This window comes from Thermobia domestica, chromosome 9 (genome assembly GCF_964235325.1).
Source record: "Thermobia domestica chromosome 9, izTheDome1.hap1.1, whole genome shotgun sequence".
Classification (NCBI taxonomy): domain Eukaryota; kingdom Metazoa; phylum Arthropoda; class Insecta; order Zygentoma; family Lepismatidae; genus Thermobia; species Thermobia domestica.
In genome coordinates, this window is record NC_137462.1 from 264688861 (window position 1) to 264833039 (window position 144179).

The window sequence follows — 144179 nt, forward strand, 5'->3', positions numbered from 1 at the left end:
AATGAGATGGTCATTTAGGTTTTATTTCGTCTCGTTTCGTTTTATCTAAAGAACTGTTAGTGTTGAATGAATTATTTGTACAGCTCAAAGTTCATTGGTACCTCATTAGCACATTGTTAGAGCGTTCACCTTTGCTGTTAGAGATGCTTGTTCCTTATCTCTTTAAGTTTATAGAAAGCAACTGTCCTATTTAGTTTGAATTCACAAAGCATATATGTGTAAGGGACTGGTTGGCTCATTGGTAGAGTGCTCATCTTTGTTCCTCCTCTCTTTAAGTTCATAAAAACAGTCTTCTTTATTTCCAGTTCATAATGTATATATGAAAATGAGTTTAAAGATTTTAAGGCATGTTAATTCAGTCGTAGAGTGCTCAATTTTTCCAATGTAAAACTGTAACTCTCTTCTCTTTTTATTAACAGATTCCAAATCAAGAAAAAAGTAGTTCCTCGTCTTTTTTTATTTGTTTAGTGATAGAGTATTCACCTTTGCTATTATTTATTTATTTATTTATTTATTTATTGTCAACACAACAGGCTATAGCCCAATTACAGTATTGTAAATTACGCAATTACATGTTAATAACTCTTGATAACATAACTTGAGTTCATAACTCTTGATAACTCATGATAATGTCATTTCTAAATTTCTTAAATATCTCTAATTCGATTCTCTTTGCTTGGAAAAAGGAAGTGAATTCCTCGTCAGGGAAAAGGAAGTTTTTGATCACAGTCAATAGTTTTAAAGGTGTCTCGTTTGATTTCTGGAAAATAAAACTTTTCATCTTAGTTCTATTATTGTGTAAAGCGAAATAAAATGAGATACCTGTCTTTCTTTGTTTGAGTTCACAATGTACGTATGAAAATAAAATTTGTAAAAATTGAGGGCATTTCAGTTCCTTGATAGAGTGCTCATATTTGCTACGATTCTATTCACTTCTCTTTTATTCGAGAATTTCTAATCAAAAAGAAAAAAAAATTCTTGTCTGGCTTAATAATTTAGAAGTTTCGTTTCGTTTCATTTGCTCAGTGTAGAGTGTACGTCCATTTAGACAGTCCCCCCACCCCCACCTTTTCAGACTCAATCGGAAATGGTCTCAATTGTTTGTACATCGTTTGTACAGAAATGTGCAGGCGAAATTTTTGTTTGTACACAATTATGGGCGCCGCCAGAACGAAAACAAAGTGTGGGGCTGTCTAAATGGAAACCCCCCACCATGTCCAATTCAATCACAAATTGTCGCAATCCTTTGTACGTCGTTTGTACAGAAATGTGCAGGCGAATTTTTCGTTTGTACACAATTAGGGGCGCCACCAGAACGAAAACAAAGTGGGGGCTGTCTAAGTGGTAGCCCCCCTCCATGTCCAATTCAATCACAAATTGTCGCAATCGTTTGTACATCGTTTGTATAGAAATGTGCAGGCGAAATTTTCGTTTGTACACAATTAGGGGCGCCGCCAGAACGAAAACAATGTGTGGGGCTGTCTAAATGGTAGAAACATTAAAAAAATGTGTCACATACTATGGAGTATTTACTAACAAGACTTTGTATACACTATTGTGTCGATTGGTATGTTCACACTATCGTGTGATTCACTACATTTATGTTACTCTAACGATGATGGAATCTGAAGTTTTTTTTGTTTTTATATTTATTTTTATACTTACAATCATTATTGCTGAGTTAGTTTATCACTTCTCGGCTCTTATTATTAATCTTATTCATTATTTCTTACGTGAGCTGAATCTTTATGAGAAAAATGCATTTTTTTCTTTCTAACTTGCGCAGAAACCGTTATCCTCATGTCGTACAGGAAATTGATAAGTGGAAGATATAACAAATTCACAAAGTAGACTGTTAAAGGGAAAATTATAACACAGTATCTTGTTTTATTTGAACATCTTCATTAAACTCATTTTGCAAAAACTATAGAATGTATGGTGAAGTATTTTGGTGCATTCAGCATTCTGATTTGCGAGTAGGGTTGCCAACTGGTCGGTATTTCATCGGCCTGGCCGGGAATATTGCTGTGATTTTGATTAAGGCCGGTTACCGGTATAAACTTCTTATTAGCCCCCTTCTGACCGGTATTTTGGAATCTGCAATCCAGAATATAACATTGAACATCGACATTTTTCAACAGTTCCTTTACAAACACAAATTTCCGTTGTATTATGCATTATCGATATTTTTTTAATCTATGGCAGTTTTTTTTTTATTTATTTAACATAAGAAATTTGATAACACTTGGATTGTGTTGTAAAAGAATTTTATACATTTATTGAGAGTAGGAAATGACTTTAAAGCAATTTTCTTTGTTTGAAGTGTAAGTTTATAGAGTAAATTTCATTTTATGAATCAACAATTGGTACGTAAAGATTAATATCCAGTATTATTCATCTGTTTCGATAATTTTAAAGAAGTGCCAATTGCTGGTAAATACAATAATGATCAATAGAGTCTTCAGTTTCTCATATGTACAGTTTCTCATTTGTATTATTGCTATTTATTGTGAATCGGTTCCTATGAGTGTTCTGCTCAAAGTACCTTTTTCCCGACGAACTATTCTTAACCTACATGTCTACTTATTAGCTTCACTTTTCCCTTTAGTACAAAGGTTATGAGAACGTGGAATTTGAACCATTATTTGGGAGGGGGGGGGGGTATTCGACAACCCAGTGAGACGTGACAATGAACAACCGGTGCATCAGCTGATTAGCCGCGAGAGTACATTCAAAATGTTTTAACTCCAATTTGTAATAATTTCCAATTTATATTATTATTATTATTATTATTATTATTATTATTATTATTATTATTATTATTATTATTATTATTATTATTATTATTGAGATTTTAATGCTAAAACTGTAATTCAGATGGATCGCACGAAAAGCACATACCGGTACTGTATGACAATTTCAGCGGAATGGAGGCGGACTTGATGAGAGCACTAGGCGAAGAAAATTGGGAACTACTGTTAAACTTTTTCTACGCAAAGCATCACAAACTTTATATAATCCCTGCGTGTTAATTCTGCTTCGCCCTACCTTGGTGCGAATTTAATGCAATATTAAGTTGTAGGAAATTTACAGGAAGGATGTAATTTAAATCTGATTTGAGCGCAGCGTCCCTTTCAGCAGTAAGGCTGTATGAGACACGAAATTACAGCTTAAACTTAGGACCCGAACCACATGAGCTCCAGCCGGGAATCAAATCCGAGCTCTCGTGGAAAAGGCGTGTACGCTATGTAGTCATGTATAGTACTTGCTGTGTGTAGTACTTTAGAAACGAAGAACATTATTTAAAAAAATTATGTTTATGTATACACTGAACGCGTAAGTGAAATATTAATTTATAAACATCGAAAATATTACGTCATTACCACGCCGGAATACTACAGGAGAAGAATGCACTGACAATAGGCGACAATTATCGTGACACTAATAACATAGAGTTCACAATCGTTACACTTTTATACGATCACTTCGTGTTTTGGCGCGGGAGACCCGGGTTCGATTCCCAATCGAACATTCTCCGATCAAAAATAAAGCTCTAGATCCACTTTTCATATGCCATCGGTTCTGAAACGGACGCAAAACTGAAACCCATTCTTCAAACTCTAATACCAAAAATCGATAATGTGAATAAAGTGATAGTGTGATTTCACTGAAAAGAGACGTAATTGTAAGAAAGTACACAAGTGAAGTGAGAATAAGGGAGAAATTGAAAAATGCAGAAGCAGAGCAAATGTGTTCAAATTTCTACAGTACTTGTGCAGCACATTGGTACCTAGTTCTTAGTGTATACTTTTATACTTTTTTGCCATTTAACGTTAGCGAATAGCGCCCGCCCTTGTGTCTTCGACTTTCTGCCCCTCTGTCTTTCTTCTGCCTCTACTCACTTAGGTTCCACACTTTCCAGTGGATTAAGAAATAAATATTTTCGTAAAAAAAAACACTAATATTGGAATAATCGTTTCTGTTTCACTTACTTTCGTTGCATTTTTGTATACACATTGTAAATCTTTACGTATCTTGTGGAAGGCGCCAATTAAATAAAAAGTTCTGAGTGCATTTGCAGATTAACTCTTTATAGGAGAAACTTACGGTATGTGCTGTATTCCTCTTTTAGGAAATTTACAGGAAGGATGTAATTTAAATCTGATTTGAGTGCAGCGTCCCTTTCAGCAGTGAGGCAGTCATGTGTAGCAGTTGATGTTTCTTACCGATGACATACGGCAGTCACCCTTACAATATGTGCTATTTCTACCTTACAATTACCCCTCCCTATGTGCCGTTTACATAACTTATATTAAATCTAAATTTCGTTATCCAAGCTTTGAAAATACTAAGAATTGTAGAATTTTCTTCAGTATGTTTAAGGTTAATAAGTAATTAAACTAAGGAGTCATTGATATTCGCTAATAATAATAATAATAATAATAATAATAATAATAATAATAATAATAATAATAATAATAATAATAATAATAATAATAATAATAATAATAATAATAATAATAAAAGCTTAGCTCGATCATAAACTGAGCAGAGTACAAAGTCTCAAGATCAGTGACGTAATAAGAAATGAAAGCTGTTTAAACGTCACTATTGAATTGTCCAACAGAGAACTCTCCTGGGATGAACCTCTTTGGATTGGCGGAAATGCGTCGTGACTATAAGCCATGGCAAAAACACGATGTAAAAGTGATGTATCGACTCGAAAAATGTATTATTGTCTATTGGAAGAGCTGTGTCTCGACTCGAATTTTGTCAGAAAAATTCTGTCTCGACTCGTCTCGTGCGCATCCCTACTTAAGATCTATGCACATTTCTAAGAACGATGCGTCATATTATTTTGAAATATAACCACCCTTAAGATCTATGCACATATCTAAAAACGTTGTGTTATATAATAATTATGACATATAACCACTCTTAAGATCTCTACACATATCTAAGAACGATGCATTATATTATTTTGAATCATAACCTCCCTTAATATCTATGACACATCTAAATACCATGCGTTATATAATAATTATGACATAAAATTTTGACATATAACCACCCTTAAGATCTATGCAGATATCTAAGAACGATGCGTCATATTATTTTGAAATATAACCACCCTTAAGATCTATGACACATCTAAAAACGATGCGTTATATTATTTTGAAATATAACCACTCTTAAGATCTATGCATATATCTAAGAACGATGCGTTATATAATAATTATGATATATAACCATCCTTAAGATCTGTGCACATATCTAAGAACGATGCGTTATATTAGTTTGAAATATAGCCACCCTTAAGATCTATGACACATCTAAATACGATGCGTTATATAATAATTATGACATATAAAATTATATATATATATATATATATATATATATATATATATATATATAGATAGATAGATAGATAGATAGATAGATAGATAGATAGATAGATAGATAGATATAATCCATTGAGTTCGAGAAAAAATTCCTAAAGGAACTTACAATGCCATGTTTTGTGTTGACTTATAGATATTATGAACAAAACTGAGTTTGTCTACAATTCTGATATTACTGTAATAGCTTTAAAGAACAAATAGACCAAAACTAATGAAGTAGCAGTGTCACATGTACACCGCGTGAAGAGATTAGGTTTACATGGCTTAATATATTCTCAATTAATATTGAAACCGGTTGTTTTAGTAAAAAGATTATAGTGGAAATAGAATACATTCTTGACATGCGTAATTCATTGTTAAAAAAAACTCTTTTTGCTATCTATTACCGTTTTTACTCCATAGTAATCAATATTGAAACCGGAAGTGATAGACTTCTGCCACATTTGGTTTGAGTAGAGGGTTAGTAGAGAAGATTTTGTCTACTCTTACAACGAAAAGGCGATTTAAAAAGAGCCTCTCGATATTTTTTACGTTCATTAATATTAAAACCAGAAGTTGGAGTGGATTTTATTACATCTAGTTTTAGTAGAGAACTAATAATATAGATAACATTTATTCCTTGTTTCTCTATGTCTGTACTGTTTTTAGTGATCAACATTAAAACCGGAAATGGTTGATTTCTACCACTTCCTGTGGATGGATCTCCCGCACCAACGAACGCGATTCCAATCTTTTGACCTTCTAGATCATGGCGAAGATTGATGGTTATCCATCAAGCAGTTGTTGAGATTTTTTTTGTCTCTCGAACATACAAACAGGGTAAGTACATATAATATAGTTTTTGTAAAGCGAACTCCTTAACAAGATACGAAAAATTCATGAACTTAAATGTTAATAAAACGTATACCGAAACGTATGTTAATAAACGTATGATCTCTTCCTAGCAGCCGTAATATTTAGAACAAAAATTGAAGCTTTGAAATCTTGCACTTTCATTGTTACCAGAAGTGATAAAATTACTTGACTCATACAATGCTTTCGTGTGGATCCGTTCTAGGGAAAGCTTGCTCCAAAATTTTGTTAAAGAATCACAGAAACAAAGAGGTGGGATGGAATAAGATTTGACCTCCGAACACTCCTCTAACACTGCGATGTGCCTAATCAGGAACTTTTCCATCCCATTACGACTGTTTTTTCTTACACACACGTGAATGTTCAATATTGGTAGTCAATAACATCTGACTTTTTTTTAGGCTATGTCGTCACTCTGCGGTAGTCTCTGAATGAGCACAGAAATCATCGCATACCATGGCCAACATACTTGTGTATCCGACATCTCAGTCTAAATGCAGGACTCATGAAGGAAGTTCTTGGGAGCAATGGGTCCTCCAACGTTTCACAGACTCCGCCAATATATAAATAAAACAAACCTTCACATGACATGTAGGATGATAATTTTGAACAAAACATGCTACTTCGTCATTTTGTAGGATAATATTTACTTAATTGGGAAGGGTAGTTATTTCTTGGACATCAGAAACGCTTCCAACAACAACGGACGCTGGAAAGAGGAAACAGAAAGTTGTGTTTTGGCAATGCCTCGGAAATGTCACAGCACCCGATCCACCGTACACATCTCAATGTAGATCGCAGGTTCCCATGCGATTATTCTACAAAGAGCATGCAAGGCTATTAAGTATGTTAATAAATGATTTCTAGCACTCGCGAGAGATTACTTACCAAAAAGTAATAAGTTAAAGATAAAGAATCGGCGATTATTTCTAATAGTACGAACAACAGAAAGATAGATAAAATCCAGTAAACTGGCAAAACTACCTCATGTATAGATTCTAGCATTTGACGATACTGCGTAGCTCAACTGAAAGGCGAACAACGAAGACTGAAATCCAAATGCCCAACTGGAGGTAATTCCGCAAGGGTCGAAATTGGGTCCACTATTAGGCAGAAATTCTGAGTCCCGAACTCTGAGGAGGATTAGAGCTAGAGTTCAGTAGTCGGAAGTGATTTCTAACTGGCAGATTAACAAAGCAAGATAAAAGTATTAGTGAAATCTACACCATGCATTGAGCAAGCTACTCAAGTATATGTTGTAAAGCAGCAAATGGAATACTGTCGGGATCTTTTGTTATTCAATAGGATTTGCTTCGGTTGAAACGTCAATGGAAAGTAATACACTACGGACACATGAATTCAAGTTTGTATGGACTTACCTTCCAGAACTGTCAATCATAAATGCCCCACATTATCTTTGAATCGTGGCCAGTATCTAGACAGCCGTCCTTCTCTGCTGGCTAGCCAGTTGCTGGTCACTGATAGGTCAGTGTCCGTCAACCAATTAGGTCCCCGTTACTAAAAGTTTCTCCCATTTTCCATTTATTCTGATTGTTGAAAGTATCTGACAGGGCTTCTGACAGGAGAAGGAGAAAGAAAAGACACAATTGTGGGCATACATTCTTAGTAATTGGTCATAGACCTGTCATAACTTGTGTTTCTCACTACAGCTGATTGCTTTAAATTACAGTTCCTCGTCCATTGATGCTAGCTGCATTGTCCTTCAGTCCGTAACATGCTACCTGACTAATCAAATTTGATTAACGTGCTACCTGACTAATCAAATTTGTTATGAACACAAAGGAGTAACTTGGTGGTAACCTCGGAGTAATCTCAGGAGATCCCAGCTACAGCGCCCTTATTATTTACCAACGGACAGTTTTGTTACAATTCTTATTTAGGACACAGAAAACAATTCCAATATTCAATTCGTGAATGAAGCATGACATATTACTTTGGTTTATCTCCTTAAAAACACCCTTCTTCTTTCCCAACACAGGTTTGGAACCGGCTAAGGCAGAGTTCAATGAACTTCGGGTTTATGACACTCCTTAACTTGAGTTGTTTTGGCAATTTTCGTACTAATGCGGGCATATTTCTCCCCTGTTGTTTCTTGAAAATCAATTTAATTTTGCACTCTGTGAAAAAATGTAAGAAGCTTTTTCAGGTCAGCCATCCTGGTTGAGGTTTTCCTCATTCACACCAGGCAAATGCCGGGATCTTACCTAATATATATGTAGGTCAAGGGTCGCTTCCTTCCTTGCCTTTCCCCGGATAGTGTGTTCGCCGAGGGACGTCATCCCTCAAACGTGACGGGCTTAAATGGCCATCAATGCCGACAGCCCAGAGATATCAAAAGTCCTAAAATCATAATCCTAAAATTTTAATGAAACACTCAAGGAGCTTGATGTATGGAGATTGCCATCGTAACTGTTTACAACAATATTTATTACTTATTATATATTACACGTTTTCCACATTTCTTTCTCCTGGCCTTCTCTCTTTACTAAAATTTTCATTTGGTCCCCGTTTGATTTGGCCTCTGGCTGGGCGGCAATCGCAGCCTAGCCACTTGGGCCAGTCCGGGCCCGCTCACGTATCTCATTAGCTTTCAATTTAATTGTATTTCAATATGCAGTTCTCATTAGTTTAATATCGTACACCTTTCATTTAAATTGATTTTGAAAAAGAACTGTGCACCTGTTGAAAATGTTTAATAGACCTTTTTTCGTTGTTGTTCTTAACAGTATGTATAAAAATAAAAATATGCCTATCAGAACAAGATTCAAAATATTTTCTAGTATTAGATCCTAATTATATTTATCTCTTCCACCTATCTTCACGACCTCCATGTAACCCTCTCGGGACCCCGAGGTTGAGAAACCCTGATATAGTTAATTAACACTTTGTATATGCTAGCGTAGCATGAAAAAAATAAGGAATACTATATTATAAATGTTATTCGTTACGTTATTACTTTTGACTTTTTCTTTACTTAGGTCGGAGGATTAAACATTATTTAACATGATGTTGAAGATAAAGTGTGGGATCAGACAATAAAATATCATAAATTTAAATGAAGTCTGTAACATAGTCCCTGGAATCACCTGTTTACCTACTCATTTTCACGCAATATACTTAACTAAACTTATTCTTTTTAAAAAAGAAAAAAATATATATAGCGTAACGAAAAGGAATATATATAATTTTAACACGCGTGTTTAACACCCGGAAAAGTCATTAAATTATTTACATGTTTATTTTCTCATCGTTGTTTACATGTATCGGTAACAACTCATATCATAATATTCTAGAAGGTGTGTATCCTTAGAGTGCTCAGGGGGGACATATGTGTGTAATTGTGCTTTTGAGAAACTTGGAAGACATGTAGAGATTTTCCAGATATCAATATTAACCATCAATATTGTGAAATGTTATTTTAAAAGAACTGAATTCATAAAATGTGAACTAATTTGTCGCTTGAGTAGGTAACGGTGAGTTGTGGGTAACGGTAAGAGAAATATGCTTGAGACCAGAATAAGTCGACTATACAAAGAGAGTGTATTGCAACACGATTAGTTTCTCACAGTTTCCAACTCCCATTACGGGTTGACGGAGATCGTTTTTCTGACTTTATGTCTTCCCCTTACATCCATAATCAGGTTTTCTCTCACCTTAATCACATTATGCATGTTCATATATAAAGCACATGTGTGGGAACAATGGCTGCTATAGTGATTGTGGATCTCGTAAGATCGGGGTGCCAGTTATGTTTGTTCTAAAGGTGTGTAATTTCTTTTCTGTTAAGAGAGTGAATTTGGTATGTGAGTACTGCCTTTTAGCCAAGTGCATTAATTTGGATTTGTTTTTCTCAAATTGTGATTTATTTCTAAATGTATGTGTTGTACAGTAGCTATGTTTGCTGTTCATGATTGGAAAATATTATCAATAGGTGATGGCTGTTCAAAAAGCCAATTTTCTTCTGTGAAAAATATCATGCCATTATTAATGGTAAATTTTAAAATTTCGTTTAAGCATTTAACAGCTAAACAATTTTTGTTGTGTGAAACAAGTGAGCAAACTAAAAGAAGTATTACTGAAGCGAAATTATTTCAGTTGAGTGAATGAAAACAATCAATACTTGTAAACAGTGGCGTATTTAGGATTTTGTTTCGGGGGAGGGGTATGCACAACACGGGGAAGAATCCGCGCAATTGCCCACCTGTGTTTGAGAATTAAATATATTTTAGTCGATTGTCTACTAATATACTACAAAAAACGTGTAACTCGTATGTCGGTAGAGGATCTTACCCCCCACCCCTCCCAGCCAAATCTGAAATGACACTTCTGCAAAAGCAGGTTGAACATTTGTAATCTCATTTCAACTTAACTGATTTCATTTTAGAAAAAATGGAAATATTCAGTCTTATCTGTGTACGTTTTCACCTGGAAGAAAATTTTGATACAAGTCGAAGCTGAAATATACTGATTGCAGTTTTAATGGCAAGAATTGCAGATTGGTGAATCTTATGTGATACGATACACACAAAAATTCAGCAATGAATCTAGCCTTTTATTCTATTCATAGAAGAAAAGGAAGCATCTTCTTGGCTTACCTGATTTCCAGGGCTACTTATTCCCTCCTCTTGATTTTCCTTAATTCAAACATTTATCTTTCTTTATAACTGAACGATGTAAATATTCGTTTGTTATAATAACTGAAGTCCCGTTATGTTGATATCCGTGCAAGTTGGTGTGGAACACCAGTTTCGCTTATCAGCTCCTCTTAGTTTTGATGTTACTGACGATGGCCGACTTGAATCACAACTAACAACTGTCGAAAGTATGACAGGAGAAACGAAAGTAACAACTAAGAAAAAGAAACAAAAGAGTAGAATGGACGAAAGAGAGAGAGAAAAAAAGAATGCAGTTCTTACATGGAATGAAATTGGACAAATACAGTATTATTTCTGAACAAAGTCAATGAAATTGTTAGAAATGGTAAGAAAGATTATTGTTGTACGAATGCGAAAAATTAACAAATTTATTTCTAAGGGGGGGGGATCCTTCAGCCCAATACGCCACTGCTTGTAAAGATTTCTTAATTGTTAAACGTCTAGTATTCTTGACCTTTACTGCGGAGAACCTAGGTTCGATTTTCTATGCGAGCGCATGAGCTGGATAACAAATTAACTTGTAGGACTGTCTCATACAACTTTGGTGCTACAAATAGATGTTAAACACTAATCAATCATGCTGGTCTAGTGGCCAGTGCACACTCTTTTAGTGTGCGCGGTCCCGAGTTCAATTCCTTGTCGGAAAGCATTGAACACATTACGGTGATTCGGATTCCAACTTAAATTCTATTTCTACATCTCATATAACCTCAGTACCGCGCTAAACGTCGACAAACAAATCAATTAATCAACTGCTTGTAATAAGAATTATACTAGTACAGTCTTTCTAAAAAAAATTCTGGTAATTCACTTTTTTGAAGAAAAAGAAGCCATGATCTATTATCCACAAAATTCTTCCATTCTAATGTAGTGGCAAACACACGTGTCTTTAGTACAAGAGATCCCAGATTCAAATCCAACTGGGATAGCATCGGATGCAAGTACACTTGTTCAGACCCCACTTTAACCTGTAAGTCTCCTTCTATATAGCATCAATACAATATAGAAAAAAACAATCAATCAATCAATACAAATAAATACAAATCAATAAATCAATCAACTTCACCCACGAGCGGAATTAACTGGCAGATATAGGAATTTTTGTAGGGATGCGCACGAGACAAGATTTGAGGCTGTCTCGTCTCGAAAATGTACTGTAAAAGTGATGTCTCGACTCGAAAAACGTATATTTTTCTATTGGAAGAGCTGTGTCTCGACTCGAATTTTCTCAGGAAAATTCTGCCTCGACTCGACTCGTGCGCATCCCTAAATTTTTGTCTATTGTTGATTCTTGCTTCAATGCAAAACACTAAATTGCCTAATGTAGTTGTGAAAATACAGCCTTTTAAGGGTACATAGTCGTACAGGATTTTTGAACAAGCATACACTCAAAATTTACCCTTAGTTTCATGACACGTGTGGCTATTTTCGACACACGTATTCAAGGGCGCCCATCAGGGGAGGGCAAGGAGGGGCGCTCGCCCCTCACTAGACAAAATTGTACTTCGGAAGGACGAAAACCCAATAGATTTTTTTAGAATAGTTACCGCAAAATTTGAGACTACATTTAAAAAGTCGCATATACTTGCCCCCACGGAAACTACAACATGGGCGCCCTTGCACGTATTTGCAAGTTCAACTATAGCTAGAGGTACATTTCTTTCACTAATCCAAAAAAGTAAACAGGATTCTACTGTTATTGAAGCGACAGTTCGCAAAGCTTCTACTGTTCGACTAGATTGGCATTTATGTGTTTGTCCGTTCTTCTGTTTCACAATAACTCTTGTAAAACTCATCCGATTTTAATGAACTTGGCATATTCCTTCCTTCCACTAACAGAAACAGTCCAATTGTTTGAGACTACAATCCATCCAGTGCAAAAGAATTGAAGCCCATACAACGCTACAAGTTTACACATGTCATACATGCAAGACAAGTACTAAACCACATAAAAAGTTATTTTATTTTTCAATTGTGACATATCTTAATGTATATTTCCTTTTTCATTGTGAATGTTCCCACACCTTAGGGTTAACATATGCCAATAATGAAAGTGCACGTGCAAATTCTCCCCACCACCACACATTAATTTCAAAAATGTTCCACGATAATTTTTATTTAAAGAAATGTTTGATTTTGGAGTAATATGTTGATCTGTTTCTTTAAGGTTTCCAATTAATTCCTCATTAGGAGTTAAAATCAATAAAGCAAAAGAATTTTAGAAATGATCCACAAAAATGCATCAACAGATTGCGATCCTGCCCAATAATTAGTTTTTGGATCAGGGGCCACAAAATTCTTGAACAGTCCCTAAATCGAGTTTTTGTATTTTCTATCGAAAGCACATCATACTGAGTTAAGTGATATAATGTGGGTCTAGATACCTTGTATGTAGTTCTCCAGATATAACGCGAACAAGAAAAATTTTTATTGAAATATATTGGAAATGAAATCTTTGTGTTTTACGTCCCACGGTTATGCCAATAAGGCTAAAGGAGACGGTGATGATGAGAAATGAGTGAAATTTTGGAATGAAGAAAGTGGGAGGAAACGGGATAACCCCGAGAAAGCCCACTCACACGGTGTTTGTCCACCAGAAATTTCACGTGGCGGGGGCTGGGATCGAACCTGGAACCCCAAGCACAAGAGGTGAACGCTCTACCACTGAGCCACTGCGGCCCCTTAAAATAAATATATTGGATCTCTTGATCCAATAAAGAAGTGGGTTTACCTTCTACCCCTACGTCCGATTTTTTTTTTCGAGTTTCACAATATAATGTCTACAACTCATTCGGTTTTGATGTAATATAATATGCAGTTTCTTCTACTGTTTTACCTAATCTCCAGTGCTTGGGATTAAAATTAGTCCAGAATAAGCGGTATATTCAGCCCACTCCTGTGGGATATTATTCATTTCCTCTGCAATTTTAAAAATAAGTTCCACTATAATTTCCGTTGTAATTGATCGATTCTGTTGTCATATGTCGTAATTTTTTTTAATACTTGACAATCGCCGGTTCTTCATATAGTAAAATCAGTAAAGAATAAAGTAATGGCATTGTCCCCTCCTAAATTTGTAGTCCCCCCTCCTAAATTTGTAGTCCCACTATAATTCATATAAGGATTGTTCGTTTTGGTACAATATTATGATTATTTTCTTTGACTCTTTCCTGCAATTTCCTTTGCTTACGATTAAAGCCAATCAAGAACGATCGTTAAATGATCCTCATAATATGTTATTGATTACCCTTCCTTAGATTAAAAATATGATCCAATATACTCTTCTGTAAAATGTTAGCTTTTCATTATAAATGGCATATACTCGTGACTTATGGAAGCTCCACAATCATTCCCACTACTTGTATTTAAAATCAATCAAGAACGAAAGAGTGAATGTCATAATATTGAAGTTTTCACATAATTCCCAATCTTGCAGTTATCAATTAAATAACAGCACTCATTTAGTCAGTGGCGGTTCCAGCCTGGGAACGGAGGGTCTAGGCACCTGCAGTTCTTTTTTTAGAAAGTTTATGGTAAAATCATGATTTACCTGTCATAGTCTGGCTGCCCTCGTCCCCAGTTTTTTATCTTCTAAATCCGTCACTGCACTTAACTCCCCTCCCCCGAAGATTTATATAAAAATTTTGTAAAAACATTCGTATATAAGTACATTTTTTGTCGAATATAGTCTAACTTGTTTTCTGAGAATCTCGAATCATCTCAATTTCTTGCAATAGAAATGGGCCAATAACGAAGGAGTTTGTTCTTTCCAATTTTATATAACATAGTTTCCTGAATATTTATTTAAAAAATACTCAGATTTTTTAAAAAAAGGATATTGTGTATATTTTGTAGTAGATTAGAGATTTGCTCATATAGTTTGGGTTGAAATTAGTGAGATAGAGAATCGTTCGGTGCAACAATGCACAACATCACTTGAAGTATTTTCTTCTTCATGACCATAGTGCTATCAAAGTAGAAACCCCTTTATTCTTTCCATAATGACACAAGCAAGCGTGGTTAATGACACAAATCTTTTAGTTTAACGTCCCACGATTTTGCCTGTTACGTTAAGGGAGACGGACGATTAAGGCAAATGATTGATGATGGAAAAATTGGTAGAATGAGAATGTGGAAGAGAACTCCGAGAAAACCAACGGATACGATGTTGACCACCACAAACTTACTTGGTCGGGGATCGAACCAGGGACCCCATGCACCAGAGGTTGAGCGCTTTCCTACCACCACTGAGCCACTAAGCTCCCAAGTACCAGGTTATCATAAAATAAGTATCGCTGTTCATAGAACCCTGAAGACGTAACCACTCGGCAGAATGCAACCAAACTTGGTAGGAGTATATTTGGGAACATGCTGAAGCGATTGGTGTAGAAAGTAAAATTAGTTCCAATTTTTGCCACCAGAGGTAATTGTGGCGCTGTACAACACCAAGTAAGTGCAGTGTGGAAGAAAAACAACACTAATGATGCTAAATGATAAGAAAGGCTGTAATTACCTCTCCAGGTGCTTACTGACGCCTGCACGTGTTTCAGTGATACGAGTCTGAGCGCCACTATGTGCCCGAAGTGAATTGATGGTGATCTTGATGTTAGCTTCTTTTTTCTTCCCACACTCTTTGCCTTATGATCAAGGGGTCTTGGATTCGATTTCCGGTAAAGACACACGTGAGTCGGATTCATGTTAACATATAGGTCTCCGTCCTTAAAACGTCATCTTCATCTCATACTGTACTAGTCACCAAGGGTTTTTCTTGCCCAGGGATCTTCACGTCAAAAACCTACCTTTGGACAGAACCCCACATCACCATCATCACCCATAATATCACTACACTACGGGGTTATTAATAGTACAAATCAATGCCACACGTCGCACGCGGGGCATAATTACAGCTTTTCATTGAACACCAGTAATATCATTTGTCTTCCATACCACACTTACCGTACTTAACACTGAACAGAAACACAATAGCTTATGGAGGAGAGATTTGACACTAATCTTTTCCTGGAATTTTGGGGAGAGCTTTCAATTTATGAGCACAGGAAACACTAACATTTAACTTCGTTTCTGTAAGATATCCAAGAACTTTAAAGGGACGCATCAGCTCGAAAAACCCTTCCCTCCGTATATCAAACTGACCACGGAGTATTAATAGCATTAGTAATCAATGTCACGAGACTCACAGAAGAGGTAATTACAGCCTTTCTTATCATTTAGCATCACTAGTGTCGTTCTTCTTCCACGCTGTACTTACTTGGTGTTGTACAGCGCCACAATTACCTCTGGTGGCGAAAATTGGAACTAATTTTATTTTCTACACCAATCGCTTCTGCATGTTCTCAAATATAGTCCTACCAAGTTTGGTTGCATTCTGTCAAGTGGTTACATCTTCAGAGTTCTCTGAACAACAGCGATACTTATTTTATGATAACCTGGTGTGATTAATAAAATAGTAGCCTAAAATTATAATATGAGTAACTCTTTAACTTTAATGTTTGGTTAAGAACAAAATATTGTAGAAGCATAAGACCTAATATCGAGCTGAACAAAATGACCAACTTAAGGGTAATTCCTCATGCGTAATTTTTGAAAAATCCAGAGGAAAACGATTTTTATGGCCCTAAAAAGTATATAATTTGTTCCTAATAATTGATTTTACTGGAAGTAATTTTGTTGATCTATTTATGTGCAAAAACATACACGTTTAAGCAGCGGATTTTAATCTATTGCTACTTGTTCTTTCCTAACATTAACCAACGTATTCCAAACATTGACATATAGGCCTATATATACAACCAGTGGCGTATTTACGATTTTGTTTCGGGAGGGGCTTTGCCTGGAAATGTGAAAATTCTGCAAATATTTCATTTACTTTACTATACTAAGTAAGATTTCGGGGGGGTCTTAAGCCCGGAAGCCACCCCCTAAATACGCCACTGTATACAACTTATAATAGTAATAGGGTCTAGATGAAGAATTTAGCAGATTATATTCGTCCACTTGTGTCTTTTCTTCTTGAATTTTAAAGGTGCTGCTTATTTTGTGACTAAAAAACGGTAGCGTTCCGTCTTTATCTGCATTCAATTCACGCATATCATTAAAATAACACTAGTTAACAAAGGTTTTGTTACATAAAAGGAAATACCTGTTCTTAAAGGAACTTTTTGCGCTGAATTCGAATATGCACTCGGTTTTTCTCCATCACATACGATTTTCCCGTAACAGATAGATTTTCGAGAAAATCCCTCAAAAATTTCCCTTTTCGTTTATTTTACACCCCCAAGATCTTGTTCCCTTGCATATACTAACATAGAAATTATACCTAAGTATACTTTGATTCATATTTAACAAACCCTCCAAGTTTCGTAATAATCGCTTTATTCTTTCTAGAGAAATAAATATGTTTGTATGTATACTGTGTGTACTGTTTATTGCACCTTATAGTAATGCTTTCAGATCTCTTAAGTTGAGGTAAAACGTTTTGCTTTATTACAACAAACACATATATAAAATATAATACAATATAATTTACAAGTGTGACAATTTACAATAAACCATAATACAAATGTACCAAAAGGTCATGAAAAGACAATCAAAACTATCACAATATATGAAACTTCCATTGGGTTACAAAAACGTACACTACTTCCTTCTTTTGTAAGAAATGTTGCATTCCTTAACAAGATCCTAACAATAGTCCCCCATCATTGAAGGATCCCATCGTCCCTGGTACCTTTTCTCCATTGCCATTATATCTTGGTGGAATCTTTCCCCCTGTTCGTCGCTGAGAGCACCTAGGTTAGCAGGAAAGAAGCTGAGGTGGGAGTGCAAAAAGTGGATTTTTAAAGACATCCTACAACCCAACTCTTTGTATTTCTGTATCATGTCCTGTACGATTTCTGTGTAACTCTCAGCTTTGTTATTGCCCAGAAAGTTGCGCACAACACACTTAAATGCTGTCCAGGCAGCTAGCTCAGCACTGTTTAACTTGCTGTCAAAGCTATCATCAAGCATTAATTTCCTAATTTGGGGACCAATAAACACTCCCGCTGAAATCTTAGCATCACTCAGGTTAGGGAACTTATCTCGCAAATACTTGAAACCTTCACCAGATGTGTCCATGGCTTTGACAAAGTTTTTCATAAGTCCTAACTTGATATGAAGTGGCGGTAGTAATATCTTATTAGGATCTACCAAAGGAGCGTATTTGACGTTGCATTCTCCAGGTACGTAATTCACTCTAGGTTCCCATTCCTTCACTTCATAATGTTTGTCATCAGCTCGGCTATTCCATAAACATAAAAAACATTGGTACTTCGTGTAACCGCACTGCAGTCCTAATAAAATACCAACTACCTTGAGATCGCAACATATTTGCCAACAATGGTCCTTGTAATTTATAAGATTTAGCAAAGTTGATATGGTGTCATAGGATTCCTTAATCTTCACTGAGTGCGCAAGTGGTATAGAAGGTTTTTTATTTCCATTATGTAAAAGGACAGCTTTAAGGCTGACCTTTGACGCGTCGATAAATAACCTCCATTCTTCTGGAACGTAAGGAATTCCTAGCTCCGCCATCAACCCATTTATATCCGTACATACGCACACATTATCTTGCATTGAGAAATAGCTTGAAAATTGAACATGCCTTTTCCTGTACACTGATATGTTCGTTTCTGCATCCAATAAGTTCCACTGCTGGAGCCTTGATCCCAGAAGTTCCGCCTCTTGTTTTGTCAGGTGCAAATCACGGACTAGGTCATTAAGTTCACATTGCCGGATGAAATGTGGCTCGCGAACACAGTCAGGGATGAACGTTGGATCCTTGGATGTACATGTTGTTGTCGATGGTTCATCAAGGTCATGATCATCATCAGAGTCTTTTGGCCATATCTCTTCCCAGTTGGTAGGGGGCTCGGGAAGTGGAAGTTCATCCCCGTGCGGAATAGGTCTAATTGCGGATTTAACGTTGGGATAACTTATTGTGTATTTGCTTTTTTTAGAATGTCCCTTAACTACTGTGAGACAAAAATAACAATCATCCAGATGGTTGGTGGGTTCTCTCCACACCATTGGTACAGCAAATTTCATGAACCTCCGTTTCCCTTTGGCTCATGCAAGTAAAGTGACGTAGCACGACGCACAAATTATGTTGGGTGCCCAAGTTTTGTCCTGATCTCCCACACGACATCCGAAATATATATAATATGCTAGTTTCACCGATGGCGTAATGGATCTACACTGTCCTTTAACTACAAACTGGCCACACACATAACAAAAACTATTTGGTGAGTTAACACACGAACGCCGTCCTCTTGACGCCATTGTACTGATCACAAACTAAACTTCTGGTCTTAGTTGGGTATAATGCCGTTAAGATCAAACATGAAAGCACTCTTAGCAGCAAAGACAACTTTGAAAGTGAAGTAGTGTTAAACCACACGTCAATATAAAAATGTACAAAACTCCCTCACCAGGTGTCAAGAACACAAGAAAGAAAGAAATGCGCGGGGGGAGGGGGGAAACGATACCGTAGTGGAAAATTCAGACTGCATTAGTTCATTGTTGTCAACAATGAGTCTGTATTCCATTCTTTCTTTCTTTTGCATTCTGTTACATTTGATAACAAATATTGATAACCATTTCATGAACAAAACGAAAAAACTTGGAGAATTGTATATATATGTATTAAGATATACATATACTGTACGTTTAAAAAAAATATACGTTGGAAGTACATTCTATTTTTATACACGTTTCTAATTTACAGAGAGCAATACAAGTGTGTTGTTGACTATTGTAAATATTCATTTTTATGTCTGCGTTTGTAGTAATAAAGCAAATCGTTTTTACCCCAACTCAGGAGATCTGAAAGCATTACTATCAGGTGCAATAAACAGTGCACACAGTATACATACAAATATATTTATTTCTCTAGAAAGAACAAAGCGATTTTTACGAAACTTTTAGGGTTTATTAAATATAAATCAAGGTATACTTAGGTATACGAAAATCCCTCTGTTACGGGAAAACTGTACGTGATGGAGAGAAACCGAGTGCATACTCGAATTCAGCGCAAAACGTTCCTTTAAGATCAGGTGATTTTTCTCATGTAACAAACAAAAAGTTTAAATTTGTTAACTAGTGTAATGTGCTACCATGACGTTTGTTACCTCTGAAGAAACATTTGGGATGGATAAAACTGTTATTTTTAATTTAAAAGAAAAAAAAACACATTTCTAGAAAACCTGAAAAACGGACATTTTGATTCCTCTAAAAACCGGTTTGGTTTTTCAACGAAACTGGTTTTGGTTTTTCAAAACATGTTCGATTTTTCACTAAAACCTGTTTACGTTTGCAAATAAGAGCGGTTCGGGTTTTCACCGAAACCGGTTTTACTTTTCTCTCTCTCTCTCTCTCTCTCTTTTTTTTTAAATACTGAAATCAACGCGATTGTCTTAGAAGCTGGTACCCTTTCTTAATATTGTACTGCTTATTTCCAAACAAGTTTACGAAGAAATGAAAAGTTCGTTACAAAACCGAATCGAGTTTTAAAACGAAACCTGTTTTCAACAGAAAATTGACCCGGTTCTTGAAAGTTCTCACAAAACTGGTTGCGGTTTTTGTAAAAACCGAAACCTTTTTTTTTCTTTTTTTGGCCCACTACCCACTACTAATAAAGATGTATTGAACTTTTCCTTATTCTCTCCCCAGTACTCACAGAGACTATTTTCAAATGTTTTGCTCTTAATACTAATGAGAGATTCATATTTCTTAGAATTTTCTCCGGTTTTATTATTATTTTTTAACTTTTCCTTACTTTAGCAATAATTTAGGTATCTTCTTTTATGAGAACTTTATTTGGGAAATACGTTCCCTTGTAAATCTGAAAGCATCTTTCGTAACGAAAGCCTAGACTTTGATTCAAAGAAGAATTTAAAACAAAGAGCATCTCTGTAAGATTTTGTGCAAAAGTATAATGTTCTTATATTGACTAAGACGGTACTCATAACATCAAAGAATAGCTACAGAAGTTAATGATATCAAAAATAGATGAACCATAAAGAACGGAAGTATTTTTTTCTTTTTGTTAAGAAAGAAAAAGAAAAACATGTCACAAGAAAATTCTAAAAGGAAATGACAGAAAACAGGTCAGAACTGCAATTTTTTCTCTTTCTCTATTTTTTAAGGCATAAAATTCTCAATTTGGTTGATTCCAGTTCGTCTTCCTTTGCCACCAAGGCTACTTGAGACATGGACCTGCAGCCTAACATCGGAACTGAATCACATGAACTGCCACCATGAATCGATCCCGGGCCTCCGTGACAAAAGAAGACAACTATTATTGTTTGTTAATGTTAAAACTAGTGTTCCCATTAGTATTTGCTTATTAACTCTTTATTGCACGAATTAATTTTCGTCGCGTTGAAATAAGTTTTCTTCTTCCTTTCTATACGCATCACGTAGATAAATTTAAATAATATCCAATTACATGAATTTTTAAGTATTTGCTTCTGGGGTATCAAGTTACAGGATAAATGTCATGATTGTATTACACTAGTGAGAACAGAGTTTAGTGTCAATATCAGCAGAAAACATGTGGCATGAAAGATTGTAAAACAATTTTTTTTTAATGTTAAGAGAACAAAAAAAAAATAGATTTTGTGAAACAATTTACAAGTAACAAATGTGCACGTTTTGTGCTTTCTATATGCTTTCTGACACTCTGTTCGACCTAGGCCACTAGACGAAAACTCTGTGGTAGAAAGCTTTACTCCATTGGTGCTACATGGCATCAGCGTGCGCTATTCGCTAATATACACATTTTAAGAATATAATTATTATTGTTATTCTTATTGACTCACTATGATGCCAATTGGCTTCAAATGCATTTTAGGGTTAATCTTGTCTTCGGAAAACGTATCGTGGCACGCTATGTAAGTTGTACAACGGTCAGGGAAGGCGAAAACATGAGCAAGACGTTGAAATAAAATTTTAGGTAGGCGCGAAATATGAGTTATTTAAGAATATTAGCAACTAAAAATTTGTAAAGACAAGTAGGTTATGTTTCGGATTGTGAAATTACGGTAGACGAAACTATTGATATCCAATACTAGCAGAATGTCGTTCTTCGTACGGTGAGAACACTTTTCGTTTTAGACATAAAGGGCACACAAAACTGTCACTAATCAACTTACGGCAGTGGCGGATCTAACCCAGGGCCGGAGGACCTAGGTCCCTCAGTTTTTTGATAGACAAAAATAATTTAAGCTGTTATTTATATACTTTTGAATGTTTGTAGTAAACTCAAGATACATCTATCAGTCTGGGGTCCGGCTGCCCCAGTTTTTACTTTCTAGATCCGCCACTAACTTAGGGATGCCAAAAATTATGAATTCGACACTAATCTGGGTCATTTTCGATCATTTTGTACATTCCGTCTCCCAAGTTGCAGGATTGAATTTGCATTTAAACGGCATCGGAAGTATCACTGTTCATCTCAGCGACCCCGAAAACTATGGATGTAAGTAACACCAATATAGATCATTTTCGGTCATTTTTACATATGTCCCCTCCTTCTACCCGAGTTGCGGGGCTGAATTTGGATTTAAATGGCATCGGAAGTGTCACAGTTCACCTCAATGACCAGGAAATCTGTGGATTCAGTACTGATATCGGTCATTATGCATCATATATATATCCCCATCCACATCCCTAAGTTGCAGGGCTGAATTTGGATTTAAACGGCATGAGAAATGTCACTGTTCATCTCTGCGACATCGGAAACTTTGGATTCGACATTGGCCACTTTCGAGCATTTATATAAATATATTATCCTCCCTCTTCCTCAAGTTGTACCATCAAAGCGAAATTATAAGAACCATTCTAGTTCCAAAACTCATCTATGTTGAAGAGTTCCTTCGTGGCTAAGCGGTTAGCGTAAGCGCCTTTGGTGTGGGAGATTTGGGTTCGATTTCTGGTGGGAGCTCATGTGGTTCGGATTCCACGTTAATCAGTAGGTCCGCGTCTCATATAGCCTCGCTGCTGAACGGGACGTTAAACTCAAACTCAACTCATATATGTTGAAAATTTAATTGAGATCGGTCTGGTGGTTCAAGATTTATCAAATCATAAACATAGTAACTTTCATTGTTATATACCTATATAGATTAAACCACAAGTCATGGATTAATCATTTCCGGTTTCAATAGAATGAATTAGATCGGAGACGGAACGTGTTATTGGATCGCTGAAATCCATATCAGAAAACCATTTTTCACTCTCTTCTGTTGTTTTCACTTTTTGTAGGAATGAAACTTAAAGCACAAACTATGGAACTAGACTTCCGCCATTAAATAAGCTATTAGAATTTGTATAATATTTATTTTGTTAAATTGTGTAATACAGGTTCACACTGAGCAATTTTTTGTTGGGAGAGGTTCAAGCTTTAAGGAGGGGGGGATAGTACAATACTACGAGTCACTACGTATATGTAGTATTGAACGTTAATTATTCTTCACCCGAAAAAGACGATAAATCTTTGTATAATACTCCCAGCTATATTTTAAGAAAAAATTGTAGACTCAATTGTTTTTATAAGAGAAAGGGTACAGTTGAAGTGTTAAATCCGATTTTCATTATTAAATAATTTCCGTTAATCAAGTGTAGTTTTATTGTACTACACAAATGTATGTTGCGTTAGAACATTTTAGGGATTCCGTATCCAGTGGACCCCCCTTGGTGCACTCCTGGTGTAATATATTGTTTGAGATTCTCAATTATAATGTGTAAAATACAACCCAATTGAACACCATATTTTTGTCCGTTTTTCAAGGCCATGCTTCGAGGGTGTTTTGTAGTTTGCGGACCATGGCTTGAGAAGTGTCTTAGTGTTTTTTGAGTTGAGTTGATTTTAACTTCTCTTTCAGTAGTGAGGCTATATGAGACGTGAACCTACAGATTTAACATGGAATCCGAACCACATAAGCTCCCGCCGGGAATCGAACCCTGGTCTCCCACGCCAAAGGCGCGTACGCTAACCGCTTAGCCACGGAAGGGCTCTTTAGTGTTTTTTGTTGTCGTGACTATCGACACAGATTGATAGATCAGCCGTTCTACAAGTATATGATTTCCTATACTTCTGCATCGCATTGTTTGGAAGCCTAGAATCTATGTAATTCATAGCAGAAAGCAACTTTCAATCAATCTTTATCATGAATTTAGGAGGATCAGGTGACAGTATTGGAGATCAATCACTGAGGAAGTTTAGAAGTAGATATTACTTTAATGCGAACACATATTAAGATCATTTACATTTAGTAGCTTCGTCACTGACCTTTGCTTGAATAACTACCTGTATAACAAATGTTACTTGTAATAGGTTAGTAGTGTTGCCAGAAATTTTTGTGCCTCGATTCTCGTATTATTTTCAAGACAAGAAATATATGTTCAAATTTGAGACGAGACGGAGAATTTCTATAATCTCGTGAGTAACAGTAGCTCACCTAAATTTTAGATCACCAGTGGCGTATTTAGGGGGGGGGCTTTCGGGCTTAAGCACACACCCCCGAAATCTTACTATAGTAAAGTATATGAAATATCTTGCAGAATTTTCACATTTTCAGGCAAAGCCCCCCCCAAAAGTTAGCAAAGCCCCTCCCGAAACAAAATCGTAAATACGCCACTGTAGATCACAAACAGTGTTCTGAAATGAAATCTTCCAGTTTAACCTCCAACGATTATGCTCTTTAGTCTAAGGGTCAATGATGATTAAGACAACTGAATGATGATGGAAGAATTGGTGGAATGAAAGTGTGGGAGGATACCCACGGACACGATGTTGTCCACCACAAACTTACTTTGCCGAGGACCGAACTTGGGACCCCACGCACCAGAGGTAAGCTCTCTACCACTAAGCCACCGTGCCCCCAAATTGTTTTAGTGTAACATGTTCATAGCATAAAAACTAGAAATGCATAAAGTAATCGACTGAACACAATGAAGAGCATTTATCAACGTTTAAAGATAAGCAATTTATTACATAATACACTCTAATAGCAAATGTATTTATTTATTTATTTATTGTCAACACGACAGGCTATAACCCAATTACAGTGTTGTAAATTACGCAATTACATGTTCATAACTGTTGATAACATAACTGGAGTTCACAACTCTTGATAACTCATGATAATGGCATTTCTAAATGTCTTAGGCGACATATCACATATATCAAATTCATTGTTATTTGAACACATTCTATTATACAAAGCTGTTGTCCTTCAGATTGGTGATTTCATCATTATATTAGTTCTTGATTTTTTGCAGTAATAAAGACTAGCGTTTCTACGTACTTTTAATGTGGGGACATGAAAATTCAATAATGAAACTAAATCAGGACAATCCAAAATATTTTGCGTTACTTTTTGAATGAATAATAAATCAATCATATGTTGCCTTTGTTCTAGTGTAGGAAGATTAAAGTTAGCAAGTATGGTTTTACAGCTGTCAAATGCAGGATAAATGTGAGTTTCTTTATATGTTAGAAATTAAAAAAATATATATATCTGTATTCTTTCTAATTGCTTACGATGTTTTATGTGAATCGGATTTCAAATAGTAGAAGCATACTCTAACTTTGAACGAACATATGCATTGTACAACTTCTGTAATGTTGAACAGTTCTTAAATTCTTTTCCCGTTCTAATTATGAATCCTAATAGCTTGAATGCTTCACTTGTTATATTTACAATGTGATTGTCAAACGTTAACTTAGCATCAAACGTAACACCAAGATATTTAAATGGTTTAAATGCTGTTTTAACATAGCCTTCATGGACTTCTCGTTATGCGCAAGATTTCTGATAACTGTAAACGAAATTAAGAAAAATATCGGCATAAATTTTGTACATAAATTTACAAAATTAAGCGAGAAATTTTTCGAGAATGGAGACAAGCCGACTTCTACAAAGTTTATGACTTGATACGACAGGGACGGATCCAGGACGGACTTCCTGGGGGGGGGGGCGGTTGTAATACTGCTACTTAGAGCTACTTTTAAGAGCTTCAAACTCTGAGATGGGTTTTATTTACATATACAATAAGAAAGTTTCCCCGATCGTCCCCCCTGTATCCACCCCTGCGATACGAGAAATAATATTACTTCTCGTCTCGTCTTATACCGTGGACAATACTATACATTAGTGACGTAATATAGATTCTTTAAAAAAAAAATGCCTGACAGAACTTGTTTGATAGATGTACTTAACTTAGCTTTCCCGTCTTTAACTAAAGCTCCAGGGATTCCCGTTAGAAGCACAAGTGTTTCTGATCTCACGTGCAACTGTAGATTCTCGTTTCATATTACCTGAGTGCTAAACTCTAATTAGTTGTTCAATTAATTAATTTTAAGCTAGTCGAGGTAATTAATTAATTGATTAATTTCCAGACAGAACTGGATATTGTGTAAACAGGGTCTGCATTTTCAGTCAATTTAAGAAATATGAATTTAAGGCAAAGAATATCTGTGTGAGGTTTTCAGTGTTTGTACTTTGATTACTGTGGTAATTAGATCAGTTTTCAAATGTTACTATGTAATTTATACATAAGATTAAATCACAATACTTTATAAAACAAAGACGTTAATCTGACTGGAGATTATATATATGAGGACAACAGAAAGAATGTAGATGTTTTATTAAACGTCTGCAGCGATATGAGTTTAGTAGTAGAAAATATATCCAGAAGAAATTAAATACGTACATGGAAATTTGTCGTGACAGCAATACTGGAAAATATCGTAATACGTTAAAATATCAAATAGTACGTAAAACCAAGTAATACACAATATCAAGTAACACTACCGCAATGCATTTAAATATCAGGTTACACTTTCAACAAAGTGTATATTCTTTGATATCTTGGGGTCGCGGTGGCTCAGCGGTAGAGCGTTCACGTCTGGTGAATGAGGTCCTTGGTTCGATCCCAGTTCGCGCCAAGTCAGCTTTATGGTGGACAAATGCCGTGTGCGTGGATTTTCTCGGGGTTCTTCAGTTTCCTCCCACTTTTTCATTCCACCATTTCATTCATTTCTCATCATCACTGTCTCCTTTAGCCTAGCCGGCATAACCGTGGGACGTAAAATTTAAGATTTCATTTTTTCCTCTGTTATTTTCTATCTAGTATCAATGTTAACAGAATAAACCATGTTTATCAATAGCGATGTCAATTTAGCCTATTTTTGGCTAGTTCTAGTCTATTTTAGAGGCACTTAGCCATACAAATATACGAAATGCTTATAGCCTTAAATATAGCTTATTTTATGAAACTCTTTTGCTATTTTTGGCTTTTTATTAGCCCTTAAATTAATTCTAAAAGTACTTTTTATTTGAAAATAAGGTGTAATTTTTAAAAATTAGCCTATTTGTCACTATATATAGGGATCGTATTAATTGATTTCCCTAGATAGATGGTGTTTTATTATGCAACAAACACTTGTTTTTCATTCTTCTTCTCTCTCTCCACCCACAGATTTGCAACTATAGCTCTTTCCAGCCTTAGAAAAAAGTAGATGTAAACAAACCCACCTGACTACCAGTGGGTCGATGACCAGTGATTGGTTGTTGGACTCACTGCACTAGTATCCTACCGCAATATAATCCCTACTAAAATAATAATTTCAAATAAAGATATCTGAATTTATTCGGCATTTTGTGATAATAAACGCAATATATATAATATTTAACAACAGATGTAGCTTTATTTCAACTTCACGCGTATTTGGATATGTAGTATTTACTGCGCATGCGTATGCGTTCGCGCGCCTACCCCACTCATTTAAAATTATAGCAGAATGCAGAGTTTCGTGGCGACGATATGTGACAATAATCCATTTTCGTCTCGTGTTATAAAACACGAAAGAGGACACAGGAACAGCGGTAAACTCGTAAGTATAAGTATTTAAGAAAATACATATTTCCAATATAGTGTCAGTGCGTCAATTATTCACCAACCAACTATAGAATTAACATTGTGGAAATTATGCGACGACAGTAAGCTAGCAGACGATCTTGCTGTTCACGTCTCAGGCTGCCGAAGCACGTGTGAGCCGCGGAGTAATACATTTCGCTTTGTTTATGTCTACTTTTTTCTAATGCTGGAAAGAGTTTACTTAACAATATCGACTCAGAAAGAATTTTAATGTGCTCCCGTAACGGCCCCATTTGCTACTTTTAATTATTTTAAATTTCGCATTTCATAGGGAGAATAACATTTTTCTGCTACAAATTTAGTAAACTGTTCGGTTTTTCAAGCTACAGAGATTAAAGGAAACAAATAGGATATATAATTAGCTTGAAAACTCTCCATGCAATCATGGTTATTCATGTGGGTGTACGGAGAAATAAGAATGTTTGTAAGGACTATGACCTGCCGAAAGAAGTATTACTGAAAATTGGGACAATGGCAGTTTACACAAACACAACCAATCCACAATCCAGCGATGGTGCTTCCAATTCCAGCGCCTCAGCTAACTGCGACGTCATCAGTGATGAGTTATTTCAATTCAATTGATAATACGGCTGTTGATTTTCGCAAATGAGATGAGTTTTTGATGGCCTTTATTGCAATTTAAAGTCATGTATGTTGCTTGTTAGTCTTCAGCGAATAAAATTCAACATTTCAAATTTTACCACAAATCACTTATAATCCTACACACAAAAGAGGGGTTTAAAATCTACAATGTGGGTTATAGGTAAGCAGTTCAAAATCTAGCCATTTTTTGCGTAAAAAACCTTTTTTCTGAAGGTCATTTAGTCTATTTTCTGCAGAGACTATTGGCAACAATATTTATGAAGAAATTGAATGCCGACTAAAAGCAGATAATTTGCGTTATTATTCAGTTCAAACCCTTATGATTCGCTAATCAACTCATTGCCTTTTATATAATTTCTTATTGTTATCATCAGGTAGACTTAGTTTCTTTATTATTTGTTCTTAAAGCCTTTTTACTTATATCTTAAGCTCAGAACAGCCGTGACAAATAAACCCATAAGCTAGAATGTTATATTTGATTAATGCAGGGATGTATACCTACTTTTGGGTCACCCTGTATATACAACTATAATTATAAACCTCTTGTGTTGTATTTATTTATTTATTTATTTATTTGCCTGTTTTGCATACAAATGAGAGTATTCTCGAGCACGCATACAGTTGTCAAAACATTACAAAATAATTACATATATGGTATAGAAAAAACTTAGATAAAATAATACATACATAACTATGACTTTTATAAGCTTATACAATCATAATATAATTAACAAAGAAAAAAAAACATTTATACATTATCTTCAAAAAACTCATTTACCGAGTAGTAACATTTATCTACTAAGAACTCGTGAAGATCCGATTTAAACATAGAATATGATTTGTTTTGTTTTAGAAAGTCAGGTAACTTATTGAAAATTTTTGTACAGTTAATATATACACTTTTTTGAAAAAACGAGAAATTTTGGGGGATAACATGCAAATTATTAACGAATCGAGTATTGTATTTATGGACGTTACTGTTTTCAATAAATAAGTGTTTGTTACTTACGGTAAACAAGATAACTTTATATAGATACGCACAAGGTAATGGTAAAATTTTTTGTCCTCGAAAGATGGGCTTGCAAGAAGATTTTGGGGCTTGCAAGAAGATGGGCTTGCAAGAAGTACTGTTGCGAAACATGATCACTTACGTTCAGGAAAGAAGAGTCTAAAAGTAATTGAGAATAAAATCCTGAGGAAAATATTCGGACCCAAGAGGATCTTGAATGGTGAATGGCTGAAATATCGTATAACGATCATCATCATCATCATCATAGGTATTCTGCCTTTATTGGCAGGTCACTTGCCGCAGCTGAGAAGCTTCCATGCTCCACGGTCCTCCGCTAACCTTTTCGTCTTCGCGTATGATCTTTCTGTTTTTATATCATCCATTAATTGTAGTCTCCTTCGCCCCCTCCCTCTCTTTCCCGACACCATACCCTCTAGGACGTCCCTCATGATACAATCTCTTCTTAGGCAATGTCCCAACCAGTTTCTCTTCCTCTTCCTAATAATATCTAAAAGTGTTCTTTTCTCACCCACCATTTCTAACACTCTCTCATTCGTTTTCCGCTCGACCCAACTAATTCTTTCCATTCTTCTCCACACCCACATTTCGAAGGCTTCCAGTCGATTTTCATCATACGTATAACGAAGTACTACGTAATTTATGTTTATCATGTAACATTGTTACGGTCCAGTGGCGTATTTAGGGGGGCTTCCGGGCTTAAGCCCCCCCGAAATTTTACTTACTATAGTAAAGTATATGAAATATCTTACAGAATTTTCACATTTTCAGGCAAAGCCACCCCCCCCGAAAGTTAGCAAAGCCCCTCCAGAAACAAAATCGTAAATTAAATACGCCACTGTTACGGTCATTAATTTGATGAGGATCAGGTGGACAGGCCATATAGCCAGAATGGAAGAAAATAGGAACGCTTTCAAAATTTTAACTGGAAGATATTCAAAAGAAAAAGACTAATAGAAAGACATATGCACAGATCTGAGGACAATGTTAAGAAGGATCTCGAGAAACAGAAATACAAAGTAGAAACTGGATTCAATTGGTCGAGGACAAAGCCAATGAAGAGCTTTTGTGAATGTGATATTGAACCTTTAGGTTCCATAGGCCATCAAGTTAATTAGTATTAGTTCTCTTATCAAAGAGTGTTTTCTGGGCACTACTTTATTTTTGGTACAAGAGAACGAAGACTTAGTAGTTACTTAAACAGATTCTTCCGTAAATTTTCATTAAAAGCATTTGTTTGAACTTAATTACATAATTAGTTGATGTAATGTAACTAACTATAACGCGCAACGTAACGAACTTGTCTCAGTACCTTGTACATAGAAAAAGTTTTAATCCATTTACATAAACTAATACTAATCGTAAACAAAATATACATACTTAACTAAAACCAATACACAGTGGAATACAGATGTTGTTCAGTCTACATTTGGCCAATTTCGATTTACCTAAAAATTTAGAAGAATCCATGGTGCCAGGTCCGTAAGTACTCGATGTGTTTCCCTTGGTTTCTAACAATAGCCCGACAGCGTAATTTCCACTGTAATAGGTTTCTCTGAAGAACTGGGAGGGGAATCTTGTCCCATTCCCTTTGCACAGCTTTCCAATGTCCTTCCACAGTTGTCACACGCCGTTTTCCCAAAGCCCGCTTCAGCAATCCAAATACACAAGAGTCCATAGGACTTGCATCTGGAGATTTAACAGGTACCTCATTGAAATGTATCACCTGTATACCACTTGCCTCTCCTTGTAGAATGCGAGGGACGATCGTGAAGTATATGATGAATCCTTGTCCATGTGATCTCATGCTCGTAGATCGGCCGCATGATCTGCTCCTGAAAATACTGCGAATTTATTTTGCAGTTCTTCGCCACCCTACGAATCTTCAGTTTACCTCGGTAACAGTAGCCAGTAACGACCATGAACCCTTTGGGGAAGGATTCTTTACAGACACGGACCCACCTTCTGAAGTTCTTGGCGCCTTTCTGTCGGTACATGATGGCTCTCGGTTTGCCGTAGTCGGAAAGGTAAATCCATGCTTCATCGAGCGTTACGACGTACATCCACCTTTATTTTGCCAGATGCCGTTCGTACAGCTTCCGGGCGTTACACTTTCGTTCCTTTTGGTGGACATCCGTGAGAAGATGGCCGCGAGCTTTCATGACTTTTTCCAGCTTGAGTTGATGGTGTAAGGTCCGGCTCACAGTCCCCAAAGACACGTCAAGACGGTTAGCCATACAGCTTTGTGTTGGCGGATTTTCTTGCATTGCCATTTTGCGAAGTTTGCTCTGCATGGTGGAGGTGACCTTGATGCATTCCCGCTTCCTAGGCAACTTCGTTGGTGATCCAAGTGGTGGAACTCCGTTGCCCTTGTACTTTTTAATAACATATTTTATTCCACTTAAACTGATGTTGCAACCATTCTTCTTGCACTGTTTTCTAATAGCAGAAGCACTAAAGTGGGCGTCATAACGAGCCGAAACATAGCCTTCCCAAAATCGGCTTAGTTTGGGCGGCATTTTGGTCACAGAGCGGAAACCCACATACTTGGAAACAAATTAAACACAACACTCACAACAATGGTCTTGTTTTGTGAGTTATTGTCGTCCGCGCGGAAAAACAACTCCGTTCCCAGGAAGCTACTGCACAACACTGCAGGACGCCACGAGCCATGTCGGGTGAGTCCATTCTGCCTGGGAGGGGGAAGGAACGAAATCGGCCAAACGTAGGCTGAACAACCTCTGTATTCCGATACTACACCTGTATCTTGAATTGGCATAAGAATATTTGTATCTGAAGAGAAAAGTATTCTTGTGTCTGATGAGAGTACTGCAATAGTACTGGAAAGTTATATTGGATACTTTTCTTTAAATGTGTGTATCTTTCTTACGATTAGTATTAGTTTGATATAATATGTTTTCAAGGTTAAATAACCATATTGATACACTCACTAATTTACTAAAGTAACCGTCTCCGCTAGTGTTGGCCACGAGACGAGACAAGTTGAGAAATAAGGTGATCTCGCCTCATCTCGTAGATGTCTTGTCTCGATTCTCGAAGATATTTTCTCGCCTCGTTTTTAGCTTCCAGCGTATGCATTCGGGATATAGATTTTTGCCAGGTGTGTGTTTGTGCGTGTGTGTGTATGTAGTGGTGCTTTATTTCTTAGTATTACTGGCCAGATCTAAATCAAATTTGGTGGTCAATTAGTCCATCGTCTAGACTTCTAAAGAATAAAGATTGCAATGTTTGGTGGTCGATCTCAGCCAAGAAGAACTTTGGCTCAGCTCCTCAAGCCTAGTATCTAGTACTTTGTTTTTCGATAACTACCGGCCGGAATTAAATTATATTTGGTGACCAAGTAGCCCGGTTACAGAGGCTTTGCCCACCGAGAACTTAAGTTCCATTCACGGGCTTCTGTAAAGTCATTTACAAAATTTATGCCTTGATTTTTTTCTTAATTTCAGTTAGGTGTTATCTGAAAATCCGTTTTTTTATTCAGTTCAAAATCATTTGTCTTCGTCAATTATGTCGAGGAATTTCAAGTTTAAAATATAAATATAAAACGATAATCATGCCTGTTGTGCTCTGTGGTGTACGGTTAGAGGCTGAAAGTGCTAAGAATTAAGCACATGAATTGCGAGAATTGGAAAAGAAAAGGAACTGATTTTGTTTGCTATTCTTTGCTTTTCTTGTTGATGTTGAATATTGGCTGTATTGCACCTATCAAAATAAAAGTATAGGAAGAGGAAAGAACACAGACTGAAAATATTTGAGAACAAGATCCTAAGACGAATATTTGGACCCAAGAGGAACGGGAGTGGGGAAATGGCAGAAATATCATAACGAAGAACTGCATAATTTATAAGGTTTATCCAAGGGCGCCTATCCTGGACGGGCGGGCCCCTCCAAAGTTCATGTTGGAACCCTATTGTATTTATGAATATACAATATTTGGCATAATTTGAGTGCAAGTTATCTTAAAATCCTCATATATATATACATTCTGCATGTGAATGAGCCCCCCCCCCAAAAAAAATACAGAGAAATCGGGGCCCTTGGGTTTATCTAAAATTGTTAGAGTCATTAAGTCTAAAAGGCTCAGGTGGGCAGGTCATGTAGCCAAAAGGGAAGAAAGTAGAAACGCTTTGAAAGTTTTAGCCGGAAATCCAATCAGAAAACGTTTATTAGGAAGACCAAGGGGCAGATTGGAGGGCGGTGGCTCAGTGGTAGAGTGTTCACCTCCGGTGCTTGGGGTCCCTGGTTCGATCCCAGCTCGCGCCGTGTGGACTTTGTGGTGGACATGCAGCGTGCTCGTGGTTTTTCTCGGGGTTCTCTCGTCTCCACCCACTTTCTTCATTCCACCGTTTCATTCATTTCTCATCATCATTGTCTCCTTTAGCCTTGTCGTCATTACCGTGGGACGTAAAACTAAAAATTTCATTTTATTTTTTGCCAATTATTTTAATTTCTTCGCAAACTTTATTCTTATTTCCAACAACTAAATGTATATATTTAAATCTGTTCCGTTCCTCAACTTCCGTCATCCCGATTAACATGCTTCTTATTTGGTACCTGCTTGATACTCATTTCTGATTATGGTCATTTATTATGGTCATTTCGGATTATGGTCACTTATGGTCATTTCCATAAGTTTTCACCCGAGACTGAAATATCACGCCCCTCATAGAGTATCATCTATGAAATATATATATTAGTTTTAACTGTTTAGCTGCATCAGTATGCAACTTGAGTACGAGAAACCGGCGATCTCCACATGTTCTGTAGGTGTGTCCTGCTTTAGGTTTACCAAACGGTGCAATTCTGTCTGGAACAAGTGGCGTCACCAAACGATTGGAAAAATCACATTTGGCGTCATCCTTCTTTTTCTTGCTTTTATACACCAGGGATTACGACGGGACGCAGCCACGACAGGCATTATTATTATTATTATTATTATTATTATTATTATTATTATTATTATTATTATTATTATTATTATTATTATTATTATTATTATTATTATTATTATTATTATTATTATTATTATTGGAATTAGGGAAATAAGCTGGACAAAATAAGTCCAATGAAGAGTAGTGCTGTCGAAATCGGTTTTTGAAAAAAACAAACACCGGTTTTTTTAAAAAAGTGAAATTTCATAAAACCGCAAATGTCACAAAAATTCGACAGCACTAATAAAGAGCCAGAAGAGAACAAGGGAAGAGCCGCTGTGGTCAGCTACGTCTTGGATAATCAGGAAGGACAACACTGTCATTCTTTCAGTCACCTGTATTCTGAATTCTGTAAAGTGATTTTTTTTCCTTTTTCGATTTGTATTTTGTGTAATGCATAGCTACTGATAATCGCTACATCAATCATGAAAGACAACTTTTTTTTTTCTTAAATCTTTCATGGAGGAAAAGATGAGAATTGTTAACCATGTTTATCAAAACTATTCAACGAATTGTTGTAATGAATATGCCACTGTTAAGTTTGCTGATTGAGACGTTGGTTTTCCTGTTTACCTTCCTCGTTTTTGTCATTTCAAGATCAACATGGCATGCAGATAGTATAAAGACACCTTTTGTGTCTGTCCACTGTACTGCCACTATCTTGCAAGAATACACCACTTTTGCATCTCTCTTCTCTACTTTTGTTTACTTTAATTGCTGTGAAATGTTTCTCTGAGTGACGTGTATTGTCCTTTACTGTATTGTTTTTTCCTCTGCCAAATTTATGAAGAGGGAAGTTGAAGAGTATCAATTGCAACAAATTTGAGGTCATGTTATGTCCTTTAGTTGAAAATAGCTGATTTAAAATAAATCAGAGATGCTAAATTGATATGTAAAGTTCGTTTTTTTCCCTAACACGTACTTTTTTAACTGTACAGTCGCATGACCTTTTGTTACACAGACATGAAACAGGCATTTTACGTATAAAAACAAAAGACTATAAAATTTCTTAAAAATGTCCTTTAATTGAAAACATCACTTTAAATAGGGCTAAGTTTATCATCATCATCGTAGGTACTATGCCGTTATTGGCAGGTCACTTGCCGCAGCTGAGAATCTTCCATGCTCCACGGTCTTACGCTAACCTCTTCGTCTTCATGTATGATTTCTCTGTTTTGATATCGTTCATCTATTGTAGCCTACTTGTCCCCACTCTCTCTCTCTTTCCCGCCACCATACCCTCTAGCACGTCTCTAACGATACAGTTCCTTCTTAGTCAGTGTCCCAACCAGTTTCTCTTCCTCTTCTTAATAATATCTAAAATTATTCTTTTCTCCCCTACCATTTCTAACACCCTCTCATTCGTTTCCCACTTGACCCAACTAATTCTCTCAATTATTCTCCACACCCACATTTCGAAAACTTGCAGTCGTAGGGATGCGCATGGGACGAGTCGAGACAGGATTTTCCAATAGAAAAAATACATTTTTCTAGTCGAGACATCACTTTTACAGCACATTTTCGAGACGAGACAGCCACAAATTTTGTCTCGTGCGCATCCCTATGCAGTCGTTTTTCATCACTTTTGTGTAATGTCCAAGTTTGTACTCCATACAGTACAACACTCCGCACCAGTGCTTGATTAACCGCGTTGGACTCCCGGGGCTAGAAAAAATATGCGCCCCCTACTGACTTCACCTAATACATTTCTGTAAAAGTACAGTAGGAATGTTAAGAGAATATGTTTCACATATTCGGTCATATTCTATTTTATGATGATGGTTGTATCTTCATGATTCTTTTTAAATAGCCAATTGAGATTTTGATCAGAGTGGAGGCCCCTGTCTATCTGGAGACGACTAAGCCCCACTAAGCTCCCACCTTAATCCGGCCCTGCTCCACAGGGACAATTTTATGTCTTTTTCTGAACTCTTTAGTCAAGGTCCCACAAAATAGTATTTTCTTTTTCCTAAAAGGTTGTTCTCGCCATTCCTATCCTTGCTATTATATCTATTTCACGTTCACATTTCATATTGTAAGGATCCCCACATCGTGACAAAAAGCACATGTCAACACAACACGTGTTATTGATTGTAAACAGTGTAGCAGACGATACAAAATCCTAGACTATTGGATAACGTGTGAACAATAGTGTTCGTGTTCATTGTAAGTTTTGCGTGTATTAATTCCTAGTAGAAATAAATACTAGAAATCGATTAAGATACGTAGAGCATCGTATTTTATCCCAGTATGCCTATTATGTGCATGTACTTTTTTTTGCCACAAGTCTATCTTCTATAACCGGGAAAGCTGTGTTTGACGGAAATTTTTGCTAGTCCCGTTTGATTCAGCTAAAGACAGGTTTTACTGTATTTATCTACACTACTTAAAGATCATAATGTTTGGTTTCAGATGGACAAGTCATTCGTAGTACGAGTAGCTAGATTTGTAAGTCGTCAAATCATCATTTTAAAATTACTAAAGTTGCTAATCGAAATTTTTCTTTTTGTTCCTATCCTGGAAGTCGAATCCCTTAGATTTAGTGACTTTTGCCCGAAACTGGCAATACTGCCGCTAAACGTTTCGTCTTGACGCTGGAGTCCTTTTTAATAACGCCCATCAGTCGTCTCTTTCCACATTTCTTCGTTTTTCTTCTGAAATTTTATATTCTATCCTCTAGATCAGAATTCAATTTATTTTCAAAGTTCCTTTCTATATTATTATTTTCTCTCCTAGTGCTTCTGCCTGCAATTAGTACTTCTTCCATTAGTGTTCCGTTCCACCATATTCTTTTTCACATTCACACTAGAAATGCATCTGTGCCTTTTTTACGAATATTGCATATTCTTGTTTTCCTGTGTCTAAAGGTCCAGTGATGTCAGTTTCATATCATACCTAAAAAAAATGAGGCTGTTTGAAGTGGACGATATCCTCCCACCATTCCCATATGCTTTCTAATACCGCAGGTGGTCAAAATAGAGTGTTTTTCTATTATTAAGTTTACTCTTTGGTTTACAAGAGTTTACAAAAAGAATTTGCCTCAACTTTTTTCAGTCAGAGCGCATAGTTTCTCCCAGTGCGGCTGACGTTTTGATCTGATCAGAAGGAAAACTCTACGAATAGAGATGAGTGATAATTCCAAGCCTTAACTAACTGTAATAGTATTGTGGAGGGAAAACCCAAGCCATCTCCTTTAGAAGTTGTTGTGAACGCAGAGCTTTTACATGACTGGAAGGCTTTTCTGAACAGTGTCGTTACGAAAAAGAAAACTCTCAAAAATGAATTTCCCTTTTAATGAAATGTGTTATCATCAAATCATTACACAATGGTGCGTTGCTGTGTTCTAAACTTATCTTGGACAGTACGATGTGTTCACTTATTGGCGCCCTATTTAAGAAATTGCAGATTTTCACGACGTAAGAACTACAACGTGTCCTTATCTCGAAGTAAGTCAATTAGAAATCAATGATAAAAGTTTGTTTCGTTCTTTTACAGCAGAACGATGTTGACTTTATAGAATACGAGGGCCACTATTTTTATGTTGAGCCTTGGCAACACTGATTGTAGTTAGGCGCTATTTTTTGTTTGCATAAAAACGTTTGATATTGTTGACCATAGCGTACTTCAAATTTTTGTCAATAGCTTTATTTGTGTTGTTTACGTTGATTTGAAGATTGCGTGACAACAGAAAAATGGAATTAATTCGTGAAAATTTTCGTGCGATGATTTGTTACGATTTTCGACATGGATTATCAAGACAAGACTACATCGATCAACTTACTTCCACATTTGATGGTGAAGCCCCATCCTTTACCACTGTGAAACACTGGTATAACGATTTTACTCGTGGCCGCCATCCACTCACTGAGGAAATTCACGAAGGTCGTCCAAAATCAGTTGTTATTCAAGAAAACATTGATGCTGCGCAAAACCTAATACTGCAAGATCGTCATGTGACATACTGTGAGATTGGGACAACCCTAGGCATTAGTTCCACCAGCATATATAAAATATTATATGATCATTTAGCTGTGAGAAAGGTTTGCTCTCGTTGGATCCCACATAATTTGACATAAACTCAAAAAGAAGTTCGCATCGATTGGTGCACACAAATGCTCAATAAATACATATGGCGGTGCTTCAAAAGACGTATATATGATTGTAACAGGTGATGAATCCTGGATATATGCATATGAGCCAGAACGTAAACTGCAGTCGACCGTATGGGTGTTCCAAGATGAACCAAATCCAACAAAAGTTGTTCGCGCTCGAAGAATATCGAAACAAATGGTCGCCTATTTTTTTTTTTCGGGAAAACTGGTTATATGGAAACTGTGCCTTTAGAGGAATTAAAACGGTCAACTCTGAATGGTACATAACAATTTGTTTGTCGGACGTCTTCGGTCAAATACGGAAAACAAACCAGCGCCGTCGGATCATTCTTCATCAAGACATTGCGAGCTCACACATCTCGTCTAACAACTGACTATTTGAACACCAAAAACTCGAATTGATCGGTCTTCCGCCGTACAGTCCTGATTTGGCACCTAATGACTTCTTCTTGTTCCCGAATGTCAAGAATAAATTGCATGGACAACGATTTTCTTCGGCGGAAAAAGCGGCTGATGTGATCAAAAACCGTATTTTTGAGGTGTCTCAAGAAGATTGAAAAAATGCTCAAATATTTCAAAAAACAATAAATCAATTTTCAGTGACAAATTACTGTTTTTTTCATTGTCATTCTCAAAATATAAATAGTGGTCTTCGTATATGATTTCAGTTTCACTGCATTTTGAGAGATAAGGATAGTTTCTGAATCTGTAATATAGCTTTCAATTATCCGTTCTGTACTACAAAAATGTTCTACGTAGAAAAGGCTATATACATATTGCACATTTGTGTGTATTGCTAATTAATATACCATTGCAATATAATGTTGTCGGGAAGTTACATTTTGCAAAGGATGTATCTTCTATGCGGTGTGTTCCCAACTCAGTAACCATTGTTTTATTGACAACATACAGTATTACCATTTTCTTTTTGCGTTTACTCGAAACATAGTTTTCTTTTATGTGCCTTTCTATGTAGATCGGCTCAATTGCTTTTGTAGCTCTCTTTAGTGCAATTCTCCGCATGGAGCACTTGATTTGTTTTTTCCTTGTGTAATCCTCTATTTCAGCCTTTCTTAACCTTTTTAAACACGAGGACCACTAGCATCTCAAACTCTTCAAACTACTAATTTTACATGGCCATTTTCTTATGTTCTTAATATTTGGTACACATTGTAACATTGGGACCGCGGTGGCTCAATGGCAGAGTGTTCATATCTGGTGCTTGGGGTCGCGGGTTCGATCCCAGTCCCCGCCAAGTGAACTTTGTGGTGGACAAACACCGTGGCGTGGGTTTTCTCGGGGTTCTCCCGTTTCCTCCCACTTTCTTCATTCCACCATCTCATTCATTACTCATCATCACCATCTTCTTTAGCCTAACCGGCATAATCGTGAGACGTAAAACTCAAAGATTTCATTTCATTTTTTACATTGTAACATTATAATGTAATAAGTCTTTAAAAATATTTTAATTCCTACGGAAACACAGTTACTAAATTTTAAGTAAACAATTAAAAATCAAATCACTAAGCCTATTTTTGAACGGATTTTACCATTTTTGTCTAGGAGACGTCGTGCACACACACATATAACACAAACATATTTTCGTAATTGTTGTTATCGTTCCGTTAAACAGAATAATCTTTTAAAATTCATATTTTTGCAATAATACAGGAAATGAGTTATATGTAAAAATCAAATTATTTTTTGAACACACTTTTAATATTTATTTGCTAAATAAATAATATTAGTTAGTTTTAATGTGGCACGGTGGATCAGTGATAGAATGCTTACGTCTTGTGCGTGAGGCCCCTAGTTCGATTCCCGGCCCAGTAAGATTGGTGAAGAACATCGTGTCCGTGAGTTTTCTCGAGGTTTTCCTGTTTCCTCCCACATTCTTATCCCACTAATGATTCCATCATCATTCGCTTAGCTTAATCAACCGTCCTCCTTAGCCCAAAGGACATAAACGTGGGACGTTAAACTGAAAGATTCCATTTTTTTAAAATGAGAAAGTTAAGACTGTCGCCTCTTGCAAAATTTTTGGATATCGGACTTAAGAGGCCTCACCCCGGCGAAATTAAAATACCGCTAATTTTACAGTAATTATGTGATATCTTCAAATAGATAAAAGATAATTGAAATATGGAACAAGAGCGCCCTAGACAATATTATTTTGCGTGAGGCACCGTTATCACGAGTCACCTAGTGGCTTTCCGTTTTCAGCTGTTTAGAAACGCGAAAATAAATGCCAATTTTCAAAATGGCTCGAAATCGAAAGCAGATAAGTGAGTCGTGATAACGGTTTCTGATGTAAAATGATATTGTCTAGGGCGCTCTTGTTCCACATTTCGATTATCTTTTATCTATTTGAAGATATCATATAATTACTGTAAAATTAGCGATATTTTAATTTCGCCGGGATGAAGATTCTTAATATTGCTAAAATTTAGTCGAAAATCGGCTTATATGTTAATTTTGGTTGAATGGTGGATAAAAATCCATTTTCACAAATAGGCTGTTGAAAACTGAGTGACGATTTTCAATTCTTCTTCAAGTAATTCAGGGGTATAGAAACAAAACCAGCTAAATCCATTTTTCAATTTTGTCAGGAAACGAAAAGAAAGTGACACTCTTATGTTTCAGAATTGTTGAACAAATGTTTTTCTTTAGTGGTAGATTTCACTCATCTGCATTAAATAGTGACCACTAAATAATAATTAAAAAAAGTTCAACAATTCTGAAACACAAATTAAACATAAGTTTCTTACAAGGCTGTCTATATTCTTTATTATAAATTAACGAGAAATGTTACAATTTCGGAAGTATATCACTTCCTTCTTCAGACTACTACTCAACTGAAATCATAGATAACATAAAAATATATAATTCTGAAACATAAGGGAGTCATTTTGGTTTCGTCTCCTGACAAAATTGAAAAATGGATTTAGCAGGTTTTGGTGCTATATTCCTGAATTATAGAAATTCACTTCTTATTGAGAGCGAAATCCAAAATCGAGATAGGCGAAGAGCACGGAACTACATTTCAAGCCCATTGTCACTTGAAAGTTCAATTAATTGCTCTTTATCTGATAAAAGTGAGATCATTATCCTGACTGTAAGCTTCAAATGGATCGCGAATCTACAGAAATTTCTCGTACAATTTCTTTTAAAATATGATTCAAAATTTTCGTTTAATAGTTTTGAAGTAGATACAAACCTTTAGAAAACAATTCAGGTTTGACAAAGATATTATTTTCCGTTAAAGATAATTTCAATATTGGAATACGTGCGAATTGCCCCAATTTTCAATAAACTTAAAAAAGTTAATTACTGAATTCTCTATGTCTGTGTGTCTGTCTGTCAGTCTGTCTGTTATTTGCGATTTTTTTCAATACTGAACCCTGCATTCGATAGAGCATCAACAACTACCTGAGAAAGTGATTAAATTTTTTGTGTCATTCTTACCGTTTCCGAGATATTGGACAAAACATGACCGATTTCCAGAGATTTAAGGAGCCATAACTCGGGAACTGGAACTATAAGTCATAGAGAGATCATATTGGTATAGTATAGATAGATAGTCATTTTGGTACCAAATAGTAACCGGTGGCCACCAATTAATATCGATATCAAAATGTTTACTATCCCCTTAGGTATTGATTAACACCAATATAATCTCTTTATGGCTTATCGTTACCCTGATATTGTCCAACAAAAATAGTTCTGATTTCGGGAGATTTAAGGAGCCATATCTCGGGAACCATAAGTCATAGAGAAATGATATTTTGCCAATTTTTGCGAGAAACAGAAGAAGGTGATTTACATGTAGGAATAGTCACTGTTATCCTTCCCGCTCCATCTCTCCATTCTTTTTAAGTTCGTTGTTCTGGCAATGCTCTTGGAGCATTCACAACTGTTTTTTTTTTTTTCAGGAATGCCTTTATTTTGTAGTAAACATAAAGAAAAGTAAAATATATTTCACTGAAGAGAGAGATTCAGTTGCTTTAATTTAGAAGAAAACATATCTGAAAGATAAAATAAAGCTAATATCCAAGCTTCGTTAACAATGAGTTATACAAAATCAAAATTTGGTTCACTTACAAATAATAAAACTTAATGTCTTAATTAAAACAACCTTTTTAGTATTTTGACCCTGGAAAGCCAGTGAATTTCAGAATGAAGCAATAGGTACACTAGAGTGCCCATTTCATCGCACGATTCGGAAAATAAATTATTATTTAACAGTCCAGCCTAAACAAAATTAACTAGCTTTACAACATTGTCTATCACAGTTCTAATTCTGATGGCATTCCCCTTGGGATCAATGTTTGTCTATGTATGAAACAAACATTTCATATCTGGAGCCACTTCTTTGACCTTAGGAAGAACCCCATTATATTTGCCTGGAGGGACGTAAGTCTATTTGAACGTAAGCCCACACATTTTCCCCATTGGATCCCTTTCTCTCTTATGTAACTATAAAGAGAGTGAAATAAACGATGTCCCATAGAGAGCGTAACTTTTGAAATACCAGCCATTTTTGTTCTAACAAGTTGGCAGCACTGAACGTTACTCGATTTTTATCTGTTGTCTTTGTGGTTAGTGGTCACGGGAGTATTGAATGGTGCATAATCGTCATCTTTTTTTTTTTTTTTTTTTTTTTTTGTAGGTAGGAATGAAGAACTTCACGACTGAACAGCGTGTTATCATACTGGAAACTTATTACAAATGTGCTGAATGTTGGGCAGACACTGTTCGCGAACTCAGCACTGATTGGCTGCTCTCGTTTCTTGCATCGTCTGATTGGCTACTTTCGTTTCCGCCATGATTGTTGGCTCAAAACATTGCGATCCTATTGGGCAAAGTGGGCAGAGTAGGGGTGGCGAAACTGTGACGTATGGCTTCAAGATTTTGTTGTAAGGGCAGATCCTATATTTTATAAGATCCTTGAACCACAAAGAGAACAAATGACAATCACGTAATGTTCAGTGCTGCCAACTTACTAGAGCAGAAATGGCGGGGATTTCAAAAGATTTCAAAAGTTGTGTTCTTCATGGGATACCCTTTATTTCTTCTCCAATTGTTCGAGTTGGCAAAGTACTACAAAATTGTCCTGTATGTTATCTCCATGTGCATATCTAACGTAGTGCATCAGTTTCGCATCCATTTATGACATCAGTAGTTACGTCTATTTGTAACGAATAATGAGGACACTTGGTAGTTCTTTCGATTTACTGAGGTTACCCGCCATATTGTTAATTCTGCGACTGACGGTGCCATTTTAAAGAGGAATGGAATTGATTTCTTTTAGTAACTTGCGGCCAAACATAGTTTCCACCACATGTTTTATACTGAAGCAAGTAAAATTTTCCCTGATAGAATGAGGTTTCCCTGTTTTGGCTATGCAGAAACTTTAAGTGGTTTGCTATTAATAGAACCCATGGCTGAAACTTTATCTTTACCACAATTTAGTATCAATATGTGCTGCTTAAAAAAAAAAAAAAAAAAAAAAAACTCAATTAGTTTGCCTTTAATATTGCAATGCTTTGTTTGTAAATGTCGTCCGAGTTTAGCAGATTTCATTCGCTCGTTTGATTATCCTTCATAACACAAAATGCACTGTAGTTTCTGTTTACTTTCATCACCACATCAACTAAATCCTAATTCCAAGAACGATCTATCATATTTCCTATTGTGTTTTCTTTTTGAATACCTTGTTTCAACTTTTGTAGAAGAGTTGCATTTACTTGCCCTAACATTGGTTTCCCAATACCAAGTTAGAATTAACTTCACTTGCATCGCTGGCTTTTCTTTTCAAAGCCCGTATTCAAAGCCACTTTTACACTATTAAAACAAATGAAGTTAACTGACGGCAGAGTTTTCCCCAACTATAACTTAGTACTTCCGCGAATTTACCGATCTCCGATTGACAGAGGAAACCTATTAAAAAAACATAATAAATAACAACCAGCTTGGTGAAATAGGGATGCCACATTTTACTTCAAATACCAAGGAAATTTATATCAAATACCAAGGGAAACCAAAAGCAATTATACCCTTATTTACTTCGCTGCTGTGTATATTATCTTTTCTTCTGCAATATAAAATGTGGTCCGTTTCAAGTTAGTTACAAATTCAGTCACGTCGTCCTACCCATCTAATATAAATAAAATAAAGAGTTTGTTTGTGTGTTTGTTTGTTTGTCTGTGTGCGGCCTGGGGACCAGACGAGTGAACCGAGAATTACCAAATTTTGGTCAGTGGTACCTTGGCCCAGGCTCTAGATCAAGACGAAGCCCTTTTTTCAAATTTCGAACCAGGGGTCTCAGGGGGGGGGACGTTTACCGGAACCGGCTTGGGAACCAGACAAATTGACCGAGAGTTACCAAATTTTAGTCACGAATACCTTGGTCCAAGCTCCAGATCAGAGTTAAAACGTTTTTGTCGAAATTCGTACCAGGGGGGTCTCAGGGGGGCGTTTACCGGAATCGGCTTGGGAACCAGACAAATTGACCGAGAGTTAGCAAATTTTAGTCACGAATACCTTGGTCCAGGCTCCAGACCAGTGTTAAACATTTTTGTTAAAATTCGAACCAGGGGGTCTCAGGGGGCGTTTACCGGGACATGTAAATGTAGTAGAAAATGACCGATATTTGTGTCGAATTCATAGTTTTCGGATCGCTGAAATCAATGGTGAAACTCCGATCACATTAACTTCCAAATTCACGCTATTCGCCTCCGGGCCGGGGGTCACTGAGGGTGGATGGGTGAGATACCGAAACATATAAAAGTAATCCAAAATGACCGATATTAGTGTCAAATCCATAGTTTTCGCGGTCGCTGAAATAAAGGGTGACACTTCCATTAGCAATGACTTGCAAATTTAGTTACAATTGCACGCGGGCCGGGAGTCAGCGGGGGGGGGGGGGGGAGATCCGAGACATGTAAAAAAAATAGCCCAAAATGACCGATATTAGTATCAAATCCGTAGTTTTCGCGGTCGCTGAGATCAATGGTAATACTCCCACAGGCGTTGACTTCCAAATACAGCCCCCGTGCGAAGCATGCGTATATTCAACTAGTTTCCGATAAATACAAGATTTTTGTCTTATCATTGAAATACAGGGCAAGTCAAAATGATGAATCCCTTTCCAGAAATTTGTTCTGTGAAATCTAATAAACTTGTAGATAATATGCGCTTCGCAAGGTTAACTTTCAAAGTTTAGTTTCCCAGCAGTGTTTCCACTTTCTAAAGCTAAGAGTCAGCAGCGAGAATGGAATGAATTATTGATATTCACCGCAACATGTTACAAATGGTTTGACAGGGGATAAGACTATCGGCTTGATATGTGCCGTGAGTAGTAGAAAATGGATCGATCTGGCTCAGACCTGGCTCAGTTTTAGCCAACTCACAAGCCACTGGGAAAATGACCACCGTGCACCGTGAGCCCACGGCCTTTTACGACCTCCATTTTAGGGGTGAATTCGTTCCCTTTTATGACCACTTTTAAGGGGGTGTACTCGTTCTCTTTTACGACCTCCATTTTAGGGGGTGAACTCATTCCCTTTTATGAGCATATTTTCCAACCCCTATGAACACACAGCAGAACATCAGACTACGTAACATAACGAACATACAGCAGAGCAAATTGAACTCGTTCTCTTTTATGAGCACATTTTAGGGGGTGAACTCGTTCCCTTTTTCAACCCCTATTTTAACATAGCACAGCTTCAGAAATTACACTGAGACTACGTAACACACAGCAGAACAGATAACAGATAAGAATATGAAACATAGAAGGAGTGTGTACACTGAGTATTCATTCCCTTTTCCAACCCCTATTTTAACATAGCAGATAGCACAGTTAATAAAAGAACATGGCATATTTTTCAACCCTTATTTTAACATAGCAGAAAGTACACTGAGACAATGAACACACAGCAGATACATAAGACTTGTCCAACCCACGGTCTTTTACGACCTCCATTTTAGGGGTGTATTCATTCTCTTTTATGAGCATATTTTCCAACCCCTATTTGAACATAGCAGAGAATAGAAGTGTACTCGTTTTCAACCCAACATTATTTTCTTTTACGGGGGTAGCAAGACCCCCAACCCTCCTCCTTTCTCATCCAGGGCTTGGGTTATTTGAACATAATAGATAATACATTCGAGCTCTATAGCAAAGATTCTTTTAAGGAGTGAACTTGGTCTAACCTATATTTGAACATAGCAGAGATGATTATTTAAAGAATGCGAAACTTCCGTGATTTGTTATCAGTTACATAATAACTTCCGCCATATGTAGATAATTCTCATTACGTCATTCATCCGGATTTGAAAAAAACATTGACCTAGTTTTCTCTTTAACAGACAATAACTTGTCATTCAACGATAGGAATCCCTGAACGTAATGTAATCAATCACAAAGGTATAAAAAAAAAGAGGGGAATCCCCCAGAGGATGACTCATACTATTGCGCAATGCAGTCAGACAGGTATAAAAGACTGACCGACATGTTTTTTTGTAATCACTTCCTGTTCACCATCCGAAGCGTAAAGTTCAGATATTTTTTGTGTGTGTGCGTTTATATTATTAGTGTGGTTTATTAATAGTGTGGTTTTGTTTTCTTTTGTAAGTAAGACATTTTATAATAATAATATATTATAAAAACTCAGTTTAAAATTATTATAGTAACTTTGAGGAGTTAGTTTAAAAAAAAATGGCAACAAAAAAGGTTAAATCAAATACTATTAATTCTGATACTCTATTTAATAATAATTTTAAAAAATTTATTTTAAAATGTGATACTGAATTAAATGAGGATAGTGGATGTTTTTTAAAGAATAAAAGAAAAGACTGTTTAGATATATTACAACAAGAACAAACTAAGACATCGTTTAAAGTAAATTTTTCTTTGGGTACAACTTTTGTAAAACCAGTAGATTTAGAAACATGTAGATTCTTTGTAAATAGTGGTAACGAAATTATTTTGCCGAGTACAGATTTGAATTCTATAATTGAAAAACTATTTAATAAAATTTTAGTTGAACAAGAAAATAGGGCAATTAAGAAATCAGGGTGGTCTTTATGTTCTGAACCAAACCATCACTTAGAAATTAAAATCAGTAAATATGATCCGCTTTCCGCTTCTTCTTTTATAAAATTACCTCAATGGATTTTATCCAAAAAGAAATGTGTTTTAAATATTCAAAATAATGATAATAGATGTTTTATGTACTGCATTATAGCTGCGTTGCATCCAGTAAAAGAACATCCAAATCGTGTGAATAATTACATACAATATAGTAATACTTTATTACCGTTATTTGAAAAATTTCCAGTCGAAATAGAACACATAAGCAAATTTGAACATATGTATAATTCCGTATTTCCTAAAGAACAAATTTCCATTAATATATATGGCATTAACTATGATCATGAAACTATTTTCCCATTACATATAAGCGAAAACATAGCTGCAGGTAAACATATTGATTTACTGTATTGTGAAGAAAATTGCAACAGTCATTATTGTCTTATAAAAAATATCAATGCGTTATTGAAGAGTCATAAAGAGAAAACTTATGTAAAATTGCCTCAATGGATTTTATCCACAAAATGTGTTTTAAATATTCAAAATAACGATAATAGAAGTTTTATGTATAGTATTCTAGCTGCGTTGCATCCCGCAAAAGAAAATCCATATCGTGTGAATAATTACATACAATATAGTAATACTTTATTACCATTATTTGAAAAAACCAATATACAGTTTCCCGTCGAAGTAGAACACATAAGCAAATTTGAACATATGTATAATTCCGTATTTCCTAAAGAACAAATTTCCATTAATATATATGGCATTAACTATGATCATGAAACTATTTTCCCATTACATATAAGCGAAAACATAGCTGCAGGTAAACATATTGATTTACTGTATTGTGAAGAAAATTGCAACAGTCATTATTGTCTTATAAAAAATATCAATGCGTTATTGAAGAGTCATAAAGAGAAAACTTATGTAAAATTGCCTCAATGGATTTTATCCACAAAATGTGTTTTAAATATTCAAAATAACGATAATAGAAGTTTTATGTATAGTATTCTAGCTGCGTTGCATCCCGCAAAAGAAAATCCATATCGTGTGAATAATTACATACAATATAGTAATACTTTATTACCATTATTTGAAAAAACCAATATACAGTTTCCCGTCGAAGTAGAACACATAAGCAAATTTGAACATATGTATAATTCCGTATTTCCTAAAGAACAAATTTCCATTAATATATATGGCATTAACTATGATCATGAAACTATTTTCCCATTACATATAAGCGAAAACATAGCTGCAGGTAAACATATTGATTTACTGTATTGTGAAGAAAATTGCAACAGTCATTATTGTCTTATAAAAAATATCAATGCGTTATTGAAGAGTCATAAAGAGAAAACTTATGTAAAATTGCCTCAATGGATTTTATCCACAAAATGTGTTTTAAATATTCAAAATAACGATAATAGAAGTTTTATGTACAGTATTCTAGCTGCGTTGCATCCCGCAAAAGAAAATCCATATCGTGTGAATAATTACATACAATATAGTAATACTTTATTACCATTATTTGAAAAAACCAATATACAGTTTCCCGTCGAAGTAGAACACATAAGCAAATTTGAACATATGTATAATTCCGTATTTCCTAAAGAACAAATTTCCATTAATATATATGGCATTAACTATGATCATGAAACTATTTTCCCATTACATATAAGCGAAAACATAGCTGCAGGTAAACATATTGATTTACTGTATTGTGAAGAAAATTGCAACAGTCATTATTGTTGTTTAACAGTCATGCTAACCCAGGTGCGGTACAACAATTAATCGGATCAATACAAAAAGCATTTAAACATGTCTTTCTAAAATTCTCCAACACATCTGCTGTGAGAAGTACATCACATTTTAAATATAGATCGTGGTAGTCCCCTAAATTTTCACATTTAAACACACGCCAAATCAGTTTTGCATATTGATAATCAGTCTCGGAAATTTGTGTTCCATTCAATTTGCTACTAAACGCCTCTCTTCCAGGAAATTCAGTTTCTTTAAATGTATCTAAATTTGTTATGTATTCATAAAAATAAATTCCCTTACGGAGAATTAAAGGAAACTTTTCATCAGAAAAATATTGCTTTGTATAGACAAATTGCTCAGGTTTTAATTTTGACACCAAATTTTCGAGACTATACGGCAGGAATTTAAATAAGTCTACAAAACGTAACTCGATAGGTCTACCATTAAAATTAAAATGCTTAGAGAATGTTATGTATTTCTCAGTGCTTTCAGCAATTACAAAAATATTTCCAGGGGTGCAACCTAATTCTTTCACAAATAAATGTGCATCATACCCAGACAAATTATGGAAGAAGACAGGGATAAAATTACTTTGACGCTTAATTTGTAAATTACACTTGTTGCATACCGTGGCGATATATTGACCAGTTAAATGGTTATGATGTTTAACTTTTCTATTATTACTCGTATATTTACTATCGCAAACCGAGCATTCAGTGGATAGGTTAAACTCCTGTAACTGAGAACTAGTTAATGGTATTAATGGTTTTTCTTGATCTAATATGTTTATGATTTTTCTTAATTCATTCTCCATAGCAGACATAAACTTCATCGATACATTTTCTCCCCGATAAATAACTAAATCTGATTTCATATAGTTGTTACTCCAACATACAATATAACCAAAACTGCATGGTATATGTTGGTGAATTTGTACTGTATGAGATCCACTTTGTTTATTTATAGGTTTTAATAAACTTTCCATATCTGCAATTATTATTACATCATTCTGTAATAACAATTTCAATTTTCGAAATTTTAAAACTTCTCCTTATTTCGGCATGTTAATTTTGGTTGGAGTGTGTTCTTTACATAATTTGTCATGTTCATCTAATTTTGATTTGTTATAAAATGATATTAAACATCGTCTACAAATAAATGTTTGATGAGTACCTAACTGATGTCTGACTAAACCATTTAAATTTGTAATTAAACAATAATGGGAGTTTACATATAATAAATCAATATGTTTACCTACAGCTGTGTTTTCGCTTATATGTAATGGGAAAATAGTTTCATGATCATAGTTAATGCTATATATATTAATGGAAATTTGTTCTTTAGGAAATACGGAATTATACATATGTTCAAATTTGCTTATGTGTTCTACTTCGACGGGAAACTGTATATTGGTTTTTCAAATAATGGTAATAAAGTATTACTATATTGTATGTAATTATTCACACGATATGGATTTTCTTTTGCGGGATGCAACGCAGCTAGAATACTATACATAAAACTTCTATTATCGTTATTTTGAATATTTAAAACACATTTTGTGGATAAAATCCATTGAGGCAATTTTACATAAGTTTTCTCTTTATGACTCTTCAATAACGCATTGATATTTTTTATAAGACAATAATGACTGTTGCAATTTTCTTCACAATACAGTAAATCAATATGTTTACCTGCAGCTATGTTTTCGCTTATATGTAATGGGAAAATAGTTTCATGATCATAGTTAATGCCATATATATTAATGGAAATTTGTTCTTTAGGAAATACGGAATTATAGATATGTTCAAATTTGCTTATGTGTTCTATTTCGACTGGAAATTTTTCAAATAACGGTAATAAAGTATTACTATATTGTATGTAATTATTCACACGATTTGGATGTTCTTTTACTGGATGCAACGCAGCTATAATGCAGTACATAAAACATCTATTATCATTATTTTGAATATTTAAAACACATTTCTTTTTGGATAAAATCCATTGAGGTAATTTTATAAAAGAAGAAGCGGAAAGCGGATCATATTTACTGATTTTAATTTCTAAGTGATGGTTTGGTTCAGAACATAAAGACCACCCTGATTTCTTAATTGCCCTATTTTCTTGTTCAACTAAAATTTTATTAAATAGTTTTTCAATTATAGAATTCAAATCTGTACTCGGCAAAATAATTTCGTTACCACTATTTACAAAGAATCTACATGTTTCTAAATCTACTGGTTTTACAAAAGTTGTACCCAAAGAAAAATTTGCTTTAAACGATGTCTTAGTTTGTTCTTGTTGTAATATATCTAAACAGTCTTTTCTTTTATTCTTTAAAAAACATCCACTATCCTCATTTAATTCAGTATCACATTTTAAAATAAATTTTTTTAAATTATTATTAAATAGAGTATCAGAATTAATAGTATTTGATTTAACCTTTTTTGTTGCCATTTTTTTAAACTAACTCCTCAAAGTTACTATAATAATTTTAAACTGAGTTTTTATAATATATTATTATTATAAAATGTCTTACTTACAAAAGAAAACAAAACCACACTATTAATAAACCACACTAATAATATAAACGCACACACACAAAAAATATCTGAACTTTACGCTTCGGATGGTGAACAGGAAGTGATTACAAAAAAACATGTCGGTCAGTCTTTTATACCTGTCTGACTGCATTGCGCAATAGTATGAGTCATCCTCTGGGGGATTCCCCTCTTTTTTTATACCTTTGTGATTGATTACATTACGTTCAGGGATTCCTATCGTTGAATGACAAGTTATTGTCTGTTAAAGAGAAAACTAGGTCAATGTTTTTTCAAATCCGGATGAATGACGTAATGAGAATTATCTACATATGGCGGAAGTTATTATGTAACTGATAACAAATCACGGAAGTTTCGCATTCTTTAAATAATCATCTCTGCTATGTTCAAATATAGGTTAGACCAAGTTCACTCCTTAAAAGAATCTTTGCTATAGAGCTCGAATGTATTATCTATTATGTTCAAATAACCCAAGCCCTGGATGAGAAAGGAGGAGGGTTGGGGGTCTTGCTACCCCCGTAAAAGAAAATAATGTTGGGTTGAAAACGAGTACACTTCTATTCTCTGCTATGTTCAAATAGGGGTTGGAAAATATGCTCATAAAAGAGAATGAATACACCCCTAAAATGGAGGTCGTAAAAGACCGTGGGTTGGACAAGTCTTATGTATCTGCTGTGTGTTCATTGTCTCAGTGTACTTTCTGCTATGTTAAAATAAGGGTTGAAAAATATGCCATGTTCTTTTATTAACTGTGCTATCTGCTATGTTAAAATAGGGGTTGGAAAAGGGAATGAATACTCAGTGTACACACTCCTTCTATGTTTCATATTCTTATCTGTTATCTGTTCTGCTGTGTGTTACGTAGTCTCAGTGTAATTTCTGAAGCTGTGCTATGTTAAAATAGGGGTTGAAAAAGGGAACGAGTTCACCCCCTAAAATGTGCTCATAAAAGAGAACGAGTTCAATTTGCTCTGCTGTATGTTCGTTATGTTACGTAGTCTGATGTTCTGCTGTGTGTTCATAGGGGTTGGAAAATATGCTCATAAAAGGGAATGAGTTCACCCCCTAAAATGGAGGTCGTAAAAGAGAACGAGTACACCCCCTTAAAAGTGGTCATAAAAGGGAACGAATTCACCCCTAAAATGGAGGTCGTAAAAGGCCGTGGGCTCACGGTGCACGGTGGTCATTTTCCCAGTGGCTTGTGAGTTGGCTAAAACTGAGCCAGGTCTGAGCCAGATCGATCCATTTTCTACTACTGCCGTGCTACGCGAGGTACTCACAAAGAAGACGTCACCCGAATTGGCGTGTGGCATCAGCCGCCAATAACTCACAGTGCGCTGTTACTAAACCTTTACAGGGCAGCTGTTTGAAGCGATCGCAACGCGTTTTTATTGCTCATGCGTACGCTGGGAATACGCTGACCATGTATTTAAACGTGGATGGCTAATCACAAACGCGAAAACAATAAAAACGCGGAGAAAACGTTAGCTCGAGCGTATTTGGTGCGTTTTGGAACAATAGACCGCCTGCTGTTTAAAAGATGTCAAAAGAAAGAGAAAAAAAGGAAAGACGTGTTGCCAGGCAAGTGGATTTTAGCAAGAAACAACTGCTTGGAAGATGCTTTGTGCAGAGTATTAGAACTCTGCTATTATAGATTTGGACCTGGAAACCCTGACTGGCTCACATCATGATTTATAACTCTGGGGAAAGTAAAATTACCGAGTAGCCAGCTAGGTCGCGTTCGCTGCGGGGGGTAACGCTTCGAAAACACATTCTCAAATAGCCACAGACTAAACCCTTACATGGCGGCTATATGAAGCGTTCGCAACGCTTTTTATTGTTCATGCGTACGCTGGGAATACGCTGACCATGTATTTAAACGTGGATGGCTAATCACAAACGCGAAAACAATAAAAACGCGAAGAAAACGTCAGCTCGAGCGTATTTGGTGCGTTTCGGAACAATAGACCGCCTGCTGTTTAAAAGATGTCAAAAAGAAGAAGAAAAGGAAAGACGTGTTGCCAGGCAAGGTGATTTTAGCAAGAAACAACTGCTTTGAAGATGCTTTGTGCAGAGTACTGGAACTCTGCTATTATAGACCTGGACTTGGCAAGAAAGACCTGGAAACCCTGACTGGCTCACAGTATGATTTATTACCCTGGCAAAAGTAAAGTTACCAAATAGCCACCTTGGTCGCGTTTGCTCTAGGGGGTAACGCTTTGAAAACGCATTCTCAAATAGCCACAGACTTAGGGAGGAATCTAATGATTGATAATTGATTTTGTTCGTATTTGTGGACAATTATGAATGATTGGATTCCTCCTTGAAGGTTTAGTAAGCTTCAGCCAGGTTATTGGCTGATGCCACACACCAATTCGAATGACGCTTTAACGGTTTTCCTTTCTTAGCATATGTCAGACAATGTTTGTTTACTAGATTTTATAGAATACATTTCTGAAATCGAGTCCAAGATTTAGACTTGACCTGTGTACTTAATACTTTTCGAATCGAAAATCCAGTAGTGGGGATACGAGAAATATACTAGGATGAAATATTGAAAGATTTTAAGAAGTTTGGTTTCCAGTGTACATTTTAGTCTAGGTGAAAAATTATTACTATCTTGTTTTTAACTTGTTTTGATACCATAAAATGAAATGAAATCTTGTCTACCACAAAGTTTTGTTATGATATTTTTCATTCTGACGGCAAACTACCAGCTCCATCTTCGCGGATCATAGGTTGAGAAACATTTCAAAATACTCCTTCCTTCATGTCCTTCCATGCTTTTGTCTCCCGTTCACAATTGAAATGTTCATAAATAATACTACCTAAATTATCGAAACCTAATATCATGTTCTATTTTATTCTTTGAACTTCATAGTTTGCCCCAGTACCTTTGATTCCAATTATTTATTTTTATTCTAATATATATTTACATCTTTCCCCCGCGTTTCTTATAATCATGTGAGCTTTCTATACAGATTTAGCAATATGAGCTCCCTCGTGAATATACTGTGTGCGCAAGGAAAGGTGGCTTCTGACAGTTGGGTAGAGCACGTGGACTATCGGAGGCGCTGTTGCCAGAGGCTCCGCAACAAAGACAGCAGCTCTGGCAACAAACTTAAGACACTTAACAAGTCGACTCAACTACCGGCAACAGCGCGGCCAGTGACCTTCGTTGCCTAGCAACGGCGTGAAAGAATACTGCTGTGGTTGGCGAACAATCCTCTCTCTGTCGTTTTTCTTTACAACTATCTGCCAGAAGCCACCTTTCAGTAACTCGATAATAGACGCGGAACATCCAGGTTTGATTCCCGATGGGAGTCTACGTGGTTCGGACACCATGTTAAGCTATAGATTCACGTCTCATATCCCTAGCTAAACTCGAAATCAACCAGCCAACAGATTTCGCAATATGAGTCATATGACATGAAAATCAAATGATTGTCTGTAATGCATGATCTAGTGGCTAACACATGCACAAGATTCAGGGTTCAAATCCCGATGGGAGAGTGTTGAACACTCTACAGTGCTTCACATACCACTTTGAATTGTAAGTCTCGTACTATAAGGTGGATCATTTAACTTTACGCTGCCTTAAGACTTCTAAACTAACACGTAGATAAACATGCTAATCAGTGGTAGAGCGCATTCTTCTGTTGCATGGGGTCCTTGGTTCAATCTCCGGTCAAGTAAGTTTGTGGTGGATAACATCATGTTCATGGGTCTTTGTCGGGCTACTCCCGTTTCCTTCCACTTTCTTATTCCACCAATTTTTCCATCATCATTCACTTGTCTTCACCATCGTCTCCTTTAGCCTAAAAGGGCATAGTCATGGGACATTAAACTGAAATATTTCTTTTTATTTTCAAACACGCTAACATTTTATGCGATACCATATCAACAAAGAGAAATATTTTGGCATTCTCTGCAATACAAGCAGATAAACAGTGTTGCTAGCCCAATATAAAGTTTTATTTTTTCTCAAGTGGCACTCCGTCGGACTCTTACATATTTCAAATTTACTTGTTCAAGGAAATTTACAGTACCACATTTACTTATTATTTAATGCTGCGAAGAATGCTATAGTATCACAAACGTCAAAACTCTGAAAAACAGTAATAAGGCAAGTAGTACTGACCGGATAATTCACATCGAAAGTACCTCACTGTCAAATACTTTGAGGGTAGGGGGTAAGAATTGCTCCCCCTGTGTTTGAGAAACATCTGCTTTTTAATATATTGTATAGATCTTTACTGTACAAATGAAAATCTTATGTCGGTCAAAAATCTTGTTCCCTGTCAAAATCTAAACTAATGCTACAGGTCAAATACGTGCTATGTTTATGATTTGACAAATTGCGTATAAACAGGAAGAAAGTTACAGATTTTATTCTTTAAAACAATTAAGTGTGTAGATTAGGATTAGGATTAGGAATTAGATTTCTAGGCTTCCGGCATCCATGGCCATGCTAGCCGTCACATACATGAGGGGTGACGTCCCTAGGTGATCCCATTGCTCAGAGATTTGGAGAGGAAGAAAGAAATGGGGAAGGAAGGAAGTGGCCTTTGATTATTATGTTAGGTAGCATCCTGGCATTTGCCTGGTGTGAATGAGGAAAACCCAGGAAAGCCCTCACCCAGGATGACTGGCCTGAAAAAAGCTGTTACACCATTTCGATCGAGTATCATCACCGAGAATCGAACCCAGGATGCTCGTACCAAAGGCGAGAGTAAGTGTTAGATAAGCATCAGTAAACGGTTATCAATGGACGTAATATCATCATGAATTAGATTAGCATCAGTATATGGTTACAAATGGACGTAAATATGATAATGACCTAGATAAGTATTAGTATATGGTTATCAATGGACGTAAATATCATCATGGCCTAGATAAGTATCAGTATATGGTTATCAATGGACATAAATATCATCATGAATTAGATAAGCATCAGTATATGGTTACAAATGGACGTCAATATCATCATGACTTAGATAAGTATTAGTATATGGTTATCAATGGACGTAAATATCATCATGGCCTAGGTAAGTATCAGTATATGGTTATCAATGGACGTAAATATCATGAGAGCCTAGATAAGTATCAGTATATGGTTATCAATGGACGTAAATATCATTATTAATTAGATAAGCATCAGTATATGGTTACTTATGGACTAAATATCATCATGAAGTAGATAAGTATTAGTATATAACTATCAGTGGACGTAAATATCATCATGGCTTAGATAAGTATCAGTATATGGTTATCAATGGACGTAAATATCATCATGACCTAGATAAGTATCAGTATATGGTTATCAATGGACGTAAATATTATCATGACTTACATAATCGTCAGTATATGGTTACCTATGGACTAAATATTATCATGATCTTTACAACAATTTGATATCTCAAACGAACTTTTTTAATATATTGCTTTCACTGTGGGAGTTACCTCTAAAGGAACTCCCTCGTGGCTATATGGTTAGCGCACGACCCAGGTTCGATTCCTGGTGGGAACCCATGTGGTTCGGATTCCACGTTAAGCTGTAGGGTCGCCTCTTATATAGCTTCGGTGGTGAACGGAACACTAAATTTCAAATAAACAGGTTGTATTTTTCGATATTTGATAAGAATATAGTGAACTGAAACATTTAATCATAAATATTTCACTCGATCATATTCTTTAAAATAATATATAAATAAATAAATTTATCTTTGTGGTGCAACGGCGCCGACTTTCGAAAATTTATGTGGGTGCATATCAATGGAAAACATGGCACGGAGTGTTATGTTTTCAGGTGAGCCTAGATATTTTTGATCGATTTCCTTTTAGTTAAAATCTTTTACGAGCACCGTTATAAAGGGCTGTGCTGGGATAAAGTAAAATATACCGGTACTATAAGGATAAGTTGGGGATGCCATAGCTTAGTCGGTAACACGGCTGACTTAAAAGCAAGAGAAACGGGTTCAAACCCGGGTCAAATTTTAAGGATAAGTTACAGTAATGAATAGAAAATTTTACCTTCCATCTCCATGTTTTAATTGCTTGTTATTTTTTGATAATGGCAAGTGAGAAATATTTATCTTATTTTGTTTCTATCAAATTAAGAAATCTTGTGGGTGCTGGATCCCCGGAGCACCCAAGTAGTCGGCGCGCATGTCGTGGTGTTAACATACAATTATCGTCGTCTCAGAATATCTTCTTCTTACTGACATCCAACTGCCTCTCCATTTTTCTTCAAGTCATTTCAAGTTCTTTTCCAACTTAGGAAAGCGATTTTGGGACGAAGCTGCTGCTGCAATCTGACTCGAAAGCTCATTTGTCTTTTGAACGCACGCTGCAGCTACAATTGGATTTCTCCAACAAATGATCGTTTGTTTGGTGTTTCTCAAAGCTTTAAGTTCTCAAATTGAAACGAACAACGTGGTTAGGGTTTCAAACAACAATGGATCAATGCACTCTCTCTAAAGAAAAATGACCTGGTGACCTATTACAATAATTTCCAATAGAAAGAAATTTACACCAAGTAAACTTTTCCCTTTTTTGGATCAAAAGATTCATATATTTCAGGCAAAAAATTTGTTCTAGGCCTTATATCTGGAGAACTACATATAGTGTAGTCAAACACAAACTATCACTTAACTCAGTATGATGTGCTTATTCCTAGAAAATATGAAAACTCGATTTAGGGACCGTTCAAAAATTTTGTGGCCCCTGATCCAAAAACTAATTCTTGGCCAAGATAGCAATATTCAGATCCATTTTTTGGGATCATTCCTAAAATTCTTGTTAAAACAATTTTAAGTATTTAATTCTGTTTTGGAAAAGGCATGGATTAGTCCTGCTTCCAATTAAAAATCAAGGTCGGCGACAGATTTATTTTCTCTAGTTGGGACTCTGTTGGGTCACTAAATATTCAACAAAAATTCTATAATGAAACAATCTGTTAGAACTGGGGTAGTGGCATTAAGAATAGAAATTGAAATCAAGATCCAAATGTTCTAGTTTATTCATTAATTAAAGGTTGAGATAGTCAGGACTATTCTGATTGAATATGTGTCAGCTCTCGCGGTTAGGCAAAGGGAACTAAAGGGAAAAAAATCAAAAACAAGCTAGGATATTTTCAGTTAAAGAAAAGTTATAATGGTGTTTAACACTACCAGGACGAAGGTTTTAGTATACTTAAAAAGACAAAGATAAGTCACAATGACTCAAAGTGTATAGTTATTAGTAATACGTAGAAGTATTATTAATATCAGTAGTAGTATTAATACTACTAATTATAGTACTACTACTATTACTGCTTCTATCATTACTACAGGATGTTTGAAAATCAATATTGGAGTTTTAAGGCTTTGTGGTATTTATTACAATTAACTTACAATTATAAATAATACATCCAATGTAAGTGCAACTCAAACAGTTTTGTACGCACGCATGCGCATGTACTGTTTCCTCTATCTGCCGTTAGAACGCGCTAGTAGCAAAGATGGCGACTAGTGAGCAAAAAGCTTTTTGCGTTTTACATTTTGCAAACACTCAATCTGTAGTTACAGTGCAACCGTCTGTGTGGAGAATTTTAAGCAGATACTTACAACTACGTCCTTATCGTTTGCAGTTGCTACAAACTCTAAAACCTACAAAATACGGGTTACGTGCCAACTTTGCAAATGAAATGTTGCTGCATGACGATGAAGATTTTCTGGATTGTGTCGTCTTCAGTGATATAACGACATTTCATCTAAGTAGCGATGTAAACACTATACTGGTAGTGTTCGCATCTGGGAATCAGCTAATCCCTACGAGATGGTACAGTTGAAAGGAGATTCCTCTAAATTGAGTGTATTTTGTGCCATATCCCGGCGGAAAGTTTAAGATCTTTCTTGCCTATCGACTCGATGTGTGACGTGTGACTATGGTGCACACATTGAACACTTGTCGCAAAAACTGTTTGAGTTGTTTTTTCATATGATGTATCACTTATAATTGTACGATAAATGTAATAAATACTATACAAAGCCTTAAAACCTCGATATTCATTTTGAAACACCCTGTATTTTCTCTACTACTAGCATGAAACGAAAGAGAACTCACGACACTAAATACTTTTTCTTAAGATGTATAGCGATTAGAATAAGTAAAATGAACTACTACTAATGTACTACTACTATTACTTATTATTATTATTATTATTATTATTATTATTATTATTATTATTATTAGTGGTAGTAGTAATAATAATAATAATAATAATAATAATAATAATAATAATAATAATTGCAATAGCTTAGATTTTATACGTGATATATAATTATAATATTTATTTTCTGGTAATGCATTCATATTGAAGGTCTTTAAAAATAATGTTGACAAAATTACAAGAAATCTTGGAATATGTTCTATCGACTTTTTCCTGAAGTATTTGGACATAATTCCAATACAATTACACAACTATTGAAACTTGTAATACCTGGTCGGTCTATACTTTTTGTCTTGTCTTGATATCAGCAATCACCTCCCAAACGTTGTCGGTGTTGTTTTGAAACGTGACTGGAATTCTGACCTTTCCAGTTACGGAATGAATGTTGGGAAGGTACATTAAGAGTAAACCAATGAAATCAAATAAGGTTAATATTCGTTCCAATATAACTGCATTTTTTAACTACATACTGGTAACATGGCATAAGGCCAAGTTTTATACTGATATGCTTCTATTGATAAGTTTAGAAATGAAACTCAAACTCTTTTTAGAAAATAGCATGGCAAACTTATTGGGAAGGTAGAGAAAAGGTGATGAATTTCTAGGGGCGAGCTTATACAGCCTGGTGTTCGAATATTGCTTGGCAAAAAAGGTACATTACCTTAATCTGATGTAAACAATCCATAATTCCGTATCTAGCTATCGCGAGAGAATTCGGAGAAGCTCCTTTGACAACGATCCAATCACTTGTGCCCCGAGACTCCTTTCCCCAATGGTTTTATTCCAGTTCTGTTTTTTCGGGTCCCTCCTTCCTGTCATACGGTTTTCCATATATGGTCAAGGCGTCTTTCTTGACGCCACCCACGTCAACCTCATCATTTCGACGTCACTCCGAAGTTCGTTGTCCAGGCCGACCTCATCAGAGGCGATGTCCTCCAAGCCCCGACTCATCAGGATCGAACCCGGCAAAAACTTGAAGACAAAGCGGAAGGCAGGAATCTCTGACTCTAGGTGTAAATACGGAAAACACAAACCTCAGGAGAACGTTTTCCTCAATGCTGATTACGGAAGCTAGACACGGAAAACAAGATTCAGCGTCTCGTCTGTTTGTCAATCGGCTGCATAAACGGAAGAGGAAGAGGTGAGGGACTTTAGGACATTTGCCTTTCATGCTGGGTTTAATAACACAGAAAAGAAAAGTAATACATAATGCACTTCGAGCCTTTAGACTACATAAATCAAAAATAAAAAAAAATAATAATGTTTTCTTCTGTAGTGAATCCTCCGGGGATCGAACCAAGAGACCGGATCCTCAACAACATTGTTTGTTCACTTCAGAGCTCTATTCCTTATGTCTGCTCTTCACCATTCATCCTAACAGACTTCCACAATTTCATTCTATCGGAATCCACTGATCCGTCACTTTGTCAAAGCTTTGTCCGACACCTATTTCTAACAAGAAAGCCTGACTACAGCTTTTCGTTATATATATATATATAACTTATGGACACCCTTTCTCTAAAGGAGGCCGCGGTGGCTCAGTGGTAGGGCGTTCACCTCTGGTGCTTGGGGTCCTGGGTTCAATCCCAGCCCCCGCCAAGTGAACTTTGTGGTGGACAAACACCGTGTGCATGGGTTTTCTCGGGGTTCTCCCGTTTCCTCCCACTTTCTTCATTCCACCATTTCATTCATTACTCATCATCACCGTCTCCTTTAGCCTAACCGGCATAACTGTGTGACGTAAAACTCAAAGATTTCATTTCATTTTCTTTCTCTAAAGAGAAGACCGTCACTCTAACTTCTCTGTCCTAGCAAAATGAAAAAAAAAAATACTAGGAAAAAACTTTTGAAAAGTATTTTCTGAGTTTAAAAGAAAATTATGCACAGGAACATACTTTCTTCTATCTGAAAGATAATGGGAATCACTCATCCCAGTAATCTATTATTTAAGCTTATTTCTGGCTAAACTAAAATTTCAACTATGGTCATCAATCTAAGACAAAGGGATCACTTATTTCTTGTTCTAGCCATCACTTAGGCTAGTCCCTAATTATTTTCTAGTTAAAAAACAATAGAAAAGAATCTACAGCCATCATTCTGGCTCCAGAAAAATCACGTATTATCTGTCTTCGGTCATCACTCAGTCCGATCTCTACAAGATAGGAAAGTTTTAAAAAAAAATCTCAAAGGCGTGGGCCCCCATTTTGAGAACAAATTGGTAAGGGTTTACTTTTATAGAGAATTTTGAACGGTAGCGTAAGAGAAAGCATAATTATACTCTTAGCTTTGACTTGACGAGTAGAGACCAAAAATACGTACCATTTACAATTATTATTTTATTTTATCTTACTTTTTAACCAAACATTTACGTTCTAAGCAAACATAGAACACAAAACCTTAGGAACATTGGAAAATGAACATTGGAGGTAAGAAGCAATGTATAGGAAAACTTCCTATTGTTTCAGCTTAAATGAAGTTCAATATGTATAAGCCTTATCTTTCTTCCTAGAGCAACGGAAGACACTTCAGGTAGTTTGTATAGGAGAAATGAATCTAAATAAAAATTTCAGGAATGCATAAATGTATAATTGTAGTTTTAATGATGTTTTCGGTCATTCGTCTCGTACTTTAGTTTATGTTAGAAAAGCTTTAAAAACACACAATTAGTCCTTAAACGTTCTTAATTTGCAGGAGTAGGTTGTGGAGGTTGGTGCAGAGACAGTCATGAAATTCCTGGAAACAATACCTAAGTTTGCTTTTGCTGCAATTTGAAATAGAAATACGGGAATAAAACTTCCAGAGATCAGCTTCCAGAGCTTCTTTTCTATTTAATATGTTTATACTTGCACGTATAGAAATATTAACTTCCAGAGAACAGTTGATATTCAAGATATTTTCTTTTCTATTCAATATGTTTATACTTGCACGTATAGAAATATTAACTTCCAGAGAACAGTTGATATTCAAGATATTTTCTTTTCTATTCAATATGTTTATACTTGCACGTATAGAAATATTAACTTCCAGAGAACAGTTGATATTCAAGATATTTTCTTTTCTATTCAATATGTTTATACTTGCACGTATAGAAATATTAACTTCCAGGGAACAGTTGATATTCAAGATATTTTCTTTTCTATCCAATATGTTTATACTTGCACGTATAGAAATATTAACTTCCAGGGAACAGTTGATATTCAAGATATTTTCTTTTCTATTTAATATGTTTATACTTGCACGTATAGAAATATTAACTTCCAGGGAACAGTTGATATTCAAGATATTTTCTTTTCTATTCAATATGTTTATACTTGCACGTATAGAAATATTAACTTCCAGAGAACAGTTGATACTCAAGATATTTTCTTTTCTATTCAATATGTTTATACTTGCACGTATAGAAATATTAACTTCCAGAGAACAGTTGATATTCAAGATATTTTCTTTTCTATTCAATATGTTTATACTTGCACGTATAGAAATATTAACTTCCAGAGAACAGTTGATATTCAAGATATTTTCTTTTCTATTCAATATGTTTATACTTGCACGTATAGAAATATTAACTTCCAGGGAACAGTTGATATTCAAGATATTTTCTTTTCTATTTAATATGTTTATACTTGCACGTATAGAAATATTAACTTCCAGGGAACAGTTGATATTCAAGATATTTTCCTTTCTATTTAATATGTTTATACCTGCACGTATAGAAATATTAACTTCCACGGAACAGTTGATATTCAAGATATTTTCTTTTCTATTCAATATGTTTATACTTGCACGTATAGAAATATTAACTTCCAGAGAACAGTTGATACTCAAGATCTTTTCTATTCTATATGTTTATACTTGCACGTATAGAAATATTAACTTCCAGGGAACAGTTGATATTCAAGATATTTTCTTTTCTATTCAATATGTTTATCCTTGCACGTATAGAAATATTAACTTCCAGAGAACAGTTGATACTCAAGATCTTTTCTATTCTATATGTTTATACTTGCACGTATAGAAATATTAACTTCCAGGGAACAGTTGATATTCAAGATATTTTCTTTTCTATTCAATATGTTTATACTTGCACGTATAGAAATATTAACTTCCAGGGAACAGTTGATATTCAAGATATTTTCTTTTCTATTCAATATGTTTATACTTGCACGTATAGAAATATTAACTTCCAGAGAACAGTTGATACTCAAGATCTTTTCTATTCTATATGTTTATACTTGCACGTATAGAAATATTAACTTCCAGGGAACAGTTGATATTCAAGATATTTTCTTTTCTATTCAATATGTTTATCCTTGCACGTATAGAAATATTAACTTCCAGAGAACAGTTGATACTCAAGATCTTTTCTATTCTATATGTTTATACTTGCACGTATAGAAATATTAACTTCCAGGGAACAGTTGATATTCAAGATATTTTCTTTCCTATTCAATATGTTTATACTTGCACGTATAGAAATATTAACTTCCAGGGAACAGTTGATATTCAAGATATTTTCTTTTCTATTCAATATGTTTATACTTGCACGTATAGAAATATTAACTTCCAGAGAACAGTTGATACTCAAGATCTTTTCTATTCTATATGTTTATACTTGCACGTATAGAAATATTAACTTCCAGGGAACAGTTGATATTCAAGATATTTTCTTTTCTATTCAATATGTTTATCCTTGCACGTATAGAAATATTAACTTCCAGAGGACAGTTGATATTCAAGATATTTTCTTTTCTATTCAATATGTTTATACTTGCACGTATAGAAATATTAACTTCCAGAGAACAGTTGATATTCAAGATATTTTATTTTCTATTTAATATGTTTATACTTGCACGTATAGAAATATTAACTTCCAGAGAACAGTTAGTATTTAAGATATTTTCTGTTTTATTAAACGTGTTTATACTTGCACGTATAGACATATAAGTAGGCGTAAATATTTGTATGAATGTGTGTAAATGTGAAATGTTTCAAGATAAAGTTGATTCCTTTCCAGAGAGTCAAAACAGCTTTTCCACAATAGCATCTGGAATTATTTTCTAACATGCCAACTGTCATAATCAAACAATTCTTTTAATTAGAGAATACAACATTATAAAGCGAGATTGTTTGACTTATTATGAAATGCAGTTTACGGTAATTACCTATTAATTATGATTTGATAATCCAAATTGACAAAATGAATACGAAGGAACTTTATTTAATCCTTTTTTTCTCCCATATGTCTTAAGAAACATGTTCGTAAACTCCCATACTTTTTATTGAGTAAAAGATTGAGAAAACTTTCCATTAGTTTGCAACTTTGTAATCTGTTATTCAACATCAATTTACTTGCATATTCTCATCGTTATTTTTATTAATCACAAACAAAAACGTACTTGATGATGCGATACAACATAATCTTTCACATAACATGTATAAATTATGGATTACGTAAGTAATATGACGATGGTGAACAATAATAAACATGTAATTGTTTTGTTTTGACATATCAGCAATGTGTATGTGTGTGTATGTACGTGTAACAACGTTGAAGAAAAAACGTGGAGAAACCGATTGCTTAAGTTTATGGAATCGAAGTTCTGCTTGATGACTGCCAATGGTATATTCTACTACAGCGGAGGGAATGCCACTTTATGTACAGTAAATTTAGACATTTTGAAGAATGTAGGAACGCCTGCAGGTTTTTTCCCCAAGGGTTAGGGGCAAACGACCCACACACAATCGCAATAGCAAATACATACACACCTTGATGATGCACGTATGCAAATAATTATTTCATGTAAAACAAGTATTTACTGACATTACGTAACTTTATTGACTACAGTAAATATATTGGTGTTATCACGGAGGAGAGGGTAAATGGGGGCTTTGTCCACCTATTGGAGTTCATATGTTGTTAATTGTTTATTTAAACATGTTTACTATACTAAATAAAGGATGTTTATAGTAGAACAAGTAGAACTGCTAGACATTTTGATAACTTTGAAAACCTTTTATGTGACATTCTCTAGATTTTCTTCCTCCCAAAAATTATCCCAGGTGGATGAACAAAACAAAAATGGGAAGGGACTGTACTGGGACGCTATTTGCTAACGGATTGATCTGCGTTCAAGTTATATATACATAGTAGCAATTTAGTTTAGGTATGATAGTTTCTTTCGCAACCAATTCTCCGCAACCTGTTACTGATACCTACTGAAATAGATAAAACACTGCCTTGACGTGAGATTTTCAAGTGTGTTCACTTGTAACGGAAGTATACAAAACATACAAAGTGAAATGGAACTACGGGAAACATGGAACAGAAACATGTGGATTATGTAGACAAGTAGATCACGAAAACTCAAAATCTTTGCGGTCGAAGACAAAATACGTGGAACTTACTAATCTTAATCTATGACCTAGTGACTAGCACATGTGGCTTAGGTCCCTGGTTCGATTCTCGGTGGGGACACTCGGTCGAAAAAGTGTAAAAGGTTTTTCAGTTCAGCCATCCTGAGTCGGGTTTTCCTCAAACACTTCAGCCAAATGCCGGGATGGTACCTAACATATAGGTCCCATTCCACTTCCTTCCTTTCCTTTTCTTGGATAGTGTGATCGCCGAGCGACGTCAACCCTTATATGTCATTGGCTAACATGGTCATAGATGCCGAAAGCCCAGAAATCTAATTCCTAATCCTAATCCTAATCCAATGAGAGAGCATCGAATGCACTACAGAATTTAGATCTCATTTCAAATTGTACGTTGTCTTTAATATATATTTTCGTTGTTGGCAAAGTGTGTACATACAAGTCAATCGATCTAGTTGTAATCACAAAACAGTGTGTCATTGGTTCCGAATACTTTCTATGGCAAAGAGTGTGTTTGTAAGGTAATACCAAATAAATAACTACGGTGTAAAATATACTAAGTATTGTAGCCCTACATTTCGTTTCCGATTTCTAAATTAGTTCACGTACAGCATACTGTTTCCTAATTAGTTCTCTATAATATATGATCCCCATTACTGGTTCTAATTCTCCTTTCGTATGACTTTCCGGTGATAACGTTCCCTGTGAGTTTGGCTACAACACTATGTGTATGTAAAGTCTTTTTAAGCAAAATGGTGCTTCCGCGAAAGGGAAATCTATACCCGCAAACATTGTGTTGTGATTTATAGAGCTTATTCTTCTGAATCTCTGCTTCTAAGCCCCTGGTCGTTGCGAGCTAATCTCCTCAACATGAATCGAGTTTCGTAATCAGATATATGGATCCAATGCCTTCTCTCCGGGAGATTAACTGGAGTTAAGACTGCAGATGCAGAGCTTAAGCAAAGAACAAGTGCGCTGTAACTAGCTGCAATTTTTTCTTTGCTTGTTCTAAGTCTGCTTCCGTGTAAACATCCATTCAGTTAGTTATAGTAAAGCTCCAACAATAATAATATTTGCTATCTATATTGATCATCTGTGTATTTTTATTGTATGAGGTTATTGTTACTAAAGCGTCTATTCTGTCTACTAAAGCTTCTTTCTCTTATATGATTACTGCATAATTTATGAAAATAATTCAGTTGCTTATTTCATACTTTTACCAAATAACCAAGCCTTTAGAATATAACCAATACGCATATCCGATGACTTATGTTATTTCTCTCTGTTCATTAAAACTATCATACCAGTCCTTTCCTATGTATTTCAGCATATCTAGAATACATCTAAATATAATTACTATCAGCTAACTTTCATTGAATTCCACATGATATCTTGTTGTACAGTCAGCGACAAAAGTTCTTTTTTAATGGAATTAGTTTCATAAATAACTTCAGGATGGAAAGATAATTTAAGTACAGTTTTCAATAAATTAAAAATAATATAATTTTCTGTACATTCCAGACATACCACCATTATTACCAAAATAAATTTTACTAAACGGAAAGAACTTTCATCGCTGACTGCACACAGTGTAAATAAGTCATATTTTTAAACTTATTATTTCCATCAGACATACCACCATTATTACCAAAATAAATTTTACTAAACGGAAAGAACTTTCGTCGCTGACTGCACACAGTGCAAATAAGTCGTATTTAAACTTACTATTTCCATATTCTTAATAACAACTAATGTGCCCACTGTGCAATTAAATTCGTCTCCACATATTCTCATGTACTCAGATTCACTCTCACTTTCTCCAAAATAACGTCTTCGTAATTCATTATTCTTTGGGTACACTCCCACAAGCATAGATTATCTAAAACATACATCTCCATATCATCATCATCGTCATCATCACTACCTTCATCATCATCATCATCATCATCATAGGTATTTTGTCATTGTTGGCAGATCACTTGCTGCAACTAAGAAGCTACCATGCTCCACGGTATTCTGCTAATTTCTTTGTCTTCATGTACGATTCTTTTCTGTTTTGATATCGTCCATTAATAGTAGTTTCCTTCGCCTGCTCCCTCTCTTTCCTGCCATTATGATACAGTTCCTTTTTCTATGTCCCAACCAGTTTCTTTTCCTCTTCTTAATGATATCTAAAATTGTTCTTTTCTCTCCTACTATTTCTAAAACCCTCTCATTCGTTTTCCACTCGACCCAGCTAATTCGCTCCATTCTTCTCCACATCCACATGTCGAAAGCTTCCCTCGTTTTTCATCATTTTTACATAATGTCCAGGTTCCTGATCCATATAATACAATACTCTACACAAAGCATTTTATGAGTCTTTTTCTGAACTCTTTATTCAAGGTCCTACAAAATAGTATTTTCTTCCTCCTAAAGGCTTCTGTCGCAGTTCCTATCCTTGCTTTTATTTCACGTTCACATTTCATATCATAACTAATAATACTCCAGGTATCAAAAACTAGTCACATTATTTATTTTCTCCTTCCCACTTCTATACTTGACGCCAACCATTTCATTCCAATCACCATGGCTTTTGTCTTTCTAACATTTATTTTCATCCTATATTCTTCACATTCCTTCCTCGAGTTTTCTAACATCTAATTCATTTTCTCTTCTGATTCTACTACAAGCGCCTTAACATCTGCAAACCTATACACCTAATCATTCTACCTCCTACTGAAATGTCATGTTCATTTTGTACGCCCTTTTCACTATCTCTTCTAGATAGATATTAAATAATGTAGACGAGAGACAGTATCTCTGTCGAACTCCCTTTTCAATGCATTCTCCTCTGTCATTTCCTCAAACATTTTAAATCTTACTTTTTTCATATATAAGTTTCTCATGGGTCTTCGATCTTTCCATTCCAAATATCTCCATAAGTAACTCCAAAATCAAAAATATATCTAAACTGAAACCAAGCTTATTATTAGCAACTGTAACACTTTATACCAATTCTCACAATAATAATAATAATAATAATAATAATAATAATAATAATAATAATAATAATAATAATAATAATAATAATAATAATAATAATAATAATAATAACAATAATAATAATAATAATAATAATAATAATAATAATAATAATAATAATAAGTCTCATCTATCAGTTATGAGTACATCCTATCTCGCAAACTGTACGGTGGGGCAAGCAGATGAACCAAGAATTTCTCTGCTTTGCACATCACGTGATAATAATAATAATAATAATAAATGTAATCTTTCAGATGACACGTATTCAAATATACGATGCGTCATCAGTAGGGCAACCCAAAAGCATAAAAAGCATAACAGCAATTTACAGATATGGTTTGTACTTTGAACATGGTTGTGGTTGTCTAAGAGTCCAGAAGAATCACTAATTTTAAAACCATAATTTTAGAAAATACAGCATAAAGCATAATTGAAAATATATAGCACAATTCTTGGAAAATTCTACTGTATTAGAACAATTCTTGGAAAATTTTGTTTAACTGCAAGTTTAACATACTGTATTAATATTTTTTTTTAAATTAATAGTTATAATGCAAAATCATTGAGAACATAATGTAACAATAAAAAGCTTATTTTTATTTCTGTAAACTTTTAGGAGGAATGCTTTGATGTGGAGAAAAGAGAAAAAGAAAAAGGAGATGAAAACTTACAGCCAATAATGAATAATGCACATGAACTCCACACTATATTGTTATGTGTAGCTCTTGAACTTGAGTACTTTCTATACTTTTTGGGGCATCTTTTACTTTCCCTTTCTGTATATATGCACCTCTAAGGCACCCACAAGTGATAGAATAAACTGACTCGAGTAAAGCATATCTTTACAGTGCATTAAGCAGAAAGTTCATTAAATATGAAAGAAATTGGTTGCATAAAATATTAATAAATAAATCAAGATATTTAGAATATTTAATGTATAGTAAATATTATAAAATTATACACGATTAATGTAAAACAATGATTGAAATTAACAATAAAGCATAATAAAGCATAATTTGGTAAAATAAAGCATAATTAAACAACAACAACAAAAAAAGCATACTATGGGCTGCTCTAGTGATCAGTGTATCAGCGTTAGCATTACTATTTCAGCTTTTAAACTTGAGTTAACACTGAAATTTTCACTTTCGCATCAGAAACACTTAGAACCAGAGGCTAGCGTGAACTACTTGCTCTAACATATATTCGCTGACTATTCCTTCCAGTCAACTAGACTTTGTGGTGGACAAAGACCGTGTGCATGGGTTCCCCTGTTTCCTCCTACTTTCGTCATCTCACCATTATTATCAATCCCTTCATCACTGTCTTTCTTAGCCTCGCTGTATAATCGTTTGACGTTAAGTTAAAAAAAACTAACTATTCCTGTTTCATTTCATTTCATTTTAAACGTTGATAGAAACTCCTCTTTGCATTTGTACAACCATTTTATAAAATTATAGCTTTTATACTATAAATCGTGTATCACCAAAACAGTGTTTGAAATCTAATACGGATCAACTAGTGTTGGCCATCAGGCTCATGAAATGACTCGTATCGTTTCATTTTCAAGATGAAAATAAAAAAAAAAAAGACGAGATACTTTCGTCTCTTGAGAAACGCTAGGCTTAAGGGGTTAAGTTGGTGATGGTGAGGCAAAACCCAACATGGACTCAACTCCTACAAAAGAGCATGAGAGCTCCTTCGTGACTAAGCGGTTAACGTACGCGCCTTTGGAGTGGGAGACCCAGGTTCGATTCCCGGCGGGAGCTCATGTGGTTCGGATTCCACGTTAATAAGTATGTCCCGTCTCATATAGCCTCGTTGCTGAAAAGGACGTTAAACTCAAAATCAACTCTATCACCGTCTCCTTTAGCCTAACCGGCATAACCGCGGGACGTAAAACTCAAAAATTTCATTTCATTTTCATTTTCAAAATCAACTCAAAAGAGCATGAGTATGGACTGTGTTCAAGTGACTTCAATGTTTCTGTGTTCATGGCCTCCATCGAGTTCGGTAAAAATTCAAAATGTATACACGGTGGCCCAATAAAACCACCGGTATTTTAAAGGTTAGTAAAACAAAGAGTATTGGAGATAGACACTCGTTTAGAAACTATTCAGAAATATAATATTGTATTGAAAACAGTTTGTAATTATTTCGTTTTATTGTGTGTTGAAATTACACACCAATTAACAAGATAATTATTGTAAATAACACAAAGTAAAACCACCCAAATCTTGATTAACTGTAGCGCTTTCAGTGGAGAGGCAAGAAGAGTGAGGGTCATCGCTTCCGCTCACCTCTCCTGTTGTTTTCAGTGTTACTATGGTTTGGTTAGGAGCTCATCGCGCATGCACAGTCGAAATGTTTTTCAAACACAGCAATTCTGTGTTTACAGTGCAAAGAGCTTTTTCCTTAAAATTTGTTCCTGATCGGAAAACTATCTTACACTGGGTCGAGAACGTCCAAACCACAAGTTCACTGTTGGAATATCGAGGCTGTGAGACAGTCTACTTTACAGTTCCCAGAATATCCTGCAGCTGTTGGGCTTTCTAGGAGAGTGTAAAAAGAGAACAAAATTATTGCAAACTGTTTTCAATACCATTTCATATTTTTCACTAAACAACCTTCCATCTGCAATATATATATATATATATATATATATATATATATATATATATATATATATATATATATATATATATATATATATATATATATATTGTTTTATTCACCTTTCAAATGTGCAGGGTTGTTTCGGGTCACTCTGTACAAAAGCTTGAAGTATGTTGGGTAGTTTGTTACAAATGAAGAAATCATCCTTCGATTGATTTCTTTTCTGTCCACGACTGGTTTTTAATTGCTATTTACATAGAGAATTTCGTACTGAATTTCTTGAGACCAATGTTGTTGATCTAGAGTTTTGTGCAAAACTTAAGAACTAAAACCCTGTACAACATAATATTTTACACACCTTTGTATACAGTAGCGTGACTGAGAGGCCGACAGGGCCTGCAGTGCGGGGAGGCCCGCAGAGTTCGGAGACTCACCGCGAAAAAATGTAAAAAAACTATAAGATACAAAAACATGAGCTGAACACGAGATATCCATTTCACTGAATAATATTATTTATTTTAGAAAAAAAAATTCTCTGGGTGAAAACTCATCCATTCTAGCAATAGTTTAACGTCAGTTTAGTTTCAAGTGATGTTGTGATGTAATGCTTAGCTTCATTATCCGTATAAAGGCTGGTTTTCTTTTCTTTCTTGATTCTTAAAGGTGACTCAGTGAATGAGTTTATCGATGTGTACATAGGAAACGGTGTGGTGTTTAGTTTATTTTTCCGTGAATGTTCGTGAATGTTGTAGAATGATTCATGTATATCAATGCTCTTTCTTACATTTATATTTAACATTTATCTGTTATAGTGAACTTTAGACAGGCATTTCTTAGTTTTGTTATTGCCCTCGCTTTTAGTGAACTGAGTGTTTGGTATTTATAAAACATGAAACCATTTAAACCAAAATATAAACATTTGAGTGGTGCTTAAAAAAAAAAGTTGAAAATTTCATATCAAAATTGGTCAAAATTGATTTACTTTCCATCCTCACCGCAACCGATTCTGAAAATATTGGAGGAAAATTCACTTTCGTTGTCAAAATGTGGCCAGGGATATGATGGGGCGGCAAATATGTCTGGTATTTATAAGGGCTTAAAAACATGAATTCAAAAAAAAACAAAAGAGCACTAAGTTTGTTCACTGCGCTGCACATAATTTAAACTTAGTCCTGAATGACGCTGCATCATCTGTGCAGGAAAACAAAACTTTTATGACACAATTGAGAGGCTCTTTCAGTTTTTCAATCAGAGTACTAAAACATGGGAACTGCTTTCAACGTAATTCACGTTCATTAGAGAATCTTTGTCCTACGCGTTGGTATTCATGATTTGATTCACTGAGAGCTTATGTTATGCATATTCAATTATTATGAAAGCCTTAACAAAACTTCAAATGATTTAAAGAAACAATTAGAAAAGTTTGAATTTGTTTTACAAGTTGTCCTTCATACTAAAAATACTTGATACTATGGACTTGTTTTCAAAATTCCTTCAGACCAATGATGTTGATCTTAACCAGGCATCAGCCTTTCTTCAGAATGCTACTTATACACTATCTAATTACATAAATAACTTCCAAGATGCAATGCTGTCAGCTACTGAACTTGCTAAACAATGGAATTTCGGCACAACATTTGAGAACAAGAAACATTTCAATGAATTAGTTCAGGACGAGCGTTTGACAAACCCAAAAAGACATTATCAAGTAGTTGTATTTAATAATATCCTGCACATTATAATACATCAAATCCAAACTAGGTTTGAATCAATGAATGAACTGAGTGATGTATTTATTGTACATACTCACCGATTTTTGTCTTCTGCTTCAAATGAAGTTACATAGGAAAGCAACTCACTGGTTTTCTATATGAAGAGAACCTGACAGAATCAAAGTTTTAAATTGGTATTACACAATGAGATAAAATTGAAAACAGCAAGTCGGGAACTATCATATCTCCTATTAATAGATAACTATACCTTGGCTTCTAGCATTCCGAACGTATACTCAGCTTTTTTTAATATCTGACCTTACCAGTGACTGTTTCAGAAGCGGAGCGATCTTTTCCAAAATTAAAACTGATAAAGACCTATTAAAGCAGTTCCATATCTCAAGAACGGTTAGCCCAGGGATGCAAATAACCACTCGCCCACAGGCAGGGCGACCGGTACATTGGTGCGGACGAGTGTTTAATATCACTATTATTTATTTCAAACTGTGAAGACTGGGATGTGGGCTAGTAGCTTTTTTTGTTAGGCTACTAAAATTTTGTTGCTTATTTGCATCCCTGGGTTAGCCAGTTTCAGTATTTTAAGTTTAAATGTGAAAGAGCAAGAGCAATAGACATAACTAATGTAATAGAAATATTTGAAGATTACACGGCTTCAAATGAACTTCGACATTCAGCAGTTCGTTTGTCTTTTTCGCGAGCATTAATTTTAATTGTAATTTAATTTTATTCCATAGTTAATATGTTAATTATGATTTATGAACTATTGTCTTCTACAGGATCATAATAGAGTGGGAAGAGAATGGGCATGGGAAGGGCCCAAAAATAATCTTGCGGGGGCCTGACATTTTTGCGTTACGCTGAGCGCTCGAAGGGAAGGGCAGGGTGGGGCCCGCCCCTCTGGCACACGAAAATGTATACGGAATATAGCAAACCACGTATATTAAATACCAGAAATACCAGACTAATATAGCAGCCATGGAGATGGGCTTCCGTAGAAAATTTTCTTCGGGCGTCCTTGGCTACCACTTCTCCAAGTTTGATTCAGACTAGATGACTTTTTTGTTTTGTTTTATTTTGGAAAATGTAGCCCAAAATTTGACTGTTCATAACTCGAGACCCAGGAGCCTGTACAATATAATATTTCAGATGCTTATATAGCAGTAGGGTTGCCAACTTTTGAAAATGGAAATACCGGAGACCCTCCTGGAGTATGTATACTCTTAAGATTGTGACGTCATCGCTCACAGATGTTTCAATAAGTGATAGTAGTAGTTTTGTACCACCAGACGATAGTAGCAATCATATAACTATACATGAAGCTTTCGTAAAGCGTAAGAAGAGATTTGCAAAATTAAAAACGCAAGTGGTTAGAGCAAAAAGTAAATTTCACGCGTACTTCGGAGTTGTTCCGGGAAGTGGGGAGCATCCCTATGGGTAATGCAAACTATACAAAAAATCGAAGAAAGTGGCAATAAAAACGAAAAACGAAAACACTTCCGGGACTGACAAAACATCTTTTATCAGTGAACAAGAACGAAGAGAAGGAATGCACAATGAATTATTATTAAATAGTGATTTAAATTTAGAGTTACTGTCTTGTCCTAGGAAAAGAAAACAATTATGTGTCAGAGTAATCATTTAGGGAGGGTAGGGGGAAATTTTCCCCTGAGTTTGAAAAATATACTTCAATCATTTGTTTACTAATGTACTAGTTAAAAACGTGAAACTCTTATGTCGGTGGAAGAGCTGTGGTGACTCACCTCTGGTGCATGGGCTCCGTGGTTCGATCCCAACTCGTGCCAAGTAAACTTTGTGGTAGCCAAACACTCTGTGCGTGGGTTTTCTCGGGGTTCTGCCGTTTCCTCCCACTTTCTTCATTCCACCATTTCATTCATTTCTCATCATCACCGTCTCCTTTAGCCTAGCCGGCATAACGAAGGACGTAAAACTGAAAGACTTCGTGGGGCCACGGTGGCTCAGTTGTAGAGCGTTCACCTATGGTGCATCGGGTCCCTGGTTCGTTTATATTAAGAACAAAATTATGTCCAGAACCTATGAAAAGCATAAAATTTCTTAAAAGCAAGACTTGCAAGACCAAAACCAAGACCAAGACTGGGTGTGCAAGACCAAGACCGAAGGTTGCAGTGGAAGACCAAAACCAAGACTGGATGTGCTACACCAAGACCAAGACCACTCGGGTCTTGGTCTTTCATTTGCTTATCACCAATTCGGAGTTCGATTTTAATAACTTTAGTTATTTTTGAAGCTATTATTGAACTTACTTATTCAAGTTTTCGTTGAGTCTGCCCATGTAGGTTTTGTAGTCTACCATCAATAATACATCATATTTAAAACAGAAAAGTAAATAATTGGCAATTAAATTATGACATGCATAAAACGTAATTGAAAAATAAGTCATAATGTCTACATACTTTAACTGGCTCTGGATGCATAATTTAATTGGAAGATGTAGCTGAGGATGAAGCAGTGCTAGCTGCGCTCTTGAAAATGTGCTTTTGTTGACCTTTAACAGTTTTGATAAGTTCAGTAAATATTCCTGCATTTAACTCTTCACTAAATTCCGCGCACGACTGGTCGATATCAAAGCGAATTGTCGGTTTTGCTTTAACCATGTTCGATTCCTTTCGCTACTCCAAAATAATCTGAATAGAACAGAGAATAGGACTAGTAGGAGGAAAAATTACCTGATATTTAACGTCCGGTTTTGAGGTCGTACCGGGCAAGGTCAAAAGTGATCTCTCCGGTAAAATACCGTACTGTTGGCAACCCTATATTATAACAAGGACTACCAATATTTCTAGGTTTGACCGGGTCAGATGTGTTTAGTGTAAGATTTTGTTTTGGAAAATAGTACTCAAAATTTTACAGCACACTGTAACTCAGGAATCAGAAGCCTGCATATTTACGATCGGGTAAGTTCGGTTAAACTCGTACTATAGAAAAATAATGTAGTGTCCCTGATTTCTAAGAGTCTTCATTCCGGCGAAATTAAAATACCGCTAATTTTACAGTAATTATGGGATATCTTCAAATAGATAAAAGATAATTGAAATATGGAACAAGAGCGCCCTAGACAATATTATTTTGCATGAGGACCCGCTATCACAAGTCACCTAATGGCTTTCCGTTTTCAGCTGTTTAGAAACGCGAAAATAAGTACCGATTTTCAAAATGGCTCGAAATCGAAAGGAGATAACTGAGTCGTGATAACGGTTTCTCATGTAAAATAATATTGTTTAGGGCGCTCTTGTTCCGCATTTCGATTATCTTTTATCTATTTGAAGATATCACATAATTACTGTAAAATTAGCGGTATTTTAATTTCGCCGGGATGAAGACTCTTAAGGATGAAAAGTGGTTGAGCGTTCACCTGTAAGACAAGGGGTCCTGTGTCATCCGAAACCACGTAAGTTTGTGGTGGACAACAATGTGTCCGTGAATTTTCTCTGCGTTTTTTACCATTTCTCCTATATTCGCATTCTACCAGTACTTTCATAATACTTTCCTTTCATTAATCAACAGTCTCCTTAAGCATACAGCTATAATTGTGAGACGTTTGCGGGGGTCCACCGAGTCCACCCTCCCCCGCAAAACTTTCTAACTCAACGTATATTTGCACTCTTTCTTAACAAAAACTATACTTATTTAGCAAAGAAGCGATTGATGCGGCACGAAGATTTGATCTTACAATTCATCCGTACTCTTTCCCTTATAAAACAATCTAGTTCCATCATTTTTTTTCTGATAATATAGGTGATATTGTTGAATTTAGCCCGGGCTGGTCGGCCTAGGCCCCCCCCCCAGTTTTTTGAGTGAAAATATATTCATATATTTTTAAATTTTATAGTAAAGTTATGATATACCTATCATAGTCTTTGTTCTGGCTACCCCTCCAGCAGGGACGTACGCAGGGGGGGACCTGGGGATCCGGACCCCGCCGAAATTTTGACTTTTTTTAAAATTTAGCCTAATTTTAGGGGTAATTTTAGGAATTTTAATATAAAATACCTTCATATTTAGTTTGGACCCCCCCGAAATAAATTCCTGGGTACGCTACTGCCCTCCAGCATTTACATTCTAGTTACGCCATGATAACAGGAAGTACTTTCCAATTATTTGTTGTCTTTTTGGGTACCCGTTTAATATTGTACTATTGAACCCCTCCATACCTTAAATCCCTCCTAAGAAAAATTTCTGGATGCGCGCCTGGTTTCAATCAGATTTCAAAACATTTTTTTTTTCGGTGATGAAAAAGAATTTTAAAAGACTGTTAAAATCAATCAATCAAAAGACATTTCAGTTATGTATTCTGACAATCCTCTCATGCTTAATAAAATTTAATTCACACATGTTTGTAGAACGCAAGACAAAAGCAAAAAATAGAAATTTGCACATCAAAGAAGACCGCACTTTACCAGGAAACAACGGGAACATAAAACGAGCAACAGAACGGAATCTTTAGCAGCTTCTTGATTAAAATGATACAAGTATTTAAACGTAATATATTCTGACATATATATGCTCTGAACACAACTTTTTAAGGTAATAAAAGAGCTGGTAAAATGTGGGAACATGTTATTATAATCACGTAGATAGAGTTGGTTTTATAGTAGATAGAAGGAAGTGCTTATTTGTTCATAACCGTTGCATTATAGTCGTTAGAACGCTATCATAACTGGAGCAGAAATCTACGTATTAACTCCTTTCCCAGATGGAGTTTTCTGAATTACTCTCGAGGGTAGTAAACCAGATACAAGCTTTCTTTATTGAGTGCCAGTAACCTTACTTTCCAGAGCTTAAATATCTAACCGTATTTACGGTGGACAATGTAAAATGTAACACAAATTATCAGAGCCGCAGCTAGGGGGCGGGGCGGTGGCTCCGGGCGCTGATAGCAAGGGGGCGCCGAAGGAACAAGAAGAAAGAAAAAGGTTGGAAATGAGTAAACAACGCGTCGCTCCGACAAATGTATTGGCACCCTATTAAATCAATATCGATGTCAATTTGCAAAGAAATAGATTTGTTAAAAAGTTTCTTGCTCGCTCTGCTTGCAATCCAAATGTTAAAAATAAGAGTCACAACAATTTATTACTTATTACTTAAAGAAAGTTTTATATATGATTTGTTAATGATGATGTGATATACAAGATACAGCATAATTACTTGATGTTATAATGTGCGCAGGAGCGTTTTCAAAATCGGAAACGGTCAAAGTCTCAAATACGTGTTCGGCGTTTTGATGGTGATGAGTTTGGTTAGTTAATCACGCTTTTCTACCCAATCGGATTAATCACGATGATGAGAATGAAGGTATGAAAATGAGAGGAGTGAAGAGACCACATGGAAGCTTTGATTTGCACGGGAATATCAAAAATGAAGGTAAACAAGGTGAATAATAACAGTTTCGAACTTGAAGCAATCGTAGAATAGAAGCTTAAGGGGTAGGAACTTAACCCAATGAATTTCGTGTGTGTATGTGTGTTGGTGTTTTTTTAACTTGTTAATTAATAATAAGTAACTTTAAATTCAGAATTTCCATTCATAAGAAATTAAATAATTACTGTAATTTCAAACATATGTAACTTAGTAACCATACTATATTTTGGATTCTAAATACAAACATTAAACATATTCTTCACCTCCATTGATCAATATTGAGAAATTCACAAATAATTCTTCTTTTGAATTTCCGTTACATTTTACAAAATATTTTTACCGAAAAGAATCTAAATTAAAATACTATTTGTTTGGTCACATACAGAACACGATTACAAAAGTTTACAATTATTACTTGAAAGGGGTTTATTCAGAGTTCCATTGCCAAGGGCCTCAGAAGGTAGACGTTGACCAATATGTATAATAGGAAGTATTCGTCAAGCTTTATCTAGGGGTACTGTTATTTTGGATCTAAAGCCTGAAGAAGTTGGTCAAAAAGAGCAGCAAAGGCAAGGGAGTTATTGTTGGTTTAGAGAGACTGAGAGGTTTTAGGAATGAAATTAATATAGGAAAATAATCAGTATGCATCCGCTAGGATAGCGCTAAGCTATCGGCAAGGGTGATGAGTCGAAGATCTTTTCAAAACTAGATATCTCGAAATAAAACAAAAGTAACGAAATAAAATGTATATTTGGTATTGAATCTTTCAAGAGCTTGCATATGACCAAGGGCGCCCATGTTGTGGTTTCCAAGGGGGGTCAAGCGACATTTCAAATGTAGTCTCAAATTTTGCGGTATTCTAAAATATATATTGGGTTTTCGATCTTCCAAAGCACAATTTCCTCTAAGGGGGGGGAGCGTCCCACTTTGCCCCCCTGATGGGCGCCCTTGCATATGACATGCAATTTGTTTCAAGGGAACTTCAGAGACTGAGTGAAACTAGTGAGAAATCATTCTTCACTAGTGGTTCCATTTTTACTAATTGGGAAGCTTGCCCAACTGATAGAAAGCTATTAAACGAAGACTTGGTTAGTGGATTCTTTAAAGAACATTGAACCTAAACTAAACTATGCAAACAAATACAAACAAACCGCTTTCTAGTTTTGAAAGAATCTTCGACCCATCACCTATGGCGGTATTTCAGCTTAGCGCTGTTCTCTATGGATGCTTTCCACGTATGCTAAATGCGGTTGCATACTGATTATTTTCCTATATTGATTTCATTCCTAAAACCTCTGTTTCTCTAAATCAACAATGACCCTCTTACATTTGCTGCTCTTTTTGACAAACTTTCTGAGGCTTTAGAGCCAAAATAACAGTAGGTCCTAACTCTAGATAGGGCTTGACGAGTACTTTCTTTTACACCTTTTGGTCAACGTCTACCTTCTGGGGTTCTTGGCAATGGAACTGTGAATAAACCCTTTAATGCTGTAACCCATTTTGAACATTTTAAAAGCACATAGTTTCTAATGTATTGAAATTTAATTTCTTATCGATAGAATGAAACGTTGAAAAACGGTTGAAAATTTCCACAATTGTTATCCAAGTGAATTTGTATTCCAACCAAAGAGAGTTTTGTGAAGTTTAACAAAAAGTCCAAAATAATCCTCTTGAAAACAGCATTTATTTGCAAAAGAATATATAATGATCACTTTTGGCTGTTGCAGTGATCTGTCTAAACAGCTTCATAAAAATTCAGCGCAGTATAACAACAAAAGCTGCTTCTTTTATATGTTTAAAAAAGCTTGGTAAGATGAATATGGGGGCACCGAATTCTACTTCACCCTAAGCTCCGAAATCTCTAGCTACGGCTCTGCTAATTATTTTAAAAAATATGTACTTTATTTTGTTTCCATTGGAAGTAGTTTTCTCTTTGTGTTTCGTAGATGGTTTCGTTGTGTGTTTGAATAAGTGCGCATTGCCATAGGTGCGGTTTGTTACAAAATTATTCTGGATAATTTATATACAATCTCTGGCCAAAAAGTTTGGTGAATGTGTCTTTATTTCGAATGGATTGTTGTCTTACATAAAACAGCAGTTACTGTAAATCCTTCGCACTCCTCGGAACGACCGTACAAATTCTGGAATCTCCTTGCGTAGACTCGTATTTACTCAGTAAAAAATGATTGTGTTAATTCAACTCAATTTTAACACAGGGCAGTGGTTCCAGCCTGACTACCACTATACGGTGTTAGTTCAACACATACCCCTTGGTGTTGGCGTTTAACACAGGGGGTGTGTTACGTCTTTAAGCGTTAATGAACCACAAAATTACTACCCCAAAATATGTTAAATAGCCTATATGCGTAATGTATTTACATTATGCTGAGTCTAAAAAAAAACACTTTAAACAAGTTAAAAAATGCACTCTAGTGGCGGGAGGGGTGGAAGAACCACCAACCTTTTAATTACTAGCCGCGTGCTCTTCCGACTTGGCCACGGAGGCGATGAAGAAACGTCGCTTGTAGAGGGATAAATTGTTGAGGTCTTTTGAATTTGGCTAATCAGACTACTCCTTTAAGCCGCGTATATTTGACGATAACCGTTCGGAATAAGATAAAATCTGCTCGCCATGTAGACCTAATTTTATAACAAAATGACGACTGTCTATTTACTTTATTTTATAGTTCTTCCATATTCATTTTCAAATGATCGGCGACAGTTGCCATAAAATAAAGTTGATGCGTTTGTTGTTTCTAGTACACAATCGCTTAGAAAAAGAAGCAATAAATGCATCAAATGGGGGAGATGAATTTAGAACACCTAAATGACACATGCCTAGCACATCTTATGCTGTTAGGGTTTCTTCAGAAACACCATGTAAAACAACTGAAAACACATCGCGCGGTTTGCATTTTGAAATTTTGCGTATACCTGGATTTGTAAAGTATTTCTTTCTACTGTGTTTGTCTGTAGCTTCAATTAATAAGCCTTTATAATTAGATGCTCAACATGTTTGGCAATCAAGCAGAAAACAACACAAAATATTCTACATTTGTTTTAATTTAACACACAGGCTGTGTGTCATTTCAACTACCGGTATTTGACACACAACTCCAAATCGAGAGTGAGTTGTTCTAACTACTTGTTTGTGTTATATTTTAACACAATCGTGTTAACACACAGGCATGTCGTTGAAATAACACAACGATTTTTTACAGTGTAAGGATGGGTTTCAACTGGGTCTTAACAATACGTTGGATGTCCGAAATCCTCAGTAACCTCTGCCTGTCAACATTGTGTCCAGTGCCGGATTTACGTATAAGCTAATCAAGCTATAGCTTAGGGTTCCTATCTTGGGGGCCCCAAAAAATTAACGGAAAAAACTCGATGCACATTTCCAAAATATAAGAACAACAACGAATAAAATAAAAATTAAATATAGCAACAATCCTTTGTGTTGTGTAGGCTCTTTGCTTCATAAAATGCTACTATTGTGCTGCCAAAATGTCTTGAGCCGTGGCAAAAATGCGAACTAAACCTCAGATCCTCACACACCCACACGTTGAGCCAATAAGGGTTCAGCTGTTGCTAAGCAAGAGAAAGGGAGTGGAATTCCGTCAGCCGATAGCAGCGCTTGCAACGGAAGACTAGGGATCAAGTCAATGTAATATATCTTTAGTTTCTTCATTTGTGTATGTAGGGTGCTACGTTCATCTGGGCACATAAAAGCACCCATTACCTTCAATAGCTTAGGGCCCCACCAAACCTAAATCCGGCACTGATCGTATCCGTGCATTTTCTAGTGGTACTCCCGTTTCTTCTCACATCCTCATTCCACCAATTCTTCCATTATCATTCACTTCCTTTAATCATCCGTCTCCCTTAGCCTAAAGGACATAATCGTTGGACGTTAAACCAAAGGATTTAATTTCGTTACATTTTAACTTCCACGTAAGAAACTTCAAATATTATGAACAACAGTAACATAACTGTATAAATTGGAATAGTAGGACGTAAATGGATTACTTTGTATTTTACGTAATCAATTACGTACAAATATTCTTTTACTCTAGGTTTAAGCTACTGATCTCTACCTGCTACATAAACAACAGTTATAGTATAAACACAGTAAGATGTTCTATACAGGGTGTTTCAAAACAACACCGACAACGTTTAGGAGGTGATTCCTGACACCAAAATAAGACGAAAAGTATAGACCAACCTGGGTGCACAAATGCTTCCTTTCGGAATTATAGGCTGCCGAAAACATGAAAAAATGAACTTTAAAGGTCCATAGCTCCAAAACTATGGGACCTACCGTAGTCGGGTCAAGACTTTACTTAGGAACTAATATGTACTCTATCCAAAAATACATGTTTCAGAATCCTAAGGTACTCACGCAACAATTTTTGTACAGGCACTTTGGTTACGGGCATATAATCTGAAGTACTCAGTAAGTAGCTGTATAAAAAATGTTGCGAAAGTACTGCAGGATTCTGAAGCATGTATTTTTGGATAGAGCACATATTAGTTCCTTAGTAAAGTCTTGACCCGACTACGGTAGGTCCCATAGTTTTGGAGTTATGGACCTTTAAATTTCATTTTTTCACGTTTTCGGCAGCCTATGACGCCGAAAGGAAGCATTTGTGCACCAAGGTTGGTCTATACTTTTTGTTTTATTTTGGTGTCAGGAATCACCTCCCAAACGTTATTGGTGTTGTTTTGAAACACCCTGTATATAAAATCTTAGTTAAATTTTGTGGAATTCAAGTATTATAAAATGTAGTTTACTATCGGAAAAAATATAATCTCCGATGATGAAAGAATTGTTAAAATCAATTGAATAGTTTCGGACATCACCTCCAATAAACATTGTGTATATTCCATAAGAACAAATAATTCTAACTTCTTAAATAAAGACAGATCGATAGTTCTGCTTTTTTTAAGCCCCAAGTTTATACCCTTTAGGTTAAAAAGAGACGGTTGAAGGTGAATGACTATGAAATTAAGTTTTTTTGGCTCTCCCAACAAAATTTGAACCTAGGATCACGAACATCAAAGGCCCACATGCCAGGCACTAGTCCATTAGGGAAGACTGATAAACGTTTTTGATGTTAACTACTCTAGCTTCAAGGTTTGTTCACTAATTCGCGGTTTAATAATGACATTCGTATATCCTAACGTAATTTAAATCAAATACACCAATTGAAGGAGAGGTCATGCTCCCAGTCAATCATAGACCATCATTAGTGTACTTTTTTCGGAAAGTGAAAAAACTAACAAGAGTTTCTGACGAATGGAATAAGTTATATTTATATTACTCTCGCTTTAAAATATAATTAAAATTGCATAAAATGACATACAAAAGTAATTGCAATGGTCGGGGAAATAATTATTATTACATTTCCCTGATATCTAAATATCCCTTTTTGCGAAGATCAAAAGATTACAAATCGCTGAACGGTCATTAGGCAGAACGGAAAGGAATCCTGAAAACTCAGGTACGGATAACAGAAGAAATGAAATGGTTCTTGGAAGGAAGAAATGAAATGTGTGATCCCCAGGGACAGCTGTACATGCTTCCATCTGCTCAGAAGGTTGGTAATGAGTTATGATATGGAGTTCCATTTTTCCACTGGCGCTATTGAGAAATGCGGATGGTCCTTAGTGCACCTGGAGGTGTTGCAACACGTCTCCCGTTATCATTCTACACCAGTGTTTCTCAAAGTGTGAGTCGCGACCCATTGGTGGGTCGCGGGCCGTTCGTTTGGTGGGTCGCGACAAGTGTTTCCATTTAATTGTGAAAATTTTATTTTGAAGCAGAAGCAGATGTAAAGTAAGTAAAGTTCAGGGAATGAAATTGAAAGCGTTAATTAATGAGGTGAAGATTAAGTGGTTACTCAGAGCCCTGCTCTGTTGTACAGTCAGTAGAGATGCTGGGTTAGAATGGAAAGAGAATGGGTGAGTCAAAATCCGTCACGGGATAGAGCATTGCGTTGAGAATTGTGTTAGCTCTGTGTTACCTTTATATGGAAAAATTAGAAATATGATTTACAAAATTTAATTGGTTTGAAATACCACCATTACGTAAAATGACAATGTGTATTTGAATAAAAGTAGGAGTGCCATAAAGTACTTTTTAATATTTAATGTGGGTCGCGGTAACAAGAAATTTGAGAACCACTGTTCTACACGCAGTCCGTGGAAATTAAATTGAGGGAATGAGCAGGCCAATCAGTTCGACGAATAACTTCTCGCTCCAAACGCTCCGCACTTGTGCAGCGCGATGCGGCTGCGCATTATCGTTCATAAATATGAAGTCAAAACCGACTGCATTTCTGAAAAGATGCTTGTGGGGAAGGAGTACAGTGTGTAAATAACGTTGACTAATAAGTGTAGAGCATTCAAAAATTAGAAGGTCGGTATGCCCATGAAGCATTATGCCTCCGTACACAAGAACATCTACACCACTGAAACAAATTGCTCGATAATGTTCCTGGGTACATTGCGTGTTCCCACTTCTTGCCAGTTGATTTACGTCCCCAACCAATACTGAGAGTGAATCTGCAGTCACGTGAGATTAGAACGCGACCCTATTCCTTCTCGTTCAGTCCTGATGTTCTTTGCACCCTCACAAACAGTTCCGCCGATGTGCTCAACGGAACCTAACATATTTTTGGGCAAAGAGAATACTCCCATGCAATTGACGTGCTCCTGTGCAACGTGAGATTAGTTAGACGCCTTCCAGTTCTGTTAAATGTATTTGCCATTATACCCACTACTTGACGTTGTCCCCTTCTTGCTTGTTGCACAATTTATAGGTCGTTGTAGCTGCTGTAGTTCGTACAGCATTGCCTATCGTTTGGAAGGTTAACAATGCACGTGAAACAATGATGTGGGCGATATCAACTCCTGGGTCACACTCGTTACACTTTGGCCCTCTTCGAGCTTTCTTTCTGATTATTCTATTTCGTGTGAACTTACGTAAATGTTGACTTCCGGCAATGTTGCGAGTCGTTACGCGTGTGTTCAAATCTCTTGGTGCGTCATCTGACTGTGACTTACTAGATTTTTCTCCAGTCTAGACATGAAATTTTTGGGACTGAAATTTTCAATATAATTCTTCTTGGCTTCCTTATAAAAATTCGTTTCCATGCATAATGAACCCTAATAGCTCAATGACTACCATACACTGTCTCGTTTCTTTCATTGAAATGTTTTGTGTTGGGGAAGCAGAACCATTCTGCGCTACAGTCACACTAACAGTACGCAATGTAACGTCTTGCTGTTTGTGCACGTGTGTGAAACGTCTGCCAACATGTTCCCGAGGTTTCATTCATTTCTATCAACTATGAAATTTGTTACTTTATCTCTTTTGTACTTAAGTTATGCACCTCAGTGTATATCTGACTGCTTAACCTCTTAATTGCGAATGACGACTCAAGTTGTCATGAGAATTTTGCTTGTATTTGCAGTCTGACGACTATGTTCGTCATAATAAGATTATAATAAGATTCGTATTGGGCGTGACGAATTAACACGTATTTTTCGTTGGACGTAAAACTCAAAAATTTCATTTTATTTCATAATACGTATTTCTAACAAATTTATTTGACATTCAGATGCAACTTTCTGATTCGAAAGCTCACCAGTTATCAGGTTAAAAGTAATAGAACGAAGTTAATGATATTTTACACAGTAAAATGTACAATTTGACGCACTTTGATGTTAGAAATGGTTATTTTAGTTTTTATTCTGTATTTGTTGTATGTTACTATTTGATACTGTCAGTGCAAGCTATATGTTAAATACATGTTTGTAGGTATTTTCTCCTCATTCATAATAATTAAAAGAAGTTATGTGAAGTTAAGGATACAAAATGAATATATGCCCTGACGAAGGGTTCATAATCATTACGCGTGTGTTCGAATCTTTTTGTTAGTTATCTCACTGTGACTTTCTAGGTTTTTCGCGTCTAGATATGACACTTTTGGCACTGTAATTTTCAGTACGGTTCTTCTTGGCTTTCTTATTTTAAAAAATCTTTCCCATGCATAATCATTATTTCTAGTGTAAAGTAGTTTCATATGCATTCCTTGAAGTCTCCTTCTTTCTAACCCAACCATAGGTTGGTGGGCAACATGGAAATTTTAAAACTTTTCTCTCCCTTGGGAGAGCTGTTTTATTCTTTGATAAAGTCTCTTCTTCGTAACTATATCTAGATATTCTATGTTTGGTCTTCCTCTTCCTGGTTTTCCTTCTGCCTTTCCCTCTATCAGCACGGTGATCCAATCGGAGTGCCGAGTGAGATGGCCAAGCATTCTGTTTCTTCTTTTTCCTATTATCTTCATGATCTGCCGTCCTTCATTAGCTTCCTTTAGTACGTCTTCATTCCTTTTCCTTTCGATCCGTGATATGCACAGCATTCTGCGCCAACACTATATTTCAAATGTTTCCAGCTTGGATATTTCAGCTTTTCTCAATGTCCACGTCACTTATCCGTAAAGCGCCAAGCTCCATACTAGGGTCTTCATAAATAGTTTTCGAACGTCCAACGACACATTTCTATGTTAGCAGTTCTCTTTTCCTATTAAGTGCTTGCTTAACCTGCTCTGTTCTGCAACTTAGATCTTTTTCATTTCTTCTGTCCGAGGATATTAGACTTCTTAAATAGGGAAACGTCTTAACTTCTTCGATTTTATGTCCCTCTAGCCGTATGTTTGCCCCTTCCTGTCCTGCCCTTGTGTACTTTATCACTTTGGTTTTCTTGTTATTTATCTTGTAGTACGTTGATAAATAAACCAGTTAACATTACTAACCAATTACATATTTCATGTTTTGTATTCAATTTCGAATTTACAATTTTGTTTTGAAAAAAATCAATCATTTAAAAATATATGAAAATTAAAAGACTAAATATAACCTTCCATTAATAATAACTTATTTTTCTTCCAGGTGGCATTGCTGTTGGTCTTCACGCTAACGAATTTTAGAAGAACCGAAGCACAAAACTCAAGCTACCTAGCACCCCAGACAGAAAATCCACTTTCCTTCTCCACTAGTTTATCTACTACTCTAACAAAATTAGAACCTTCAACTAATCAAGATTCTTCAGCAAACAGTGACTTAAAATCTTCAACGCGTTCACAGTTCAAAGATGAAGGTGATATTTCACAAAGTAATACCGACAGCGACACTTACTTGCCACCAGATTCTTTAAATGTTCCAGAACAAACTGTCCAAGAATTTTCAAATTCAGAAAATTTTCCGGGACAGACAATTACGATATTTGTTCACAAGGATAGTCTTTCGAATAGTGCTCCAGACTCTTTTGAAAATACTAATATTTATAGAAGCAATGTTCCTTACACAACCACTAATGATACGCAATTTAATGAAAGTGCAATTACCTCCAGTAATACAACTACTGAGAGATCAAATGACTACGATGACGGCGAGAATCCTGTGAGAGACAAATTATTGGCAAGACCTGATCAGCGAACTTCCTTTGGCCGTTATTCTAGTTTTAATATTGCTGTAACAAATAGCCATGGATTGCCGCCGGGCGCAATTGCTAATAGCTTCGGAGGACAAACAAATTCCGATAGAATAGAGGAAATTGGTGGTTACTTGCCACCAAATATCTACGACACCCAGCAACAAAATGGGTTTGGTGTTATTGGGTATATTCCACCTGAAACAAATTATAACAGTGGCAGGACAGCCTTAGTTGAGATACATGGATATAGCAAAGATCCAAAACCAACTTTATCACCCACAACATATAATGGTGTATCGACGTATTCAGTGGTAGAATACGGAAATGATAAGCTTACTTCACAAGATTATTATAAACAAGATTTGCAAGCAACTCCAACAGCAGGGTATCAAACTAATAACTATAAAGTAGATAACTCTCACCTGGAATATGAGAGTATACCTTTCCTTCCAAGTCCTTCACCACCAGCATATCCCATCAGTCAAGATTCCAATATTGGAAGAAGCAATGATAAATATGTGCACCAGGGACAGAATCATGATTCATACTTACCCCCAAAACCTGAAAATGAATTTCGTCTAAGCTCCGGTGGTACAACACATCATGGAGAAACATCTCCAATCATACCAGGCCAATCTAGTAATTACGGTTTGACTTCAACAGCCAAACCTAGTACTTCCTATATTTCACCAACGAATTCAGAATATCCTAAAACATCCGATTTCATAGTTCAATCACAAAATTTTGTTGTAAGAAACAAGGATGCCCAAAAATACACATCTACAGCCCGTACTGACCATCACATTTTCACATCAACTTTCAGTTCTACTGTTGATCAGCATGGTGCAATTAGTCAGCCGTCAACCACTTTAGAACCTCCAACTACAGAGTCAGTGTCTCAAACATCTTCATCGATAGAAAAATCAACTGCAATAAATGAACAAGCGTCTAGAGTTTCTAGTACAGGAAGAAGACGACCTAACAATGGAGGAAGGAAAAGAAAGAGACCACTTCAATCAACTCGACATCGCCAACCTATACGAGGTTCATTTGTAACAACAGACAACCCACCGACTCAAAGATACAGAACAACTTCACCACCCTTAAGACGAGTGAATGCAGAATCACAGATAACACAAGCAATCTTCAAAGACGCAAAATATTCTGGAACTAGTGAAAATACTTCAGCGGGTGGTTATAACACATTTAGTTCGAATGTCCCAGTTTATTCATCAAGTAACCTGAAAACAGACAACAAGGGAAACTATATTCCACCAGTGCAAAGTTCTTCCATTCAAACTTCCAAAACAGGAGAAACAAACTACAATACTCATAGCAATGGCGACGGCTTCAACCCTTCTGGATTAGGACAAGCAATTTATATTCCTCCAAATCAAAATTCCAACTTTAATAACCGAAACTACAATCAACCAACTGGAAGTTCTGTTATTGCTGATACTCCACATATTTCTTCGTCTGTCAGTTCTGATGTAAGTAAGGCAAGTTACTTTACTCAAACTGCAGGTCAATTGAATCAAAACTCAAAAGCTGATCAATCATCCTACAATTTACCTTTAAGTTCTGATTTTAATAAACCGACAGAGGCAACAGCTAAGAAAGAAAAGATTTCAAGTAGTCATAGTCAATCTTCTGATGTGGACTCTTCAAGTGACATATTGCAATCAGAAAGCCAATGGTATCTTCCACCTTCAAGAGATAATGGAGTGAATAATGCTCCGACCAAACATTCAATATCAAATATTGACAATGAAGGGAAACAATTACAAATTACAAAATCAATATCAAATGTTAAAATATATCAAAATGGAAGGGAATATCATGATACTGAAGGTAATGCTGGAGAGCGTGAGAAAGACAAATATTATCTTCCACCTTCAAGCACAACAGAGACAACTGCATTGAAGAGACAAGAAGTAAACATAACTCCAAAACCACCAAAAATAAATTACCAACAAGATTTTAATTCTCAATCAAGTTTTACAGCTAATAATTTTCAAAATAACAGAAAGGAATTACATATAGAGGACAAAATAGGGGGATCGTCTACTTATATTCCACCGCATAGGAAAGAAGAGAACATCGGTAACACACCATCCACTACAGCCGCATATTATCAACACGACAATAGTTTCGGACATACTAATTCACAGTCGACTAATATTAATACCGAAAGACCACTACAGAATATATATTCAAATATAAACAGCGACAAAACTGTATTATCGACAGTAAGTTCTACAGAAAGTGGAATACATAGTAGTTATGCACAGAACAATCTACAAGCAGAAGACGAAAGACACAATAGGTTTGATGGACTAAATGCTGAGAAACAGAAGCCACCTTACCTTCCACCGGAACAGTCACATGATCATTCACAGAGTTCTCAGTTTCCATTTTCACAAACAAACACAAATGGATTCTCACAAAATGATGGACATGGACATCATCACCAGCCACAAAGTCAGGAAATATCAAACTCCCAAAGTTCATTCTTGGGATCTACAACAAATTCACAGTCGAGTGCAAATGGGTTCTCACAGTCTGATGCACAAGGAGGGCAGCAATATATTCCGCCACAAAATCAAGACAATTCGTATCCACAAAGTTCTTTCTCTGGATCTGTACAAAGTTCAAACTCAAACACAAATGAATTTTCACAAACATCTGGACATGAGCAACAGAATTTCAATCCATCGCACAGCATACAAAATGAAAACTCCCAAAATGCGTTCTCGGGATCAGTAACCAATTCACAGTCAAGTTCAAATGAATTGTCACAGTTCAGTGGACAAGAAGGGCAGCAGTATCTTCCGCCTCAAAGTCAAGGAACCTCAAACTCCCAAGGTTCATTCTTGGGATCTACAACAGGTTCGCAATCAAGTACAACTGGATTCTCCCAATCTGATGGGCAAGGAGGGCAGCAATATTTTCCTTCACAAAATCAAGGATCCTCTGGCTTTCAAAGTTCGTTCTCGGGATCTGTAACAAGTTCACAATCAAACACAAATGGATTTTCGCAATCTTATGAACAAGGAGAGCAACAATATCTTCCACCATATAACCAAGATCACTCATACCAACCAAATTCATTTTCGGGATCCACAAATACACACTCAAACACAAATAAGTTTTCACAAGAACAATACAATCCATCACAAAGCACAGAAAATTCAAACTCCCAAAACGCGTTCACAGGATCTGTAACAAATTTACAATCAAACACAAATGGATTCTCACAAACAGGTGAACAAGGAGGACAACATTATCATGTACCACAAAATTACGAAACCTCAAACTTCCAAAGTTCATTTTCTGGATCTACAATTAATTCGCAATCAAGTTCAAATGGATTCATACAGTCTGAAGGACAAGGTGGGCAGGAATATCTTCCACCACAAAATCAAGAAACGCCGAACTCTCAAAATTCATTCTCGGGATCTACAGATTCACAATCAAATACAAATGAATTCTCACACGCTGATGGACAAGGAGGGCAACAATATTTTCCGTCACAAAATCAAGAAACCTCAAACTCCCAAGGTTCGTTCTCAGGATCTGTGACAAATTCACAATCAAACACAAATATATTATCACAGCCTGATGGACAAGGTGGGCAGCAATATCTTCCTCCACAAAATCAAGACAACTCATATCCACAAAGTTCGTTCTCGGGATCAATTACGAGTTCACAATCAGGCACAAATGAATTTTCACAATCAACTGGACACGAGCAACATCAGTATACTTCAACACAAAGCATAGAAAACTCTAACTCTCAGAATGCAAATTCGGGTTCTGTAACAAGTTCACAATCAAATATAAATGGATATTTTCACTCTAACGAACAAGAAGGGCAACAACATCATCCATCACAAAATCAAGAACACACAAATTATCAAAGCACGTCCACGGGATCTGTAACAATTCTTGGACAGAAAGAATCTCAAATTACTTCAAATCAAGAAAATGCTAACAATTTTTACCTTCCACCACAGCAAAGTGCTCATGTTTCACCGTCCATCTCGAGAAAAGATTCCAGGACACAATCAAGGATTTTCAAGATTGAACGAAGACTCCAACCACCACCAATTCCAAATCAAGATATAGATTTTTCAAAGCAATCACAATATAAGATACCGGCTGAAAGTGATAGATTGGAAGAACAATTCAGAAGTCAAGCGGGAACACCCCAATCTCTTGGAAATCATGATCATAATCATCCAGGAGTACTTTGCGACTATGTTCAAAGTTTGTTGCAGAGAGGAATTAACGTTCAGTCGTTAGTTGAAAGGCACAGCGAGCATTTACGTCATAGTAGTAGTGGTAGTAATGGTATACTAGGAAGCAACGAATATATAGCACCACAAATTTCAACACAACAAGAATCACCAAATAATTATCACAAACAAGAAAGTCAAGGTACTTATACTAACGCAGGATATTCCAAAGAATCACAATTTGGACAAGTACAGTTTCCAAACAAAGAAGGTACTAATACACAATTTGAATCCAATACGCAAACAAGTTCACATGCACCACAACAGCCAACATATCTACCTCCCCAGACAGGCTCTGGATCTAATAGCGTACATTTTCCTGGTGACACAACTCAAACAAATCAAAATTCACATTTTAGTCAGCAACAATTTCAGACATCAGAACAATCTTCTGGTAGTTCTGGAGCTAGTAGTTCTGGTTTTACAAGCAGCACAGAATCTAACGTGAATACTCAAGGATATGGTTCCTCAACAGAAGTTGATAAACAAAATTCATATTCTACAACGGAACCAAATGGTCACGTACAAACAACTCAATCATATCTTCCACCAAAACGGCGGAATTTTGGTAGAGTGCGTGCGGGCACAAGGGGATCATGGAACATCCGTTATTCTACTCCAACTGTAAAGGCAGCAGTAAATGTGCCCAAACAATTTTTAGTTGGTCCACAGAGAAACCAGGCTTCTCGCTCTCGAACCAATACACAACAGAATTCACAAGGACAAAAGGATACAACTGATACCAGTCTATCATTAAACTCAGGAAATAGAGCGTACACTGGATCAGAGTATAAGAGAAGAAAGTTTCCGGGGTTAGTTATTATTCAACGAAAAGAATATGATGCCTTTTCATTACAGAATAACAGAAAATCGGACGAATTCAAAGATCAAACTAAAGCTTTACAACAAAACGTCAATATACATGGTGCAGACAGTAGGGCAACAAATCAGGCAAAACAGAGTAATCCGAATCTCGTAGAAACAAGTATTCTAACTAGTAAGAGAACTCAAGTGTACAATGCAGCATCGGAGAAATCCAGTTATCCTTCAACAACTGAAAATATACAAGGTCTGTATTCTACATCAAGAAGTGTTGCTGGTATCAGCATACCCAACCAGGAATCTCAGCCAAATAAAGATTATTTACCACCTGAAATTTCCAAAAATAACCAAAACTATCAACCTTCTAATACAGCACAAGGACAGAAGGAAAATAGTTTTAGTGAAAATAAAGATCAAACATATTTACCTCCAAATGAAAAAGATAAAAACTATAATAGTGACCATGGTTCTCAAAATTCCAACTTACGACATCAAGAAAGTCATAAGTTTGTTAGCAACGAATACAATCAAGGTTCGTCTGGAAGACAAGGTCCAACTCCTGAAGTACCAACCGTTGATGCATCATCGTATATTCCACCAACGTCTAACAGTTTTGACAATGGAAATAAATTTATACAGAAAACAAATATACAAACACAAACTACCTACAACGAATATGACAATTCCATTCCAAGTACAACATTACGGCCACCACCATTAAATTATAACATTCCATCTCAAGATTTTGGAAGCTCTAATAGAAAGTTGCCTTTAAGTACTTCGTCAGTTCAAGGTAATGAAAAAATAATCAACAGAAGTTTTAACGGTGCTAGTAATGTCGATACAAGTTATATCCCACCAAATGCACAAACTATAAATAATCAAAATGTTCAAACATATGAGAATGTTCAAACATCGAGGAGAAGATATGATTTGACTACCACTTCAACACCACCTTTGCCTCAAGTTAATTCGGCAGAAAATTCATATTCAGGAGAAAGGGGAGGTAATTCTCAAAGCATAAGTTTAAACCAACAATTTCAGTATAATAATGAAGGTCAAACACATAATAATGGTCAGACTTTAAATGAACCATATTTGCCACCAACATCTACTATTAACGGAATATCACAATCATCGCAGAATCAACACCACGGAAACGCACCATATCAACAAAACAACGAAGAAAGAGTTTTGTCACAAAATTTCAACAGCAATAATAAAGAAACGAGCACCCACAGACCTACAGATGGAAACGATATCTACATTCCTCCGTCAGATAACAGAAATTTTGGACATACAACAAACAGTGGTAACTTAGCTACAAATCTTCAGCAAGCTCAAGGATTCAATCAGGTTAATATTCATCAAAACCATTTCACTTCTACAAGAAATGATTATGCAGCTAACACACCGTCTTACTTGCCCCCAACATCTGTCTCACATGGAAATTCAGATACTAGTAGCAATTTCCATAGTGGTACCCCGGCAAATAATTACAACAATAATCAAGGGCAGTTTTCACAAAATTCTAATGCTAACGCTAATCCTGTAACATCTTCAATATCCTCAACAGAATCATCATCTTCACAATTTAACTCAGAAACAAATTTTGGGCAACAATTATCTCCATCCTTAACTCAAGGAGGAGCTAGTAATTTCAATTACAATTCCGAAAATTATGCTTTAAGCGAAAATAATGCAGACAAGACGTCGTATCTACCCCCAACAGCAGGTAATGTGGTCTCATTGAACTCATACGATAGGGACAAAGTAAACTTTCCAACAACAGAATCATCATCGATTGGACAACCGTATATTCCTCCAGGACATTCAGGATCTTCTGTTGGTGGTTCTACTCCTATCTTACAAACATACGATTCACAATCCATAAATGGTTACCAGAACTCTAAAAGTAAAATTGATGTAATAAATTCAGGAGTAGCAGCTAAAGGAAGTAGTATATTTCATAGCAGTGGAACTAACAACGCGGGTACATCAAGTGTCCTTCACAATACTGCCAAGCATGATCAATCTTATGTTCCTCCACATGAAAATTTAAAATCAAATGAAAATTCCTTTCAGTTCTCAAGTAAATACCAAGACACAGGTATCCAAAATTCTAACTACGGTTTTCAACAAACTTCAACGCCGATTGTACCACGTCCGTTTGAAGCACCAACAACGGAGGCGAACACTTTTCAACAAAGTAGTATCTCAAATCAACAATCAGAATTACCTAACAAGTCAACATCACAATTTCAGAACAATGGTGTTTCAACAGAGACAACTGCACAAAATCAAAACTCTCCCTTTCCGAAACCGCCAGTCAGGAATGTTGTTATAATTATTCCAAGTACAAATGCGAAAAGTAATTCCCAAACAGATAATCAATCGTACCTTCCACCACATGAAAGTAACAGTAATACTAATATCAATACAGGAAATGTACCAAATAATTTAAATGGTTTTACTAGTAATGGCCAAAACTATGCATCATCTACAAGTAGTGTACATGGGAATGAAAACCAGTCATACCTTCCTCCTCAGGGGTCTGATACGTATTACAACAACGGAAGATCTACGGAATCATATGATATTTCAAGACAAGATTCATTCCATTCTAAAGAGTCTTCCAAATCTTCATATTCAATTAATAACGGTAAATTTGTAACTCCGTCTACTGGATATAATTCTGATCATAGTAAAGATGTGAATACTCAAACTGGAGGTTCCCCCTCATTACCCTCAACTCTACAATATAAAGTTGAAAGTGGACAGCTGAATGTAAAATCCAACAGAAACTCCTATCAATCGCAATCTTCTCTGGAGAAACAGCATAATATTAACAGAAATGATAGAATCATTACTAATGACAATAAGTACGTTCCACCTCCATCACAGGAATACACACAAACACCACAATATTCTTCACAGCCTGTAACTGAATCTGGACTTCAAAACAACAATTTTCAATCAACTGCTTCAGATAATTCTCAATACACTAATCCAAACGGAAACAGACCTGATCAATCGTATCTTCCGCCTTATTCAGAATCAAATACAGAATCATACCGACAATCTGGAAATACTGTCTTTGTGAACTCACCTAGTCAATCACCTGATTCACACAGACAGTCTCCATTCTCAGTTACAACTGAGAGAACCAGTTCATTTACGTTGCAAGAGAAGGCTTCAGGAGTGTCAAATGTACCTAGTGATCAAGTGAATTCAAGATTTGAATCTTATTCGCAATCCACTACTAGTTCTCCTCGCGGTAGTACGTTAAGTTATGAGCAGAAATCCTTGAAACAAATTACTTTTAATGAAAATCAAGGATCTTATCTTCCACCCAGTCAGTCGACGTATCTTCCACCTATTTCTGATGGAAGCTCCAGCTCATTACAAAACAATGCTAAACAAGAAACCATTAAATCGTATCGTGAATATAACACCTTGACTACTCCAGCAAATGAGTATTCCCAGAAAGACCAAGGTTCTGGCGTTGTGGGATTTTTCCAAGAAAAATCTATTGGGCATAATTTACCGTCTACTTCTTCTTCTTTAGAAGGCAGTGGCCATAATAACCATGGTAAATCGTCTTCCGTAAATACCATATCAAACTTGTCAACAAAGATTGTTTCTGGAACAGGAAATGCTTATATTCCCCCACATAATAATAAACCATTTACGAGTACACAAACAGAAAATAGCCAGAGCAATGGCAACTCAAACTTGTTTCAATCACAAAATGGTCAATCTGTATATTTTCCTTCACAAAACGGACAGGTGCAAAACAACGTAGCACAAACATTTGGTAGCTCGGAGCAAACAGTTAACGGACAGAATGGAAATTTGAAACCAACTCAATCAACAGGAACAACACCACATGTAGGCGGACTTCCATATCTACCTCCAAAGCCAGAGGGAAGTGCTCGATCTGCAACAACGGCGGTGACGTCAAGCAGATCTTCATCAAGAATAAATAAGGGAGGATCCGTCACTATTGTATCAAGTAAATCAAACGGTAAGACTTCTGACAATATAAGAAATAGGAATAATTACTCAACGGTTTCAAGAACAAGTTATTCTTCATCTTCACAATCGAAATTCAACGGACAGACATCAAATAGCAACGTGGCGCGACAAAGAACTTCATCTATTGCAACTTCTGGGAGATCACAAAATGGGAATCTCAGAAGTAAAATCCAAAGTAATTCTGGTTCAGTGAGTATATCTACGCAGAATCAGAGAGATTATATACCACCGCAAGTAACAGTAAGATTTAGGGAATCTCCATACGGATCGCCAACAACTCCTAGCGCTCCAAGCATTTCCACAGTTACTTCTAAAACTTTTACTATTAACAATGGTACAGCAACAATTTCTGTCCACTCAATTGATATTAACAATTCAACGTCCTACAAAGGAAGCAGTAATTTATCTAAAACGTCAGTGAATGGGAATGTACAGAGTACGAATCAACAGTCTGGAATCGGAAAGCAGAGTTTCTCTGGAGGGAAGACATTGACAGTAGTTGAAATTAAAAATAACCAAAATGTTTCTTCACGAAGCGAAGGATTAGATTCAGCTGGAACTTCGTATCTTCCACCTGGCTCATCTACGGGTTCTCCGCCAACTCCTGGGAAGTTTGGAGTGTCTGGCAGGGATGCCGTAAGTATGTTTATTATTTGTAACATTAATACCGTATCTGTAGGTATTTTAGCCTCTGATCTATCATTTATTTTATGCAGTATTATATCTTACAATATATTAAGGACTTGCAATTCATATTGACACTATTAGACACAAATGTACGGTTAGATGAGCGACTAGCAGTTAGGGGTATGTAAACATACTATTTACGAATGAGATTAGGTCATAACTAGCAAGAAGTACATAGTTTGTCGTTACTAAAAGTTTTGGATACGTGAGAACAAATTCTCCAATAGTTTATTTTCCTAGTCGTATGATACAAAATATTTTATGAAAATACGATGAAGCAATGAAAGTGGTTTTATCAGGAAATGGCTGTAATAATCCTTTAAGGAACAATACACTAAAAATGTACTATAAAATACACTAAAATCAGGAAAGATATTTGGTGGGCCAAAATGAAAGAATGGGACTAAGACTAGAAACATTTGGCTCTCTTCCTACGGTTGAGAGCTAAACCTTTTATAGATATTAGGAATGCCGGTAGATAATAGAAATTAAACACTTTAGCTCTCGCCTTAGAAAGAGCGCCCAATGCTTTTAGTCCTACAAATGAAGAAATTCGACTAAGACTAAAAGCATTGGGCACTCTAAGTTGAGAGCTAAAGCTTTTTATGGACATTATTGATAATGGTCGATAATAAAAAATGTCCTTTAAGCACTAAATCGTGCCCAATGCTTTTAGTGTTACAAATGAAGAAATTAGACTAAGATTGAAAGCATTGAGCTTTCTTCCTAAGGTTGAGAGATAAAGCTTTTATGGATATTAGGGATGATGGTCGACAATAGGAACGTCGCTTAACATTAAATATCGTCCAATGCTTTTAGTCTTACTAATGAAGTTGAACTAAAGACTAAAATACTCTTTCTAAATTGTGAACTAAGCTTTTATGGATATTAGATATGATGGTCGTTAATAGGAAAGTCACTTAACGCTAAATCGAATCCAACGCTTTTAATCTTGCTAACGAAGAAGTTGAACTAAAGACTAAAAGCATTAGATACTCTTTCTAAATTGAGAACTAAAGCTTTTATGGATATTAGGGATAATGGTCGATAATAGAAATGTCATATTAATATTAAATCGCTCCTAATGCTTTTAGTTTTGTCCTATTTCTTCATTTTACTCCACCAAAAATTATCTGTTTTCCTTTTAGTGTTTTTTATAAAAGCGTTATTGAAAATTATTATTATTTACTTGTATTCTTTATTCAATATCTTGGAATGAATTCCTTAGCCCTAATTTGCTAAATGCAATAAATGAATTGATAGAGTTAAACCTGACTATAAGTCGAATGCTGGTGGGTAGTTTATGGTTAAGTTGTTATATAGTAAACCACAAAATTAAGATCAATAGATTTACTTTCACAGATAGGATTAATCAGGTAGTCAATGAACAACAGGCAAGTAAGTGTACGTAATTATAAACATATCTTATACCATGGGTGTCTCTGGCGGGGGGAACGAGGGGGACGCGTCGCCCCCAATATTTTGAAGTACAAAATATTCAATATTTTATTCTAATTTAATTTATTTACTAACGACAGAATATCATATAAATAATAATAATTATATTTATTTGGAATATAATATTCAGGCTGTGAAACGATCGTAATCGAGTTTTTGATATAACTTAGAGGGTCCGTGAAGGTGAGCAGAAATTTAACAAATGGAATGGAAGTTAATAAACAGGTTGGGCTAGGTAGTGCCATTTAAATCGCTTTCTTTGATGTCACCCCGAAATTTTACATGCCAGAGACGCCAGTGTCTTTTACTATTCCTATTCCAACAATGATTCCTAATAGTATTGTAATATTTGGTTAGGTGAGGCATACTAAAACACATATTTGACGCTCCCTCTGTCATACTATCTATAATTTTGTTATTATCGTATTCCGATCTAAACGTTTGCCTACCAGATCTTGTTTCCAGTACTAAAATAGGACTTTAAGAAAAGGAAAAAAGAATAGGAAATAAGTAAAATTATACTGAGCTATTATTTTGCCAAAATCTAAGTCTAAATTCCGTTAATAAAATGCGCCTACTTAGTCGATTTAACACTCTTTCGAACAGAAAGTAAGTGTACTCGGAACACTTATACGGAACGTATTATAAAATATGCGTTTTCAGTTATACGTTTACTGCTGAATGTTACATAGAGTTATACGTGAAGTCCAAAAATTACGGGATTTACGCATGTAACCTACGTTTTTACGTGCCTCACATACGATTTTTTCAGTGTAATCTAAGTGCATTTGTACTTAATTAATTCATTTTATAGTAAGATCAATTTTATATTTATACATTTTACTATACAACATTTCATACTTCTTATGAGTATAAAAGTGCGTTAAATTTAAGTTGAAAAACTTGAATCAAACAAACAAACAAGAAGCTCAATGAAATGAGTACAAAAGCTCGTGATCTCTACATTTGGGAGTCACAAAGAATAAGATGACACTTCATGTTTTAATATTCAGGTTACCGGTTACAAGTCGTGCTTTTTTTTTTAACAAAATGAAAATTGTCCTGAAATCTTCATAGTTCTTTTCTTTCTTTAAAACCTGTAAAAATGTAGCGAATATAAATTCATGCCAACAGCAAAAAATGTACTGAATTAATTGTTATTTAAATGTCTGGTACGTTGGAGATGCAAGACACAAAAGCAAGAAAAAAATACTTGATATCAAAAATTGACGATGTTTCAAAAAGTATAGAACACCTTACCTCTGGTGCATGCATTGAGAAAAAAAAAAAAAAAGACATATGGTGTACGTAAAATCGTAGGGTACATGTGTAAATTCTGTAGTTTTTAGACGTATGTAAAATCCTCCGGTAAACTATAATTCAGAACGTATGTTTTATACGTAGTTTTCGTATAAGTGTTCTGAATAGACGTACTTTCCGTATACGTGTTCTAGGTATCTATATGTACTTTCCGTATACTTGTTCTATCTATACGTACTTTCCGTATGAAACAAACAACTGTATTAGGCGGTCAAGATCTCACATACAGATGGACCTATATAACATATAGCTGACGTATGTAACATACAAGTACCGAAAGACTGTTACATGTCAAACATCTTAAGCGGAAAACGTCAGTACTAAGCAGCATATGATAACATATCCTCCGTACAAACTTCCGTAGTAAACTTATGAATTCCTTATATTTGTATAATATACTACCGTCCTGATAGCGAATTTTTTTTTCGGTGTGGGAGCTATAGTTCGATCCCCGGCCAAGTAAATTTGTGGTGGACACAGCGGCGCAAATCTGTCTTCAACATTTGGGTGGGTGGGGGGTACGAGTAAGACCGGTCCAATAATGTTTTTTTTTTTTTTAAAGCGATTGTCAAAATATTTATGAAGTTGAAAAAAACAATGCTGTGGAGGATCAGGGGAGCAGAGTTGTCTTCAACAGTGTCAAGCGGGAAAATTTGAGGATTATTCTGGGGAACATCAATTTCATCTCATTTTCCTTTGTGGCAATCGGACACAAATCCATCACATTTCTCCGAAAAAAAAAAAACTCATTTCAAATCAGATTATTGGGGGGACTGTTCCCCCAGTTCCTTGATTGAAGGGGACATGTCCCTCTTATCACCCCAGGGATTTGCGTCAGTGGGTGGACAACATCGTGTGTGTGGATTTTCTCGGGGTACTCCCGTTTCCTTCCAGATTTTTATTCAAAAAATGCTTCCTTCATCATTCACTTTCTTTGGTGATCGTCTCCCGTAGCATAAATGGCATAATTGTGGGATGTTAAAAGAAAACTTTCAAATCTAAATATGGATAAGGTATTTAATTTATAATATATTTCAGGTGGTTCACGGTAAAACATGTTAAATGTTGCACTATCCCAAAGGTAAACATTAATAGCTATCTGTAGTTTATACTGTATTCTTATTACTTAGTTAATAATTTCCATTGGTCTTCAATGGAATTAATAATTGTGGAGATTTTATTTAAGTAATTATAACCTTGTTTACATTTAATAGGACTTTATCTTAACAATAGGTAGCAAAGCACGCTCGTGTTCCGCATAAACACTACCCATTTTCAAGTAAAGGCAGACAGCGAACGGAACGGAGCGACGAACTATTAGGAATTAGGAATTAGTGGTACTCACAGACTGAGATGATTTTGTATTTTAAGAAGTGTGTAGATCTTTTGAAATTCCCTTTAGCGATCCCCGCCAAACGAATTGAAAGAAAGCTAGTTTATTTATACGGAAAAGTATTTTTTCTTCCTTTAAAATAACGAATGACTCTAATGGTTTCTCTTCTTCACGCCCAAGCACTTGTGAAGATGAAAATCTGCGATTTTACCTAAATACAGTTTTGATATTCATAAATCAAATTTAATTTTGAGAAATTATTTAAGTTCAGATCACGTTTTACAGGTGCAAGGAATATTTATTTAGACTTGGAAAAGAATTAGCAGCATTTGAAACACTTTAAATTCAAAGAATAAAGAAAAATACTTAACCAAAACAAAATGGTGTAGGTAGGTAAGTCAACAACCTTGAAAGTAAAACTAATTTCTTATGAAAATATTTTTATCATCTTACAAATCTCTTGTTATGCATAAAGCTTTGTGTTTATCTATACGTTTGTAAGATCTTCAAATGACACTTTTGATTTAGCTTCCGTTAGGCTATTGTAGGCTACTTAGAATTAAAATCCATAACGCTGGCTTGATAAACTTCTACTTATCTTAAGGAGAGAGACAATATTATATTGAGAATTAGAATTAGAATTATTTATAAAGTTGAAACCAAACAGTTGGCTTTGCATACTTCAGGTAACTAATGAGAAGAGACCAAGGGCGCCCATATTGTGGTTTCCAAGGGAAGGGGGCAAGTATAATCGACATTTCAAATATAGTTTCAAATTTTGCTATAACTAATGTAAAAACTCTATTGGGTTTTCGGTATTCCGAAGTACAATTTTCTCTAGGGGGGGCGCCCCACCTTGCCCCCCTGATGGGCGCCCTTGGAAGAGACTGTAGGCAATTTTGAATCAGAATGATATACGAGGGTGATCCCAATAGTAAATTCTCCAAAGTGCTGGGTAGCAGTGAAACTGTTCATGCGGCTGTTGACAACACTGTTGTGTTTATTGCTTGCATTTCTCCAAAACAAGCCTGCGCACACGTTGCTGGAACATTCAGTCTTGACTTGGCAGCCGTTGTCATGGAGTTCATGCTTGGCGCTACCACCAAATGGAAAGTTTGTGCAGTTACTCGGTTTCTGAACTCAAAAGGTGTTAAAAAATCGATTGGAATCCATAATGTTAATTGATGGAATTATATGCCGAGTTATGCACAGGGGTAAAAGTGATGGGGAACGCGTGGGGACGTTGTCCCCTCACTTCCAGAAAATATCTGTTGCGTCCCCTCATTTTCTAAAGAAATTACAATGAGCAAAGATAGGCACGGGGGACGGTGTGGCGTCATGCGCCCCCTACCTTTTCAGATCCACTTTTATCTCTGGTTATGCATAGATATCAGAGACGTCTGCAAGTGGTTATATGATGTTTGCCCCTGGTCGTTCTGAAGTTTACGACGAAGAAACGAGCGGGAGATCGTAAATTTCCTAAGAGACAGCCGCGAAAGTTGAGCAAACCTATGACTTGTTTCTGTTTCTCAAGTTGAGAGAATAGTTGACCAGAATGCGTCTCTGCGACGATGACAAAGTTCGTTCAATGCTTCCTCAAACACATGGTGGCAAGCTGGCACGATATGGGAATACAACAGCCATAGTGTCTACAAAAAGACATCAATCGAAATGGTAATTATATAGAACAATAGATAAGTGTATATACAAGGTTTGAAATGATGTAAACATTATTAAAACCTGAAACTTTACTTATAAGATTACCCTCGTATAAAGCTGAAGCCACACTGTTGGCTTAGTTGGGAAGAGAACGTAGGCTATTTAGATTTTTTTTTTTTTTTTTTTTTTTTTTTTTGTCATTTCTTCACTTCGGATCAACACCGCATATTTCAGCTAGTATACTCTTCTGTATGCAGCAGCTGCAAAAACTTGCTTGATAGAGAATGCATAAGCACAAGACAAGAATCAAATATGTCGGTAACTTTAAAAGTTTCGATACAACGTCCACTATAAAACATAAAAGCGTTGAAGTTACTAGTGAGACCATTTTAATCTAAACGTTTAAGAAACAGCCGTATTACAAAATACCTTATAATTTAAGGAAACAAGGACTCCTTATCGCAACTTCCTGTGAACTACCTTTAGCGTTGCGAGGAATTTAAAGTGATATCTGCACAGGGCTATGCGCGTGACTTCCTAAGCCGTTTCACTATCGCATAGAGTGCATTCATATGCAATGAATTCAAGCTTCTTCATATATAAAAAAAAGTTAAATAAATTACTAACGTGACTATTTTATGTACGTACGTATTGCACGATAATGTTGGAGCAAGGATTAGCAGGAAAGAATGATTATAATGTTTATTTTTTTTATTATTCACAAAAAGTAACTGTGATATTAGTCCACGAACTATTCTAGTACTTTTTTACATTTGGAATGTATCGCAGAGTTTTATCCCGGGATCTTTATTACCCCAAATGTCAGTTTTATGATAATGAGAAACATAAATATATTTCGACTAAACTGAGAGACCTTACAAATTGCTCTTATTTCAGGGTATTTCCCATTACAATATTTTCTACAACTTCAACGTCATTTGTCGTACTCTTATTATCATGCACAAACAGTACTATTACAGACTCGTTTTACGATGGTGTGTCAAAAATTATCCGGAATGTAGTTGTAACTTTTCTTCCATTGTTCATCCTCTGTCTTCGTGTATTTTATTGTTATGCTGTTGTGGTCATGCTATGAAAATTTCATCCTAATTCCTCCATTTGTCTACCTTTCGTTGCAGATAGATCATGGCCGCTCCGTTAGAACTTTGCACCAAAGAGGAACAGCGAGCAGTGATCCGGTTTATTTGTGGTCGGGAAGTACAGTGCGAGAACACGTTGATGCTAGTGGTCTACTGTGCCACGTTTAGTTGCATGCATGGAGAGCATGCCCGCGACCGTTCGGTCTATTTAATGGACGGGTTCCGCCAAACAAGGCACCCCGTCCGTAGTTCCTCAATACGCTATTGATTTCACATGCACAATGTGCACCGTCAGAATTTGCCCCTTCATTCTGACTCCCTAAGCGATGTAACTCCCATTCACTGAGGGAGTGGGATACGCCCACTGCGCGGCCAGACCGAAGTCCTGAGTGCCTACCAGTAGACCTACTGGTTGAGGCAGACTGCTAGCGAGTCAGTCCCACCATGCTCTGCAGGCATGGCGCCCGAGCGTTTCAATGCAAGCTCATCTCCCCCATACGCTCACCGTTACCCAGATTCCTGGGATTAGCTCCCGCATGGTACCGAATCCCACGGTATGACCACAGCCCGGCAGAGTCTAACCCAAATCCGGGGCCCCAGGCAATGCCCGAGGGGGCTTGTTCATTCCCGGCCCTGCCTGGCGCAACGGAGTGTCTACGAATAGATTGAAATATTCAAAAATGGTCGCACGAGGAAGTGCCCGGACCACCATTTACGGTCACAATTGATGACATTGAGTGCACGTGACATAGATCTGTTAGACACTCCGTTGCGGCAAGACACTGTTCCTGTATTGTGCCGAAAGTCCTCGATGGATTGCGGCCCCTGATATACCTCCCGACTACAAAAACCGGTTGACTGTCCGTTGTTCCTCTTTGATGCATACTTCTAATAGAGTGGTCATGATCTATCTGGAACAAAAGGAACACAAATGGAGGAATTAGGATCAAACTTTCATAACCACATAACCACAACAGCATAACAATAAAATAAACGACGACAAAGGTAAGTAGGGATGCGCACGAGATAAGATTTGTGGCTGCCTCGTCTCAAAAATGTGCTGTAAAAGTGATGTCTTGACTCGAAAAATGTATATTTCTCTATTGAAAGAGTCGTGTCTCGACTCGAATTTTGTCAGGGAAACCCTGTCTCAACTTGTCTCGTGCGCATCCCTAGAGGTAAGTATGAACAGGGTCGGATCAAGGATTTTCTGAGGGGGGTGCACAAATAATTACCAATACATTTGAATTGAATTGGATTTTTTAAAAATGCCTTTAGGCATCTGTGGTGTGAATAAGGAAATTCCCTGGAAATACTAAGTATCTGCTTTCGGTGAATCCTTTTCATTCAACTTTTAGAAAATTGACTTAAACTATTGATTTTGCAAAACTTCCCTTTATTTTAAGCCCAAACGGAAACATAACAGCATGAATTTTTTGAAAATGTTGCTATTTTCACTGCTAGCTTCTTACTTTAGGTAGTGTATATTTACAACGAAGGGGGGCTGCACGTGCATCTTTGCACCTCCCCTAAATCCGGCCCTGAATATGAACAATATAAGAAAAGTTACAGATACATTGCGGATAATTTTTGACTTACTCTCGTAAAATGAGTCTGTAATAGTACTGTTTCTGCTTGATAATAAGAATACGACAAATAACATATACATTGCGGTTAATTTTGACTTACACTAGTATAGCTAAAATATTTATGTTTCTCATAGTATTCGAAATGAGATGGAATTCCTAGTGTTACGTCCCATGATTATGTTCTGTAGGTTAACAAGTCAGAAGACTAAAGAAAGTGAATGATTATGAAATAATTAGTGAAATGCATGGGCGGCGATTAGGGGGGCAAGAGGGGGCAGTTGCCCCCCCCCGCACTTTTTTGAAGAGACTCTCTAATTTATATAATTTCATTTGAAAATGTAAACAGGGTGTCCACATAATTTGGAGAAAAGATCTCTGACTTTTCCCTGACTTTCCATGACGAAAGTTCCAGATTTCCCTGATTCCTGAATAACTTAAACATATAGAAAAAAGAAAGAAACTCCAGCCTTCACACTCTCCATAGTTGGCCTTGTTTTCTTCCGCTTCTGTTTCTTTCTTTTTTCAATTTTCTTTCCAAAGGAATGTAAATTTACAAAAATATGCATTAGGCCGATATTGATTAGGCCTACATATTACACAAAATGTAAAGTTACAAACGAAAGTGTGCAATATACAGAGTATTTAAGATATGAAAAAAATACACATTATATGCTTACACATTATAATACCAATTACACAGCATTATAATATTGCCTATAGTAATAAACAGTCCTGATTTTACTGATTATTAAAAAAAGAACACATTCTGTAACAGATACTTTTGCTGGTGCAGTTGTTAAATGCAATACATTTAGAAATTTGTTTTCATCCTTTCTCGCATACTTTTCTTCTCATTGATCTGAATATCCTTTTTGTTGTCTCCGCAGTTTAATTTTCTTCTCTTCTTCCTCCAGCTCCTTTAGTTGTTGCTGAATCTTCCGTTTCTCTCTCCTCTTCTCGTCTCCAGCATTTATTTCTCTTTCCTTTTCCAGATACACATGGTATTGTCTCATCGAACTTTTCACTGAATTTATCATACCTCTTCTAATTATTAATCCTGATTATCCACATATTCTCATCACAGAATCATATATGATCTGTTGAGCCACAAGAGATTCTTCTTGTAAGTTGTCAACAATGAGAATTTTATTTATTGTGAAACCACTTTCAAAAAATGCGTTTCCGTGAAAAAAGATAAAACACAATTTCATAACTGATCATAAGTCAGCGAAGTTCTTCCCATTTCCTAAGACTAAGTAAAAAACTCATCAAGTCCAATACCATCTCTATCATTGACTATGAATTCATTCGAGTGTTTTTTAAATTCTTCAGTCTGAGCTTTTACTGTGAGCTGGAGATAATATTTCTTCGCGTTCTCAGCCATTTGATCAGATATCCTCTTGGCACCATGCAATTCTTCTAGAACAGCGTCTACTCTTTTGAGCAAATATGCCAGGATGCAGTTAGATATGTCTTTTTCGCAGAAAATTAGTTTCAACAACTATATCAGAGAACACTACATTTTGCATCCAGTAACAGTAAAGAAATCAACCCTATTTCATAAATTCAGTAATTGAACAGTGGACCAAAATCGATTTTTCTCTGACTTTCCCTGATCAATCTGCCATTTCCCTGACTTTACCTGACACATTTTTACTTCCCTGACCTTTCCCTGACTTTCACTTATTTACAAGAATGTGGACACCCTGGTAAAGGTTTTGTATGTATTACTGTTTCATAGGACAAAATGGTGCCATATATTTGCCGTTGCGTGAGTACATATTGGATATTTGTCTTCCCGTGGAGTTAAGAAAGCTACAGGAATTGCGTTTTAATTGCAATTCAAAGCAATTAATATTGCAATTACATATTTCCTTAAATGTCATATCATATGCTTGCAGTACTTACTGTATTTCATTTTCTAAGAGTAAAAACATTCATTTAATGGCATGTGTGGAATTAAAAGTGTAAGTTGTTCATTAATTCCCAGTTTTAATAAAACTTCTGCAAAACAAGCATCATTATTCATTACTATGATTAATATTATCCTTTCTATTTATTTGTTTTGCAAATTTGTTATTAAATAATCTGATCACACAATTTTCCAGACAGAATTGTAAGATATTCATGAGCAAAGAATCAAATATCTTCTTACACTTTCGTTGTTTAAGAGTGTAAAGGGCTAGGTACCTACCTGTATTGCTCTTACGAATAAAATTTACTTAATAAAACAGAAATACGATATACGGCATTTTAAGTGAAAAAATATAGTATCCTATTAGTTATGCAACCTTTCATCAACCATTGTTAGAAACAACCAGGAAATCTAACATTGATATACAATTGTTAACATCATGTCTTGCCCCCCCACTTTTAACGTCCAACCGCCGCCACTGGTGAAATGATAATGTGGGAGGAAACAAATTCATATTGTATGACCACAATCGCGCAGTAAAACCCGTTTCGAAGACCTTCCTAGAAACTAGAAAGGTTTTCGAGTGGTGAAGCAACATGATTCTCGCAATCACCTTTATAAAGAAACGTTTGTCTACCTAAACACTAGGACATTGAAAGTAATCCCACTTTGCTAGTCGTAAACAATTCTGGAACTTATTTTCTGGTGAAATGCAAGCCATACGTCAGAACATCTCCTTTTGGTGTCACCCAAGTCATCAAATGTATGTTCCTTTAACTTTTGGCAACAGTCAAAAGTACTGTGATACCACTTCAGGGACGATACCCACACACACGATACTGCCCAGCACAAACTACCAAACCAGAACTACTTTCAAATCCTTGCAAGAATCATATTAACATACTATTCGATCTTCTTCCAGATTGCTAGAGAGCTCCCGGGAATGGGTTGCACTCTGCTTGCATGTAGTCATACCATGGAATTTAAGTACCTTGTTGATGTTGAGATTCCTCTTGGCAACAATAAGGAGATTATAACTTGTCCTAAAGCCCCGATACGCCGACATTAGATAGTCAATCAAATCCTACCCGGTAGAGATATTTCCTCCACTAGCATCTATAACTGGTAAATGGGCCTTAGTTCGTCGTATTAATGAGCATATTCTAATGGTTATCTTCAAATTGGATTTGTTCTTACGTACTGGTATTAGAACGAATCATAACACCATCCAGTAGCAACTAAAGGCTGAACTAAAGAGATAAATGTCCTATTAGAAAGATAACTGCCAAGCTCATCACTGTTAAAGCTGCCACTCTTCTGCCTCCAAAATTGTTCTCTTTTCGGTTTAGTGACTAGTGCTCGCTTATATGCACGAAGTCCATTGTTCGATTCCTGAGTGAACATACTGAACGTATTACAGTATTTCTGATTACATCTTAAGGATATATTTACTGGAGGACAGGCCGGTGTTACTGCGCCTCAGTTTGATAATTTTACTCTCGTAAATCTGAAGCTAGCCTAAACTCTGAAAGGGATGCTCTCCTTTCTCAAACGATATGCTAAACTTAAACCAAGAAAAAAAAACAATAATCATTGCAACAATTAGATCCACGAAAGCATTATTATCTGTGTATACTGCAGAATAACTAATGAGAAATACTTGTGTTTCAGCGCCGTGTGCACAATGGAACTGCCAACACCTCGGAGACGTCAGATGATGACCCAACGCCAGGGCCATTCCGAAGCACTTACTCCGTGAGGGATGACCTCTCAGGAACCGACTACTCCCACGATGTCGCCAGTGATGGAAGAGTGATCACAGGGGAATACAGAGTACTGCTTCCAGATTCCAGGGTACAGATTGTACGCTACAAAGCTGATGGTAAACATGGTTACAATGCAACCGTCACATACAAGGATGTATCGGACAGTATTAGAAACAGTACTTTACGAGTTCGGAAGAAAAATTGATTATCCAGTGCTGAGTAAACGATGAAGTAACCAATAGAAGAAATAGATGAAGTTTGGTTGTCAAGCTTCTTCTATGGAACTATGTAAATCTTCTAGCGTAAACAGCCAGTTGTGATTAAACTGCTGAAAAATAGGTTGTGCCATTTTAGCTGAGAATCATGAGTAATTCTTGGAAATTTTAGTAATTTGTGAAGTTCAGCATGTTTCAAATGCATAATTGAGAGAAACATCTTACTATTCACCAAAATAATAAAATTTATCCCGTATAAATATTTCAATTTACAACTAGAAAGAGTCAATATTTCGGCAATGTACAATGATGTAAATCACAGAATTCAAGTAGTTTAACTATAATAGTGTGTTCCTTGTTTCGTTAGCAACTTAAGTGATAAATAAGCCATCAGCTAACATATTTAATAGTCTGCGATGCCAATACTACTTTATTTTAAGGATAGTACTGTAGTTTAACGAGATATAAAGCAACTAATATCTCTCTAACACTCAAATTTCTATTTAAGGTGTTTGAAAATCAGTTTACGCTTCGTAAAAAAGTGGAATAAGGAAGATAGACGAAAAATTCTGTCGGGATATTGTAATGATTTTTACAGACCCTTAAGTTCTGTAGACGAGAAAACAAATGTCTACCTACTTGTTAGTTTAAAAAGAAATGAGGACAACTTTCCAGAGTGGTATATTTTCAATAATAAAAAGCAAGAGTTTCTAATATATGACACATTTGAAATGTAATATCTTTCTTAAGCACTAGCATACGCAGAATTTCGCCAAGAGGGGAGGGAAGGCTCAAACTCCGAAGTTCATATCATTTCAGGTGTTTCATTCATATTTCAATATGGTAAATGCTTATTTTTGCATAATCTTTTCTCAAAAGAAGGCTGGAACACCACTTACGTACGCCACTGTTCATAAGTGTGTAACGAATACGGACTTCTTGTTATGGACTTCAAGAAACCACACGATTTTTTTCCTGAAGTCCATTTTTAACATGTTAAAGGTTTTAGTATTGTGTATTGTTTGAGATTTGACGCGCCTTCCACCGCCGAGGCTATGTAAACCTTGGATCTATAATTAACTATGGGCTCCGAACCAATTGAGCTTCTGTGGAAAATAGAACTCAGTGTCCCATATTAAAAACGGGAAAAACTATCTTTTTAACTATGAAAGAGATTCTAAATATTGGTGTTCACCAAATAACATTTTGACATCAATTTTCCCATTAATTGTTTTTGTATGTCAATGTCAGCCTATATTATCAATAATCCATTTAGCAGTACAAGGTTTCTTACTTGATATATACAACTTCATAACTGCAAATATTATTACAACAGAAGGCACTGCCTAGAAATCGAGGAATCGAGGTGTTGCCTAGGATTACGTACATTTTGATAATTTGTGATCAATTATTTTGTATCATAAAGAAATAGTGTGCAGGAATTCTACCTAGTTCTAATTTAATATTGACAAAACGAAACTAACAAGAAAAGTAATTGGAGGTTGATCATTAATACATATTTGACTTTGGGTTGCGTTTTCGGTATGAAGAAAGATTAACTAGATATAATTAAAGACACATGCACACCGATATATTTAATTAATAAGATATGTGAGAAGCAACTAGTTTCCGGAAATGAAACCCTGAATCTCTATATTATGTTAAAACTATGACTAATGTATCACCATGAGCAGTGCTTTCTTTTACTGGTGGTACGAAGCGGTATGTAATACAGGAGCTTCTTTCTGAAATTATTTCTAAAATGTTTGATTTTTTTAAAAAAGGAACTTCCAATTACAAATTGATTATTAACATTTATATCGACTTGAATGGTGGAATAAGAGTGTATGACAAGGCAACATTATCAGTACATGGTAATATGTTCACTTAAACGGTAGAACAAGAGTGTATGACAAGGTAACACTATCAGCGCATGGTAATGTGTTCCATTTAAACGCTTGAACAAGAGCGTATGACATAAGGTAACACTATCAGCGCATGGTAATGTGTTCCATTTAAACGGTAGAACAAGAATGTATGACATGAGGTAATTCTATCAATACGTGGTAATGTGTTCCGTTTTAAGCGGTTGAACAAGAGTGTATGACATAAGGTAATACTATCAGTACATGGTAATGCGTTCCACTTGTTTATATTTCGGTGTTTTCCTTCGCAACCAATCAGAACTCTAGAAAAACGTATTCATGGTGAGTACCGTTACCTAGTTTATCTAGAAAAAGACCACTGATCATGTGTAATACTCGTAAGTGCTATTGAACACATAACTGTGATTTTTCAAGTAGGTACAGAGTTTTATTCATTTTTGATATGTTAAAGAAAAATGTCCTAACTAAAGACAGTAAATGTTATCATCCTGCATACCATTGTGTTGTGTAAATCTATTTGTTTGAGAGAATGCATGTACGTATGAGTGCCTGTACTTATTTGTACAAGTATGAATATTATTTTCTGTATGTATATTTATTTTGGTAAATTAAAGTATACGTATTGATTGCTTGTTTCTTTTCTTCTTCACAGTAACAGTATTTTTTGAAAAGCTAATGAAATTTTTTTAACATAGTCACAATGCGAAAACAAGACTGCAACTCTTTAACACTTTTCTAATGTAGGAAATCGAAATTATGCACGATGTTGGAAAATGCGTCAAATACACTGTTGAAATTGGAATTTCAACTTCTTTTAAAGTGTTGCTACAGCTAATGAAAGGGTCCCACACATAGTTTATATTGTACAGTATGTTATTTAAATACATGTTATGTCATACTGGCTGCAGCAGGTACAAGGGCTTATTTCTCAAAACTTCCAGTAATACCTGTCAACTTTTAATACTCAGACCTCACTTAAAGATCTATCATGAAGTTAAGAGACTCGGGGGCTGTATTATTTTACAAATATTTTTTAAATGTGTTATAGGCTAGTTACGCGGCGAACGTTCTTCTCTGCAAAGGAACGGATGACCCCACTATAGTCCACAAACTGTTATTTTTCTGTGTCTATTCTAAACGTGTACAATTTTGTCTTCTATGAAGTTGGGGCTATTGACAGCTGCCAACTTTACGTAGGTAAAAATTCTCTCCTTCTAGTACTATTTCTTTCCACAAATTTGTATCTCTCACCTAAACAAGAATAAAAACAGGTTACAAGTTACAAGTTGTTAGAGTTAATACTACACATCTGTGAACATGTTGAACCAGTGATTTTGTTTCACAAAATATTTGTATAGCATAATAATTCAGTTTTTTTAATAATAAAATCTCACAAACAAGAATTTTAGGAATGACTCAAAAAATTGATCAAAAGATTGCGATCTTGGCCAAGAATTTTAGGAATGATCAAAATATGCATCAAAAGATTCTGATCTTGGCCAATAATTAGTTTCTGGGTCAGGGGCCACAAAATCTCTGAGCGGCTTTAAATCGAGGTTTCGTATTTTCTACGGAATAAGCACATTATACTGAGTTAAATGATGGTTTGGGTTTCGCTACACTATACTTAATTTTCCAGATATAAGGCGTACAAGAAAATTTGTAATTGAAATATATTGAATTTTAAATCAGGGATCACAACACTTTTGAACGTCCCCTAAATCGAGTTTTCATATCTTTTACGGAATAAGAACATCATACTGAGTTAAGTGATAGTTTGGGATTGGGATGTTTTGATCCAATAAGCTGAGAATTGTAATGTTGGCGATAAAAGTTAATTTCGACTGATTTCTCAGCAACAATTATACTCCATTAATTCATAAAGAGGGCTGAAAACAACGATTTAAAACAGAAATTAAACTGTTGATGTCAACGCTACAACTGAATATTCTCTATGTACAATCACTTTTAGTTTTTCATGATGGTGCTTATGGGGCGGAAACAGCAGATTCTTAACAATGCTCACACTTCAATAAAAACAGATTTTCGATGAAATAAAGTTATTTTACCTAGTTGTTTTGTGAGATGTTTATGCTTTATTGTCTAAATAAAGGAAACCAATACAATTGTCTTTCTTGTATAAAATTAATTTCAGTGTTTATACAAGTAAGTTCTTAAAATAGATCGGTACTGTAATAGTTATACCTAAATTATAATTTTGTGTATTCTAAACTTGAAGATTAAGAATTATAGAAAAGCATTTCTCTAGCTTATTATCGACAAAATTGAAATGCAGCAAGATGAAATATTAGTTTAATGTCTCACAGGCACGTAGCCAGGATTTCGTGAAGGGGTCGGTGACATGAAATACTGTGGTCATCATACCAGGGCTCGATCATTCTAAACTATTTTACTGGAATATATATTGGTTCGTTTAGCCAGGATTTCGTGACGGGGGGTGGGGGCGTGACATGAAATTCTGATGGCCTAAGAGCTCGGTGAATCTAAACTACTTTACTATCAACATATATTGGTTTGTTAGGACAATAAAATGAGGATATGTTGGTAAGTATTTCAATAGTATGAAGAAATCTCGAGTAAAATAATAATAAAAAATATTGAAAAAGATTATACAATATTTACGTCCTCCCTCTGTTTATTCAAATATAATAACTTTCCTTTTATTATGACCTCAACTATTATAAAAAGTACATATTCACTATTATAAAAAGTACATACCCAATAATGTCTTGTAAAATACTTTACAATACCTGTGTTCCTTTCTCTGTTGAATCAAATGTTAACAGAACTTTCTTTCCACATATATTTTTGTTTTTATTATTCTTTCAACTACTGTCTGTTCCAAATGACAGGTTAAAGGATCAGTAGACAATTGTTTTTGAAATAACATGTTTCATCTTGTAAGGATGCGATGACGAAAAATTATGATAAAAAATGTCCACCTTGTTACAGAACGGCACTATGCTTTCGGAAGCTTGAAATCTCCCTGACTAGAAATTCTGAAAAATCGGTAACTTTTCTAGAAATTTCAAATTCCTTGACTCTTCCAGAATATCGTGCTCACTTCGCCACCATGTATTGCAAGTAATACAAATCTCCTCATAAGAGAGAGTAACCAAAAGCTTCCTGTAGTTTACTTTTAACTCTGATGCTTCTTTTTCTCATTTCATTTTGTTTCATCCTTCCTTAATTTTTTCGTTTCTGGTCTCGAAGAAGGGGGGTACGGACCCCCCTTGGCTACGTGCCTGGGTCCCATGATTATGCCCTTTAATCTAAGGATGACGATTAATGCAAATGAATGATAATAGAAGAATTGGCGGAATGAAAAAGTGGGATAAAATGGAAGTGGATAAAACGAGAAATCCCAGGGACACAATGTTGTCCACCATAAACTTACTTGTCGGGATATTGAACCAGGAAACCCACGCACTAGAAATAAGCGCTCTACCAATGTGCTACCGTGATCTCTTCCTCTTTAGGCCAAGTAACACGGATGATTAATTAAAATGAATGCTTGGGAAAGTAAATATTTGTGTCCTCTCAGCAGAAATCGGACCGAGCCACCTACAGCAAAGGCACACACGATAATAACTAGAACATTTGATAAGATTGTCAAATTTTCTTCGATAGATAATATATCACTAAATACAATCTAATCACATGTTACAAGGTGCTAGTGAATTTGATTATGTGAACTACATACAAGTTTTTGCTTGTAAAATTTTTAGAGAAATACAAATTATGAGAACTAATGAATTCGGGAATTGTAACTTCTAGTTTGTGAAATTATAGACATATTGGTCCTTATTCAGGACCATTCTTATGTGTCATTGATGTCATAGTAAGGACTTGACTAAGGCATGAATCATATAGTTGTCAAATCCTTAGTACGACGATAATCACAAGTAAAAACGACTCTAACTACGGCCCACTGTCTTTAAAAGTATGTCCCTGGTATTGACTTATAACTACCTTTATTAGGTGCTCTGAACATAGAAGTGTTGTAACGTAAAATCCGATGTGCTACTGCCAGATAAATTTGTCATGTACTTCGATTGGACATAAACCTAGAAGATAGTAATTTTTCGTGATATTTTACGTAGAAACTGAACAAACATTGCTGTCACTACATGTGCACTCGTGTCCAAAATGAGTGTTGCATTTCTATGACTGTCTTCTTGTAAGAATATAATTTGATTATGATTTTGCAGGGTACTTTTAATACTGATACTATGTGTATAATCAGAAAATGTATATTTGTGGTAAATTTCATAGGAAAAGAATTATAAATACGAAAATTAGAACGAGTAAAACAAAATGTTGCTGAATGGACAAGAATGTTTTATTTTCGTTCTATTGTTCTTATTCACTGCTCTTTTGACATGAAATTTTCCACATACATGTCTTTGCTGATTTTACACATACTAATGTTATAAGAAATAACGGGCAAATTCGTTATCAAATTATATTCCTACAACAACATATTTATAGACGTGGGACAATAATTTTGGACATGAGTGTACTATTTCAAGTACTTATGTAATATCTACTGGCAAATATAACCATATAAATACTCAATTTTTTTTAAAGGTACTACCTTTGTAATAACAACAAATGTGATAAGAGAGCTATGGGATATACCTAGGTAGTATGAACATAATCTAACTCGGTAATAAGGCAATGGGTTACTTTCTTCTAAATATTTGCTTATTTATTTATTTATTTGTTAAGTATAGAGACATTCGTTTTTATCACTGAGGTTATCTACTGCTTAATGTGGGATCTGATCGGTTAAGCGGGTTTGTATCCAAGACAATTATCCATGCCAATGATCGAGCGCGTTAGCGACTTAAACACGAAGGGGCATCACACTTCCTTTGCAGGGCTTGAAATCTGAATATTAACATTTCCCCAGGATATATGAAGACGGATTCTTAGGTATGTTGCTCTATTGATTTACATGCGTCTACGTTCTTTGTTAGAAGCGATGTTATAGCTTATAATACAAGTTTGACAGTTGATAGTGTGATCTGGACTATTATGGTGTATTTGAAATTCTCCTACCGGGAATTGAAGACGATATCTCGTGCACTAAAAGTACCCGTGCTAGCCACTATATCAAGAATGAAAGTGGATGATACTCCACTTCCAAATAAAGAATATTGTATAAGAACTTTTGCTATCAGGTAACTTAATAATTAGCATTTTGTATAGTCAGCTACAAAATTTCTTTCCGTTTGGTAAAATTTATTTTGGGAGTAACGATGGTATTTCTGGAATGTACAGAAATTTACATTCTTTTTAATTAATTGAAAACTCAAATTGTTCTTTTACGAAACTAATTTCATCAAACTGAAAGAACTTTTGTCACTTACTGTACCTATGCAATTGGACTGATACATTTCAGTGCTGGCCCTGCATAGATGATAAATATAATTAACTACAGCACACTAAGTAAGAAATAATAGCAATTCTAGTATGAATGCTGACCAGGCTTACGCAACTAGAAGACATATATATCTTGTCAATGGCTTCTGTTGTGATCAAATAACATAGGTTCGATTCCCGGTGGAAACGTATGTGGTTCGGACCCTATGTTTAGCTGTAGGTCTAGTTCATATACATATATGCGATGTTTGAAAAAGATTACCTCCTCGTGGTGCTGCGAGTTGAAGAAATTAACCTAGTATATGAGCTGAATTTGGCCAACTTATAATTGTAATACACAGTGTGTCCAAAAAGTTTCGAGATTATATTCATGAAAAAAAAAAGAAAACAATTATTGAAGATATGTATATAATAAATTGATGTGCTTCAAAATAAGACCATTTTGCGTATACATACAGTTATCGTTGTACACTTTCCTTACCTGTAAATCGTTCGACACGTTGATTTCTGACAACGAAACAAAACAACTGGTCACTATATGCGCGATCCATACACCACAAAGGCTCAGTTGCAACCGAGTCTGGTGCATCATATACCTGACATTACTCACCAATGTCAATACCCATGGAGATCATCCTCTACCACTTCTCCTTAGCTAGAAAAGAACCATTCCTCATAGTTGACACACCCTGTATAAGGACAATTTCTTCAAATATAAATTATAGTATTTTTGGTCTTCATTCGTGAGAAAGAAATGTATTCCATCTTAAAGACAAATTATAATCGTGCCGCTATAGCCCTTTTCTAGTGTACAAACACCGTGCGCGTGGGTTTTCTCGGGGTTCTCCCGTTTCCTCCCACTTTCTTCATTCCACCATTTCATTCATTACTCATCATCACCGTCTTCTTTAGCCTAAGCGGCATAACCGTGGGACGTAAAACTCAAAGATTTCATTTCATTTTTCCCTTTTCTAGTGGTCAGGGCGCGTACCTTGGTGCCTGGATTCCCGGTGGAAGAATATCAAAAACACTTCGATGATTCAGATTACCACTTTGAACTGTTGATCTTGTCTCACGTAGCCTCGTTGCAGATAAAGAACATAAATACAATCGAACTAATCGTGAGAAGTTCAATATTTAAATTGTATCTCTTCATGAATGTGGAAATGAATACTTTAAACACTGAAGAAAAAGAAATAAGCTGTCCTGTAGCTATCACTGGACTTTAGCCAGTAGAATATTCTTCCTAGCAATACAGACAATAAATCTAATAATAGGGAAGCAGCAGACCTGTAGTCAGCCCAAAATTGTAGGGAGGGGCGGCTGAAGTTAGGGGGGGCAATCCAACCATATTATAGTTCATCACCACATTATAGTTAATTTGCAAGCCTATCGTGAAAACTTTAGGGGTGCCCACAAAATTTTAGGGGGGGCTCAACCCCCCTGGATACGGGCCTGGGAAACAGCAGCCTAGCCAACTGCTAATGTTGACACTACGTTATAATTCGCGCATAATTCTAGCGCGTGTATCATTTGCCATGCAACTCAATTCCTCACGCCAACTAGAGTTGCGAACCTCAGAAGACAAAATTATCAATTTTTGTCGTTAAAATTATCGTATATTACAAAAAAATCGCATATTCGTAATGCACGTGATAATTGTCACATGGTTGGCAATTCTGCTCGCAATCCCTACGAAAGGGTACGCGGTGACTCAGTGGTAGAGCGTTCACCTCTGGTGCTTGGGGTCCCTGGTTCGATCTCACCTCGCGCCGTGTGGACTTTGTGGTGGACAAACACCCTGCTGGTGGGATTTCTCGGAGTTCTCCCGTTTCCTGCCACTGTCTTCATTTCACCATTTCATTCATCTCTCATTATCCTAACCGGCCTAACCGTGGGACTTAAAACTGAAAGATTTCATTTTTCTGTCTTTTTTCTTTTTCTTTTTTTTTTTGGGGGGGGGGGGGAATCCGTACGAAAGATGTACAAATTGGGAATGCAAGTTTACACTTACTGGGTAAGTGATGGCTTGGCCAGTATACAGTTTAAACCACCAAGTTGGACCAATGTATTTATATTTTAGTTCCACATTTCTCAATTCCCAACCATTAGCCTATGCAGGACTAACCAAGTATATTACTGGGATACCTCTGGTATGTAGTGTGCTCAATGGCGTGTCTTGAGAAAAGTCATGCCAGTAAAATTTAACATTTTCACGGTTCTACAAACCAAAGGAAGAAAACTTGAAATATGTAAATTTTTGTTACTCACCATCCATTACCTGAAATCCAATAAGTATTTTATAATCAATGACTTGAATTCCTCATTTATCTTTGTTAGCATTCAGAACACATTCATGGGACGTTAAATAAACGATATTTATTAATTTTTGATTTTTTTTCATTTAATTTAATAAATTAAAAAACATGTAGGGCAAGTATTAACCCAATAATACTTTATGTCGAAAGATCATGAAATTTTGACAATTGAATCGGCCATTGCATAGTAAAACAACAAAAAATGCAGCTAATCACAGTTGAAAACAGGTGTTCTGGAATTCTGCTCGAAAATGTCCTTGTAAGTGGAGGGATTTTCGCAATTTCCAAATTAAAATAACTGTGAATGTTTAGTGAACGCTGTATCAGAGAAAATCGAAGTGTTACGAATAATGTTAACCCACTCTCCAATCGAGAATGCAATGTCCAATTAAGGACGCTGAAAAAGATGATTAGCCTATCAAGATTTCCGATATAACTCCTGAGGTATCCGCAAAAAAAAAGAATACTATGTCATTGCTTGTATCACTTACATTTACTGCACTGTATTTGCCACTACTGCCTCCTAGCGACAAAACACGGCAACTTTGAGCATGGACTTTCTCTGTAAAATAAAAAAACCTTGAAAGGTTTTCTTTATCAAATAGCGAAACGTTTTCATTCAAAGGTAAGTTCTAAAGCAATTTTCTTGAAGTAGCTATTGAAGAAACTAAGCAACAGAATAGATAGGGCGATCCGTTTCTATATGAAGTCTATATGAAAACATGGAAATCACGAAACTTCAATGCGAAATAATAGAAAGATAATTATTACTACGAATGTTTATTTAATTAATAACCATAAATGTATTTAAAAATATATATTTCTATATTCAATACGACGAGTCTCCCAATTAGATGCATCAGGACGTGAGACAATAATCTATATATTAAAATGCTAGGTTTGTATGTTTGTCACCAAAGAAAAGTTGTCTTCAATCGTTTCGACAATGAGATCTCGAAAACCACAAGTACTAGAAATATGTCGTTTTCGCTCGTCGACTCCAAATTTTGGGTAGATTGTGTAGTTCTAATCGAATATTTTTTTTTTAAAAAAAAACGTAGACGTTATTTCTTTATTACATTTTTAGGACAACACCGAAAGTATTGAAATTAAAAAAAATCATATCCTATGAGTTTTCCAATCCAATACAAAAAAAAATCCAACACAACATAGTCGTATACAGGGGTTGTATTTCTCTGAGGCGTTTGCTTCATAGCCAAATGATAATGAAAAAGGAAGGATAACTATTTTTCTCCCGGATTTATTGTTTGGAGTGTTTTGTCCAATGAATACTATATATATCACTGACATTATAAGTAGACCGTATAATTAATTGTGTGAACTCCAACCGGAAGTAGACTCAATCTTCCAAATGGTGCGAGATATTGAAAAAAATAATCCAAAAATCTCCCTTTATGGTACCACTTGTAGATTTTTATCAAGACGGTTTTCACTTATGTCTGTAAAGGGCCATGTACAAATTATGTGAGGAATGACAAGGAGATACATGCTCATAGGTCTATGTGAATGGTGCGCTGTGGAAAGAGAGCAGGTTCAGCTAGTATATTAAAAGCAGCATTGGCAATTCGGAGACCATAACCGTTTGTTAGTGAGGGCTACTATTTCATTTATCGATTTGTATTTAGACTTATTACTCATCCTGATTTTGCCGGGACAGTCCGATTTCTTAAAGACTGTCCTACATTCCAATGTGGCTCTGTCAGAGCTTCAAAAGGTCTCAACTCTCACGTTTATTAATAAAAAATAGTTATTATTATTATTATTATTATTATTATTATTATTATTATTATTATTATTATTAATAATAATAATAATAATAATAATAATAATAATAATAATAATAATAATAATAATAATAATAATAATAATTAGTTTCCACATTTTATTGAAGAATGTTTTGAAAATAAAAGTCAGAAAGAAAAGCAGATGCGACCTATACGTACATACGTATATACTCTAGCAAACGCTAAAAATATGTCGTTCGCGGCCAATAGACCGAGCTAATAAGCTAGAATGAAAAGGAAGATAGACAAAATAAATTGTGATTGTTCAATATAAGTACCACAACGAGCAGAGGAATTATAGATAATACTTTATTATGTTTCTATTCACAATTTTAGAGGAAGTATTGATTGAAAAAGGTATTCGAGTACAGATAAACACAAATGGTTGGAAATTGGCAACATTGAAAACAAAAGTTGCCAAAATTATAGCTAAACTACGATTTTATTATCTACATATAGTGTGAAAATGGCTAAGTCGGCAATACTGTAATCGGTTTCCTTTTCTGTTTTTCATCTTCTCGCTTTCTATCTTGATTGGAGATAACTACATTCTCATAGTTCATAACTTGTTTACAATAAATGCCTCAAAAGCTTTTAATCAGAATTTTATCAACAATAATCAGCTCAAAGGTTCTTAGTCAAAATTTTGATTTTCAACAATTGGCAATTTTCAAAATCAAAATTAGTTTACATGACAATAACATTAATAACTCCAAAAGAATGGTGTTCTGTGAACAGATGACTATGGAGGATCTGAGTAGAGGGTAAGTTAAAAAAATGTTTATAACTTATGTTTGCTAAAGGAGGGAGGGAAATAGGTATATGAATACAATTTTTTATATTGAAAAGTAAAATCAACTACCATGAATGCTTTTTTATCGACAATTAATATGTGTCTATTTTATAGCTCAGCTTAAATCTTCAACCAAACAATACCCGTAATTCTTCTCAACTAGTACAAGTTTGAATCTGGACATCTGTACTCTGAAATTACTATTCGAGAACTTGCAGATGAGAGTATTCATATTTAAGAATCTGCCTTATTCCCTCTTGGACTCGCAGTTACAAAAATTAACCCTAGAACTACCAAGCGGGTCCATTGGACCCGTGATTATACTTTTCAATATTTTTATTCTCTTCATGAAAGTTAATTTGTTGCGCTGTATTTGTTTTTTCATACAATAAAACAATGTGAAAATCTCATAAAATTACTCCATATCCTCGATTCTTAATTAGGGTCCATTGGACCCGAATGGTAGAACATGTGTGTAAAAATGTATGGTAGTTGCAGGGTTAAAGTCCAAAACTGACATTGAAGTTCTTAAAATGAGTATTCCCTTATTCTTGGATTTTCTTGACTTAAAAGTCGACGTGTATAAGGTATTGTTTCAATATTAAAAAATTATCTTCAATTATGATGTTGAGTTTATAACCAACTCCTGGCAACAAATAGGCGGAAGTTAATTTCATACAATGTTTCAAGTATTCAGCTTGTGCTGATAGTTTACGTGATACCACAGCTCAGTTGTAGACTGTGAGGTGAGCAGTGCTGGGGTCTCAAGCTATTCCTGGGTTTCAAGGAAGTTTTGGATTTGAGTTGAACTCAGCAGGGTTGTAGCCATACCGTGGGATTCTATTGTCGGAACGTCTTGTCGCATCAAAAGAGGAATGTGAGCTTGTCTTAATATTCTGGGACCAGTGAAGTTTTATCCATGAATTGGTATAATTAGTAGATATATTTCGAATCATTGCGCAAAGACGCATTCCATTACCTTTCTTTGCAAGATTCTGTTGTTTTTTTCACGTATCAGAATTTGGAAACAAGCATCTAACTATTTAGTAACAAGTTCAGATCAATTTAAAGAGATTAAGCAGTATTTTCAAATTATTTTAAAAATCGAAGATAATTATTCCTTAAGAATATAGCTGATTTACAATATATCATACGAGGTGTGTTTAAAAAGAAACCGAACGTTTGAAATAGCATGCCAACCGACAGAGGGAGCGCACTCAGCGGCAGGTTTAGGTAACGAATTGCCTTGTTTCGCTATGACAATCAGTCGTCGAGCTACAGCCGCTGAAGTAAGCACATGCACAATTTGTTCGTCAGATATAATGACAACGAAAGAGCTTGAAGAAAAACGCGTCTGTGTGCAGGGCCGGATTTCCCAATAGGCCCGGGCCTATTGGCGCAAGCTCTCAGGGGACGCACGGCCGAGAAAAAAATAAAATAAAATAAATAGCCATAACTTGACATATTTTTTTGAATTGATTAAAAAAATCATGTTAATAAAGCATTCTGATTTTGAAGTTCATTGGAACAAATAATTGCTGGTAAAGTTCACCAATCTTTTGTTAATACATTAACGGTATTTTGTTAAGCCCAGAACCAAGTAAATTCCTCTAAAAAAAACTTTCAATGATAAAATTGCATCGTGGAGTGGTGTTTAAGCAATTAACATATAGGCCTCATATAATTTTTTAATAAAGGTTTTTAGGAAAGTAACTTTAACCAGACTAAGAGGCGGAAAAATTTATTGGGCCTAGGGGCGCCAAAATGCTAAATCTGGCCCTGTCTGTGTGTGAAAGTTTGCTACCAACTTAGCGAAACATTTTCAATTGCTTTTCATTTATGCAGGATCTACTCGTCCGAAAAAAACACACATGAGTCAGTCAAACATCAAGGTAATGTTGGTCGTGTTTTTTGATTGGAAAGTTATTCTCCGTCACGAATTTGTTTTACGTGATCAGATGGCAATTAGTGGTACCGGGACATTTTAAGGCGATGGAGGGATGTTGTGTGCAAGAGGCCGGAATTATGGGAAAACCAGACTTGGATGGTGTACCGGGCCAAAGTGTCTTTAACACTTCGCTCCTCATACTCGGTTATCTGGCAAAGTACCAGACTCCCGTTGTGCCTTATCCAAGTCCCAGATCTAGACTTTTTCTGTTTCTCAAACTTAAAAATCACTTTGTAAGGACATCATTTTCAAACCATAGAGGAGTTTTAGGACAATGCGACAAGAGTCCTGCGTACCATTCCAGAAAGTACGTTCCAGGATGCTTTCCAAAAATGGATGAAATGTTGGGAATGATGTGTTGCCAGTAGAGAGGACCACTTTGAGGAGGGACAATACTTAAAAATGTTGTGAAATGAATAATACAGATTTTACAGCTAAAGTGCTGTCGTTTGTTTGAACATGCCTCGTAATACAACATTAACCTGCAGATTGGATACATGTGCTGGAATTTACAATGAAAATGAAATCTTTAACTTTTACGTCCCACGCTTATGCCGGTTAGGCTAAAGGAGACGGTGATAATGAGAAACGAATGAAATGGTGGAATGAAGAAAGTGGGAGGAAACGGGAGAACCCCGAAAAAACTCACCAGCACGGTGTTTGTTCAGCATAAAGTCCACACCGCGCATGCTGGGACCGAACCATAGACCCCCAAGCACCTGAGGTGAACGCTCTACCACTGAGCCACCGCGCCCCCATTGTCCTGGAATTTAGTTCATGGTGTGGCGCAAAGTTAATTTCTTCAGGAACAGATAAGGAAACGGAATTTAATGATTAAACAGTCATCTGCGATGCAAGAATCTTTGGTTCAATTGAATCAATATGAACATCAGTATTCGTGTTCGTGGAATCTCCCGTTATTTGCCACCATCTTAATTCCAATATTTCTTTCATAGCTATTTATATTCCTGTATTAATTGCCTTTTCAACTTTAATACATCGGGCAATGATGTGCAAACGTTTTCAGGAGACAGTCAAAGGAACTATTTAAAAAATTAGGCGGGCCATTATAATTTATTAAAAAGAAAATGGTACATTTTACAAAATTTTTATAACACTAATACCTACTAACATTTGAAGTTTTTCATAATGTGGTTGGAACTGGGATGCACTGATTCTCAGACATGAAGCTGAATACTCATTTTTAAAATGATGTCTTTTAGTTTAACGTCCCACGATTATGCCCTCCAGACTAAGGAGACGGTGATTAACGCAAGGGAATGATGGCGGAAAATTAGTAGAATGAGAATGTGAGAGGAATCTCGAGAAAACCCACGAACAAGATTTTGTCCATCACAATCTTACTTACGAACCAGGGACTCCACACACCAGAGATAAGCGGTCCACGACTGAGCCACTTGCCCCGTAAATACTTATTTATTTCTCTGTTTCTAATGAAACGCTTTCGTAGTAATCCTACTGTTCTTTTCATTAATCAGATCAGGAATCATGTCGCGAGCTGGAGAGTTCATTCCAAGGAAGTGCGTCTGGTCCGCGAGCCGTAGTTTACCCATCACCGCCATAGGGCAGACCCACGTGACATTGAACTCAAAATTTAATCTCATTTCCTTTATAAATTATAGGAACATTTCTTTAAATTAGTAAATTTCAAAACCAACGAATAGGCCTATAAAATATTACAGGAAATTGTGTACGTGGAATGCAAATATTGTAAGAAAATGCTGTCTTTGCGAATTAAGTGAATATAGGAAACAAATTGTAAGTTCATCTGAGAAACAATGAGAAACAGAAAGGTTGTTGGGAATGCATTAACTACTACACAACTAGTGGTTAAGGGATTGTCTCTAAATTCAGTTTGTTTGAAACAACGTAGTAGTTAATTAGTCAAATGAATGGACAGACTTTCGTACGTGAGGGACATACGTGCAGATAGAAGGAGAACGTGGTATATACAGTATGTGGCTTGGCTTAGAAGACAATTCATTTGTTTTCGGCGCACAGCCATAATTACAAACATAGCTTGTTGGATTAAAATTGGATTAATTTTGGGTTCAAGAGAACTAGTCTGTCTCATGACACGTACTGAAATGAACAGAAGAGAGAAATGTGCAGTGCGAAATACTGGGAATAGCTTTTAAGTAGCCCTTGGTGCAATGTTTTTACTACAAGTATGGTCATTTTCGCATTATTCCCTCTGTTCCAAACCCTCATTGGCTTTTTAAATTAAGGAAATAAAAGTGGCGAAATTTACACTTAATACTACAACAGTTAAAAGCGATAGGAACGCTCCCTCTTGGCTAAGCGGTTATCATACGTGCCTTTGGCGTAGGAGACTAGGGTTCTATTTCCGGAGGAAGTTCATGTGCTTCGGATCCCACGTTAAGATGTAGATCCACGTCTCATATAGCCTCGCCACTGAGAGGGGCGCTAAACTGAAAATCGAATCAATCAATCAATCAATCAATCAAGAGCGCTGAATACATGGAGGCTCAGTGGTGCCCCTGTCATGTAGTCGAGCACCCTGGGCATTAGATAGATAATCGCAAGCAAAACCTATCTGGGATTTGAATCCTTCTGAGAAACATCGGTATTTTTAACCAATAATGTCATGGGGCCGCGGTGATTCACAAGGGACGTATGCGAATCGTGACAGCTAGATATTTATGAAAATTGGTACACTGTCTAATTATGGATCGCTAATCATTGTAGTGATAGTCACTCAGTGCGTAAATGTCTTGTTTATCCACTGCGTACTTGGTATAATACATATACAAAGCAGTGACCGAGTGAGGCTGTACCGAATTATACCCCAAAACGCCGGGAAAGGCAGAAAATGAAAAACACGTGACCAAGAGTACGGCAGTAGTCACGCAAGCAGTGTTGCCATCCCAACACAAACTTATAGTTTTTCAAATATAACGTATACCATTTCATGCCATTAACACAATTGGCATAAAGCGTGAAAGAAAATAGGCAAAAGGTGAATTATCAGTGTTACCAAATAAGGAAGATACGAGACTGTAAAGTTGAGAAAGTACGAGGTCCGTACAGAGAAACGAACAAATGTACAACAACAACAACATTGCAGAAGGAGCAAATGTACATTAGGAAGTAAACTACAGCATACACAGCATCCAGTGACTAACAGGCTTGATACGGGATTCTCCCAAAAAAGGGACCATGTTAGAGTAGCCGTAGAAAGAAGTCCCATGTGACATAGTGCGGTAATGTGAATAGCAAGTTTTCCTGTAGCTCAGAAATCCTAATGGCGTTTGTGTATAATCGATATTTAAAACCGTTCCAGACAGCTATTAAACAAACTGTCTTGGGATTGCAACATAGCATATAATGCAGCATGCCATTCAAACCACAGAAACGACGGTGTAGGGCCTGAAAATTCTATAACAAGAAAGTACGTCGGAATCGATTTGAAAAGATTAATGACCTGTGATAGGTGTCAGTCGAGAGTATAAAATACTTCAGCATGTAAGACAATGTTGAAGATAAAACTCACTACATTCAGGTTACCTGTAATACAGGCGCAAAATCTTTTAGCATAATACATTAATACATACAACAGAAAAGCCATACATAATATGGCAAAAAATACCTAATTTCTCGCCCTAGTCGCACACTCGATATGTCATATCAAACCCGTTAGTCACTGCATAATGTGCATGCTGTGGTTTGCTCCCCACTGTACATTTGGTCCTTCTACAGTCTTTTTGTTGTTGTACAGTTGCTCATTTCATTGTACGGACCCCATAATTTCTCATCGTTACAGCCTCATATATCCCTTATTTGGCAACACTGATAACCCACCTTTTGCTTATTTTCTTTCACGCTTTATGCCAATTGTGCTAATGGCATGAAATGGTATACGTTCTATTTGAAAAACTAGAAGTTTTTGTTGGGATGGCAACACTGCTTGTCTAACACTACTGCCATGTTCTTGATCACGTGTTGCCCTCCCGTAGATATCAGGTTATCTGCACACATTTTTCATTTTTTGGCTTTTCCCTGCATTTTGTGGTATAACTCGGCACTACCTTACCCGGTCACTGTCTGGTATATGTATTATACGTAGCGGGTAAACAAGGCATTTCCGCACCAAGTGACTATCACTACGATGATTAGCCATCCACAATTAATCAGGGTACTAATTTTCATAAAATTGTACGTCTCTTGTCAGTGATCAGTGATAGAGTGTTCACTTCTGGTACGTGAAGTTTCTTGTTTGATCAAAGCTCACGCCAAGTGAGCTTTGTGGTGGACAAACACCATATGCGTGTTTTATTCTCGGGGCTCTCCTGTTTCCTCCCACTTTCTTCATTCCACCATTTCATTCATTTGTCATCATTAACGTCAACTGTAGCCTAGCCGGCATAACAGTGGGACGTTAAACTCAATATTTTATTTTATTTTCATATCCAATAGCGCCATTTCAGATTTTGACAGGATGCCAGAATGTCCATCGACAATAATTATTTCAAGTTCTTTTGTAGGTGTATTAGTATATAAGTTATAAAAAAACATATGTTTCTCAAACTTTGGAGGGGCAATTTGGCCTTTGCTGATCTCTCTGAATGACGACCCTATTTTTAACTGTTCTCGATGTTCCTGTGTTCATATTCTTGCCAATTTCTGGTAGAAATATTTGAAAAATGTAAAATAGGGTTGAATAAATCTTTTTTTTTTTTTTTTTTTTTTTAAATGATAGGACATTGGTCTTTGATGGAAAGGGCACATGGTTCTGTCCTGGTTTCTACTGGACAAAATCATGTCCATGAGTTTCCTCGTAGCTTTCTAGTTTCCTTCTACATTCTCATTCCACTGTTTACATAATAATCATCCATTTTCACTAATCATCCATCTCTCTTAGACGAAAATGCAGAATAGTTGGATGTAAATTCTAAAAATAAAAGCTGAAAGCAAAAATTTTAAACAAACAATGAAATCGGTACTTGTTCATATAAGCATTAGATCACTAGATATACAGCATTAAATCAGATTAGCTCAGCACCTAGATACTTCTTGAAAATTTACAAAGGACGTTCATTATATTGTAAGCCTAAAGCTGGGCCGTCCTTTTGGGAGAGAAACGGGAGCAATTGCCTTCCCCCTCAGTTTGAGAAACACATGACTTATAATAAATTGTATTCTATATAGATATAGTAACATAAACGCTAAATTCTTATGTCAATGGACGATCTTCTTTTCCTCTCCCTCCAAAATCTGAAATGACTAGTGAAAGGTGACGCAACAATTCTGGGATAATGAAACTCAGTTAAGCGTTTGAACCATCCTTCCTTAGCATAATAACAAGAATGAAAGCAGTTGCCTTTTATCGTTCGGTTTTAGTAAAGTGCAGAAATTGATACCCAGCGACGTCTACGAAGTTAGACAATGCCAGGTTTACCGGGCGAAGTAGCTCAAGTAGTAGAGCATTTGCTTCGCATTCGAGAAGTCATGGGTTCAATTCCCGTTGCCAACCAACCTGACTGCTTTTCCCTCAGTCCTACCAGTCAAATGCTGGGATGGTATCTACCTACTAAACAGGCCCTGGCCGATACCTTCCAAAATCCTTTGCATTGTTGTTGTTGTTGTTAGATACCATATAAAATGACGTCTGAGCTGTATCTAGTGATTGTTAAATAAATAAATAAATATCAAAACTTCCGGTAATAGAATTTTTGATTTAAAAAAAACGTATAGGGCCGTCTAATATTTATATGAACGCATAATTGCAGTCCATTGTGATAAAGCATCTTCTTATGCCATGGTGAGAAGGTGGACTGCCATATTTAGTACGACAATAACTAGAAGATGACTGTAGCCCTGGCTCCAGTGTGGATGTGACCATCGAAGAAATGCGTACAAAAGTAGAATAATATTATGTAATGAATAAGTCTCCGACTTCTATGACATAACATATTTTTAATCTGACATCTTTTTGCTTGTCTAATTAAATATAACCACATTTCTTGCTACGAACACGAAAATACGATTTTTATTGGTATTATAGACACATATTTAGGATTTAGTTCATATTTGGGCCCGAAGGAAACAAAAGCATACTTTTGGTCATATTTTAGGCAAAATTCACTTAATGTTTGGAAATATATTTGCCAATATTCACACTAAACCTATTTGGAACTTCTTTCCTAGAAGTATTATACCTTATGCAACAGGATTTGAAGGAATAATGTACAGCATGAGGAGATCGAGGAATTTGAAGCTTAAAATATGTGTATATAAAACTATAATCATGCCTGTTATCTTGTGTGGTTGCGAAACATGGTCGCTTACTCTGAGAGAACAACGCAGACTGAAAGTATTTGAGAATAAAATCCTAAGACGAATATTCGGCCCAGGGTCCCGATTCTGTCGGGACTGTACCTTATTTCTTATTTATTTGTCCCACGTTCCGACTGGAAACTCGTCGGGACTCATATTGCCCCGATTTATCGATTTCAAAGTTAATTAATATTTTACAAAAAGAAAAAAAAAACTTGTTCTTTTACACGCAAAGTTTTACGTATAGAATCAATTTAATAAATTTGTGTTTTAATTTGACTCACGAAAAAAATCATTATAACTCGTTGTTAATTTATAGTTATTCCCTAATTGTTTTGAGATGATAATCTTGCCGATTATTATGATACTATATTCCATGCAGTGCTAAAAAAAAAAGTATAATTTCCACTTTGGAAAGTACAATCTCCATCTCAGACTCTGTTTGGCCCTATCTGTCTTTTTCTCATCCTCGGTTATAATATCAACAGTCCAGTTTCCTTGTTGCATATTGGTAAAAAATATATATATATATATGTCCATTCAATTTCGAGGGAGAATTTAAATACACGAGAGGTGAAGGTAGTACTGCGAAAACAGTGATAATCCACATCGACAATGGTTGGAGATATGACGCCCCGCCCCCCCGGGAGAATTTCTCTCCGGGTCTCTTCTTCAAATCAGAACTAGTACTTATGATAAGGCCTTCTTTTCTCTTTACTTCTGATAAGGCATTTATTTTTTCTATACTTTCTATACTTATGATAAGGCCTATTATGCCTATCATAGAATCCGGCATTCATTAAGTATAGTTTTAAGATGTCGAAAGTCAAATGCTGTAGTAGTATGAAGCTCCGTGGTTTATTGCACTTGTGTCATATTAGTAATTTCTTGGAAAGGAGGGGAGGGGAAAACTAGGCTATAAGTTTAGTTTTCTGTTTTTCTTTATCTCTATCTTATAAAAGAACAAGTCCTGACTGACTGATTTGTCAACGTCCAGGCCAAATCATTTCAGCTAGGAACTTGAAATTTGGAGGTTTGTGATGTAAGATCCCACTAAGGATGAAGTTTTCGAAATTCGACGGGTAAGGAAGGGAGAAAGAGGAGTGGCAATTATTATCTTAAAATATTCTTATCTCGGAACCTCTTAAGCTTAGAGACATGATTTGGTATATGGACTTCTTATTTCAAATAATAAGACACGTCTTTCAACGTTTTTTTTAAATAAAAAGTATCTGATCTAGAAGCGAAGAAAATGAGATGAGAAGGCAAAAAAGGGTGAGACAGTTACTCTAATAAGATGGCCAAATCAAATTCTTTAAAGTTAGAGGCATGAAAATTGATATTTAGACTTTTAATTTAAAATACAATATAACCAAAAAGTTCTTTCTGTTTTTAACGTCCCACTAATCATGCTCTCACAGAAAGGAATGTGCCTGTCAAGCGATCAGGAGTTAGTGTGACCATTGGCCCTCAATAATACAGGCACGTTGCACACATACAGAAGTCATAGCTCGTCAAGTGTCGAAGAGAAATGGAGGTATCGAATCGGTTTGTTCGTGTGTGTTTGTTATATGACTAAGTGGGCCTGTTAGCTACTGGGTTAAGTTGCCGCATATGCCAGGCATTTGGGAAGAGTGCCTGAAAGAATGCACCACCAGGAACTGGTTCCAGTAATTCCGTTCGGGAGATGTGGACGACCACATGTGTTGGATGACGAGGCCCTGAAAGCAGCCATTGACGAGCACAGTGATCTAACATACGATGGACGTGCAGAAAGGTTTCATATTCCCGCTGAAACAGTCAGGCTGCATCTTCATGGGATAGGGAAGTCATTTAAGTTAAGCAACCGGGTACTCCACACATTGTAGGCAACCAACAAGAAACAAGTAACGACCAGTTTGTCCTTGCTCACTCGGCACCTTAACACACCCATCTTCAATCACTTGCTAACTGGTGACGGAGAATGGGTCCTCTACGACACTACCAAGCTTACCACATGACCCTGTTCCTCAAATCCCAAGACCACCTCTGCAACCACAAAAGTTCATGCTCTCTGCATGGTAGAATTGTCAGCAAGCGGTACGTTACGAGCTCCTTCCACCTTGACAGACCATCATCGCTGACCTCTACTCTCAGCAGTTGCAAAGATTGCACTGTGTTCTGCGACGGAAAAAGCCAGTATTCGTGAATTTCTAGTGTGTGCTGTTCCTGCTTGACAATGCCAAACCACATGTAGCAAAGAGGACCCGGGAGATCCTTCAGCTACTTAGCTGTGAGACACTGTGTCACGTACATATTCACCGAACCTTGAGCGAACAGAATACCACATGTTTCATTCCCTCGACAGTCACTTCCGTAGAGATCCTTCGCAAATAGGGAGACCTGCGTAACGCACTCACGAACTTTTTTGTATGCATGACTGCCGAGTTTTGTCACCAGGTTATTGTGCAGCTCCAAGAACGTTGGCAAAACGTGTTGGATTCTGATGGAGATTATTTCGAAACTGTATTGGTTTATGTCCACTGTATTGGTCTATGTTTATCATTGCTCTAGAACGGTGAGTACTTTTTTTTGGTTTTGCAATTAAAGCTGTGTTAATGCTGTGCTGAAAGCGGTGACCAATATGAACAATCTTCTGCCACAACGCTGTTTAGTGTATGAAGATCTATCGAACGAGGTATCACTTGATCCATATTTTCGTTTAAAATTCCTAAGTTGGGAATGGGCTCCCATCAAAGACGGTCCTGGGGGGCACTGCGACAACATAATTCGATTTGCCCCATGGCTTTCCTATTTGAGTTTTTTGTTTGATTCATTTATGTTCAACCGTTTTCATATTAGTGGTACTGGACGTTTATCCGATACAGCTAACATATCTTGGCGGCCATTTTGAATACGGTGACCTATATGAAAAATCTTTTGCCACATTGCTTTTTAGTTTTTAAGGATATATCGAACGAGGTGTTACTCGCCCCATTTTTCCATTTAAAATTTTAAAGTTGGGCCCCGGGTCCCCTTGAAGAGCTGCTCTGGGGACACCACGACATCACCATTCGATTTTTCTTATGGTATTTCCTATTTGAGATTTTGTTCAGTTCATTTTTATTCAACCGTTTTCAACATATTTCCGTGGAAAGATTAAAATGGGACACCCTGTATACTGATCAACGTTAAAACTGGAAGTGGTTGATTTATACAATTTCTTGTATATGTATTCTTAGAAAGTTAAACAGATTCCAACAAACCGCTTTTCGGTATCTCTTAATTTTTTGCTCTCTATAAATCAATATTGAAACCGGAAGTTTTACTGGTGAAACCGGAAATTGTACTGGATTTCCGCAACTTCTGGTTGTAGTACACTGAGCGAAATCCGTTCTCCGGACAGCGGTATACTGTACAAATATACGGAATCCTCTTCCTTGCAACAGAAATCAGTACGGAGCATACGTTATCTGTATCCTACATAGGCACTGCCATTAGATGTTACATGATGCCGTTGCAGGATGTCTGATATCTAACAGTCTTTCTTATATTAAATGCATATATGTATGTTACCTTCGTCAATACGTACATTTGTATGTGAGATCCTGACCCCCTATATTGTTTCATACGAAAAGTATGTACAGATGGAACACTTATACAGAAAATATTATAAAACATGCGTTGTCAGTTATACAGGGTGTATGAAAAAGATTCATTCACTTTGGCAAGTCTGTATTTCTGAAACTAATGAACATATACATATAGTTTTTGTTTTGCATGACAGTGAAACTCAAAAAGTTTTTATTGCAACTGTTCATAGGTGTTCAATGTGCCCCCCGTGAGATGCACGGCATATGTCCATGCGGTATTCAAATTCGTCCCAAACTGCAGCTAGCATGTCTTCATTTACAGCTTCCACAGCTGCCGTTATGCGATGTCGCAGTTCATTCAATGTACTTGGTAACGGAGGCACATAAACGGAGTCTTTTATAAACCCCCACAAGAAATAATCACACACAGTAAGGTCAGGTGACCTTGGAGGCCAGTAATGTAACACTGCATCATTTGGTCCAGTGCGACCGATCCATCGCTGTGGAATCGTTTCGATTTAAAAATCCCCGCACTTTCCCATGCCAGTGTGGCGGTGCCCCATCCTGTTGGTAGATGAAATCATTCGAATCAGTCTCCAACTGTGGGAAAAGATAGTACTCAAGCATATCAAGGTAGGTTATCCCCGTCACAGTGTTTTCGGCAAAGAAAAATGGATCGTACACTTTTTTTTTGGGAAACTGCACAAAACACATTAACTTTTGGCGAGTCCCTCTCATGCTGTACAACTTCATGTGGGTGTTCCGTTCCACATATTCGCACATTATGGCGGTTCACATTTCAAATTCAAATGGCACGTTGCCTCGTCACTAAACACTAAGCGTTGAACAAAACTGTCTCCTCTGCAATCTGGCCAAGAATGAAATTACAAAACTCCATACGTCGTTCTTTGTCACTTTCACAAAGAGCTTGCAGTAGCTGAATTCTGTATGGTTTCATGTGTAAACGACGACGCAACACACACCAGACGGACATCGAGGGCATGCTGAGCTGTCGAGCTGCACGAACGGATTTCTGCGGACTGCGTGTAAAACATTGATGGACGCGCTCCACGTCTGTGTCGGGCACTCGAGGACGTCCCAGTGATTTTCCCTTACATAATTCGGAATTGTTCATGCCATCGTCTAATGCTCTGTGCAGTAGGAGGATCCACACCATACTTAGTACGAAAGTCACACTGAACAGTTATCACTGACTTGCACTCCGCAAAACGTAGTACACAAAACGCTTTCTGTTGTCCAGATGCTATTTTAACCAGAACTGCAGTGGGCGTTCACTCAAGCACACTGCTGCTACCTAGCGGAAACCATGCACAACTAGAGATGTTCCTCTTTCCAACAGAACGTTGTTCACTCACATCTCTGAAAAGACAGATTAGATATTATTGTTTAAAAGCGGATGATTCTTTTTGATACACGATGTACTTTTGTTGTACTTTAAGTGCAAAAACTACAGGATTTACAAATGTAACATACAATTTTACGTAAGCCACATAGTTTTTTTTTCCTCAGTGTACAGATATTCTTTGTAACACTTAATAGATTACAGAAAATTGTTCTCGCTATCTTATTACCGTTTATGCTCTACAGTGATCAACATGTAAACTGAAAATGGTTTATTGGTAACATTTTTGGTTTGAGTATTGCGCGTATCAACGAATTCGGTTTTTAATTTTTCACCAACTTTGGGTGGTGATCCATCAAATAGTTCTATAATTTTTTTTTTTTTTTTTTTTGTCTCTCGGGTGGACAGACAGACACGTTGAGAGAGTATCATTTATAAATGAGTTTTAGTAATCCAAACTCCTTATCAAGTAAAGAAACACATGCTTGGTCCACATTACAGCGACAATGATGGGTTAAAGCAGTGGTCGCGAAATTTACTACTGAGCTACTTTACCGTTTTTAAATAATTATGTGAGCTACTAACCGAAAGAACTACCAACTTTACTTTTTGTAACAAATCTTACATTTGGTTATTCCCAATAAACTTCCATTTCTAGTAGATATGAAGTCAATTTTAATTAAACTGTATATAACAAAAACAAACTGAAATTGAATTGTACATAAGAAAGAAATTGAAGAGTAGTTAGTAATAAATAACAAATGTAATAACAGATTTATTTTATCAGACATATTAACTTTAAGGAGAAAGGTGGAACTCTTTTTGTCATCAACAATTTTTTTTCTGGAAGTCGAATCCCTTAGATTTAGAGACTTTTACCCCAAATTTGCAACACTGATCAAAGTTAGTCAACGGGAGCGTGATTTATCGAAAATGTTCCCGTGAGTTACCAGTAGCTCGCGGTCGACGGTTTGACAATCACTGAGTTAAAGGGTACTGTTCAAGACTGTTTGACAGTTGTGAGAAAATCTTTGGTTTTCTGCTTGTATTCGACGTCTTACTGATCGATGTACTTAGTGCATTTAGATAAGGGGAAGTGACGTAAAAATCAGAATAAATACAGCAAAACTTCTCCCTGCTGGAGCGGATACTTGTCCAATTCCATGCTCCCAACCAACAAAATAGGTTATAAAGTTTTATATTCTTCGTATAATACGGAATATATGCAACTCGAAAAGTACTAAATGAAGAATTCACTAGCAGCTACGTGTATGATAAAGAAATATTTTCAGAATCATCCATGATAGGTCAATCAGTGTACGCCGCTTTCATCTTGTTATCATTCTCCGCGCTGTTTACGGGTAACTTAATACCAGTGTTGGGCATTAATCAATTAAAAGTAATTGCTGTGCAAGTTAATTGCAATTGAATTAATTGTAAATTACATTTAATTGCAATTGAATTACTGAATTTAATTGCAATAGCGTCCCACGCAATTAGTTTCAATTGATTGATTCGTCGCAATTGATTATCATTGATTAGTGGCGAACTGTAATTAACCACTGATCATTATTTATTTCAACTGTTAATTGGAACTACAATTAAACTTAATTGTTAGTTGTTGGTTGTTAGTTGTTAATTCAATTTAAATTTACCCATCACTGCTCAGTACATATGCAAGTACCTTTTGCGTGAGTCCAAAATGGCAGTTACAGAATGAAATGGCAGAAGGGAGACAATGAAAACATATAAACTCTTGGAAAATATTTCCGTCAGCCCTACTGATCCTATAACCGCTACCAGGTTATAGAAGGATTTTTGTGGACACTCTGTATATTTCGTAAAGACAGTGATTATTATTTTCGATTTGTACTTTATTCTGCAACGCACATAAGTTCTTTCTTTGGTGGGAATTGCTTCTTTCCCACACAATTGGACAAAGAAGTCTTTCATCGTTTTTTCATATATATATTTAAAACATTGCTTTTGCTGAGAACATTTCAGTTAGTGACTAACCATTTCAGTGTTTCTCCCTGACTTATTATATGCACAGTATATATTCTATAGTTATTGGGAACTGAATTAAGTGTTTTCTTTAATCGCTTATGGAAACATTATAATAGATTAGAGAAATACGGGCTGACCAGATGTTCCAGCAACCAAAGTGGCACCAACTGCGTTGTTCTGCAGTCCGTTATCTGTACTTTCTCACGCCAGTGTTATCGCCGTGTCTAGTGCATTATAGGTAGTTGACTAAAATTAACATAAATTCTTTTCCGTATTCTGTTTGTATGTGCGTACAGGTGAGTTAACTGAGTGATTTTTGAAATGAACTGCCAACACTTTTCCGTTGACCATTGCAACCCGTAGCTTGAGCTTGGATGCTCGAAGAGTTCGACTCCAGGTCTGGAAGCCGTAACCACGCATGTCGTGTCGAGCTTCAGATACGACTTATTGTGAAGGGGCATAAGCTATTTAGCCGGTGAAGGACGATTTCTTACGGCTAGCCCCAACTAGTGAAGTCCCAGGTTCATAAACCTAGTGCGCTAAAAAGTTATATACGCGCCCTCCAATATCAGTATTCCACTGTGGAGACCTTCTTTTTGTTTATTTGCTGAAGATTCACCTTTACGCTGCAGGACTGTTCAGCGTAACAACTGGATTCATGGTGGGACGATCCAGACAACTTTTCCCCAGTGCTAACCCCCCAAGTGTGTCAATGATGTGTGAGAAGCATTTGTAGTGATATCTGAATTATAATCATATATATATAAAGGGCTATATTACCCGAAAAGGGCAAAGTGTGATTTCAGCAACGAAAATTATTACATATATCTAGTGTTCAGTGTTGTGTCCATTTCTCTTGGCTATTTTTTTTAATGTTCTAATAAATAAGTATAGTGTTATTTAATCCAATGTGTTTTCGTTGTTTGTATGAGTGATGTTTGTGTGTGTTATGGTTTGGATGACCGTCTGATCGTCCGTGAGGTTTTCGAGACGAGACGCCCGAACCTCTCGGCGCCTAATGCTCATCTCATTATTGAGACCGACGAGCGATTTGGAAACAGTTTGTAACCTTTTCTTGGAGAGGTCCTTCATCGTCATGTCCAGGTAAGTTAAAGTATCAGGAAGATACTTATTGGTAGTACCACGAGCCACGGACAGCGACCAGACCAGAACTTCAGCCGGTTACAAATAAATGGCCGCCCGAACAGTGACCCGAACTCAGGCGGTTACAAATAAAAAGCCGCCCGAACAGCGACACGAACTCAGGACGGTTACAATCCTACAGCACAACCTATAGACATTTTTACATCTTAACAGTCACTCTTATTGCTAAATTGGATGTCTCATTGTCACTTAATGGTAAAGTTAAAAGTATCGAAACTAATAAGAAAGATTAACTTTGTACGGGAAGTAATGATGCGATTTAAGTGTGGTAAAATGTAAATTTTGTGATTGGATAAAAAAGTAAAGATAAAATAATGCTTAAATATCCCTTCAGCGTGTAAATGACCTAACTTAGCTTCCAGTTGAGTCAAGTTCATCCCATACTCTTGAACGCCTATCTTTAGTTACGATTTGCACAAGCAAAAGTAGGAACAAGTTTCGTTGTTATATCATTGGAAGAAGGCTTAATAAGTCTAGTTCTTAGTTTCCAAGGGTATAAATCAAAAGATGTACTGCAGCGTAGTCTAATGTAGTACAGAGTAGTGTAGTACAATGGAATACAGTTTGAAATCAACTGTACAGGAGCACCAAGACTTCAGGATACTTTGATCAAATTTCATCTGTAAAGTTCAGTATCTCCGTATATTTCTACGTTAGAAAGAAAATAAAAAAAAAACATGACAAATCAGTCGTACTGTATCTACATACTCTGTAATTGTAAAGTCAAATTGTTTTGTACTTGTCGAGAAAAGAAAGGAAATGCGTGATCAAAGTTATACTTGGTGTAGGAATATTTTCCTCATTCTTGATTTTGTCATGCAATATCAAAGAAAATACTTTGATAAATCTAGAAAAAGGAAAGGAAACGTCCGTTAGTACTTTGTAGGTTCATATGTAGGAGATGGAAGTAGTAAATAACCAAAATAAATGACATTGTAAATGTGTAGGAACTGTTTATAGTGAGAATGTAGTTGCAATATGGCACACTGGATGATTCGAGAGCTAAAAACATATAACGATAATAAACAGTGAAACATGTACAAAAACGTGATGAGATTTTCACATAGCTTGTAGTTCCATCTACTGATTTGGTTTCTCACTCAAAGTACAAAACACAAAACTTGGCAAACAAAAGAAGAAAAAGTAAGAAAAGTGAGCAAAAACAATTTTAAACTTCAATCACTTGGATATCCGTAGGAAAAACATTTGTTCAATTGCAGTCTACATCAGGAGAAGGGTTTGAAAGGGTTTCAACTATATCGTCTGGTTGAATGACGCAAGTATCATCGACAACAAGCCTGAACTCTCTCTTATTTGCGCCAGTCCTTTTGAGGCCTACGATTATTATTTCAGGTTCAGTGTCTGTTATTTGATACAAATATTTGTAAGTTTTTACCCCTTGCTGAGAAGCAAACTTTGCTACAATATATTGACCAACTTCGTTAACCTACGATGTTGGCTGGTGGGAGACAGGTGTCGTGTGAGACATCTCCGGACAAGGGATGCTCTTCTATTCCAGGCAAATCAGTGGGATCGTCGCTCTCAGTGTCTCCTTCTGGCGGAGTTACAGCCGTTAATATACTACGTCCATGTGCAACATCCACTCTTTCCTTCTTTCTGGGTAGTCTGCTAGGCGTACCTGTGACGAATCGCTGCTCTTTGAGCAAAGTGGTTAAAGCATCTTTGACACCATGGGTGGGATCTTCTGCAGCATGTTCTCTGAACCATCTGTTAAACACTTGTTCACCATCAATGGGATATATCCCACACATTCGGAATCCATTGATCAAATTTATCTTGATTGCTGATGTCATGTTGCAGTTGTGATCGTGAGTATGTGTGGCACTTGCTACTACTGCTTGATCAATATTGCCCCTATCGTGTGATCAAAGTTACCCCTTCAATTTCAATCTTTTTTACAACATATATGAGCACATACATGTTTTTTTCTATACTCTCAGAGCTACCAAACACAAGTTATACTTAGTTTTATTGGTATTTTGTTTACACATACCTTTGTAGGTATGAAGGTTTGCAGTCGGTAGACAACGCTTTCAAATGTATACCTATTTTCGCTGCAGATACAGCACTTCTTCGTATGACACGTGCGAACTGGTCGACAGCTGTGTTCTCAGTACGTGACATGATTCTTAAGGCTTCCACATTCGCAGAAATAACTACGATATATTTTGCATTGGTGCCGCTAGATGACTCTTTGTTCACTTTGAAAGTTTTGATCAAAGTATCCCCAGGATTTAAAATAGCCACATGTCATGGTAATAAATAAATTTGGGATTGGTAAATATTCTGTGGGAATTTTCATCATACATCAGCTTAAAAATAAAATCAGCAAAAATTTTCATTCCTAAACAGCAGGTACGCTTATTTATGTACTTACAATTATTACATACTTTGTAAAGCTAGAACAATCTCTCCAATTTTGTATAATGAGGAAGCTTGTTCAATTAGGAAAAATGGTTCAGTCCCATGCGATTCCGCTTTGAACAAGTTTTACTGTACTTTCAATCTTTCATCTTCTCCTTACATGGTACACTTAAAGCTTATTGAAGACCCTCGTAGAAAATAATCAGAATATTAATATACCTTTTGCTTGTTTGTTTCTAAAGGAAGTTAACTAACTGACTCTATGCCGCGTTCAAAAAATCTCTCCACTGACTTCTGTCTTTAGCCAATTGGATCCAGTTTCTACTTTATATTCCTATCTCTGCGAGATCCATATTGTCCTCCCATCCACGCCTAGGTCTTCCTAGTGGTCGTTTTCCGATTGGTCTTCCAGTCAAGACTTTGAAAGCGTTTCTACTTTCTCCCATTCTAGCTACATGACCTGCCCACCTAAGCCTCCTAGACTTGACGACCCTAACAATGTTGGGTAAACCGTATAAATTATGTAGTTCCTCCTTATGAAGTTTCCGCCATTCCCCCATTCCCGTTCCTCTTGGGTCCGAATATTCGTCTCAGAATCTTGTTCTCAAATACTTTCAGTCTCTGTTCTTCCCTCGGAGTAAGCGACCATGTTTCGCAACCATACACAAAAACAAGCATGATTATCGTTTTATATATTTTAAGCTTCAAATTCCTCGACAGAATTCCTGACAAGAGATTTTGAACCGAATAGTAACACGAATACCCTGCTTTTAGTCGATATTTAATTTCTTCGTGAATATGATTTTCCTCTCTTAATATTGATCCTAGAATTTGGAAGTATCCACTTTATCAAAAGTATTATTTAATATTTTAACGCATCCACAATTTGCAGTATTACGGTTCCGAAGCACTTCCATGTATTTGGTTTTCTCTACATTTACTTCTAAACCCATTTCCCTGAAAGCGTTTAATAAGCCCTGTGCATTTCTTTCTATTGTTCTCCTATCATCCTCTATTAAATTTACATCATCAGCATATGCCATAACCTGGTGAATACCGTTCAACTCTGGGCCCTGGTTGCTATCTTTGATATTGCTTATAGCGTATTCCAGAACAAAGTTGAATAGCAATGGAGACAACGCATCTCCTTGTTTCAGGCCATTTTCGACGTGAAAGCTCGTGGACAAAAATTTTCCTACCCGGACTTTGTGATTCATTTAAACATATTTTAAGTAATCTAATTAACTTTCTCGGGTATTCCAAGTTCTGTAAGAACGTTGTATAATGTTTCTCTCCTAAACGAGTAGTAGGCTTTCCTAAAATCAATAAATAGTTTATGTATCGGGGTATTGTATTCCCACTTGTTTTCGAGTATTTGTCGAATAGTAAATATTTGGACGATAGTTGATCGATTTCGTCTAAATCCGCACTGATAATCTCCAATAATTTCATCTGCGTATGTGGTCAATCTTGCTAATAGAATATTTGAAAGGATTCTATAGGATGTTGACAGAAGAGAAATGCCTCGATAATTATTACAGTGAGTTTTGTCGCCTTTCTTGTGAATTGGAATAACGATTGATTCTTTCCACTCTTGTGTCAATTCTTCCTTGTTTCAGATAAGGAGAATGAGTTTGTGTATCTTGTTCCACAAATTTTCGCCTCCAGCTAAAATTAACTCAGCCGGAATTTCGTCTACACCCGGAGATTTGTGTTTCTTTGATTTTTTTTTATAGCGGTTTCTACTTCTATTCGGTTGGGTTCTGGAATATACGATTCTGCGGTGTGTATCTCCTTTTCTCCACGCACATTAGTTTTTGGCTCCGTGTTCAGCAAATCGTCAAAGAAATGTTTCCTCTAAAGGGTGCGGCAGAAATAGTTAGACGATGTAAAATGAACATAGAAAACGTAACCCGATAGATAACGTGCTCATTGTTGTTTCGTTTTGTAAAGTGGTTCAAAGCATTGTGTAGGTATGTAGGCTCGTTCGACTGTTCGGTGCGCATGCGCAGTATTGGAAGAATTACTTAAGCCTTCCGTCGGTAGCCATGGAGCGTTGGTCAGACGAACATCGCGCTTTCGCAGTGAAGTGTTTCTTCAAG

General features: G+C 36.0%; 1 protein-coding gene across 2 annotated transcripts; it reads left to right on the forward strand.

The window, feature by feature from the left end:
- The first annotated feature begins 10010 nt into the window (after window positions 1–10010).
- Window positions 10011–113569, forward strand: LOC145660674 (uncharacterized). 2 transcript variants are annotated; one of them, XM_081726008.1, is made up of 3 exons: window positions 10011–10041; window positions 88366–98703; window positions 110800–113569. In XM_081726008.1, exons 1-3 carry the CDS (start codon window positions 10027–10029, stop codon window positions 111097–111099), a joined length of 10653 nt encoding a protein of 3550 aa, XP_081582134.1. In that variant the 5' UTR covers window positions 10011–10026; the 3' UTR covers window positions 111100–113569. The 2 variants fall into 2 exon arrangements, with proteins under 2 accessions (XP_081582134.1, XP_081582135.1); XM_081726009.1 differs by having other exon boundaries at window positions 88366–98707; window positions 110800–110985.
- The last annotated feature ends 30610 nt before the right edge of the window (window positions 113570–144179 follow it).

What these genes read in the sequence shown, in the direction of transcription:
- LOC145660674 (XM_081726008.1), top strand. An exon ending in GAGTGTCTGGCAGGGATGCC is followed by an intron (nt 98,704 to 110,799) that starts GTAAGTATGTTT and finishes CTTGTGTTTCAG; the next exon opens with CGCCGTGTGCACAATGGAAC.